This window comes from Takifugu flavidus, chromosome 9 (genome assembly GCF_003711565.1).
Source record: "Takifugu flavidus isolate HTHZ2018 chromosome 9, ASM371156v2, whole genome shotgun sequence".
NCBI classification, from domain to species: Eukaryota; Metazoa; Chordata; class Actinopteri; order Tetraodontiformes; family Tetraodontidae; genus Takifugu; species Takifugu flavidus.
The window spans coordinates 4,887,287-5,031,465 of record NC_079528.1 but is presented as its reverse complement, the minus strand read 5'-3'; the positions used below and the strand labels follow the sequence as shown (position 1 = coordinate 5,031,465).

The following is a 144,179-nucleotide window of genomic DNA, read 5'->3' as shown; positions in this document are numbered from 1 at the left end:
GTATTCTTTCTGTTCACCTAGAAGCTGTGCAGCCCCCTCACATTTAACTGTGTTTATTCCAGCATGAGCTCCCCATGAGCATATTTGCATATCAGCGGAGACAAAACTATCAGGTGTTAGCGCCTCTGGTTGTCATGGCGCTGTCCCTGTGTGAATCAACTCCTTCAACGTGAGCGTGCTGTTACCACACTGTGACTGGGGCGATTGGATGTCTCATCTCCTCCTCCTGCTGCCCTGGAGTCACGCTTCAGTTCTCATTTTTGCCAAAATAAAAACTCCCTAAATTAACATTCCAGTCACTGAGTAATAGAATACTGATAATAATCAGATGTGATGCATTTGTACACGCTTGGTGTCAGAATCAAAGTGAGTGTTATTTTTAAAACGTCTAGTTTCTTCTCGTTGAACATGGCGACGCCTACGGTCTGAGGGTTAGCTGTCCTAACATGGGAGCTAATAGAGCCGCAAATCAGGCTGCAGGCGACCGCTTCCCCTCCTCTACACGCTACTTTTTAGTCTCATGTTCTGTGTCACTCCTGTGTTCCATTGAATGTTGAGTTTACCTGTGTGCAGATGTAAATGACCAAAATCAGATTGAGGGGTACACATGCACGCGACGTTGGACAGAAATCCAGGCACAGCGATCCAGATTTCTGCCATTACTTTATAATGTGGCTGGATTACGCTCTGCACACCAATAATAATAATAATGCACATCATGATGAATAATCTGATCACTCCAGTCCTGTAAACAGGTTCAACACATGGAGGATTCTGGTAAAGCAGTTCAGAATGTCCTCCGTGTCTCATCTGAATTGTGCTTTAGGTGCAGTCAGATTCAAACCAGGTTATTGTTTCTTCTGATGTCCCTGAGACATTCCAGTGGGATTTCACTGGTTAGACAGAAACACACTGGAGGCTCCTGTTTCTCTTCTGTCAGGTTTTAAACCTGTCAGTCGATTTTGACCTCCAGAGTCAAGGAAAAAAGATTCACCACACTGATTCTTGCATTTAAATGTCCAGACAAATCCTGTTTCCCCTGTAAAATGTGTTCTTTATGGTTTCCAGAATCTTTCTAATGGCCTGTCGCTTGGAAAAAAAAAATGTAGGTGCAGTAGTGCGTTCTTCTTCTGTCCCGGGGGATGACGACTTGAAGAATGGGGACGTTATAAATCACAGGCGTTGCTGTCAAATTCCTTCATGAAAAAAGGGGGAAAATTCCTCGCATCACAAATCATCACGGTAACAATTTGCTGAGTTTAAATTGATCCAATGCTGCTTTTCACATTAACCCACACGTTATTCATTTAAAACTCACAAACCGGAGCAGCCATGGAAAGCAGGTAGTAATCAGTGGCATTTACCAGAGAGCCCACGTTCTTTAAATATAAAACAGTTTATAGAATCATACTGCTGTGCCGTCACCATAGTTACATGAAAGTGAAAGAAATTAAATGTCTTGGATTTGCATCTTTCTCATTATCAAATGTAGCTCCCAGTATGACTGCGGGTTGGCCAGTAAATAAAGAACTGTAGGTAAAAACAACAAAATTACACCTTTTAAAAATGCCAATCAACCACTGCTGCTTTAGATCCATTTGAAAGGTTCAATTAGAAACTACTAAGTTAAAATCTTAATTGAGCCTCTTAATTGGGACAAAATAACTCATGAATATGTTCTACTTTTTCCAGTTAAATAAGTCAGAAATGTGAAGTGCCGAGTACACGAGTGGGCATTTATCTGAGGTTTTAATTGTGTTCTCAACCCTCTTTCCAGTTTTATGAATGATAAAATGTAATGTTTTCCATATCGTCAGCTCTCTGCGTTTTAAGTATTCAAGTGATTTTGCTTAGAATGTTCGACTCGGGATTTATTTTCTGTAATAAACACTGTGAGAATTGAATGAAAACTTTAGGATTCTATATTAACTTCTGAGTTTATTCGGCTCTTGTGGGATCGTGGAGGAAACGTAGCATCCGAAAAAGCAAAAATGCAAATTAAAAAGATGACCAATTTGTGAGGGAGAATGATGTGAGTATATACTGTAAGTTGTGTATCCGTAAAATACTAGAATTAAAGGTTCGAGGATAGAATGCATTTGGAATTCTCAGATCTGTGTGGTCAAACTGGCTCTTCTTTCTCAGCACATTCATTCATTTCCCACCCTTTGTTCTATCCGCCCTTCATGCTGTGTCATCATTAATTCTCATTATTTCCAATCATCTGTTCCCTGACTCGTCTCCATACTGTCTCATTCAGTGGCGATTATCAAATATAAGCTTTGGGAATGGGTTGGGGCGATTCTCCAGCCCGTCGACTCCACACATCATTAACATCACACCACAATGTCCCAGTGAAACGGATGATACCAGTTTAAGTGACGAAACCACAATAGAGGGAAGCGACAGAAGCCATTAGACAAAAAGCAGAAGTCAGTCTAACGCTGATATTTGTTCCGGGAACCTTGTGCTGAGGTCACTTCTTCTCTCAGAGGGGGAGAAAAGAGATTGGCCTTCTGTTAGAGGCAGCATTCAGTAAATTGGATTAAGCCCACACGGAGGACAACCTGTCTCTGGAGGGTCTCCCGCAGCATGAATATTGATGCACAGTTTAATGCTCTATCACAGAATCCCAGTCAATGACAGCGCCTCTAACCATCAGAGCCTGGAGGTGACTCACAGAAATATACCGGGGTGGGCAACAGGATTTCATTTTCCATCTCGACAGTTAAAACTCTCATTACAGTGTCACGAGTGCCACAACAGGCCTTTGACAATCAGCGGGCAATAAAACGTTTCAGCAACTCTTGACTGTGTGATATCAGGCTTTCAGGTGGAGACTTGTTTGTTTTGCTGAGAATAGGAAAAGGCCAACTTTCATTCTTATTCAAAGCCAAAATAGTGTTTTCACCATGTGCCAGCCGACTGTCAGGGCTCTTTGTGCTCGGATAAAACTTCAGCCCTCTCAGATGAACACCGCTGGCTGATTCCAGGCTGTAAGAAAACCTGTGGCATCACATTTGCATCCATGTGGCAGCCAAATCATGAACAGAACTCAAATCATCCTATTTAGGAAATCATTTTGGTCCTGTCTGGGATGCAGGCCTCATTTTTCCTGCTGGAGCTAACATCCAGACTCAGATGAGCTCACTTTGATGGCAACCAGATGCGTTCATTCAGTCCAATCTTGAGGCCTCCAAGGCTCATGGAAAAATACCTGCGAAGGAGAACCGGCAGACAAAATAAGGACTGTAGCAATAAAAAAACGATAATTGGGATGACACAGATGCTCGATTGATGCTTAGAATGATAGCATCCACATTATCCAGTATCACAAATATGCTAATGCTTGTTCTCCACCTGGCCTTGGATGTTGTAACCCTGCGAAATAAAAATAGGAGTGGGGCTGGGGGTTATTGCTTTTCCACAAAGTCAACCAGAGGCTAAAAGTTGTGATCAGGTGACGGTTTCAAATGAACGGCAAACTGAGCGGCTGGTGTCGCTACGTCGGAGTTTACGCTTTAATTTGAGAAAGAGTTAGAAGACTGCCGGCTGCAGAAAGGCAACATGATGAAAAGAAACAGGTTATCCTGTAGGTGGCGATACGGAGCCCCCAGATTGGATCTGAGAGGGCTTTTTCCCTGTTGCGTCCCCGTGTTGCCGCTGATGTCATTAAGGTGTCTCTCCGTGCACCGACTGGGTAAACAAGATTTTAGGCATTTGAAGGAATTCAGGTGGAATGATGCTGCTCCTCATTAACAGTTTCTTTGCTTTCTGGGTTCAGAAGGTTCAGGTGGTGTTACAGATTGAAAAGCCGATTTTACGAGGGTGTCTAAGCCCTAATAGACTTGTTTGACTCGGCCATTCTGAGCGTGTAGGCCTCGCTTCAGTGGCGTTTGACGGAATGTGTCTGGACTGAGGCTGCAAAGTTTGCGCTATCTTGTCAGACCATCTTGTCTCCAGTAAAAATAGACTCCATCAGTGATTTAACTGCCGGTTCCCAATTTCAGCCTGTGTTTTCAGCTAAACCTCCTGTGGCCATTACTCGTTTACACACAGACACCATGATGAACAATAGTCGAATCCAGAATTCTCCTTTGAGGATAATTCCTGCTGTGGCATATTGCTCTTCACAGTTAAAACCAAACTGCAAATTCATCACCGAGCCCGTCTGACTGATGCAGCTGAGGAAATATATGTTCTTCCATCTAAAACAGATGGCTCAGGAACATTAGACCATGGCCTTCAGTGCACAAAAATGGTAGCAGCATTTTTTACTGATGTTTCTTTTTTTGTTGATTTGAATTACATTTATTTATTTATTTATTTGGTTCCTGTTTTCTCCCAGTGGGTCCAGGCTCGGCGGTGTAAATCAGGTGTTAGCGGAACATTAGCGCGCCAAAATTAACCCCGAGCTTTGGAAGGCAACTGAAAGAATGAGGTCACAAACACGAGCAGCTCAAATGAGTTTGCAAGAGTTCTTAAACTAACTTGGATTCCCCTTAATTACAACCTTGTCTAAGTTAATCTCACTTTAATTTGCTTATATGATGAAACAAATGCAGAGGCTCCATTATCTACTGACTGCTGATGTGCTAGAAGGGCAGAACTCCAGTCCTAATTATTTTACATTGTCAGGAACCAGTTTTTTAGCTATTTGTCTTTGATGTATTGGGTTTTTTCTTTGATCTGTGCTGGTCCTCACGTTTGAAATGATCCACTTCTGGAGTTTGGTTTTTTACTCCACCTGTTCCTTCTGGTGATCTCATTGTCTTTGACATAGTTACACTCAAAGTACTTTTACTTGCTGAAACTACTTCTGGATCCCACTTTAAGCTGCCTCTAAAATATGCATTTGGGTCTTAACCCTGCTCTGATCATGACACTTACTGGTAGCTGTGACGCACACGAGTGCCAAAGCCAAAAGCAGCGTCTTGGCTTTTGTGTTTCGTATGAGGACGACAAAATGACATCCTAATCTGCTTCTTATTTTATCTCGACTGCACTTTTTGATTTTTCGGCATCCCTTTCATCACCGAGTTCTCATCCAGTTTCTGTCTTCTCTGTCTCCTCTTGTCTCTTACAATCTCTCTTAATCTCTGTAGGCTAATTATAGCGATAATATTTTCATTCCAGAACATATGTTCTACACAGCTTCTGTAGATGCCTGTAACTTCCCACTCAGCTCAGTAAACCAAAGGCAGTTCTCGGATATGTCCTTGCACGTCCCTCACTGGAAGTTCGGCATTTCAGCAGGAGATACTATCCTTTAGTCACAGTTTGAATGGTCTCTAGCCTTGAAATGGAAAAGTTGTGTGTCTGTGTGTGCGTGTGTGTGTGAACGTGTGCGCATTTGGATTAAAAAAAAGAGGTTTTACGTTTTTTGCCTCGGTGGGTTAGGTGTGTGTGTCCTTGTTATCATCTCTGGCTGCGTGGCCTTCACTCCCTCCGGACTGCAGCTTCAGGCTGGGGAAATCAAGGATGGTACATCTTAATATCGGAGTAAAACCTGGATTAGAGCCTCGAAGATGCTGTGTAGGGGAGGAGCCTGAGCATTTAAACAGAACTGTGTAGGAGAAAGATGGATGAGAGGAAGATTTTCTCAGATTAGAAAAGAAAGCAGCTCCTCGCACGAGCAAATTTCACTGTCGGTGAGGGTGAAGCAGGCGCGTTCGTGGAAAATATTATCCTGAAATGCAGCAAAGAACACAAATCTGATGAGGTGGAGGTGCTCACACATGCTCTCTCAAGCTTTCTCTTGGAGCCTCGATACGGTTCGTGAACTCCAGAACTCGATTTCGGTAGATGCTGGTTCAAGGACAGTTAATAAGGGTCACCGTTTTGTCTCGGGACCAAAGGAAAACAAAAGGTTCTCTTTGTATTCCATCCACCGGTTCCATCAGCGCAGCCTTTTGCTGATTCTGGCGGAAGCCGAAAGACAGGCGGCTCCCAGGCTTGAAAGAGACTGTGACTTTATAATTATCACCTCGCTTGGAAAACTGACCCAGAACAAATGCAAAACAGGACCAGAGGCAGACGGCAAAGAGAAAAAGGAACAACAAAGTCCCCCCAGGGTCCTGTGATGACCAGAATTAATGGAATTCAAATCTAAATCATTGATAAATCCTCAATGCTTCAGCAGCAAGTCAGGAAGGATCACAAGATAAAGCAAATCATACTGTAGATGCAGAGCACCAACGTGCACTTTGTCAGAGAAACTCATTTTTCCTCATTTAATGTCCAAACAAATGACGATGTTTTGGTTCAGTACCTAGTCCTGGCAGGACCAACCAGGGATTGAGTCAATAATGGCTCAATATCCAGCCTGTTTTACCACGTCAGTAAGTAAGAAATTCTGAAAAATTGTAGCATTTCTGCACTCTCACACATGGCAGTGGCAAGGATCACGCAGGGACTTTATTCAATTTAACTTAGCAGGGTGGCAATAGCTCGGAAGAATCGTAATCGTCAGGAAACTTCTTCAGATGAGTAAAAAAGATTTCATAAAGAGGTATTGTTTTGCCCCTCGCCAGTCCAGGAAGTGGGTGAATGTAATCTGAAGGGCACAAAGTGAATAACCTGCTTGGATCAAATCCAAGCTATTGAATCTATCTGGTTGAATTCTATAATATTGTGTTTGCATCTTCCATGTTCTGGATTTGACATAAACACATTTACTTGTCTGTCCTTGTGACTCCAGGAAATAAGCCAGAGTTCCCATATCTCCCCACCTGTGTCCACATGGTTGCTGGCGCTGCATGGTGCTGCTCCTCCTCATCGGTCCTCAGTCTCCTGTTGACCTGACAAAAGTATTTCCAAGCTCTTTGGGGTTTCTTAATGCTAACTGACAATAGGTGCAGTGTAGTAATTCCAAATGGAGTCTGTGGCCTTTTCCAGGTGATTATATTGACAGGATCCTGAATCTGTCCATCATATTCAGATGAATGTCCAAGGGTCTCTACAGGAGACACAAACTGAGGCTGGTATGAGGGAAGACGGACCGCTCCTTCCATTTCACCTGCTATCAAACCACTAAACTCTTCTCCTAATCATCGGGCCCTTCGTCTTTATCTAGCACCCTCCCGTCCAACACGTCCGCTGTCGGTCGTATTCAAACACCCATAGATTAGGACGTCTGATCAATGGCTCCTATTGCAAATTAGGACGGGTTCTTACCTTCAGTTGCAGCTGGAGACAGAAGTTGTTGATTACACGGAGCTCAGTTGTCTCTGTGAATAATGGCTGACACGTCGGGAACACAAGGGGCGACGTCCAGGTCCAGAATCCAAACCAGACTTCAGTCAGAGTGGACAGAAGAGGCAGAGCCAAAGCTTATTGCTTCCTTTGCAACATGATTTCATTTTTGTTTACCATTCTAAAAGTTGATGGGAGGCCTGAGAAACATTCTCTACGGGAGCTAATTTAGCATAATGAGAGAAAATTATAGAGTGAGATCTAAACGGGCGAAGAAGAACGCTTCAGGACTAAGCCTCCACAAACAGGGGACCTCCCAGGAGGTTTTAATTATAAAAGAGTATGTAACGTGCACCTGGCCGTGGAGGATCTATATTTTTGGAGGGTCTGTTGCCGTGCGGCTCAGCTCAAATGTTGGGGGGTTGCGTTCAGCGAGCAGATTTGATCCGCCTGATGCATGTGACTGCGGAACCGAACAAAACAGGAATTTTCTGCTGAAAACCTAAAGCTTCATTTAGCTGCAAAACCCGCCTGTAATTTAGGCCCCGTTTCTATGGCTACTAATTTGTAAGATGGTTCATAACATGATTGTTGCAGTATCTAAGCGTTCAGCCATATGTTCAAGCTATAGTACTCTTGTTGTCATTTCTGTTTCCTTTTAATGGGCAGCTCACATTTAAAACAGCCTACTATTTTTTTTTTTTTTAATAATTGGCACGTTCTTTATCTTGACATATTCAATTCAGGCAGATGCTGTCAAAGCCACGGTATTCAAGGCACATTATCCCTCAACATACTTGCAGAAAAGAGGAACAATACAATGATATGGAGTTAAAAAAAAAAAAAAAAACAGAAAATCTCCATCCATAAAGGCAGCTCAGGATGAAAGGAGCCCACACAGAACAACATCAGCAGAATCCATTCATCTCAGCCAGAATATCTTTTTTAGTCCACATGCCAGTGAGATTTTTCCCTTTTTTCACTCCATTTTCCGTACATACGCCCCTTTAAATGGCTTCAAACAGGCCCAGAGTGGCAAAAGTGTAATGATTATTAATGGCATGGGACCCAGAAAAGAAAGTTTGGGCATGGCTCTTTGCTGCTGGAATCTGTGTTTGACTGCAGAGAGCGCACGTTTAGACTAAAGCCGATACATGAAATTGGGGCAGAAATGTACTGTTGGGCCATTGAGGATCTTTTAATGCAATATGCTCTGGGAAACAGTGTTAAACATGGAAAATGAACCATGAGAAGCAGATATAGCTTTCTTTCTGAAACCTAAAGCTATTACACTCAGTCCCCTTTGAAAAGGCTCTCGCAGAACTGCAGGTTATGCAAATGGCCAGTATGAATGTTCTCAAGCTTTAGATCTTAAACCGACAGAGCATGTAAGGAAATGCAGTTTTTGCATTATATTGCATTACATTACATTTTATATATATTTATTTATTTAATCTGCCAAATTTATGGAGAGTCTTACTAAGAGACATTGAAAGTAAGATTTGCCATTAAGAATGTATATAAAATCCCAGTTGCAGCACAACAAGAGCTGTGGGGAGGAGCTTTTCCTTGTTAATCTCACTATAGTTCTTCCCTCTTTAATGTCTTTAATCCTCGGGTATAATCAGCAGTGAAATATGTGCTGAAGTGTTGCACTTCAGGCATCAGAAGACCCCCACCATGAACACAGAATTACCAGTGAAAGCCAATGAGCGCGCGGTAATGGAGTCGGTGTATTCCGCGCCACGACGCAGCCGACGCCATTCGTCTTCCCTGTTGAGCAGCAGGAAAACGGCAGCCTGATGTGGCTACTCAGGAATAAATGAATCAAACTAAGAATTTCCTTTCCTGTAACTGCGTCCCCCTCAGTATTCTGTAGTAGTTCATATCATTTAACGTCTAATTTGGTTTTTGTATGGGAAACAGGGCAGACTTAAGTACACAAGACACAAAATGGCCTTATTACTGGACAATTACATGTATTTTTATTATTTAAAAGGTGATTGTATTTGGATAAAGGACTCCGTAACGAGAAATTAGACTCTAAAATGATTAACTGGAATTATTGACTGTAAAAAACAGAATAAAACAGACACCGTCAGCCTGCTTTAAACCAAATAATCTAACAGGACTGCTGTTTAGATTGTTAGTGACACAAAAATGTGCACCGTTGAGGAGGAAGAGGAAATGAGAACAACCGCCGAATGTCACACTTGTTCTAGGAATCATGAATTTCATCAACAAAAGCTTATTTTTAATGTGATTCTTATTCCCGGTGTTGAAACATTTCCTTTAGCTCTGGTTTGGTCTGAGTGACAGGTGTTCCAATTTGATCCTCCTGTTGTCTCAGCAACTGGTGAACACTTAGCTGTCGTTGTTCCTTGGGTTAGCCGCTAACTGCTAACAGCCACATCAAACTCTCCCAAATGAGGCACATTGCATTTGTGCCAATGACACCTCGTCACCTTTTGAAGTAAGTAAACATGTTGTGACTGAAGAAGCTGTGGGGAAACTTATTGGACTGAATTTCAAATGAAAACAGCAGCCAATCCTCCTCTCTCTGCATGCTGTCTGGGCTGGAATCTCACTGGTTGTCATTTATTGTGAAGAAAACTAAAGCTAAGGAGTGACATGGGGTCAAACTCCACACTTTCTCCTCCGTGTTTCACTTTAATCTGTTGTCAGCGAAAGAAAACCAAACAAATAAGTGAATGACGGCCAACAATTGTCAAGAAAGTAACTCAAAAGGAGGAATATCAGGGTAAAATCGTGTCTTAAAAAAGGTGAAGATAACACCAGGGATGAAAAAACAAGACAACCTGTTTGTGAGAACAGTTGGCTCTTTGTTTTCATTTCACTGGGGCTTTCGGGCCGATGGCACACGCTTGTTTAGTTAATGAGTCCCCACTGACATGTTTAAAACATGACAGCCACTGTCATGGTTTCAATCGCTCAAGCGACCGACCAACCAGCGCCAGAAGCAGACGTCGGCTGGTGAGCTGGCAGAGCCGCCGTGCTGCCAAGCAGATGTCCAGACATAACAAACCGATCCCATAAAGAAAATCACCAACTTGTAAAAAGTGAAAAAGGACTGAAAAGAGTCTTGAACCTTGAAAATCGTTATAATTTTTGTTGGAATATGTTTTTCCCCGCTTTATTAGTCACCTCGAGATATATGAACATTCACTAAAATGAAAAAAAGCTAACATCCGCAAAGGTCAAGGACGCATTATCGCCAGTTATTTGTCAGTTTATGTGAATAGAAGAGTTAAGGTTCCGCTGTGCAGCCAGAAGTCAGCGAGAAACGCTCGCTCAAGTATGAAGTCGTGGCTCCTGATTAGAACAGAACCATCTGAAATTAGTTGTGGGAGGTAACAGAAACATTAGCTCATCCAACCTCTTCTGACATGGCTGGGATAAGTAAATGTTAAAGCGTCAACCTTCTGTTGAGTAATACCACAGTGAAAAATGATCTTTGTTAGTGCCAGTTGTGCATCTAAGCAGCCTGGAATGTAATAAACCATCACAAGAGTTTTTCCAAGTCCAAAAAATTTGAGTTATTGCTGTCGAGTTCTTTTTTCCGATACATTAGCGTCTCATTATCCTCACCATGAGAGCCAAAATGGATGCTCAACAGGAAACTGACACAAAGCTCAACACATGCGCATGCACAAACACTCCACAACGCATGTCAGACATGAGGTAAGTTGGCAGCACAGATCCAAATTTCTTTAACATGACAGAAAATATTTACGAACCCTTTCCGTATAAAACGGAAAATTGAGAACGAAGCAGAGCTTGACAGATGTTTCTCCACATATGTCCACGGACTCAAGTCAGCGTGGAATCGCTCAGAAATGATAAAATACAGACTTGATCTTGTGTTTTTAAGTCAGGCAGCTTCTCTGCCTTTGCCTGAAAGGAAGGGCTGACATTAGTGTCACGACAAAATTGGCCTCGCACATGCAAGAGTGCTCTCTCTTCTGACTCCCACGTAAACACTGTGATTAGGTTGGCGGGCAATTAGCCTTCTGTGTCAATGACTGTTCTCAACAACGGGTCATTACTTTTAATTAAAAAGACAGCTACTTCCCAACGTACTGTTGCCTTATCGTGCAGGTTGACCACCACTCTGAGTGACCAGATCTCACCAAAATAGTTATTGCTGACCAGAATAAATACCCACACCTGCATGAAATAGCTGCAGAATTGTGTGTAAAATAGCTAAATGTTGCATGAAGTAAGCTGGGATGCAACATCCATTTGCCTTTTTCATCAATCTTGATCCAAATAAGCCTTATTAAAGATGAACTAATTATAAAAATGTCAGCAGGACATTCAGTCGGGTTTTGGAGTAACAGTACAGGAAACAGCAATAGTTAATGGTACTAATGATGTTCTCATATCCTGAGACGATGGAGCTCCATAAGGGGCTTGAGTTGGACCAGTCCTTTCAGCATTTCAACATGCTTCTGTCTCCACTGATGGAACTCAGCTATACTGAACACAGCCGTTAGGGAAACTTCAAGCTCGTTTTACCGTCATCATCGAGACAAGATATCCCAACAAACATTTGTGGACTGACTTTCTTAATTTATGCCCCAAATGAGTCAAAAAAGCAGCCCATTAACAGCAAGACTAGTTCAGAGGAGCTGTCAAATATTTCCCTCAATGATTTGCTAAAGACCTGTTTTAAAAGAGGTTTGTTTTACAGCTAATTGCTTCTTTCGGGTCCGAGGAGATTTCCAGACAAAGCTTTTTAGTTACAGTGAAGACTCAAAAACTGCACTGGGACACGCTGGGAGGATTATCTAAAAGACACGCTGCACCACAGATTAGGCTGCACCTAAATTAAAGAGAACCCCAAAGTCGTTTTAGAAATTGTCTCCTCTGAGAGTGACTGTAGCCTACAAGAAGCTTGGCTGAAAAGAGAAGAATTGGTCAGGAAACAAGCTTTGAGTTTTGGGAGCAATAATAAGTGAAAAATATGCAGCAGAGTTAAGGACGAGCTTTACTGTTAAAATTGGCTTCAGCTTGTGCCACACGCTGCAGTGTAACACGCTAGAAATGACGCTCTGATGTGGCTGTTCAGGAGGCGTTAGGGCTTCTTTCCTCTGTCAGGTTTCAGATTAAAGCTCTCTGAGCAACACAGTGAGACTAAAAACTTGGCATTGAACAGCTTTCAGGCTTGATTAAATCTTGTAAACAATCAGACTCGATTCCACAGGTACCTAAAGAGGGTCCCAGGAGCCTCTTCAAAGCCACCTCATACAAGAAGGTCCTTTTTATGTAGAGTTGTCTGGGCTCCCATATTCCAAAACAATGTGACCTAATGCAGCAGGTAGACCTCCGTACTATTGCTTTGTGTTTATCCTGATTTATGATTGTTGTTATTGCCGTTGTCTCCTCTATTTGAGGGGCACTGGATACAAATTACGCTTAGGGCACCAAACTAGCGAGCACCAGGCAACATATCACCACTGAAATCTAGTCCATGTCTAACTGCTTTCGTTGCAGCCCCTCGTGATATGCTGGAAGGTTCTTTCCTTCAGTTTCTCACACGCAATTAAAGCAGATCTATAGCCTGCAGCCGATGGCACCATCCATCAGGGGATCTAACCTCTGGTGCCTGACCACAAAGCCTGTGTATGCTACATGCTGTAAGAGTCCACTGATATCAGATTAAAACTACATACATGGTAGATTTTAAAAAACAGCCTATATGTCATTAATAATAAATGTTTTCCACATTCATTTAGTATTTATCTTAAACGTCCACAAGTGGGCATTTTTTGTGTAATATCTTTCCTCTGATCCATCCAACCCAGAACACTGATGAAGATGACACCGGGCCCTTAATGATATCTGAACGGTCTCATTATTTGCACAACTCCTGTTGCCATGGCCATTGGCCATAAGGTCTTTAACATTCAGGTGCCTCCCCCCCAGAAACACACACCCCCCTCACACCCTGCTGCACTTGTTCCTCTCCTCAGCAGCCCACAAGTAGCTGCTAGCCAAGCATAAATAATTCATTCCTTGAAACAGAATGAAACAGGGTGAATACCAACTCTCTCATATCAGCCGTCTCACTCATCAGGGCTGATTGTTCAACCTGAGGTCATTCATGTTATTGGTGGCATTATGATGGCAATATGTGGAGAATATTTAACTGCTGGTCCGGACTTATGACACCGGAGTTAGCCAGAAATTTACCCGGAACGCTCGAAACATGCAGATTTTGTAATAAGTACAATAAAATGGTGTTAAAGTCATGAGTTAAATCATAAACCAACAATTTCACAGTGGATAAAAGCTGTCAGCAAAGTCAAATAAGTAGTTTAGGAACAAAACTGTCACTGAAGCTACCAAGTTTGTTTTTTTTTTAATATAAATTAGGAAATGCTAATTTGATAATCAGGGAAGCAGACAGACACTCACTGATCACATTATACTATGAGTTATTTCTAATTTACTAAAAGGTTTAATTAATAATTCTTGTTGTTGTTTCTTTCTGATTTCTCCGGGGTTTGGGGTGGGGGGGGTTTGTTGTTATTTTTGTACCGGTACCTTAAATTTTAACTGGGGCCAGAATCGAGGAGAAAACAAGGTTGAGACTCGGCCGCCAGCGTCCTCTCATTCATTTGCAAAACAAATCAAAATTCCGACAAACAAACTTGCCAGTTCCTGTTGTTCATTAGCGTCTGACGCGGACCAGCATCACTAAAACCGGACGGGTCCCATCGGTATCGCGTGATCCGTCTGTCCCTTCTGACATAACAACCTGGAGGGCGTGCTCTACTCACGCCTTCCCAGAGCAGCGCACGGTTGCCGCTCATTTACTCAGAGACCAAAGACGCTGCTGCAGCCCGTTTCCTTGGCGGAATCTAATTTCGGATGACAGGTCCTGACGCTGAATGACCAGGCGATGAGGCCTGCTGTATTGTTCCCTCGCCCACAGCTCAGCGGGCTGCTCACCTCGGCCGGTCGACTGATGGATTTCCAAAGTCAGCATCGGCCCAAGCTATTAAGTGGTCTGCTGGAGCAAAGTGCTGCTGCTGCTGCTGCTGCTGCTGCTGAGGTGTTGCACTCGGCTCAGTAATTTCTGCCTGCTGTTGTCTCAGCCCTCCATAGTTCACTTCTTGCTACACAGGCACACGTGAGCACATGCTGACGTGCACCCAGCGAGCACAAATGACAAAGTGCACTGAATGCTGGTCCTGACGTGATATCTCCTTCTCCCTCATCACCAGCACAGGCCTGCGTGCGCTCTCTTCTTTTTCTGCTCACCTTCATGTCTTAGGCAGCAAAAAGCTGCTTGATTATTGAGAATCGGCTGCAGGGTTCATGAATTATGTGTTTTGAGTTTTCAGTCTTAAGAAAACGCTTTTTAGCAATTTAAAAAAGAAAAACATCACCCTGACTTGAAGGTGATGTTAGATGGATTTGATGAGTCAGGGGAGTTCCATTCCTGACTTCATAACAAAGCAGCAAAAGGAAAAGTAACACAATTTTTGATCCCCCTTCAATGCTTGCACAACCTTCTTCTACATTATTCATGTTGATATTTAAGTCTTAGCAGATAAATCCCATCTTTACATTCATGGGGACAGACTGGAATGGCCCCGAGGAATTCAGGCCCTCTGTGATTTCAGTGCCTGACATGGTTGGCCAAACACCCAACTGGATTTCCCGTAAGACTTTGCACGCACGCACACACACACACACACACACACACACACACAAAGAGAGAGAGAGTACACAACATCAACCTGCGCCAACTGACTTTACCAATAGTTCAAATTCATTCTTAAAATTGTCATTTTCAGTATACATGAATATTAAAGTAGGGACAGCTTCCGTTTGAACGCTCTTTCATGTCACATGACACCAAAGGTCCATTCTAACCAGTAAAGCCTTCATGTTCAGACAAATGAACAGAAACGCTGGTGCCACTTGGCAACATGAAAGGGTTTCATCCACATTCGTGACCCGCAGGAGCAACGTGTAAAAAATGACCGGCTGGGGAAACCATTCCTATATTATGGGGAAAAACAACTTTTTTGGAGGGGGAGGACAGTCAAATCGTGTGTCTGGTCCGTTCCCATTCATGCAGAGCGTGGAGTAACTGCACAACTGCTGTCTGGAGACATTATCTGGCGGCAGAACACCAGACGCAGCGCTGCCGTTTCTATTCGCGAGGTGATAGTGGGAAGGCCTGCCGTCCCAGATAAAACCCTCCCTCTGTCCTTCCAGCTTCCTATTTGCGGCAGGCTTTATAGAAAAAGTTCCCATCATCGCTAGACATGAACACGTCTGGCCAGAAGACCACCATGACTGGAACAGATAAACATAGGAAAGGGAGGAGAAATGGAAGGTAAACATTGACCCACAAGGCAGAGGAAACTGGTAAAATGATGGAGACGTGCAAAAGTGAGAAAGTTATTTGCTGGAAAACAGTTTCAACAGGTTCACTTGCTGGTGTTCCAGGTGTTGTCAAACTTTACTGCACCCAGGGTGCAGCTGGGAGGACTTCTGGACAAACTAGTGCGACCCTTCAGCCTCAAACCTTTACGGTTTCAATTAAACGCCCTCTTTTTGTTCTTCAAAGTCTGATTTAAATGTATAAAGTTCAGCATTAACAGATCAATTCATACAAGCAACAAAACCAGTTTGGGTCATTGACAACAGACTTCAACAAATCACGGTTTGTTGGATATAAAATGGGTCAAGGAAGAGTCCGTTAAACCTTATTTTAGATATCCAGAAGGACAATGTTGGCCAGACTTGGGAGGGAAATCACCACGTAGGGATTTAGACAACGAAAACTATACTCATATTCAAATAAGTAGGATGATTAGTCTGGCAGATACTGTCAGATTTAATAACCACAATAACCACAAAAGATGTCAGCTAACACTCTCCTACACACACGCACGCACGCATGCAAACACGTTCAAACACCTGATAAGTTTCTGTCACTCTCCACCCCCCTTCATTGACCCATTTGAAACATATCCATCAATTATCCACCACCTTATCTTTAGCTTAGCGAGGGTCTCAGAAGGGGCTGGAGCCTATACCCTCAGCCTAACAGACAGGGTAGGTCAGGTCATCAGGGGGAATAACACATGACAATAACTATTCACACTCACCAAAGGCCAAATTAGAGTTACCAAGTACCATTTGAAGCTAATGCTGTGGAAAATGAGAGCTTAATGTCTCCAAAATGTTATAGTTTCCTAACACCAGCCTGTCAGAGCCAGGTTTTTTAAGGTCCTTGTACCCACCTGTGTACCTGTGGCTCCGGTAGCCTGCCAGCAGCCCTCCACCAGCTACAAATAGATGCATGGATTGTGCGGATTAGAGAAAGGTAAAACATTTTCCATTTGCCTTCTCCCGCACGGCAGCAAAGTGAACTTTAAGCTTTATTGCAAACAAGTTTGCAGAACCAGAACATCGTATGTGACCGTGTGGAAGTGTGGAAATGCACAAAAAGATGGAATAAACATCCGAGCCTGATCAGTCCAGACGGCGTGCTGGGTGATTTAAACAGACAATTTATTTAAACCGCTGCTTTAAATTCACAGACGTCTTCATGTGGAGTTGTGTAACGTCTGTGCTTCTGACAGACTGCTGCAGGTGAAGTCATTAATATTCTTCTCTATTAATGATGTATTTCATCACCTGTCTGCACCCTCTCTGCTGTTAATTTGATCATTTCTGATACCGAGAGTGTAATTTGCCCACCACAGAGAGATGTGCAGCAGCCTTCCTGCTCCGCAGTTGAAGATTACAACGTTTTGTTGGGGGAAGTGGAGACAGATGAGGTTCTGCGATCCTGTCGCCCTCAGCAAACCCACCTGGATTTAGACTGGAATGAGACATCACGCTGTGATTAGTTTAATTTATGCTATTAAAGTCAGACTTTTTTTTCAGACTATGTTAAACCTGGATAATGAGCCATCTGATCCTCTAACTGGACCCCAGTGTTCCAGACTGGAAAATCAAGTTTGTCTCTGAAATTAACAAGTGGGGTTTTTTTTGTTGTTGTTTTTTAAAAGTGTCCCCACAACCATCTTTAAAACGTCTTGTAGTGAGAAACATCTTCACTTGGCTGTGATGGATTTCCTCACTTTTTAAGAGGAGCTGTAGATAAACTGAATATTGCTTCCAGTTGCATTATCTTGGCTGTTGAAACATCCCATTGTGGCAATAACATTTGCCGTGTGATTTTATTTATCTGCTACGAATGATGGAGCGTAGTTAGAAAGAATATTTCAGGAGGCTATAACCGTCTATAGCCTGTTCTCAGAGATAAGTTTATGTAGTGTTACAGACAGGCTGTGGTGAAATAAAGAATACAGAAGACCCAAGGAACCGAAGGGGAATTGACTCCTTTCCTGATCTTAAATTCAACTATTCCTTCTTCTCTCACACATTTTCATATTTCTGTTAGCTGAACAGAGATAATTGGGTGCTTCAGTGACAGCTTGAGCTCCATCGATAGCTCAGGTCTGATTTTTTCTTTTAGCTAGAACATTTTCATAGGTCCAAATTAATTCAGGGGAAAATGTCTAAAACTTCAACATCACAGGCAATGTTGAATGTTTCTGGGTTATAATGTCCATAATGGATAAATCATGTATAAGTTTGCCTGGGCTTGGCTGATTAATCCTATCAAGCTAGCTTTTGACATGTGTCTGAACACGTTAACAAACGTCTTCATGGAACTCAAACAGTCCAGTTGCTATGATTCAACTACCATGACCAGGATGACTGAGAACCTTCACAGTCATGAACAAAAGCTTCTCGCAATCTTCCCCTTCCAACATTCCCTCCACCAATCCCATCAAACAGCATGTTAATTCCAGCCCTCTTTCTTCTATTACCCGACTGCTGTCACCACATTTTCACCACGTTGGCCCTACACTGCCTGTTTGTTGCTATTGCATGGATCAGGTTGTTCTTCCGTATGGGTTCATGCTGAACATGAAGGATTTTGGCTCCAGTCAATTAGAAGATGCGGGTTTAAATCCCACTGCTGAACAATCAACTAAAAGCCTGTTTTGAAAGAGAAGTTTGTCAATTATTAAAGGAAGCGTGATGTTGCTGTTTGCCAGGTAACTTTGCCACCTGTGGATGGTCACAACTGAGTGGAGAAAACATCCTCTTCGGTGGCAGACAGCCCGTCCACTGAACTGGCAGATCAGACAAACCTCCCCTGCCAGAGTGTCAGGATATTTATATCAGGATGATAATTTATACCCAGATTGTTCAGCACCCCTGACTATGAGATCCAGAGGTCTGAAGTTACCCACATAGCTTCAAGTAGCCTGTAGTGCTTTTTATTTTTTTTTTGTATATGCTACTGGCAGTGTCTCCTCACCTGCTGTCGCCTTCCTGCCAGAGCCAGAGGGCAGACATTAATGATGTTTACTCAGAACATTCAACTGAGAACTGCTGCCAAAAGGAAGGTGGACTCGTAAAAACTCTTGGCCCAAAATTCTGTCATGAGGGAAAGTGGCTGAATTTTAGTTTTTCCAAGTAGAACTGAACTAAACTGGAGGTTCCAGGTCTCTGTGTGTGGAGCATGCTTGTTCTCGCTTTTATGCAGTTACTCAAGTTTCCTCCCAGAGTCCAAAATCACGCACTTTCAGGTGATTGGACACTTTAAACCCATTGGTCCATACAGGATGTTCTCCCAGTTTGTGACCTCTGCAAGAGACTCCAGCACCGTGACTCTGATTGGAAGTACAGACTAAAGACCAGTGCTGATAACATCATTGATGCCTTTTCACAGTCTGCATGTAGAACTAAGCAACTTCGTGGAGCAGGAAAGGTTATTTATGCTGTCAAGCAGCACCGTAATAAGTCTTATATAGCATTAAGTCCTCCAGAGCTATAATCTATGATGCTCTCCAGCACATAAACACACACACATGCGCACATGCCAGTATTCCATCAAAAAGGAATCTAGAACTATTGTTTATGTTGTGAAATTCTAGTGTTTAACATTAGGTGTTGATTTCTAATAATCATAGTCATAAAAATGAGCAAAAACTCATAATATGCAGGCCAAGATGCCAATAGCAGAAGTAGCAGCCCTTAATCAAGTGGAATTAGTTGTGACAGCAGTGGTATTGAATGTTTTATGCTGTGCTGGAAGATGATTGAGAGGAAGATGAGGACAGTGATCCCAGCAAAACTCACCCAATACATGATAAATATAGGATGGTTTGTTTTTTATTGGTTTTGGATGCATCTCGAGACGTGCAGTGACAAAGCTGTCTGGAGTATGTGTGTGTGTGTATGTGTGTGCAGGTATATGAGAACGCTGTGTAATTTAACTGAAATACTGGGTAATTACATGGAGAATACACAATCCCCCCCCCTTGCATCTTCCTTTTTAGCGCAATGATTATATTGAAAAGTGAAATGCCAGAATTGGTTTACAGGATTGATTTTCCTAAACCTGGTCCAAATAGACCGGTAATGCCCATGGCTATACCTCTGAATTATTTACCAGAGAAAGATGTGCTCATTTCCAGTGTGTTTTTATTTTCCAAAGTAATCAGCTTGGGTCCATATTTGATTGCGTTTTCACTGCAGTCGGGGAACTGTTTGTTCTTAAAGCTCGCCTCACCCAAGGGGGGCGCGCAGCTGTGATATCAAGCAGCGCTCTGACAGCACCATAAATTTAAATCACATTTATATAACCATGGAAACAAAAGTATTGATTTTAGTTTTCGGGTTGTTTTTTTTCAGGCTTTCAGCACATGGTCGCGGTTTTTTCCTTCCTAGTTTGACGTCAGAAATTGATATGCATGAAAAACGCAACAATGGTTGTCAAGACTGTCAACATTCCCTCAGAGCTGCTCCAGAAAGAACCAAATGATCCCTTTATTTTTGAGTCTTTTGTGTTCTCTTTCTCCTCAGACAAAAGGCACCCACGGCCCTAATAATTAGCACATGATATGTTTTTAAATCTAAGAACTGTTGCATGAACCTGCATGAAATAAAGCAAATTCATGCATCTCCATCCTCAGCCACATTTTGGTTTCTGCAGTAACAGAACCTAATGTGCGACATCAAGGGAACGGAAATGGGGACATTGCTGCTCCTGCAATTAGTCTTTTTAATTAATAGATGCCCCGTCTTTGGACTCGTCTTTGTAAAGAAGAAAGGCTGGAGCGGGAGAGGAGGCAGAGGAGGCTAAAGACGGTGTAATTAGTTATTGAGTCACCGGGGTGTGCACGCTGCAGCGGATGCTGTCGGTCAGGGCAGCAACCAGAGACTCGATGTGTCTCTATTTGTTTTCTGTCACCGCTCAACAGAACCGTGACAGTTTCTGATGGGATCAGGCTTTGACTGCCTGTCAGCTCCGTTTGAAAACCCAAATAAAAACAGCCTGAGGTCAATGAAACTTTGTGATGATAATCAATAGACGTTGGCCTGCTTGATGCAACTGGACGACGTCTGTCTTACCAGGCAGTAAAAGGTGGCGTAATGAGGGTGATTCCATTAAAAGAGCAGCTTATGTTCACCTAAATGAAGCTCAACTTTATCAATACTGTGCAGCCTTGGCAAGGAGAACACTTTGACAGTTATTTTTATTATGTAGAGGAACAGGCGGGGTGCTTGTATTTGTGATTTCATGTGTGTATGGGCACAGGCGCAGCGGAAAAAACAGGTATTTGTGTTTTGTGTTCGTGAATGTGGTTGCATTTATCAGGTCTCAGAGGTGCACGGGCGAAAGGTGAGAAATGTGCAGTCTCGGTTGAGTGGATGTGACTAATATATGATGTTCCACCTGGTTTCAAGCCAGATACTGTCAGATACTGTCCTGCTCTAAAGTCTCATCCAGATAAGGGTTGTCAAAGGCGCATCACCGTTTAAAATACCCCCAACAAAGTATTGGCATAATTAAGTAGTCTTTGACAGGGTTGTGGTTGGTCAGCTAATGTAGCCGACATTTTATTAATTTACTTCCATTTGTTAAAATGATAAAACTCTGGTTGCCAGTTGCCTAATAGGCGATTTTGTTCAGAAGTTTCTGGTCAGACTAAAATCAATCACACAGGATCCAAAATTTTCCACAGAGCTGCTGATAATGCTCTTGCAGGTTTGTTCTGTCTGCTGTCTGATCCATGCCAGACAGCGCCATGCGCCTCCCTGCTGAGCTTGATTTAACTCTCAGAATATGCTGGTCCGGCCCGGTTTTATTCCAAATGACGTGCAGAACAGGAACAGGGTGAAGTCAAAACTGCAATAACTCTTGTACAAGTGACTTTAAACTTGTTGTCTGGCCTTGTTTCGTCTAAGTCTGTTTTGTTTTCCCTTTATCAAACTGCAGCTTATCAAATGCAACAGCTGTTATGTAAGTTGATGCAAATATAAGCGACCAGTTCACATTTCAGCCTTTCAGATAGGAGCCGGTGGACATGTGCTGTTGTGCATTTACATACAGTAAATATGCAGATGCACATATCTGTGTGCAGAATAAATACTGTGTAGAACCACATGCATTACATTGCTTTTGTCTCCTTTCCTGCGGACCAGCCTCACAGTATGGATTCTATACATGTCAGACAGCTGCTTTGGTTCTGAAGACAAATGTTCCGACTCTGCCACTAAAAATGGCCTCTCTCGGGAGAAATACTTGAAATTCTCCTAACCTTGTGACTTGGCGCTTTTGTCGCAGGCCACGATGCAGCAGAGGCTTAATCTCTGTCAAGAAAGCTCTCACCAGGACGTGTGAGCTCGGACTTGCAGCAAGACCCTCCCTCAAAACCGGGGTCAGGAAGAGAAGCAGTAATTGAAACAGGCCAGAAAAGACTGAGGTGAGGATGAGGAAGCTTGCTACTAACTGATCAGTGAATAAACCTGTTGCTTTGTAAGGCCAGGAGAGGAGCAGGCGTGTTGATAGGCGCGTCAGCCGCAGCTGGGGAACTCGGGCAGCAGGACTGATCCCAGGCTGACCCAGATTGCAGAAATACAAATAAGAATGAGAAGATATTCTGAGACAAAGCGCCAAGAATATCACGCGAATAATGCTAATAACAGGATACATGCGTGTACATGTTTTAGTATAAAGTAGATCCACAAATTTCACATTAAAAAATGCTTCAATTATGGAAAATACGAATGGAATAACATTTTAAAGACTAAACACCAACATCATACAGCTGGGTATTCATTACTGCTTAATTTGAGACACGGCTTTAGCTTTTGTGCTACACGCAAGAAATGTAGCTTTTGTTAGGTCCATTAAGGACCAAAGGGCACCGATGACATCGTAGACCAGGTTCAGGCTCTATAATAGACACTCTATCTGTGCCTTTTACTCTGCTCTTATTCAGTGTGGGTTTTTTCCCTTTCTTTCATTTCTTATTTGCATAATGTGTAAATTGGAAAAAATGTGAGTAAAATGTTCTATTTATTCTACCATTAATTAATTAATTAATTAATTAAATGATGCCTCAAAGCACTTTACTTGACAAATTATGTGAGCACTCATTCAGCATCATTAGAAGACTAAATAATGAAAACTTCCCACCTGATTGACACCCTCACCCCTCCCATAGCTGAGAGATCATGCAACATCCCCCCACTGTGCAGAAGAAACAGCGCACACCGTGTGTGTGTGTGTGTGTGTGTGTGTGTGTGTGTGTGTGTGTGTGTGTGTGTGTGTGTGTGTGTGTGTGTGTGTGTGTGTGTGTGTGTGTGTGTGTGTGTGTGTGTGGGTGATAAATGCACTGTCAGAAAGACTGCATCGACTGATGATCCATGAGCGAGAGAGGGGCAGGTGAAAATGTCTGGAGCTGAGCTTGGTAACATGATGCTCATATGGTGCGAGGCTTCAGCGCCTTGAAACACACCCCAGCAGAGAGAGGGAAAAGAAGAAAGACGTCTTTCCAAACCACCTCAAACAAGGCTCCATGTCCTTAATTTGTTGGAGCTTTAATTCCCCTCCATGTTGAGCAATAAGTTTCCAGTCATCAGGGTTGTCCATATTATATTGAAATGTATCCAGGGGTAAAATTAGTGTGAAATTAATCAGTAACAAACCAATACGTGTGTCCCTGATTATATTTCCTGTGCATAAGGCCACATAAATCATTGCAAACCTCGTTAAATGCTCAGCATGCTCCAGGTAATTTCCCTTGGAGGGTGCTTGGCTCAGATCCCGCGGATCAACATGGAATCCGTCCTCCGCAGGTCCTGCCGATGAGATTCCGGATAAAGATGAATTACTGTTATTTGAATGATGGACTCTCCTCCATCTTTCCTCGGCAGCTGATAGAGACTGAGGGAGTTATGGATCTGTGACGTCTGCTCTCGTAGAAACAAACACTGCGAGCTTCTTCTGACACGGTCAGCATATTTCATCTTCCGCTGTGTTCTCCCGGCACATCTCAAGCAGTTCAATGTTCCGTCTAGACTCATCCTCGCAGATACAAATCGCATATCTGAATCCACCGAATGTTGAGCATCGTATCAAAAAAAATGTTGCATGTCCCGTTTTATGCGCGGGTAAATGTTTTGTCATTTGTGTTGTCATATCTTTTTGAAGATATCTCAGTCGTGATGTTCCTGCATCACAAGATCTAGAGGGGCAGATTGGAGGGTTTTTAAACCGCTGAGGCAGTGAGAGTGGCAGTGTTGGCTCCCAGTGTTATCCATGACAAACCAAGGTGTTTGGGTGGTTTGCCTGTGAAACAAATACAGGTGAAAGGTCAAGAATCGAGTCCAAAACAATTTAAAGCATCAGAACATCCTCTCCCACCCTGGAGGCTGGAGGTAGTGGTCCATAAATGCTTACTGCTGAACCCTCTCCCATGGAGAGGGTGTGGGTTTGTTCCCCAGGTGCTCCAGTGTGGATATAACACAATTCTGCATATTAACAGAATGCAGAAGACAATTTGTTTGAATTAAACTGGTTTAAGTCCTTACACAGGCAACGAACTCTGCAGGTGCAGAAGAGCAGTTCAGCTGGGAACTAATTGACCAATCTGTGTACTTAAATGATCATTTTCTATTTCACCTCATCTAATCACAAATAGATCTGCTAACAAATCTCATGTGGGCTCTTTTTCTGAAACTTGAGTAGCAACACCTGCATCCAGAGTCAGACAGGTTATTCTGCCTTATGGAGCAGATATGCAGCAACGGGGAACCACTTACCTTGTCTAATTTACTGTAAATTGCCATGCGCTGACCATATGAAATAGGTACAGGGGTCACGGTCATGTTGTCAGCACGGTGCTCCCCCCGCCACGCCTCTGTGCATGAGCCTGGAAGATCAGGTGTGAGCATTCAGCACTTCTCCTTGTGTGGCCTTGATCTGGCTCTGAGAGCCGAGATGACGGGTTTAATGATGCTTAGCCGTGCTGTTCAGGATATACCTGTCAGAAGGTTCAGGATCGGGGCAGCGTTCAGTCCCAGGAGTGTGTTGACAAGCTTCAAGGACAAAATTGCGCTGAAGGGAAGCTTAAGATCGGGTTGGTGTGGTGCATTAAAGTGGTGTAGTTAGTAGTAGTGGGAGACCATTGAATACCCCCTTCTGAATCCTAAAATGATTCCCTGTCTTAAAAGTGACAATTTTATCCAGATACCTTTTAGGATCAGGTGTGTGAGCAGGTCACAAGTGATGTGTTTAAATGCAAATAAATTATTTAAACACTCCAATCTTTTGCAAGAGCTCCATATAATGATTCACTCAGCATTGCCTTACCTTTAATTGTCCCATACATCTGTTTTAAGTGCAACCACGTCCCACAGAAGAGAGCATGAACCACATAAGCTGCTACGTTTGCATCCAGGGCACCAGATGCATGTTGTCATTGCATCCATGACCTCCAGGGGTTTAAACATTTCAATGGAAGTAGCAGCAAAAACTCTGCTCTAACCACCAAATATTGGGCATCTACCTTCTAACCGCATTTAAGATGTATTTGAGTCGCAGCAGATGTTACTGGTGTTCTTTTATTTCAGTCAGGATTGAGGGGAATCAGTAATCTGATCAGAAGACCACAATAGCCGTGAACGTGGCAACACTGAGCAGAATTTTTAAGAAATTCCAGCGTGCTTTCATGTATGCGTGGAGAAAAGCTTTTGATTAAATCCATAATCCTGCTTTTCATCATTTCTTGAATCTCAATTTGTGCCCTAGTGTTCTTAATCTACATTTTTTCCCTCTTTTTTTGCTGTTGAAATCCGTTTTCCCTGCTCTACAGCTGTAATGTGATTGTGCGTACAGCTGCTGGATGTGCCTCCCGATTCACTCATCTCAAAACACGTTTGCCAGTCTCCCGGTTTTAAATAAACGGGGTCTTTTGTGTGTGTGTGTGTTTCTACAGTTTAGATTTTGTGGCTCTATCACCAGAGGCCACAGAACAACCACATCAACTTTCATTACACCCAAACAGCTGCAGCCAAAACCACACGACAACACCAACACGGCTGTTCACGGGTTATTAAAAACACTCCGCAACATTACATCTGTATTAAACTCAAGAATATGTGAATTTTAATGCAGCAGTCGGTTCAACAACCCCTACTTGGTTTACTTAACCTGCTGCTCCTATGATTCATCGCTGCGCTCCAGTCAGCTTCCTCTCGGTGGAGACAGGTCAGTGTTCGCCCACAGAGAAGCGCAGGAGGCTGATTTCACTCCAGATTATTACTGGAACATGAAAGAAGTCAACCAGATGTGCCAACCTTTCTGATCCCCGTGTAGTTTACTTCTAATGATGCTGGGAGAATTTCAGGGTCTGGTTTTGTGAAGCTGCTTTCTGCTGGGATCAAGAGTTGGATTTTTTTTCTGGATGATCGGGTGACAGTCATGTGACTGGGACAGGAAGACAGGATAGTAATAGTGGCATCGCCTTTATACAACAGTGCTGATTTTAAAAAGCCGTGTGTGTGTGTGGGTGGGGGTGTGTGTCTGTGTGTGTGTGGGGGTGGGTGGTCATCCATTGTGACAATTTAACAGATGCAGTGTGAGGTCGGTCCAAGGAGAAGTATAAATCAGCATAAGACAGAGAATAAATGTATCATGCTTTCTGGACAGTTGAAGAATATTTAGTAAATCATTATATTACTTTTAGAGCAAACAGCCTAATTTTGTCTCAAATTCGTCAAAGTCATTAGGATGTTGATCCTCCAATGTTTGTTGCTTAAAGCTGAAGATTTAGAAAGTCAAGGTTCAAGGTCAAGGTCATTGTGGCATTTTTTTTCTAAAAAATCAAACGTAGTCTAGGATAAACTAGGTTATCATAGGTCAAAGGTCATGTCAATCTAAACCATTCAGCTGCAGTATCCTATTTACACTTTGAGCAGTTTTCTTTATATATAACAGAAGACCTATCTAACTGAAGGATGAGCCCATTAAAGCTACACATGGAAGTCAAGATCTTTGTTGACTACATTTAAAAATAAATAAATAAAAAGAACATTTTATTTCTCTTATTAAACAGATAATTATTCATTGGGGTTTGGGGGGGGGGGGATGTGTGCATGCTCAAAACATTTGGAGCCATGTGTGAGCAGAATGTATTGAAATTCAGTAAAATTTAAAAATAATGAAATCAGAATGTCTTCACTGATGGTGACAAATTCCCTGTTGTTTCATTTCATTTCATTCTAAAACAAATTGCTCTGCAAACGCTGAAGTCATTTAGGAAACAGGTGGCGTTTTTGCTGAAATATTCCACATTAACATCAATTTAACCCCGGAATCTTGCCAATTTTAGCAGTTTCCTGCCAATGAGAGAGAGAGCACCCAAGAAAAGTGAAGTGATAGTGTTTACTCAGCTGTACCTGACCGGAGAGGTACATTACTCTCCTATAGGAGATATGAAAAGACCACTACCCACTGTTCTCCCGTCGACATGAAAGTGCTGGAGGAAATGGGTCAGATGCACCTTCCTGACCCCCCCGGACGTGCTGGATGAAGAGAATCTTGCCAATCTGCTTGACACAGCAAACAGAGAGCAAAGGAAGCTGAAGATCAGGAGGTGAAGCTGGTGGACAAGTGTCAGATGGAACGCCAGCACAGCGAGCTGCTCCTGCGAACAAACAGACTTCTTAGCTGATCTCAGATTGAGATCAACCGGTCCTGGGGTCACTGAAGCCAGTCACCGTGCAGCTACTGCCCTTCCAACGCTGGCTGAATTCACCAGAACGTACCTGAATAAATAAAACATGTTTAGCGTGTTGTCTCAAAACGAGGAACATCAAGAACTTCACTTCACAGGTGTTGCTGCCCCTGAGGACAGTATAAATATAAAGCATCGAGCTCCCCCTCCTCAGCATTTTCAACATCAGGAATAAAACAAAACTGCATGGTACCCGTTGAAGAACCTAAACATGTGAATCTAAGATATTTGTGACTGTCAGCTATACAAGCTCGAACCCATCGGGTCTCATGTTGCATCATGGGAAGTCGTCATCCGACACCTCGCTGATGGGCTGGGAGAAATCCACAAGGTCAGGAGCATCAGCTACCAGTATCATGGACCCCGATTTGCACGCAACATCAATCTTCTGCTGCTGTAGTCTGTTGGTCCTGCACATCTCACACCTGAAACAAAGTGGAAGTGGGCACAGGTTTGCTCCGGGTCCCCGAAGTAGATGAACATGCGACGTCAGGAATTTTTGCACAATATTAAATCCAGAGCAGGGCAGAACCATTTGATGACTCTATAAATGTGGAATGTGGGAGCTCCCCACTGTTTCTTTCTTACCTCCATCTTTTGGGTTAAACAGGATTTCTTTTCTTTGAAGATAAAACAATTCAAGGGAGCAGATCCAATTCCACTTAACAAACACATTAGGGATGTTTCAGAGGGTTCTCTGTCAGGGTAAAGAAGACCTTCAGCATCTATCAGGACGAAAGGCGAAGGATAAGAATTTAAATCCTGTCGGGAACAACAGAGCTGAAAAGGGAATAGATTTAAATTTCAACGTGAATATTGTCTGGAATGTATTACGGTAGTAGGGCACGGTAAATGACATGGTTTTAAAGAGACGACTTTGTTTGGCATGTCTAATTCACAAGCACAGATGCAGCCTTGACAGGCAAAAATGCAGGAGAAAGCTGTGAAAACCCAAAACATAGAGCCAAAATGATGTTTTTGCCTCTCATCGGTCCTATATTACCAGAAGAACCACTCCACAGTTCAGAACTACCAACTATTCGTTACTGGTAGAGTAATTTGGCCCCTACTTCATGGTTAGAGCTAATGATCTAAGCAAAGCAGACAGAGATTCAATGGAGGCTGTAACTTGAGCGTCATAGTCCATTACGAATGAAGGGAGCTGCCCCTTGAAAATGCATTTCCTCCTATCACACATTACGATCCTGTTACAAAACAAAGAATTGCTCCCCGTCTGAGGAAACATTACTCCTCCGTGGCACAGCTGTGTCCTCGCTGAACGGCACCGCCTTGTCCATTAATTATGCATGTTATCAGAGAACTCTGAACAAAGAAGTGAAGCCCGGCAGTGATACGGACGACAGTGAATTATGCTTCCTAAACTCAAACACAGCACTTTGCCCCAAAAGTACCGTGACCCACTCTTTCAGTTAGCCGCTAATTACAGCCAAAAGGGGGAACACAACACTGTCCCAGAGCCCATTGAAATAAGTGCAGCTATTTACTCCAATAAAAGAGAAAGAGGAAAACAGGATATAAACAAAAAAAAATCTCTTTGGAAAATAAATTCCAGAATGGAAAATTGGGTGCTGCTCATTTTCCTTTTCCCTAAAGTATGCATGTCAACTGAAGGTGGAAGTAATTTGTCTGGACAGACATAAAAATAGGTGAATGTCTAAGGCAGGCTGCTTCCTCATTATTCTGACTGTGATAAACCCTGGCGTACATTCACTTTCTTGTGCCTGTTAGGCAGTTGGCTGGCTTCTTGCATTATTAAGCATTACATTTTACGTGAGAGTCAAACGGGGCCCCTCACTCTGCTCCTTGCCACGTCGCGGTGGTGCCCCGGGCTGCACCGGAACAGCAGGTTTAACAGAAAACTCAAAACCATGTGCACTGAGGCGACTGAACATATTGATGGCTCCGCCAAAGAGTGCATCCCCGTGGTCCCTGTTGGGGCCTTTGTGCGGAGCCCAGGTACTGACCCTGTCTTTATCAAGTGACTCCGCATTGATTGGAACAAACTGCATCTAATAATCACATAATTCCAGAACAAACAGGTACAGAAGCACAAAGATGCCCAAATAGTTCCCTAACAGCAGTGAATCCGTTCACTTCAACCTTGATTTAGGGATGAAATAACCACACCTACGTGTGCGCCGCATACTCCACCCAGCTGATGTCAACCTGACCTACATGTGTAGTTTCCCTTTTTCCGTACAGGCCGGTCTTCTGCTACCAGGAGGTATTCTTCCCTCTTTAGCACTCCTCTTTTCTTCTCCCTCCGCTTCTTGTATTTTCTGAGCCTCCGTCTGTCATTGATGTGAGTCCAGATTCGAAAGAGGCTATTTCCCCACCACACGAGCCGCACCGTAGCTCGGTTTGATCTCCGGTACAGCCGTCTATGGCATCTTTCACTCCAGTCTGCTATTTTTGTTTGCGCCTAACTGAAAAGTCTGAAGCCGGAGACTCAGCCTTGTAGGTGCCAAAGCACCCTGCCTGAGCTTTCAAAATGGCGCCAGCAGACTGAAGCTGTACTTGTCAATCAAGAGTTCCTCTTTCTCTGCAGGGGGGCTGCTGGCGTGCTGAGCCAAGCCTGGGGGACATTCAGCTGTGTCTAATGTGCTTCAGACTGTGTTTACACAGACAGAGGTCAACACTGAGTGTCCTTTTTCATCACGGCAGCGGCACACTGAGGATGGGCCCGATGACAGTCACTGATGTCTTGTTAGAACCTCAATGTTCCTCCTTCAAAGAGGGAGGTCTGCTTATCACACGTCAGACATGGTTTCACGAGACATATTACAGGAAATTATGGCAGCACAGCAGTAAAAGCACAAGTTCTCTGGCCTTACATTTGATTTTTCCACGATTTTCCTGGGCTTTTTTTCTGGATTGTATGCAAATAACCGATAAGACAACAATGTTAGCCCCAAACAGGCCGAGCAATACTCAACACTGATATTTTTGATTCAATGCTACTGATAGATCTGATCTGGTGGTTGTGGCAGCACAACTGCAGCAAAGAGGAGGATTATTCTGTATTATTTACAGGAAATTGTGTCTTATCTGAAGAACCAAATCGCAGGTATGTTTGCAGCTGTGGTTGAGTCATCTGAGAGCTTTAACTTACATATACGTATATATATAGCAAACACCTACTGAGGCCTGTTCTTAGGTCGTCAATAGACCCCACTTCAGGTTTGTGGATAGCTTTCCGGGAAAGATATTGTTTGGTTTTTATTTATCCAGTTGAATCACTGCTTTCTGTAGTTTGGATAGTTTTGTTTTAAAATGGCTGAAGGCAAAGAAGGAAAAGAAAGGCCGTGCTCCGAGAATGTTCAGCAAGGAACTATTTAATAAATGTTGTAGACATGATTGCATATTTAAGCCTCCAGGATGTAAGATTTTTAATTATATATTGTCAGTAATTGATTGCAATATTTGTACATACACATGTATGCGTACGAACCGTAGAGGACTAAGCTGTTGGGTTTTAGTCATTTCAGAGCAACACTTTCCCATATATATTCACATGGGTCATTTCAGGTTGCTTAGACCATTGACAAAAGCAGCACAAAAGCAACTATTTGCTGCTCTTAAGGGGGTAAATGTGGTGTTTTTGCTGCTTCAAGTTCCTGGAGTGAGGACTCATTTAAATCAACAATGATAATCAACACGGGAGAGAAGAACAGAAGTGATCAGCATGATGTATTTGTGAAGAATCTCTGCTCAGTGATCTTTAATAGGTGAGGCTGAGCTTCTTCTCCGCATGGGATTAGCATAGCACAGTTAGCCACACGTCACCATCACTCAGAGTAACTGCTCAGTCTGAGTTTTGAAGCCTACTGGTGTATGAAATTCATTTACTTCACACCTCTTTCCAGGCTTCATCTTAAATCACAGGCCATTCAGCTCTGATGGAAGGATGCATGGTACGTGGGCTGCCTGCAGCAATTTCGGGGGAACTTTGCGGTGTAGAGGGATATATTGGCAAAAAATAGATGTAGACTCAGGAGGGTTGTCGGTTTAATCTTTAGACTGGAGGTGACTTTTGTTCCGTGCATACCACATTATAAGAGCCAGAATATGCACTTTACTAGCAAAATGGGGACATTTTGTCTGGTTCTCACAACTTCAAAGAGTTGCATTCTATCCAACAGGATTTTGATGCTGACATTCCAAATGCTGGGCAGTAACTAAAGCACATTCATACACTGAAACTCATCTCATGGTTATAAAAACAAAAGCATTTTTGCTTATTTCTGCACATCTACACACACATTAGTCACTGTCATTATCTATTACTGCCATGTGCCACAGTTGATTACAGTAATTTTCTGACTTTAATGACATTCAATACAGCTCACAATGATATAATTTTAATGTGAAATATATTGAAATGGGCTGCTTACATACGTATGTTTCACATATTACCTTTCTGTCAGATCCAACCCATGTCCCATGTTTGTGACTGCAATAAATAACTTTGCTAAAAATGATGAAAATACTCTTTGGCCTCTTATTTGATCTGTTGTGTTTGAGGTTCCTGAGATTTTATCTTTGGTTTCCTACTTTAAAGGAGCTGAAAATCCATCTAATTTTGAAATTGCTAAATTACAAACAAATGAGTGCACTTTGAATAAATTGACTGGTTCTGGATCCAATCATGCCTTTAACTTGTGATTGAACGGCTGGGTGAGCCATATTGAAGTCACATTGTTGCCAAATGTGTGTTGCTGTGAACTACTGAGCATAAAGTGATGATTTATAAGTGTGATGAGCTTAAAATGGTGCACAGAAAGTATTGCTAATATCTGATATCTAATATCACAGTGGGGCCGCAGAAAAAAATCTCAATAAAAACCCAGGAAGCAAGCAATAATCAGGCCAGGTTGCTGATTTGGTTGTTTTGCTGTCTTCAATATGAAGCGCTGCACAAACAAATATCTCATATTTAAATGAAGGCTGCAGGGTGATCCGGGGCAGCAGCATGCCAGCATTGTGCTAAAATGATCTGAAAACTTTTTAAATTAATCATGATGTACCGATGCTAACAGAAAATCTTTTTTGACAACTATCCCCCTTTCGGGGTCACGGGGAGGGTGCTGGAGTCTATCCTACCTGCATACTGCATGTGTGAAGGCAGGGTATACCCCCGCATGAGCCGCCAGCTCATCACACGGGCCAATGTGAGCGTTTGTGGGGTTTGGTACCTTGCTGAAAGGTACCTCAGCAGTGCTTTGAAAGTGTCCTGGCCCCTCCTCCTGCTACCAGAACACCTCCCAAGTTCTGCCACCTGCGTGGCTTGAACCCTCTCACCTCAGCCCAGTTCCCTAGAAACTGAGCTACCACCACCTCAGAAAGTAAATTCACCTTAATTTGTTTTTTCTTTCTGTTTTTAGGCTCTCATGTGGTCAGATCTCCATTATCCATAACCAGCTATTTGTATTAGTATATTAGTTACAGCCATTTAGCTATTCCAGACAAAGTGGATGCCACACACGATCACAGCAAAGGTTAAATGAAAGCAGCTAGACCTGGGTGAGATTTAAGAGACCAATCAATCATTGTGGTCCGATCCGGGCGTCACGTCCGGGATTCCTCCCAATTTGGTGATGTTTCACCCGGGATAAAGATACCGTTGTTTCTCTGACGGGCCAGGAAGCTCCATAAACAGTATTATTGATTGAATGGAATGGAACCAGCTCACATCTACATCTTTTCTCATCTCGCCAGCACCCTTGAGGGTCAACAGGGTAATTGAAAATGCAGACAAACTCTCACTGTGAAGGACAAAGTTTATTTTGGCCAGGCCAGTTACTAAATGGAACAAATGTGTTTGCTGTTCAGATGCTGTCTGCAGGCTTGAGTTCTGAGCTAACGTCAGTGAAAATGTGGCTCCTTTGAGGTCAGTTCCACAAATCTCTGAGTTCTGCCCAGGAGGAAAATGAAAACGCAGGCAGTAACTATAGAAATAGCCTGTATGAAAATAACCTATATCAATAACATTTGCTCATGTGTTTTTTTGACACTCAAATAGATGCACCTTCAAAACTGAAGCATAGTTCCGTTTTCTTAAAAAGGCATATTGAATAAATCATGGGAAAGAATTCTTAGCATCAGACATTTTTACAGAATTAGAATGGCATGATAAAATCCAGCTACCTCACAGGGGGCAGGCTCATCTAGCTCACCTGTGTTCCAGTGAGGAACTGAAGGAACCTGTATGAATAAGATAGGCAGTCGATATTCTATATTTTCCCCAATCGGAACAAATCCTTCTAAAATAAATTATCCAATTAACAACATCTACTGTGTAACTAATGAAACCATGTAACCAAAGAAATGTTTGCCCAGAAGATCTAAAAGTAGGCCACAAAACCACAGGATTACCATGAACACACACGCTGTGGTGTTTATTTTGGGGGGAGAGTCCCATTATCCCTGTAGCACTGCACATTTTTATGCTCTTTACTTAAAATAAAGCATATAAATATCTGGAAAAAGGAAAACTATGTCTTAATCCCAGTCAGTGAGGCGCCTGCTGCTTATTCAGAGGTCAGTTTAAAGGTGTGGCTGCTCCAGAAACAGCAAATTTCAGTGCATATGTCTGATGTTACACAGACTCAGCAGAGTTATTATTTTTAGGATTGACTTTATGGTATTTTATTTTGATTTATGCACATCAACACAGTGCAGTATGTGGAGGTTGTGATGCAAACACTGTTAACCCTCCACCGAGGAAACCAAGACAGACTCCAGGCCCTTCCTCAGTCCAGTCCCGACCCTTCCACCATGAAGCCCCCAGTCTTTAGTGTTACAAAGAGATGTGGCAACATTTACTGTGCAACTTTATTAGGTACACCTGTTCATCTGATCATTCATGCGAATAGCCAATCAGCCCAACACAAGGCAGCAACTCAATGCATTTATGCAACAGAAGCAAGCAGCAGAGCGGATCTGAATACGCAAAGAGTGCCGCTGAACCTTGAAGACGATCAGCAACAGAATCTGAGACTAAGGTTATGCTTTTTGCTCAATCCCAACCCAATGTCTGTATATTTAGGCTCTAAATACAATTCATTTTATTTAATGGCAGATGCTTTTTTTTAAGCTGTATCTAACAAAATGGACAGCCTGAATTGGTAGCGCTGCAAATATCCTGAAAAGGAAAACTCCTCAGTAAGGATCCCTCCTTACTAAGGAGTTTTCCTTTTCAGGATAGTTCAGACAGAAAACTGTTTTGTGTCCATCTTCCATCCTTTTCCCAACCATAACCGGTGATGATTGTGGCTATATTCAACCATATACAAGCTCCCATAAATGCACCTCTTCCTCCATTGAGTGTGCTCATAATGGGCTGCCAAAGCCCCTCCTCACTAATTAATTACAACAACGAATAAACCATTTTAATATAGACTCTAACTGTGACATTTTGGGACATAGAATATTTACCCTTTCTGAGTGTTAATGAGAACATTCCTATGCATGTAAATGGAATATCATAATGAGCCCTATTAAAATAACTTACCCGGAGAAGAGTGAAGACGTGCGAGGTCCCAAACAGTTTCTGAATGTGATAAAAAAGAGATTCCAAAAGGTCACGAGGAAACAAGCTAGCATCCTTTTAGTTTGGTTTCAAAAGAAGAGGAATCTTCGGGTTTTGTATGAATTTAAGGTGACGTGATATGTAAATAAGTGACCTTTGGAGAGGCTCAGAGGTGTTTTCTGAAACCTTCAAAACAGTATTGTTCTTTATGATATTTTTTCATGCCTCTGTTGTGCAAGGCTACAAGAGAAGCATGTGAGAGGTGCTGTTCTTTAATCTTTTTCAGAAGAATTAGTCATCTTTCTTGGATGATTTTTTTTAGTGGCATTCATTTAATTAACTTATATCGATGTAACGTTCCTGTACCTCCTGAAGTTTGCGCGCTGTGACTCTTTTGGCTTTCACTGTCACTGCAAAAGGCAGATTTGGTGACAAGTTCCACAGATCCAGGCCTCATGGGACACTGCAAGGACAGGAACAGGATCAATCACACAGATTAATGGAGCAGAAACCTGCTGAAATGACAAAGTTGGACATCATTCTACTGCTCCACCAGTGTACTCTCTTTCACTAATCTTAGATGAGTCCAGTCATTAATAATAACAGTTTACCAACCCGAGGCAGTGTCCGACTTGCATTTAATGTTGCAGAACTTTTCTGATCATTATATAGAGAAACAGAGCTTAGTGCCCCAGATGATGAAAAAGATTAATAAAAAAATTGACATTGCTTTGGATGAATAGCTGCTCTATGTTGGGTTTTATTGTTTTGTCTCTATTCCACTCACAGACCTTTACACTCTAAATATCCTGGTTTTATCACATCTGATCCAGTTGGTGCCCCACTTATAGCTCCTGATCTTTTCAGCTGCTTTTTTTTTACCTGATGTGGCAGTCACTGCAGTCACTCGAGACAGCTCTCAGGGTCGACCTTTTCACCCCAGCAGCATGTGCAAGGAATTTGTGAACAAGTAAATCGTACTCATACTGTCTGATTTCAGTCACAACTTCCACCCATAACCTGTATTAAAACATCCTAAAAATGTATTTGCACTGTCAACTGCAGACCCTGACCTCTACAGGTTTAACAGTGCTGACCAGTCTAGGTTTTGGGTTGTTTGTGATGTATTTTTAATGGTTTCTAAAATCATCTATCTTCTGCTCACATGGCTGTCTCTTTTTACTTATCTGTCTTTTTGTTGTTTGATTTAAATGTGCCAGTTTTAGCAGCAGGCAGGGGACCAATTTAGCAATTGCTAAACACATCACGCAAAACCATCATAACTGGTTGGTGCGTTGTTTTGTGCTGCTTCTTTGTGTACAAAGACAACAATCTGTGGCAACCACATGTAAAACATTCACTGTCAGAAGATCTGTGAATGGAATTTTGCCAGTGACATGTTCCTGTACGTGCTGCGATAATTCAACGCTCGCTGACATACTGTTATGACGATGCTGAAAATACCACTCCTTATCAATTTATATTAGCATAGTGAAACCCAGAGTGGTCACAGTCTGATAGAGACGCAACCAACGTGAAATCTGGGGGAAAAGACCATTGGAACTCAAAAGCGTTTTTGTGTTTGTTCTGCACGAAGCTGGTTCGGAATCTAGTGGAAGAACAATTATGCTGTCTCACAGCAGGGTGCAAATGGGCCTGTCTGAATGTGCCCTAAGAAAACAGTCGCTGCTTACTAATCTGGTAGGAAAAAAATAAGATTTTGTGGACAAAGGAAGGAGAAACACATATAACAAAGGAACACATTGAGCGTACTTCAGAGCCACGCGTTTGTTTTTCTTTACCTTCAGAGAGTATCGCAGTTTTTCATCATCTTCGCCTCTTCCGATGGAATCTCAGTCATCATCATCAGCCACGGAGAACAATGCCTCTTGAGACATCATTTCTCAGCAACGTATCCGATTTGGTAACACCATCAGTCTACATTTTGCCAACTTAAGCGCCAGTATCGACACAAATCTCTTGAAATTCAGCCCAGAATGGGTGGAATTTACCTCATCATGGGCCCACTTAAATATAAATGTGGGGGCTGAATAAGTAATGGTCGGCCATGGTCTAGGTGCAAGCTCTCATCTTTGCTCCTCTCATCAGAGGCTTATCTTCCAGGCAATAGCTGTTTAGAACCCAAGATGCCAGAGATTCTCTTATGCCTATATTGCTGTATCTGTCAGACATATGACATGATAGGTACATGGTATATTATTAACTATACATTTTTGTTGCAGCCTAACAGAGTTTAGATACATCACAAGAAAAAAAAAAATCCAGATCTTTCACATGACTTTTGTTGGTATTGTTTGAAATAAAATGCCCTGCTTTCACATGGAAACAAATATTTAAATAAATGGACAGCTTCCCATAATGTGCACAATTGATTATTTCATAATTTTACATTTTATTTGCGGTTTAATCACCACCATCAAAAGAAAAAGTGGACCTTATCAGCTGATACCTAAAATATTTTTATTAAGATTAATGCCTTAGATAAGTTTAGAAGTTATTACACTTAACTTAGGCAACACTAATGTAAATGCTTATCTGTTTTTTTTTGTTATTTTTTTGACATATCAAGCGACCCTCTTAAGCAACAGGTCAGGTGAGAAGTGATGTAATCGATGTGCAGAGCTTCTGACGCCAAAATAGCTGTGCAGGCGCTAACTAAAAGCATGAAAACTAGCTAAAAGCATGAGCCTTTTGTCTTCAATAAAATCAGTGTTAAACTTTAGATATGCGCTCCAGCCTGGGAGTATCTTACTTCAGTGTGACAGTACAGAATAGCCACATTTGGGGGGAAAAAAATGCACAAGAGCTAAGTTTGTTTCCAAAAAAAGAAAGTACCTTCTTGCCCCGAACACAGGCAATCAAGACGCAATCAGAGGCAGTGATCAACTATGAAACCTGCCCCTGAATATGAAACAGTCAGACAATTTAATTCAGCAATCACCAACTGGCTCCAATACCTGATTGGGTCCATTTTGTCTGCACTTGTGAAAAATCTTCCTTTGGTGTGGATGGATTACATGGTCTTTAGCTCTTACTCCAAACAAGAAAACCCATTATTTCTCTTGTTCCCTGCCAAATTGCTTAACGCCTTTTGATTGTTTAAAATCAGTCATCAGTCTCTCGAGAGTCAGATCTGTTGACTTTGTTTTGATGACCAAATGAAATCTCCAATCAACGTTGGTTTGTGCTCTGTTGCTAGGATACTAAACTTTCCACGCACGATTCACACTGGACATGCTGTGAATTTTGGAGGCTGGAACCTTGAATGCTTTGCATCATACCCCACACTGTGTAATGCAAATCTATTTGAGAGAGGGGAATCTAATGAGAAAAGTGGGGAGAGAGTGGTGGAGGAAGTGCAGACAGCAGCATGGTGGAAGATTGCGCGCCTGCAGGAGGACTGATATTGAATGCTCTCACATGCGCTGTTGATGAGAAACGACATGTTTCAACGGCAACGCGCATTGTGGAGGTAATCTCTTTTTCATGTCTTTCACCATTAAAGCCCCTCAGCAGACAGGGGGAAAAAAATCTTTTTAACAAGCATCTGAACGCTGTATATCCTTCATTTAGCTTAAACGGGGGCCCTGAGATACTCCTGCAGTTTGGATAAACAGTTGCACATTCTTTCATTTGCTCAGTACGTTGGAATGAAAATTCCATTCTGCATCATGCTGGAATCAATAAAAATATGTTCTTCAGACATGTATCCTGAAACTACCCCAGAGACCGGCTCCCGGTTCAGGCTTTATGTGATGGTGGAGGTATACTCCTCTCCACAGCATCCTCAAAACAGCTGCCAGGAAAAGTCAATCTGATCACCCCACAACTTAATGTATTTCTGCTGTGGGGGTGTGCAGGCCAGATGGCAATAACTGCCTCCGCTACCAGACTAGCATGGTACTATAACAGCACTGCACAGCATAGAGGAGGGTTTGCACATCTGGGGACTTTCAGGCCATAGTGGCCCCTCACATTTGCTAGATCAGTAAAAGTTGTCCAATCCTTTCCCTGTGTAAAGGTCACACAACAGAGTATATTAACAATGGTGCCATTTTGCCCCACTGTTGTTAACTGTCTATCAATCAGGCGATTGGGTCTGGCTCCACCAATGCTCTAATTAAAGCTGTTATTGCAACATTTATGAGGAAGGGTTTTTTTTAAATTCTTGACAACCAGACAGGATCTGTGGACTCTATACTACTCATTTAACAATGGAGGATGTCAAACAAACAGTCCGGCGTTGTACCATCACACACTTCCATTAACCCTCTTTATTGATTCTGCTCAATTTAAACATCTATTTATAAGAAAACCAACAGCTCTGAAAAGTTAAACACTCATTTACTGAGTAAGAAATTTAAAAAAAAAAAAAAACCCTGTGCATGCCAACTTGTGAATGTATAATTAATGAACTGCAAAGAGAGCGTGTTTGCTCTGCTGTGCAGTTTTTGTTTAACTCGGGCATCCTGCTGTGAGCCAGGTAAAGGCACATCTTCCTGCTGGGGGAGACATGTGAGCTGGGATTAGAGCTCATTCAGGAATATTAATGACTCATTAAGGATTAACCGTTCTTTCAGATCAGCATTTACTGTGCAATGGTTTCCTCGTTATCTTAAGCACGAGTTGAACATGGCGTGACGGCAGTGAGGTTTAGGAACAGCAAAAGGTCTTTTAGATCAAATGGTGATTGTTTTTAAAAAATTTTTTGCAGTTCAGAGCAAAGTGATCCTAACAGACAGATGCCTGTTGAGTCATGAAGACAACCAAAGTATGATTCTTATGGGGGAAAGAAGGGGGGACAAAAGGCATTATTGTTGGTGTAAATGGTTGTAAATGATCCAAAACACTTAATGATGTGGGAGTGCATTGCATGCTGGCACATTTGATAATCCCCCTGTAATGAGAATTCACTAGATATCACTTGCTTTGTTCATGCCACAGCATCACTGAAAGAGCTTAGCCACCAGAACAGTGACAATAATCCTTCGAAGACTGTCCGGAGTACTACTGAAAATAAACCAGTCATTTTCAGTGTAGTCATGCTAAAAAAAATAAATACAAGAAATGGCATATTATTACATGCCAAAAGTTTGTTTCATTTTGCATACAATTTTCTGTTTACCACAGGTTATACAAAGAAAACAGGGTCTCCAGGGTTGCTGGACCTTATTTCTAAGGTCAGTAGTTTCGACAGGAGTACACCTAGACAGAGTTGCACTGTACACGACATTAAGATTCCCCAATCAATGCAAGGCATCTTTAATGCATGTGTTTTGGGAGGAAACCAGTGTCGATTGAAAATCCACACAAACACAAGGGAAACGCTTGACATATGCATTAAACATTCTTTCTGCGTGTCAAACAGCAATTTATTCAAATATCAAAACGGGAGAAATCGACCAGACTTCGCGCTACTACTGCCGTTGTAAAAACGTCAACATAAGCACGTGTCGACCTCTCGCTTGCCGTACTTGGCTCCGCCATTGTTTGACAGTTCCCGTTGCTAATGACACGCTTTCCTGGTTACCCGCTTCAGAAGAAGCCCCCGTTTCCCGAGACTTTTGCGGGATCTTTCAGCAACCGGGCAAACATAAAAGATGATGGACGCTCTTTAAGGTAGGTTTGTGCGTGCACTCCGCTTTTCTGCCTTTGTTTTGTTAGCGCGGCTAACTTCTGACAGCGGTTGTTAGCATTAGCTTGTCCGCTGCGCGAAGTTTACGTTGAGGCTGAACCTGCTCGTTTTCAGGATGTGTTCTTCAGTTTTGTTTGAATTGCATGTTGCTTTTATGACTGCAATTGATGTTTCAGTGTTTGCTTTATGATGGTATTATTTTGTGCGTTCCCTCTGCAGCGATTTTGGATAAGGATGAGTTGTTGTCAGTTGTTTTCAAAGTTTGCTTTCGTTTAAATAGGGAAAATATATCACCTGGTTTTGATTATGTGTGGCCTTCTGTTTGTGTCTTTACTTAAAGCTTAATAATCCTTCTTTAATGAGGGCATGGAAGTTTATAGATCCCTTTGAAAATACAACGGATCATCATAATTTATTTCCCTAAAGGCTTACATTGAGGTACATTTCTATTTCTTATTTCTTAAAATAGATTTTCAGGATTACTCAGGCATTAACAGCAAGTTAATACCAATGATCTATTGGGTGTCATACAGGCTTGGAGCAATAACCTAAAGCATATATCCTAATATAATCCCAAACCTTGACTTCAAAAGTAAACCACGTCATCCTCCTTTTGAGTTAAAACGGAGGGTTCCATTTCTTCTGACCTATGAGTGTTATCAAATAATAAAACTAAATTCCAATCCCAGCAACGTAATAATTTATTCATGCTCTTCTCACAGTGTGTGAAATGGCTCGTGAGGAATAAAAGAAAAGTTTGAAAGCGTCCACTTTCTGCAGTCACACCATTGTTTTCAGAACGTGTGTGAACTGCAGGATCACTTTAACTGACTACCTGTCTGCTCCCACTTCCCTGGTCTTGAACCTGCCATAATCCGTCAATATTTTGGTTGGGTTCAGTGGGATGAATACTTAATGCATCTATATGAAAGGTAAAATTGATCTCTAGATTCAATGAATAAATTTAGGACCAGTCCAATCAAACTTTATCTTTCAATTAAAAATGTGCATTTCTTATGGAAATACCTTCATATGTGTGTAAATAATAATACGTATTATGGGTCATGTCAGCCCCACTGATCAATTCTTCACTAATGCTTTATTAACAGTCAGATCTGATGGTTGGCATTTTCAACTACACTTATCTTGAAATGAGCTTGAATTTGCTTCTGAAAGCTGAAATTTAAGATACATTTCATACATTTTGGGAGCTCCTAATGAAGTGGGGGATTTGTTTGTGGCCACGTGCAGCCATTGATCACTATGCTATTGTGGAATATTCCCTCTAATTTTGGTTTAGATTTGGTTTTGTGTGCTTATTGATTGCTGCTCTGTGCCGGGGCGAGTCGAGGTTGACGGTGTTTACGGCGTGCAAATGGGCAACAAGCCACATGAATTCTGATGTGTCTTCTCGCTCATGTTGGACGGCTGCGCGTTGATGCGTAATCTGAAGGGACACATTTTCACCTGAAAATCCAAATCAACAGCTATATTTCTGTGTTCGTGCAGCCCTGAAAAAGCATCACATCAGTAGTAAAAAGGGTCACATACATTTGCCATTTGAAGATTAAAAATCTGAAACTGAAGCCCCCCCCAGCATTTTCTCTATAAAATGTTTGGTGTCGGTGTTTCAGCTGCTTCTGCTTTGACCTGATCTATTTGAGAAATGGTGCATCACCTGCAGAACCAGGATCTAATTAGAGGTCAATATTTGTCATGTCAGCATGTTGTGGTTCATTACTCTGATTGATCAAGCATCCAATTCCGTGACCTTGGTCTGCATGAGACGTGCACCTGTGTGCTACCTGATCTGCTTCTGTGCTGATGGATTTTTAGCTTGACTTATTGAAGGTGGAGAGCAGAGACATGCAGACACCAGGGATCTGGGAACGGGGATATTTGCCCCCTACAAATGAGCAGGGGCTCTTTAGATTACAGCATCGCATTCAGTCAGCAGTTGGTGAAAGATCCCATTTATACCTTTCTTCAATCAGGCGTTCAGGGGTGTATATGGGACAGGTGTTTGCACATCTGCAATTCTGCACCCACCTCCTTCAAGTTACAGTTTGGCATTTATCTGACGATTTCGGTACGTTTGCATCATTTAACTGCTTGATTTGAGCTTTCGATTACGACGCCCTTTCATATCAACCGGTATGTTCATTTTGCATTCAGAAAATGCATCTATGTTGATTGTTGTACAGATGATTTAGTACAAAAATGGTCTTTAGACTACTCTGCTCAAGTTTAAGTGACTTTTCTGAATCTGGGCTTTGTTGAACTGAATTCATCTCACATTGACCTTCATAGAATTGCATATAATGAATGTATTTAACAGATTTATTTTGACGGACAGACCACATTAAAGTCAAAGCCAAGGAGCGTGAGATTAAATAAGTCACCACTTCCACCTGCAAGTTTGTGAAAACCAGTTCCTGCAACATGACGCCCACTTTCCACCATGTATGTCATCATTTTTCTGAGTTAAAAGATGGGCATTCAGGCTGCGTTTGTGCATCGAGCATATGTCATGTCCTTGATTACCATTTTATAGTTTTACCTCCAAACTTGTTTAAGAATATTAATGAGGCATACAGATGCAGACAGTGGAATATAACTTGAATAATGTATTTAGGTGGCAGAGCCTAAAGAGTTTCCATTGCAGACATCACCTAGGCTGCCGGCTGTGCTTTGTCCTAACTGTAATTGTTCGTTTTGTTTTCTAAATGAGTAAAAGGTGGATAATCCTTTACAAACCCACACTAGTATCCTCTGCTTTTTAGAAATAATCTACCCAATAATTATAGCGGAGCTTTTTAACTGGTTTAGGTTTAGCTTTCTACACATGCTAATAAATCAGTATTGTACATGTTTGATCAATATTGAATTGATTTTGAAATGTAATGAATCCACATTCAATTGAATTGACAGTACCCATGCCTGCAGGAAGTCCTGATGTGGTAATGTGACCGTTGGTTTCCCTCAATAACAGCCCCTAATTGTGTTTTTAAACGTACATTGATGGATGACACCATATTAAGCAAATCATTCATATTCTGTGACTCAAGGGAAGTTGGGACCTGTATTATTTTTGTGGTTCTGCATACTGAAGCAGCTATATTGGAACAGATTCTAGGATTTTGCCTTCAACACAGTTGATTTCTGGCTTCTTCTGTGTATTTCTACACTGGTATTAGAGTACACACCCAACTAAATGATGGATAAATATGTTTAATAATTTAGCTGCATTAGACAGAATTAAATATTGTACTGATTAGCTGTGTAACAATGATTTTCCCTCAAAAAAAGATTATTATCCAAGGATGTTTTTCCTCTGATGTCTTCAATGTTAAACTCCATTGTTATCTTCTGTTTTCTTCTGCTCCTGTTCAGTGCAATAACTGTTAAGGATAAATCTTTTACATGGGTTACCTTTTGCCTCCAAAAATACAGCAGCTCAGTGACAGTATGAGATCAAACATGTTACGTATTCATCCCTGGAGAGTTTAAAGATAGACTTACTTGTTCTAAATGCCCCCTGGGTTCTATTTAGGTCTACCTTCGAAGATGAATAAATTTTTCACTGTGACTTTGCAGCCCATCATAGACCTGCTAAACAGTGTGTTCTGAATTTTTAGATCGGCCTTGCTGCTGTAATACCCTGTGGTCAGTCATCGTGGCAGTCTGAATCAACATAATCATACATCGCCACATGATCTTCTGAAATCTCTTTTGACATTTCATACCTCGGTGAGTGTGAATGGCCCTGACGAGCAGGGAGATTGTACAGGATGAAGAGCCGCATTCATCGCATCCAAAGTTGACTTGGCTAATTCATGCATCAGTCGCCTCTGCAGGTGTTGATGGAGCTAAATCATCTGTGGTGACGAGCTGTCACGACTTGTAATACAAACACAAGTTGTCAAAACAGCATTTCACACTTGCATGCAGCGCAGCTTAATGGTATATTTCAGGATCTTGTATCAGGTCACAGCTATCTTTACCAAACACTGAATTTGTTCTTGTGATTGCCCTCAAATCTGAACACTGAAGCTTGAAATGACTGAACAACTTTGGTAGATTCTTTCAGGGATAAACCCCCCCCCCCCCCCCCCCCCCCCCATCCCTGCCAGTGTGGGTTTTGGTGAGAGATAGCTCTGGCTGGCTATCAAGATATTGGAAATGAGTCCTTCTCCTAAGCTAGGATTGAATTGTGACGGTGTGCCTGAAAAGCCAGACGTCTGGACTAAAGTGAGAAGGGATTTGACTAGTTTTCCTCTCCCGGTGGTCCCTTAAGTCCTGCTGGGGATAGATTGACTGATTAACTGGCTTTATAACATATATTTTCCATAAATTATGGCAAAGTACTGCCTACTGGTGGAAAGAAGAGGGGGAGCCAGTGAGATTTCACTTCTATACCAGCAACATTATGGTGACTATGTTTTGTAATTTTAAAGAAAACGCCAGTCTTCAGTTTTCACTTGCACGTATGATTTATTAAACCCCGCATCCTGTCTGCTGCTGGCTGGAACTAGGCTCCAGCCCTCTTCCTAAATGTCATTTGGCGATTACACAACGGATTAATGTCGTTTTCATGTTTATTTTTTTCCATCTCGGGTCAAACGACCGTGTCTAACGGCCTCAATTTACCTGGGACACGACGGACACTTGAAGTGAGATGAGGGGTGACATGGACAATTAAAGATTGAGATTTCAACCTAGATTTTTTGATCAATGTGCTCCTATTTAGAGCTGGCAGGCCAGAGAGAAGCTCTCTTTCCCCCACTAATAGACAGAGCAGCTCTTGGGCCAGACTGCCAATACTTTTAACACTCTATTGATTCTCATTATTTTTAATGGTTCTTTTGCTGATGTGAGGCTGATGTTGTGGAGGGTGAGAATGGGTATGGGCGTAGTCAAGGTTTTTATTAGTAGCTAAGTCCTTGGACGGGGTAATGACCTGTAAAGTGTCAGTTTTCTGTGTGTTGCCCTTTCCTATAAGTCCTGTAAAATAGTCTGTAAAATTGCCATCTGAGTGTTTCATCTCCATTAGTTGTGCTCCAGACCTCTAAATTGCTCCCCAACTCCCTCATATATTCAGCGGTTAAAATCCTGCACGTTAACAACATTTCTGACCAATCACACTAAACTGGCAGGAGGAAGACTACAATAATCACGTCAAAGAATTAACCTGCTAATTACACCGCCTCGTTTATACAATATAGATCTTATTATTAGTCGGCAGCCACTAATAATAAGCGTTAAATAATTGGCTCTTTGTTTCTTCAAATGGTGGAATTATGATTGATGTAGCCTTCTTGGTGCCACTAAATCACCCTAAAATACATTTTCAGCACCCAATGAGAAACAAATTCATACCTGGGGGGGGCAGTTTGATGTAAACACATTATTATCCCGGTTTGAAAGAAATCATTCAATCTGACTTCATTCTGTGAAGCTGAAGCACCGATGTTGGATGCAAAGGAGGAAAATGAAAAATGCATTTCAGTTTTGTTTTTGAAAGCTCCACATCTTTCTGGCTGCAGCAGTTATTGATGCCGACTGTCTTCACTCTCTCATGCTACAGTAAATAACAACAAATGCATTGGTCGATGCTGAGCTCTTTGGTTTTTATTCAGTCTGTGGTTGTGATCAGTCAGAAGCCAGGATTCAGATTCCTCCTGGATATGTGGGTGTTACTTTACCAATCTTGAGATTTTCATCTTCTTTCTTTCTTTTTTTTAGGCTGTATTTGCATTTAATGGGAAACAATGCAACGGCCATGAGAAGGCCATTTTGGAAAATTGCAGCAAATTCTTTTAGAGTGGTTGCAATTGAACCCCCCCCCCCCCCCCCATCAGACCCTTCCAACCTGTTACTTATTGTCAAGAGCCCTCTTTAGAGACTGTCCTGACTTTGACCTCACTAGATCATATGTGAAAATTATTTCTGTTTTTAAACTCTGCATTAAACTCGGCTTTGCAATACAAAGACTGTTGTTCATGCCTGATTTGATCTGTTGTTAATAAATCTGTGTACTGTATTACTGTATTAATAATCCTCCTCACTGTGTATTATCTCATTTCATGCTGTCCTGACTTTAGAAAGTGGACCTGAGTTGAATTGTTTAGTTGTATAAGTGGCAAATGCACTGAATATCTTTAGATTTAAATTTAATCTGATTTTCACACGCACCGGCGTATTTACATACAGACGAGGGACCTGTGGACAAGTGGACTCTTGATACTTGGCGGTGCACGGTAGAACAAGGTGAAAAGAGATCCTCCTGTGATTGGATTGCATCAGCAGGAAGTCACTTTTAGGCGAGATGAAAGCCGTGCTTTTATGTGCATCATGGTTTAAAAGGGTCGTTTTTGTTGTTCTTTTGCAATCAAAAGATTTGACACCGACGTGAGCAGAGCTGAGACGAGTTGACAACATTTATGCTATATTTGCATTCACCAAGTAGAAAAGAATGTGTTTTTTCGCCCCACTCAGAGTGGTTTACATTTAGTTGCACCCTTGATGACATCTCCAACATTGATGACATTTTACAGTTTAACAATTAGTTCTTTTTATTTTGTTTGGAATGTGTTTGCGTGATTTTTAACCTTTGACACAAATCTGGGGCACTCAGGTGGTTTACAATCATTCATTCACGCTTTGGTAAAGTTTTGTGGTTGAGTCCTTCCCCAACTCTAAATGGCCTTCACTTGCACGAGCGGTAAAAGAGCGCAGGCTCATGTGCCTTGTTGTTCCACAGGCTCAGGTGTTGCTTGGCTCTCCAGCTATTAATACTGTAATCTGCTGTCAGATTCAGCAGCAGATAACAGCAGGGGTATCTCATTAAATTGCCTCTTGCCCAAGAACTACCAACCAGAGATGGAGGCTGCATGCTAAGTATTTTCTGTAACTAGACTAGGCCGTGCGTAGACATTCTATGTGCAAATTTGACTATGCTGCCCATTAGAGATTGAATTTTCTTCTTCTTAACTGTGTATTAAAGTCATATGGACAATACGAACAATTTTAACGTTAAAGTTAACACAGTTGGTGTTGTGTTGTCTTGGAATACCAGTTAATAAACTAATAAACATTTTAGAGGATGGTGCTGTATTTGGTGGCTTACGCCATGCAGATTTTATTATGCTAATCTTTTTCTTCCCACATTTGTGTTTACTTGGAGGTCGTAACCTCCAATTTGTTGTCTGTTTTGAAGTTTATTGATATCTGATTCATTGAAGCACCACTTCAGACTGTGTTAAATGCGTCAGTATAGTAATTGTGTTGTTAATCCTCAATTCTGGTTTTAATTCCATACCAGCCGCTCCAGTCATCAAAAAATAAATTCTCTCACTTCTGTGGGAGCAGTTCAACAGAGTGACACATTAATTTTACTTTGTGACATGTCATTAGTATGTGAAATTGACTGTAAATAGAAATATTGGTGCCACCAAATTATGCCAGTGTGCCAATAACGTGAAATTGCAGCAATAGCTGCAGCAAGAAAATGGGGTTTTGAGCTGGAGGGGGTTTGGGTTTAAAAATCTCATTGCATAGTTTAATTGCATTATGGTTTTACTAAAAACCTGCAAGATTTATTTCATAATCATTTGGCAGAGCTTCGCAGAAGGCTTGTAAGTTAATTCCAGGCAGTTCACATTTGTTTCAGATTTTAGCTGAGTGTTCAAAGATGTGTCATTTGTACACAGTATTCACTGTTTGTGCACGATCATACAGAAAGAACAGTAAAAAACTCAAATTGCAAAGTGTGTAATCGCCAGTCGAGTTAAAATCCTTTGATCAACGCCTGATTTTGTTGGCCGCCCACATTCAGCAGCCTGACTATGGGATGATGGAGCATGCATTGTCAGAACATTACCAGCAGCAAGCTCCTCTGGGGAATCCAGGGAGAAGAAGGGAAGAAGGTCACGCTTTCTTTGTGTTCACCATGAGAATGTCACACTGTGTCACCTCCTCTTGATTATGGGCCACTGGGCGGTTGTGTAAATTACTGTTCTGGGTATAAATAGGATGACAGTCTGGCAGGGCCAGGTGGTCTAATCTGCCGGTTCACAGTCCTGCTCATTACAGCACCACGGCTTGGTGGATGTGGCTTAAGCTAGGAAAAAAATGGTTCCAAAGATGCTAAATTAATTTAAAAAAGCATATCTCTGATGAAAGGCATCAATACGTAATGCTCAAAATGACCCTTTTTATGCCTGTGTCTGTTTCCAAAAAAAAACAACCTTGTCTTGTTATTCTTTTTACACCCCCCCCCCCCCCCCCCCCCCCCCCGAAACTGTATTTAGTTAGAGTAGAAACTGGACTCAACTGGAGTTAATACCTCTTCCTCTTCTCTCCCAATCTGCCACCATCTGCAAACAGCTGGGCTGCTGAATATTCAGCCTAACAAGGTTTTCCCCCGGGTGACAGTTTGGGAGCGACAGCACGAAGCATTATTACCGCGTAGTAAGTACAAATTGATCACCACATCGCGCATTCTGCATTCTTCTAACTATACAGTTTTGTGAGGTCTGTTGAAGAATAAAATCGGCAAATCTGCGATGTGTTCAGCTCCCGATTTCTCAGTCTGGCATTTAGAGATGTTTTTCCTTTATATTTGGATTTTATAATGTATATGAACCAGTGCAACAACTACCACAGGTACTGGAGTGTGTGTGTGTGTGTGTGTGTGTGTGTGTCTGTTAAATTTTTTCTCTCAAAAGTCAGGTGAAAGAAGTACCAAACGGCTTTTTTCCCCATCAGTTGTTATGGAAACGTCTCTCTCTGCCGGTGGTGCCGCGTTTGGACCAGAGTAACAACAGACACAGACTGTACTCGCTAAAACTGATATGATGCATCCGGTCTGTCCTTCTGCTGTGGGTCTTTGGTCCACCCCAGTGTGTGTGAAGTCACCCTCGGTTGATGGGCAATAAAACAAAGGGCTGTTTTCCTGATGGTGGTGGGCTCATGAGTAGAGAAAATTAGTTGTTGTTACAACGACCTGTTTTCTCCAGCTCTTGTTTATTTGCTCATTGTTGTATTATCCAGATTAGAACATTACCAAGGCATTAAAGGAACTAGCCATTCAGTCAGACCTCCTGATCTTATGCCATTTGCCAGGTCTCCTAAAATAAATGTTAGGTCACTAAAAATGATGCTCGAAATCCTGAAAAATTGCCAGCATCGAGATGTGTTTTTAACATATTTGACCTCAGACTCTGCACTGCCTGTTTACATTAGCTGCTTTTCTATAATGATGGAGGCGGCCAGCTGCAGTTGCTTTTGATGTTTGTCTCCAGACTTTTATGACGCTTCTGTGTTTGCAGTTATTTCAAAGGTCAAGCGACATAAAAAGCTTGTTTGTGTGGTAAATATGTCTCATACTTGCTTAGCTGTGCTGCATTGTACTATTATTAATACAGATCATTTCAAATGCGTCATTCAGCGACATGTGTGTCAATATCTATTTTGAAGGTGCAGTCAACATTTTTAATTAAAAAAGTGTTTAGTGTATCACGCATTCCTACAATATCTATCTATATAACAAATGATGTTAGCTTTGTTAAACAGTAAGCCATATTCTTTATATTGCTGCACCAAAAGCTGAAACCAACAATTGCATCATTAGTTGAGAAAACCTCGTATGAAAGATTTTTCTTAAAATATGTAAAGGGAGCAGATGTTTTTCCTGCATTTGACCCACTAAAGTGAATCTTAACGAGTTATGCAATAGACAGCAGTGTCACAGTTGAGACATGATAGCCCGGTTGTTTTGACTGAATGTTCTAGTTGCATCGTTGTTGGCAAAAACAGCATCTAATCTCTCTGCATTGTTCTGGGGTAAAACTTTCCTTCATTTCCAACGCTTGACATTAATAGTTCAAGATGAGCCTGGATTCAAGTTGTAAGAGGTTTTATTTTAAACTGAATGTTGGGGTTAAGCATGTCAGGTAGAATGATTGAGTAAAGGAGGGATAAATTACTCCAGCAGTCTTTCTTAACTAATTATGAAAATATTAATAATATAAAATATTTGGTGTCTAAATGTCTTACTCTAACATAACTGGTTAAAATTGAGGATTTGGTAAATTGGTGGTGTGTCATTTTCTGTCAAATACTACATAACTTTTGATTTGATGATACCACACAAAGCTTGAACACAAAATCAGGTATTTAAATACTGTGATTTATGCAAAATGGGAAGTAAGACTTCTCATTTTGCAGAGCCAGTCATACATAATCAAATTTCAACCCATCACAACAATCCCTTCCACCTTGTCATGGTGCAGACAGCTCGTCCCTCCGTGTCAGTCTGCGAGGATCCTGTGTCACTCTTTGGCTCCGTGGTGTCAACAATCTGATCAGACATGTTCGGAATGCAGACACCAACTAATGAAGTGAACAACCCAAGGCACCTTAATCAGCCACGATAATAACACAGGGCAGTTTGGGGGCATTGGTATTCATTGGCTCCCGCGATTTATTATTTATGCTTGGCTTCAAGGTAGATTTAATGTTGAACGGAATGGCTAAAGCGCCGTTTAGATGAGGAACATTTATTAGCATAACGTTAGCCCCATACCGTTATTATTGGAAGACTTGTGCTTCTTTCTTCACTGACCTCACTCAACGCAAGATGCTAAACGATGCCACCGATGCAAACCGCACACCTCACCCATGTGCCCGGGTCAGTTTAGGTCACTTTATTATAAATAAGCTTGATTTGAATGCCAGCTTGGGAAAAGACGATTATAGAATGTTGAGCTTTCCGGAGCATCTCTAGGTGATACTGGACTGATAGGCTTGTATTTTGAGGGATGATCCTAGAGTTGAGCTCTCAATGCCTGGGAGCCACAGGGAGAGGATGATTTACTGAATCTTGTCGGTGTGGATGGATTCAAAGACAGCGCATGTCCAGAGATGTTAAACAACCCACACTGGCTCCTCGCCCACTCATAAATTAGGGAGTGAAAAGCCTCTCAAATCACAGCCATTAGCCAAAAGGTTGTTTCTTTCCCAGAACTAGCAGCGCAGCTGTCAAAGTTCTGTGGCTCAGAGATGGTTTTAGTTTACAACGGATTAAAGGGATAACGGCCCGAGTTTCTTTATTGCCCTTTTGCTACATACAGAGTGGTTATATGCCGGACTTGTAATTTTAAGGCAGGATCATAAAAACTTGTGTGTTATTTTACACTCACCCAACAGGGAAATACACTGTAGTCTCGTCGGCTCCAAATAATAGCTCAGAAAGTACATTTTAGACTAATCTGCATCCCTACAAACACCAAATTGAAAGCTGTCTGTGCTCACGTAGCATATTCTGAATAAACGATCACCACTCACTATTGGAGTGTAGCACTTCTGTCCCGTTCTGTACCAAAAACTCTGCATCTGTGTGTCAGAGCAGCAGAGTGTGCTGAGCAGACTGAGGTGTCTGTGGTGACTTTCTCACACCGGCTCTCCAGCAGCAATGAGTTTTAATAAAAAATGGCTTCTAGTGTGGAAAGAGAAGCAATCACAGTAACAGAGCTAGCTTCATCATGGACTACAGGCTGCACTGTATCAAGTATATCAGAGGCCCTGAATACATAAATATGTCAGCAGTGTTTGTGTACTCTGTCAAAAGAGAGAGGCTGTATATAACGTGCATTTATATTTGTACCAAAAAGACTGATTTATAAAATAATCTCAAGCAAAGCTTAGCTGTTGAAATGCTCATCACATGATGGCAAAAGGTTATGTGACTTTCTGTTATTGTAATATCTGACTGTAATTGAGTAAATTACTGCTATTAAATGGCAGCATCTGACTATAAGATTTAATTTCATTTCGTGTTTGGGAAATTACACATGTTGATGATGGAAAGGCTAAACTCAGGTTCAGTCAAGGTTCAGACAGAAACAGGTGCTCCCTGCTGGAAAACTGTGAACAAAGCTGCTTTTCCCAGCTGTCCTCAACTTAACCCCTTATCTGGTCCTTAACTGTCTTGTACTTGTAGAAAGTGAAACATCAAAACGTGTTACAAGAACCACTTATCAGTTGGAAGTCAACCCAGACAGCACTTGTCCTCAGTTTCCCTGTTTTTATCACTCTGCAGCAGGAAGTGCATGTAAGTGCTTTTTATACCTGTAGGCGACAGACGTCCTCGGGCATCATGTTTTCCACCTGTCTGTCCGTCTGTCCTTTTCTGCTATTTCATTATGTCTTATTTCCTTTTGTAATTGAAGTTGAGAAAGTTTCAGTATTTTGTTCAGGCCGCTGTTCTTTACAAGATTAATTGCGAAACGTTAACGTTCATTCTGATTAGTGTTTTGGATAAAACACTTAAGTTAATTTTAAGCAAGAAATCTAGTTTTGAATCATAAAGATGGCGTGTTTAATGACATCATAGGAGCAAGTGCTTCCCAGTGCCACGCCAATACTGGCCTGGCTTGACCTTCTTCGGATTCTAAATCATTACCTTTCCACATTTGAGCCTTTCTTCCAGTACTGGGATGAATCATTCCCAGTTGATAATGAAATAAGCCTAGTCCATTGTTTCACTGAAGACAAATCTGTCTGCCTGTCTGTCTGTCTGTCTGTCTGCTGATCACTTTTGGATCATAAATAAAATAATTACAACACAAAGGTTTATGACCATGCCTGTGAGAACTGTGAAGACAGTTTGGTTTCTCATTATTATCATTATGTTTTCACTTATTTATGACCAGTGCTTGTGAACACAGCCTGTTGTTTCTCCTGTGGAGGATCGTTTGACTGCCATCTCCATCACATTCCAGCAGCAGTTCATTAGAAAGCACACATTCGGCTACATATTTGTAATGATGCAGTCTGGGTTTAAGCAAAGATGAAAGAAATAAAACACATCACGTTTGCAATCTCTCTAAACAACATTCATTAAGTTTATATAGTAATGCAAAACCTAAAAATAAAGGACATGTTGCTAATTAGCATTTGACAGTCTTTCATACTCATTTATTATTTATCAGTTTTATTACCATCTAGACATTTGCCCTGTAAAACATTTCCCTGCTGAACGTGTGAATCCCCAAGTCATAATTATCTTTTAAATGTGTTAAAATAATAAGTGATATACATTTCTTCCATTGCAAACTCACTATTTTATCACTGCATCTTGCATCCTTTACTAATGAGATTTGTGGATTTCACAATGCTGCCGCAACCTTTAGTAAAATAATAGTCATCTGCATGTCATTAACTTTGTAAATGATAAGCCCCATCTGGTGGTAAAAATGTCCTTTGTGGCAACTGAAGCTGAATTACTGTTAGTTTAAAGTCTTGAAAGTACATCAAATATTGTGCTTCTTCTGGTTTGGGTAAAACTTGAGCTTAAAACACAGATGAGGGAGGAGAAGTTCGGCATGTCCCTATTTTATTTGCATAATCCAAGAGGCTGAATTAGGACGTCCTTTTCATCACCGTGTTAGGTGCTGTTGACATGGTTGTTTTTTTTTGTTTTTTTTATATACAAACGCCTCTAAAATGGAAAAGCCTCCGAGCCTTTTTTGTTTGGCCTGTCGGGGAGATGAGGTGCTCTGTCACGGAGATAAGCGAGCAGGCTGAGGGACAGCTACAGAAAAGAAAATGTACATGAGGGCTGCTAGTCAGGACCTGTGAACTTCCTATGATTAATCCACAACTGAAAATTGTTGCTCCGAGTGATTTGGTTTGTTCCTTTGCGGGCTACCCTTTCCCTGCTGCGCAGACAAAAGATGAATGGATCTATCCGGGGTATTATGGGGTATCTCCTTTCTTCATCACTATAGGGCCAGTTGACTCAGATAATCCTCTTCTCACTGAGGGGATTTTCTAATCCCTGCTAGAAGCATGGTGTCTTGGCTGGAGGCATTTGTCAAGATGACTAATGCACTGACCCGTGTGTAAAAATACATATAAAAACATGCATATTTGCACAAAGGAAACAACACTGTACAGATGATAAATGTCTGCAGGAGAGGATACAAGAAACCTCTAATGGAATTTAGAAACATTCCACCTGACAGTTGCCCATTTGCTGAATTGATTTAGCAGTTACACACGAGCAGCCATCAATAACAATCACGCATACGCTGAGGCAGAAGCACCTTGTTCTCTTTTAAGCATCGCTTGTACTTTCATTCTCAGGTTGTATTTCTGCTAATGGAAAAACAGTTTTCATTTTTAGGACGTTTGCGATGTCCGTGTGGACGTCTCTGTCTCAAGCCTGCCGTGCTCCTATTTAGGCTTGCATTTCCGTCTGCATGCGGCTTCAGACGTCGGTTTTCAAAATGTTCGTCTCTGCTGCATAATCATCGTTAGTGTTTGCATTTCTGCAAATTAGCAGCTCCAGCCTTTCCCTCTGCAGATTTCAGATCATAGATGTGTGGACAAAGAAATATGTTGGCCAGTCTAAATGATGTGGGGCTCCCTCAAGATTGGTGAATGCCATTTGAAGGGACCTTTTTTCTCCTATTCCTCTCAGATTAAAATATCTCCCATTATTCTTTAGGTTAATGCTACTTTGATAGTAAAAAAGTAACTTAATTTTCAGTCCTCGCTGTGGAATTTTGTTTTTCATTTGTTCGTGCCATTATTGGCAAATGGTTTTTCCTCATGTGTTAAGTTCCAGTTTTGCTGTGCCTTTTACACCAAGGTCAAAATGTACATTAATATAGATTTATTTTGGACGGGGACGTCAAACAACAAAGCCCTTTAACATTAAAATGAGGAGATATTTCAAATAAAAACAATATCAACTTCACCTAAACAGGTCAGGATAAGTGGCAGAGGAAGGATGGATGAACAGACTGATGGCAGTTAATGTTTATCATGATCATGTGTTTTTTAATGCTGTTCATCATGCTGGAAAACCCATTGTGTCAGCTGTTGAAATATATACTTGTGCTGCAAAAGCAGCAAATTCCATTTAACCAGGTCCCACAATGAAGATAAATCAGGGAGATGGAGGATAAATATGAAATGCTTCATCTACAGTACAATGCATGCTTTTCTCAGGCATCTTGGTGGCTGCTCCTAGCAAAGAGGAAGTAGGCTGGGGGATATGTATGACCTTCTCAGTGGCCCGAGACTGTATTGGCTGGGCATGACTGATGCAGATTATCATACTCGGAGAAAGCCAATTACTGTGGTCATCATGGCACCCTCTGGGTCCCCCTCAGTCGAATGTGATACATTGTAGAGTCCTCTGTGCATGCTTTTGGCAGCATTTTGTATTTCCTCTATGCCAATCCCTCCAGTATAAGTGTTAATAGTATCGTCAATGGGATCCTCATGTGCCTCTGAGTCTTTTCTGCTTCCAATCAGCTTCTGCTTCACAAATGTAGGGAGACCATGGCTTTTAGAAAAGAAGATGAACTCCATTCTTCTGTCCTCTTTCTCTATTCATGACGCTGCTAATTACGACTCGGTCCATGAAGAGCTGTAAAATACAAAAACAGCAAGTTTTAGATTTTTCTTTGCTGCCTATTGATGAGAAAAACACAATCAATACATGGTGATCCAGTTGTTCGTTTTGTTTTTCAAACCAGATCTGTTCCAAGCCCAGAGAGGCTGAGGCCACAGATGATGACAAAGAGACCTTAGAATGCACAAAGACATCAAAGTGAGCAGAGTTCCAGGTAAGTTTTTGATTCAAAGATGGTAAAATCTTTTCCTCTTGAACTTCACAGAGATCGCATCATCTTTATTGTAACACTTTGCTCATTTTCCCTTTTCTACCAGCTTAGTTTTTTCTAATCTGTGAAACCTTTGTGTTCTAAAATATTTGCAAGGGATGCTCATTTAAATGAAGAGGCATGACACTTGAATTTAGAATGTGTTTAAAACTGTGTGCACCTCTTGAATTTCCCAATTTAAACCTCAAGAAAGAAAACTTCAGTCTATGAGCTATCTCACATGCATTGCGTAAGTGTAGTGGGTGAGGATCCCAGTACATTGTGTGACAATGGAAATTGAACAGAGCAAGAAACTGACAGATTGTTTAAGAGAAAGGGAATGGAAGGCACAGTTCTTGGTGGGCTTGAGCCAATAAGTGTGTCCTCTCCCATTACTCTCACTCTGTGCAATATGCAGGTCAGTCAGGTGGTAATGAATGCATAGCCTGATGCTTGGCTGTTCTCACTCCTCTTCCATGTCTGCTCTGCTCCCCCTTTCTCTGTCTTCTCTGCTTTACACCGCAGTGTTTTCTAAATCTACAGTATGAGAGCCTTTGTGGATGTCATCATTTTGTTTCTGTGGTGCAACATTTTGCCATGTTTTTGTCCTCCTTCCGTCATTGAACCTTCAATTTGAGATGATGGACCCTGATTTTGTCAAGTTCATTTGAACAAATCTGAAAGGCTCTTCTTATTACATCATTTGGTTTCCAAATTGAACACTAGATTAGCTGAGCTAATCACATTCTGGGCACACCAGCCCCCACTTCACGGTGGTCTGCAGTAGTAATAACACATTCAAGTCAATTTACTGAAGTCCAAAATTCAGAGGCTTTAAAGTTTGATGTACCATCACACTTAAATCAGTCTATTTCCGAACAAAACATTCCTTTGGTGAGCCTGTCTATAACTAATGGATAAATAATCATTATCCATCTTTCTCTATAATAATGGTGCTTTATTGATTTTTGTATGGAGACTCTCTATAACAGCTCTGGTGGGTGAACACACACATGTCTTCAACTGCCCTTTAATCCTCTTATTTGGAACATCACTGAAATCCCTTGAGAGAAATTCTTCAGATGTGGCACATTCGATGAACCTGAAAGATGAACTGATGGATTTTTAGAGGTCAAAGGTCTCGGTCACAGGAATCCCTTTCATATGAGTGTTATAAAACCTATTTTTTTGAGGTTTCTTTTTTATTAAAGGTGACCTGATTAGATTAAACATTCTTACTCTAAAATAATTATTCCATACAACATAGAGTAGATCCAGTGATATAACATATAATATGCCATAGCAACAGATGTACATCAAGTCTGGTGTAACTCCAGAACTAACACAGTGCTAATGCACTGATTTTTCCAGTTGTACTGATCCAGCTCAAGTCTTATTGAAAGTGTTGTAACCTTTTATATTGAAAACAGGAACAAAAAACAAAGTATGAGGTGTCCCGTGATTCGTATTGGTGCAGACGTCCAACACTTTTCACTACTAAAATCTTTGGGGTTGTATCAGTCTTAGAATTGACATCTTTTCTGTTCATTTGATATTCAAAACGACTGCGTGTCTCTTCTGCATATTTCCACATTTTAACATCAACAGGTGCATCGCACGGAGGAGTTTAGCAGAGTATTGCATGCATGTGGAAGACCGTGCATAACTCAGAGAAACTTAGTTTTCTCTTTAAATTCTGTCCTCTGAGTCTCCTTCAGAGTGTTTTTTGTTGCCTTCTTGGTGGGATGGACGTCTTGAGGCTGATGACATGTCACGTTAGTGCCAAGAATCACAACCAGCTTCCTGCACAACACAGATGCCTAAATGCACCACGGTGCCCACTTACTCTCTGAAACTGTTGTTTGTTATCACAGGAGTTACAGCATTTTAAAGTAGAATTATAATATTTTGGGATTTTTTTTTTTTTTTTACAGCTTTTGCTGTATTTGTGAGAAAGCAAGGATGGTGTTTGAGTCAAGTGAGTCGGTGGCTGAGTGATTGCGGAGCAATGCAGTGAGCACTTGTAATATCACTCCAACAGTTTAAGAGGTTAACATTTTGTTTTGCACCATATAAGACCCCTGTGCCCATTGGTATTCAAGGAGAGGTAGAATTCTGCACTTACTAGCCTGGTCCAAGTTTGGCTTTCGCATAATCCAGTTTCCCGAACAGATGATGTTTCCTGGGCACATACAGTAACTCCCACCCTTCGCATCATAAAAACAACAAACAAGCATGCTGCTGCATCTTAACACATTTTGGATCGGGTTGCTTTTCATGGTCCCTCGTTGCTGCTGCTCCAAAGCTCATTAAATTCATCCAAGTCAAGTTATTTACAAGTTTGCAAATTTGGGCTCACTTAATGAGGCGTGACTTCCGTTGGGGAGTCATCTTAAACTTTCATGTTCAGATGATCATATGGTAACAATCAGTCAGGGAGGTGTGGCGTAAGGAGGCCCAGGTAATTAGAAAAGTAAGGACTAACAGAGATAGAGGTCAACGATAAAAAGCAAAGGCCCAAATCAACACACAAGTCTATGCTGCATGTCCTTCTCCACAGATGCAGCGGGGTTAATGTCGCTAGTGGAGACACCAAATGCCGCTGTGCACACTTGAAACTGATGAGAAGAATTCATTCTAATATCATCCTTCCCTGTTTGAAGGCTCCACAAATGAGAACCTTGTGGTTTGATTGAAGAGGGAAGGTTGTTACACCACAGATACAGACTGTGAGATTTGGAAAATGGCTTGTTCCTACATCTAAAAGGGACAAACAGTCATTAATGTTGTATGACAAATGCAGGGAATTACTGATTTCAATAAATGGATGAACTCATTTTAACCAGGGCCGTGGTTGAAAACATACTCTGCTATTTAGGGATTACTTCCATTTAGCAAACTGTGATTGAATTTTAATTATTCATTAAGTTAGCGATGTCCCATTTAATTAAACAGATTCATTGATACTTGAGCAAAAGATTAGTTGTGACTGGACCACGACCTCTACATGTTTCTGCAGTAATATATTAGTGATTAGTGATATATTAGTGATTGCTAGTATAAGCCTGTGATTTATGATATAGAAAATTCTGATGACAGTGACATCTTACAAGAACTCATTTATCTCATATTGATCTAAATCAGTCAAAAAGAACCTTTATTCATCTGCTGAGCCACAAGAGTCAAATTTAGGTTTGCCTGTTTTGCTACGCTGCAGAATAACATGAAGAATTAAGGAAAGAAATCTTTTGGCAGAGGTTAATCAGGAGCGTCTAACGTGCTAATCCTCTCCTTTAGCATTGCAGGCTAATACGTACAGATTTGCACCCCAGACATCTTCTCTTGATGCTTCAGATCTGTGGTCCGTTGCCTTTACTTTGATTGATTTTAGGCTTTTTTGTTGAACTTAGCCACATCTCTGTGACAGGACATGACAGAAGATCTATACTGGGCATAAAGACATGCTGTTTTTGGATGGCCAGTGTTTTCATGGGATTTTGTAGGATTATTGTGGATGTTACATGAGCCCTTCTATGTTCTCATAAGAAAAAATTCCAATATTCACCGTAAATGGCTTAAATGTTGGTCTCTGGTGTAGCTTTGATTGCGCAAGCCTACACTATTATGGCCTACAATAAACTTGGTGTCAATCCATCATTTTCCATCACTCCTTTACTGCGGACCTAAATTGAGAGATAAGATCTCACCTCTTTTGTCACATTGTCTGAATTGCGCCATCTTATTTCCGCTGGGAAGTTTCTTTTGTGCACTCGGAGATTAACGCATGTTCAACTCAAACCCTTTTTGTGTTTTTCCTCCCATTATTCCAGGCACAAACTAACCGAACACAGTCCAGGACGTGTCTGCAGGACACAGTCAGACTGACAGATGCACTTCCAGTCAGCTTAGCAAGGCAGGCAGAGAAGGTCCACTAGAAGCTAGCACCCCCTGATTTATTTGCTCACATCAAATATGGAGAGGGCCTAGGGCCACACAATGAGCAGGCTGCAGTTTTCTTGTCCAGAGGGGTGCTTCTGCGTCTTTCTTTAATCAAAGTTTCAAGCATTGACTCAAGGTTTGGCAGCAACTTTAGAAGGTGTCTCAGACTGAGAGACAAAGATGCTTCGCTGGCATTGGTCTTTGTAATGAATTGGAACCACTCCTAATCCAGAGTTTCCCAGTGTCCTTGGCAGCCTCCCTAACCAGTTGCCTGCTGGCAAGTCTTAGTAGGAGGTGCATTGCTTAATAATGATGCTGTTGGGCATGATTTCTGCATTTCTTGTCTTGTCTCACCATTTAACCAGTTTTTGAGACCCTCTCTTCGTTGCCCATTACTTGCTTGATTGGCAGGCGCGTCCTTAATAACATTTATGGTGTGATTGTACACACCTATTTGCTTTAATTGTTCTTAGTGTTGTCAGAAGACTTCACCACATAGTTCATGACAACAACAGGAGATCCCTCTGGCAGGAGCGCTCCAGTTTTGGAAACAGTGGGAAAGCCAATCCAGCCATTTTAAGAGGCTCGGCTCCGGTCCAATTGTCTGAGGGAGGCATTCTCATGCTTTTGTTGTGTTGAGTCTGTGTTGAGTCACTCTAGATGCTTGTTGAAACTACGGTAACTCAGAATTTTGACGATGATGTTTTGCATTGGTTACCTTAAATCCATCAGATTGTACCTTGATTAGCCTTTAGGAGAGCAGGGTTGAGTGCCCATCATCTATCAGGAATGTCTGTTTATTTCGATGCAGCATTGTGGATTAAGTTGGCACTTGACGTGGCACTTCACACGTCAGTAGCTGCTTCTGACCTTCCGAGCTGTTTTTATTCCAGAAAACAGTTCTCGTAGAGTGGATTTTGATTTGTAAAAGAGGAAGGCACTCCTGCTTTTAGTAAAGACTTTTTAATCGTGAAAGATTTCTTGTGATTGCAGGAGAAAATGACTTATTATTAGAGCAGAGGAGAAAATAATCACGTCTGGCAGATACTTTATCGGCTGTTCAAAGTCATTTGATCAGAATGGTGCAGGGCCTCTAGTCTATGTAAATATGTGTTTGTGGCCTTGTCTGAGGCAACAGTTGCAAAAAAAACTCATACTGACAGTCAAAGATGGATACAATGGAATAAAAACATCCTATTAGTCCTGAAGTGTTGCTTCTAAAAATGGACGCGATTTAACAAAAATGTTCTTGAACTTTAGGGTGGCTTTTTGTCATTTTGGTTTTAAATCTATTTTAGTGTTAAATGACAATTTAAGTGTTTTTTTTTTTTTTTAATCCAAGCTCTGCAGCATGAGCTCAGCATTATAAAATCACAATCAAGTGGAGTGAGAGATTGCAGAACTGAAGGCAGAGAGAAATGTCAAGTGCCTGTCAAAGTACAGGTACAGCCTGATCTCTTCAGTCTGGAACACTGCTGCAAAGCTGCGGCTAAATGATTGGAATTTATCTTTTTTTAATAAGAAAAAAACCCAAACAAACAACATTTCTGTATATGCGTGGTATGTGCATGCCAGGGGAGCCTCTCTTCACGTCGCCCATGCTAAATATTGCCGTTGAACTCCTCATCTTTATGCTTCTTCTCCTCCAACTGGCAACCTGCAGGAATGACACCTCCCCAAAGCACAGCTGCCAAAAGTTTTGGGCACTTTACTTCACTCCATGGTGTAGCCCTCGCTGCATCTCAGTCATACAATTCTACATGCAAAGGCGTCTTTTTGGAGATGATTTGGCATTAAGATGAGGAGTGGGCGTTGAGGGTTTCCTCTTGTTCGCTGAGGCTGTCTTTCCTGGGGGAAGCTCGGCTGCAGCGCCCCGTGAATACACCCCCTGTTGACAGTTCACCAGTCGAGGTCTGCATTCAAGCTGACTGGCAAATAATAAGCAGAAGACCAAATAAGAGTTTAGGCAGCCACCGTAGCCCCCACCTTCCCTGCGCCGAGCAGTTCGCCTACACGCTGCGCGAACGCGGAGCGAACTCGTATTTCAGACAGGGGCGAACCGGACCGCGTCGCTTGGGCGGGCTCGCCTGGCGCAGCTAAAAGGTCCCACTTCGTCTGGCTGCTCTCATTGCAGTCCGGTCTGCTGAGCAGCGCGGACCGTCTGAGCAACGAAGCCCGCATCCATTGAAGGATTTTACTTGGAACACTTCGTCCTTCGGCAGGGGGACCGGGCGGACTCGCAGCTCACCGTGCGCGGACAATGTTTCTCCTGCAGTACACAGGTTGGTTTTAAGTTTGATTCCGCTTTGTGTGGCTTGTGCCGGCAGCGGAGAGGTTCAGAATTGGGGACTTGCAGCGTTGATCCCGGACTCCACACCAGTCCTTAGCGTTTCCCTCCGTTCCGTCTCCACAATGATGGAAGCTGGAGCGCAGAAGATGGTTTGTCTTCCTGGCTTCGGTCCAGAATTCTCGGGCGTATTTCCTACCAGCTGTTGGGATCTCAGCACCGCAGCCTCTCTGGCTTGGCTCTTGATATCAGTTTCTTTGTATCACGGGCAGGATTGCTCGCTGATTCCATGGAACGCTGCGCAGATATCGGGGTGCCTGCTGCAGCTGTTTGTGGACGAAGTTTTCTGAATGCGTTGATTCCACGCTGGTACTGAAATGCAGACTGTTTTAGTCCTTCATAGGCATGCTTTCCATTATTCTTGGATCAGTGTCGACCACCAGTCAGTCACGCAGGAGCTTGCTCACACGCACAAGTTGGTTTTCTGCGACGTATTAACGTTTCCATGTCATTTATTCCCTAATCCCCACAGCGCATAAATAGTTCGTTTTAAATGGGCTGGTTTCTCAGGGCTCACCGGATCTAATTAGGCAAAGATGCTGTTTGAACTCAACCCGCTTACTCTGCTTTATGAGCTTCCTTTGTTTGTATAGATTTTACCTCACATGTCCCACAGCTTTTCATATTTCATAACCTAATCGCTGCTTTCCTTCATAATCCTCCCCTTCCTTTCTTTGCCATTTACAGTGTGCGCATTTATTCCATTATGACACATTTATAACACATTAGCTGAAACATTGCAGCAGTTCATTGCTTATTTGGTAACTGTCTTGGCAAAGAAGGGATTCTGTTAATGTTTGAACAAAGCATATGGTAATCCTGGAACTTATTTAGTGGAGTAATGGAGTAATTTCACTGTGCATAATTTATTTTGCAGGTTAATTAACTTTCCAGTTTGATTAAGAAACAAGTGTTAGGGTGGAAAAGGCTGAGCGGAAGGAGTTAGTTGCATTTTTCTATAGTGTCTTTTATTTCATTCTGCTCATATTCATTCACATCCAGAGCTACAAAGTTGTGGTATAATAAGTGAACGGTGTTCAAGGACCTGCTCACGACCACAGGGAGAGTAGAGGTCCAGGAAGCCTTGTGACAGGCATTCAGCTCCACAATGTGCCAGTCATCTCTGATCAATTATTGGGCCATCTTTAGATTGCCTTTAATGGAAGGGGGGGATGTACTTTGCTGTCAGAGAAGCAGCGGGGAGGAGATTTAAAGGTTGTACATGGTGCTTGAAAAGGATCTTAAATATTTCAGCTCTTCTCGGCATGAGTGGTAGCACTGCAGAGCAAATTACATCTGAATACAGATCTGAGCTCTGTGCAGTATGGAGACGCGGCACCTTTACCTCTAATTGGTCGATGCACAACAATCTCGGGTATCGAGCCCGATTTTAGAAGCAGCTGTCAAGAGAAGAGCTGTTGGAAGCAAAGGAGGAATTTAAAGAAGTCATGCATGACCCAAAAATGCCAGATTTGGAGAAACCTGCAACTTCATTGAGAGGTTTACGGGACCTTATTCATCAAGCAGATTCTCGTAATCAGTGTATGCTGGTCTCAGCCATGCTGTCCTTGGTAAATATTTAATTTAGCCGGAAAATTTCAGGCACAGAGTTTGTTCTCATTCTTCAAAGCAGTATTTGATTCATAGAAAAACATTGCATCCAGAATGAAAATCCCGGATAGGTTAAACTCAACTCTTCTTTGTTTATTCTGATGTAGACTAACACCATATTGAAGTGGAATCAGATTGTGTTTTATGTATTTTAAATATCACATCTGCCTGACATCATTTACACACAATAATATGTACCTGCTTCTCCATTAGCTCGTCTCTGGAGAAAAAAAAAGTACAGCTGATTTAGGGAGGTCATTCTGATAATTATTTTTATTATCTTGTATTGCATGTGAACTTGTACTCTTTCTAAATTTGCCTCGCCACGCATGCGTCAGCGTGGATGAGCTAAAGATTCATCTCTCGATTATCTGCCAAATGTTTGCTTATCGATTCCCAGCATCTTTATGCACGGAGATATTCAAATTCAAAAGTTCTGTTGTCGCAAACCCTTCCGTCAAGTCTGATTGAAATCAATTTATATGCTAATTAATTTTGACACACGCAACTAATAGGATTATCACTGACAAAATTGGATTTTCTTTAATGTCAAAGGTTTCCTTCAGTGGAACATAATGTTGTTGTAATGTTCTGTTTTGATGTTATTGTTTAACAAGAGCCTGCTGGATACTAGATTGGTGACAGTAGTCTTTATTGTCTGCCTACAATGAGGTCGGAGAGCTTAGTGAATATCTATAAAATGTTCCTCTTTGTCTACCATTTAAAAAAAAAAAAAAAAAAAAGAAAAGAAAGTTTTTCAAGTAAAACAAGATGTTTTTTAATGTTGAGTGATCTGTCTGCACCACAAATGATCATTTCTGTCTCTCTCTGGGATCAATCTCCATTCGGTGTGGTAGAATGGACTGGAAATATGATATCAAGTATAAATCAAAGCAAACTGTTGACCTATCCTTGTGATGCGTCAACAGCAAATATAGAAAATGATGTTGAAGCAGTTTTTTGGATGCAGAGATTTTTTTATATTGAATAAAAACAGTCCAAATCAGCAGTTGAACAGGTTTAGCGGTTGCACAGCTTCATGGATAGAGAAGTAAACACTGAACTTTGAAATTAAATTCAAACAATTTTGCCTTTTCCCAGTTAAATTAAAGCGAGCTTTCGTTTTATTCAAAAACAGGAGCTTGTTCGCTCTATGAGGCTTTGGATTTGCAGCAGGTGTTGAACTTTCTGCATATTCCTCTGCTCCTTTTATTGCTCTTTAGCTCCTTATTCTTTACACATAATCATCATCCGCCTAGTCACCCTCATTTGAGATTCAGCAGACAGTGAACACACAGCTTGTTTTGCACGTCTCAATACTTTCCTCAACTTTTCCATTTAAAAAATGGATAACGATGTTCTGAACCCTGAAAACTTATTTATCAGCTCATCCTAGTTTTGTGTTGAGTTGAGGTTGGCAGATATGTTGGTTGAAAACATCACCACTGATTTATATCCTCGGATAAATGTGTAAATACATATATAGCTGTTCATAAAAATCCATTTAAAGGTGGTCTCATCCTTTGATACTATATACGAAATGCTTGGCTACTTATGTCATTTCATTTAATGTGATACCACTGTAGCACACCATCTGCTGGGCTAATGTTTAAGGCTTCCGGTGTAATAACCATTGTTTAATTGCGTTACACTTCAGTCCTAAATTTCCGTAACATAAGCTAATAGTTGTTCAGTCCTCAGTGTAATGCCCTCCAGAAACACAACCGCTTGCTCTGATTGTTTAGCTTCAAAATTACAGCAGCAGCAACATTAAAATTAGGCTTAAACCCATTCAAATTGGATAAAAAAGTATGTTTGCTTGGGTGAAAGACTCCTGTGAGGATCAGCAGAGTTGGCAATGGCAGCAATTCAACCTACCATCTGGTGTCGAGGAGCTAAGAGAGGGTTGGCAGCCTGAAGGCAACAAACTCAGGGGCTCCAAACATATCACTGACGGGGCTTTTCATTTCTAAACAGTTTCCTGATTAGCAGACCCCATGGGGAACTTTGAAATAGAAGCTAAGGACCCAGGAAAAGCATGTTCAGGAACATGAAAGATGACGCGAGACTTCAGACTCATTCTGCAGTCCGCACTTGCTTTTTGAGGGAGGGGATCGTGGCTCAGCGCTGTTATGTTAAACCCACATGACAGTGCCTTTGAGTGGAGGAGGATAGAGGAGGGGACTGAGGAGGCTGGATTATGCCGTTTAGAAGGCATGGCTCATCAACCTTTCTTCATTTTAAATATGCCTTCAAAAATATACAATTAACACTTCAGTCTGCTATGCTGGTCTCACTGTTCCACATTATCCTTCCTCAAAGATAGAAGTAATTGATAGGATGTGTTTTAACGCGACTTTTTCACAACTTTTAAATGTACCCATTTTGCAATTAATTCTACATAATTTAAATGGAAAATCTAGCTGTTTAATGTTCAATAAAATAGAATATTTGGAGACGTTTCAGATTAATATTTAAGTACTGTAATCTTAAAACAATACTGACAATCCTAAACATTTTTGCTGAACTCATACCATTAAAATGCCATTATGCCCTTTAATAGTTCTTTGTCCTTAATGCTGGTAGCTCTGCATTTTCCAAGTGACGCGTTAGTTCTGGAGGCAACTTTACTGCAGAACTTGTGCATCTTTGTACTTTATCAAAGGCTTCCATAGCTGTTGCTTTCGAGTGCAGTCATGTTGTTATATCTTCTTTTCTGTCCCGCTTGAGCAGGCTGACAGATGGAAGATGACAAACCGTAGGTGAACCAGTCAAATGCATTGCACCCGCCTGGCAATATAGTACTCTCTGGAGCCCAAACGAACCTGAATTTTGATTTTGTTGGTCTGATGCGCTCTCACCCACTCCCCACAAGTGTCAAGAAAAACAATTGACTGTATCAGACTTCTTCAAATGAAGAATTAGAATGGAGGTTAATGCTGATGTATTGTACTTCTATTTAGTGACACCTATGTCCACAACCATTTTGGAGATTTGTCTGGATCTTAGTCTTTCCTTAACATGGGATTTCGAATGTGGTTTTAATCTCTATAACATAATATTTCAAGTTTTCAGCCTCATGATAAACGGCTGTTCTCGGAACCAAGAGAAACAAGTTAGATTTACACGATAACTGGATCGTCTGTGAATAGAGCAGCAGAAAATGGAAACCATCTATCATGTATTCACAATTTTTTCTTTTTGTATCGACACAGCCATTCACAGATCGCACACTGTGCACAATCTTTCACCACGGAGGAGAAACACGCCTGAAATGTCAAGAGAAGTTGTCTGAAACATTTGCTGTTGAAGCTGAAAGAAGCTCTTGTACCTGCGTGTTTTCTGTTTTGAGACCGGACCCGTCTCAAACCCTCGCTGCTGGATAAATTCATGGCATTTTCTGCACTCAGCATATCTTGCCGGCCAGAATCATTTCAGTAGTTTTTTTTTTCTGAGGAATGGGCGGTCAGCATTTGCGGCAGGATGATACAACACTGGAGTAACATTTTGACAGGGGGTACGGTGCAGGTTTCAGTCGGCTTCTTCGAATTATAGACTATTTCCAAACTCCCACCCAGCTGAGGTCAGCCTTGGGCTCTCGTATTAACAAGGTTCGGTGAGTTGAATCATGGACGTCTTTGAAGATGCTTGAATTTAGACATACGCCTCATAAGCTTTTTACAGTGATGGCAACACAAAATTCAAATAGAGAAAAAACAGTTTCCTCATTTTACTTCCATCGTCGACAAGCAACTGTTTTCTACAGATGAATCAAAATGTGCACGTTGTTTGGCGGTAAAAGATCTTGATTAGTTGCATTCCTTCCATGCACTGACACATGGTGTAAAAGCACATTGAAAGTTGTGGCTCAGGTTACACGTCGCCCCTCGTTCACCTCACAGGGGGTCTGTGAACTTTGGGGGGGTAGTGAAAAACAGAAACTCAGAGGAAGTGATGAAGAAACGATTGTCAAGCTAAGTAAAATGCTGCTGCAGCTTTTGGGCTGTGCTTTCATTGCGCGTGTTTGACTTTAAGTGGAAAGTCGACTGAACTAGAGTGCACTTGATTCATAAGTTTGAGAAGGAACTTTTCATGTAGTATTTCTGCTTAATTTTGTTCAGCCAAGTGTGATCGAAAGTTTCAAGCTTTTCAGTTAATGTCTGTGCTCAATTGAGCTTTTTCCAACTTTCATTGTTCTTGTTAACACTGACCAGCATCATCTTCCTGTTTGAATGTGACAATAAATTTACACTTATGTGTGAGAAAAAGCATTTTACTGATGCATCAAACGTTGAATGAAAATGTGGCAAAAGAAATGATGCATCAATGCACCAAGATCATGACGCTTTATTATGGATTGATGATTATTTCATCACCGCCTGTGTCTGATTTTGTAATGAAGTCATTTGAGAGTTCCACCCCACACTGATTATATCTTATAATATTTACCGGGTACATTTTCCAATTTTTGGCCAGCAAACTAAATGTTTGGCTTCCCATGACCCATCTATCATAAACTGCCCAACTTCCTGTCCTGCAGTATTTTATAGTGGTTATTCATGTGATCTGTCCAAGGTGGTGAGTGGTTTTCCTCATGCAGGATGTGGCCTTAAGGGCATATGCTGACAAGAGCTGACTTAACATCATGGCACCAGACAACACCCATTACAGGCAGGGAGGTAATTGGATTCACAAATCAACCCGGGATAGAGTTTATAGTGGCACTGGGCTTTATGGGTCATTTTTCAGAGACTGGCGGGCAATTTCTCATCGAGGGAGCTTGGTGGTAACAAGACGCCTGGCAGTCAAAGGAGCATCTTGCCTTAGCCTAAAAACTAAAAGCTTATTTTTCTGTTGATTAAATTGTCTCACTTGCTGTTATTTATATTTGTTTTACAACCTTCTTTCTTCGGTGCATTCCCTCATTAAATGTGACACATCCCTCCTTTTTATCAAAGAAAAAGTGAGAGAAGTGTTCCTGTTTTTTTATAATGGTTGATGCACATACTGGAGGTTATTAGTCATGCTTTCTGTGCTCGTCCCATGAGAACTCATGGCAGCGGATCAATCTACTGTATAAGCAGATTAATTAATCTGTCCAATTCTAGGGCTGCATCAACTGGCTGCATATTTCAGAGTCAGTGTCCAGATGCTCTCCTTTCTGGTGAGTTCTGACTTGTTAGTGCGGTCTCTCGACCAAAGCTGTGCTGAGAGGAAACTGGAGCGAGCTGCCGGGGTAAAAAGCTCAGCCTCAGCACAGCCCAACATTACACACAGGTAAAACCGGGGTCCCACAGGATTCTGTCAGCTAAACGGATCCACAGATATCTAATAAAGTGCTTTCTGAAGTACTGAAATTGAAGGAGTCTCAGGCTCAAAAAATATCCATGGTTTGGCTTCCATTAGACCTCAGACATTTCTTGTTCCAATGTATAAGTTTAAACAAATAAAATGTATTGAATTGTGCAAAGCCATATGTTCTCATGTCAGTAAATCAAAATAAATGGTCAGTCTGATGGCCAAAAACGGGGTGATGATTCCCTCAAAGGCAACTGGAGCATTTTTGTATTTTCTAAGACTAACAGAATTGTCAGATGGACAGTCATCAGTCACATTCGTGGAGGGTTAGGTTGCTACATAACAGGGGTGAGTTTATCAAACCAAATCCCCCCTGATACATGAACAAAGTGCATAATTCTTGTCCATATGGAGCCCTTAACTCTAAACCCAGATATGTCATTTCTCTAGTATATTCACATACAGTATGTTCTGTGTTGATTGACTGGAGTTGGAAGCGTTTTCTAATGGTTCTTCGAAAGTACATGTTTGATTGAACACATGGATAGTAATATATAATAATGGAGACACACGCCTTTTTATGCTAATTATCAATATTTAAGGCTTTGAAATTGCTCTGTGTGAGACATTCCCACAGAAATGGAAGTTTTCCTGCAACTTTGAGACTAAAGCTAAAGCCAAGAAGCTTAGAGAGGTAGAAATCTTAAGAGAAAGAGAGCATAAACATCAAAGCCATGTATTCATTCATATGAACCTTATATTGATATATAAATAGAAGCCATGTATCAAACGGAATTGTAACAGTACTTCAGCATATTGGACTACTATAACAATGAACATACTCTCCTGCAATTCCAATTGAAATCAGATGTTCTCTTGGTTCCATATCGTGAAAACCATATGTGACCTGGTTTTTCTGAGGTTCTCACATTCCAAGCTTTGAATGTATGTGTGCCCTTCCTTCTTTTCACATGTGGTTTCGTTGCAAATTTAAGTCATTCCTGGATCTGGCCAATTTCATTTTTATTTTCCTGGTATTTCATTTTGAGCTCTTTGACCTTGAAGTCGGTGACTTCTTGAGTTTGGAATAGTTCAGAGAGATCTTGTTCCCTTAAGTCAATTCTGAGTGGAAGGGAACACTTGAGCACTTCAGAGGTTTTTATGCTGACAAAATTGCATTAGATGAAGGATCTCCCACATTAGCTTTACAATGCATCTGAGAATAAAGCACGCCTTTGATTTTATAGATGACTGACAAGGAACAGGAACACAGTTATTAATCCGTAATGAAGTAGTCTAATCTACCAATAGAGTTGCACACACTAAATAATTGCTCAGTTGGCAATGACAGAAACATTTATTTTAAGTCTTGGTCAAGTGCGCAGGATTTAATTGCAGCAATCAGCAATACTTATCTTTTCATTAGTGTCTAATCACATTAAAACCGTGTTTTCTCCAAAGAAATGTGTGTGTGAATTTCTTTCTATAAAGATCAAAATTTTGCCATGTTTGCTAAACTAAATGCAGTTTTGTCATTGCTTTGTAGGATTCTGCTAATTAAGATTTTTGTATGATTTATTAATTATAAAAACTGTTCAGCACCATTTTTCTAGTCACTCAAGCAACTAATAGCTTCAGCAGTGATCTGCATGCACAGTGATCTTATTAAAACCCTTGAGAAGGCACAAAGGACATAAAGACACAAATGTGGCACAGGAAAGCTCATTCGTGGGAAAGTGTAATCATTTTAATTTTTCTGAAATAATGATTTTGCCTATTCAATATTTCTGTCTTCAGTACTTTGCTTGTAATGGAGAAAGAAAATTGGCCATTTGTTCAGACATCAACCCTTTACTCTTGAGACCTTTACTTTCTGCCTCCTACAACACTGTCCGAGCTCTAGTCTCTAAAAAGCAAAGAATGTACACCGCTAATTCAGATTCTAGCCTTTAGATCCTGAGGATCTGTGAGGTTTCATTAGTTTTTCTGGTTTGGTAATTAATCAAGGGAGGCTCTCTCTACGGAGTGTGGCTATTGGCTAAGTTGCTCTCCCATAATCTTCTCATAAGGCCAGATAATTAATGGTAGAATGACAGGCGAGCCTGCAGACCTCCTGTTAATGGAAAGGATTCATCATGTTTGCATAAGTTACTCGCTGTTTTTGTGTTGAGAGCTTCGTCAGGGGGTTGTCTCTGCTCTGGTCTGTTATTAAGGTCTTGCAGCTGTGCTTAACAGGAGATGATGTCATGACAGGTATTGGAAAAGCAGGAATCTTCTCAGCTTATTGTCATTGCTGTTTGCTTGAGCCAGAGATGAAAATTAATTTAAAAAAATTGCACAAACTTTGCAGAGTTCACCCGCCGGTCTATCCTCTGCAGGTAGGTGTGCCATCTGCCTCTTATACAGTTTTAATGGCATTTAATTCAGGGCAGGCATTAAAAGTTCAAGTGTTCCTGCCAAGTCTGTTGTTTGTTATCAAACCAGTCACCATCTGTAAGTTGGGTTCACAGCTGACTGTGGTAAATCCTGTCCAGCTGCCGCCGCGCATGGTGTGTATCAGATTCAACCCCCTCTCTGTGCTTCCGAACATAAATGATGATCTGCTCTCATGAAAGTCAAATCATTTTTTACAGAATGTATATTTTTGTAGAAACAGTTCAGTTTGAGTCTGGGGCTCAACAGGCATGACTTGCTGATGGTTCGCAACTGAAATATAAATTAATAGGAGGTATTATTCAAGAAAATGTTCCCATGGGAGAAGCAATAGTTCTAACCGTTGAAAACTGACTGGATTGTCCGAGTCTGCTTGTCACGGTCTGTACAATGTTTAGACATTTACCCTGCAGGTAAATAGAGCGGTGGAGGAATGAACGACATCGCCATGATATGATATTTCCTGTGGGCATGGCTGCTCAGACCTAGTCTGATAAAGGCTTTGAAAGGCCGGGGCTGTAGGTGTCGTCCTCCTGAACAGACGAGAAGGAAACTCACTTCAAATTAAGCTGGAAATTGGGTTAATCACTGGGTGGAAACTGGATCAGCAGCACACTCAGAACAGTACTGCAGCATTGGAAAACTTTAATATTTAATGTTTTGTCCTTCATTTTTGTGGTTATCATGTGGAAATGTTTTAAGGCCAGGGTTCTTGCTGCCAAAGTCTTATTCAGGGATTTGATTCTTGATGAAAGGTTTAGTACTGATAAACAGTCATGGCTGCAGATAGTTATTATACTATTGTGAGGGCTTTCATTTTTACGTATTAGTTGGCACCTTCCTAAAAAGAAAGTGGGAATAATAAGTCAGACACATTCAGCACAAGAATGACTAATGAACTACTCTGGATATATGCTTTTACCATATCTGACAACTGGTTAATTAAAATAAAATCTTTGTGATTCTTGTGTTGATATAACATTGTCTGAGAGAGCCTCCTAAAAGATAGAAGCACTAAATGCAACTGTGCTTACAGTCTTTAAAAAAATGCCTGAAATTTTGGATGCTGCAGAAATATTTTACATTACCCTTCCAAATATAGCTCTCTTGATAAAGTATATGTGACATAGAAACATCATAAAACAGTCTGTTGACTGCAATAGTTGTGTTGGCAGGTTCAAGTTATCTTACTGTAGCTGTTTATTATCCTGCACAGGAGTAAAAGACACAGCTTTTCATCATCCATTTCAGTGTCTTTGCTGCCGTGTGCAGATGAGGAACCCATCAAAGCTTTCATCATTCATATCATAGAGATTATGCGTTGTCATGAAAGAGACTTCATAGAGATCTAACGGATGGGTTATGCTGAAGTCCATCAACCAGGAATAACATGAGCCCTTTGCTGTCTGCTCTGGGACGGAGTGGTTACTAAAGGGCTTCAAGATCTTTAGAGTTCTGACCATGTTGGAGTTTCAATCAGCCCCGGACAATACAACGAAGCCTTTGCTAATCCTTCGGTAATACTTCCTTAAATACACCAGGGCACCATTAGAATTTTTGGGCTATTTAAAAACCAATTCATTCTTGGCATCCAGTTCAACAAGGATCTATTGGACCTGCAGCTGTTCGATGTGTTGAATTATTTCACCGCACTGTCGAAGTTATGTCAAATAAAACACACCTGTATGTTTATTTCAGAACCCGTTTATACACTGACTCTTCATCTGTCATTTTTGATTTACAGCTCATCTTTTGAATGTAGCCAAGGAAAAACTGCTGGTTTGTCGTAAACTACTCGCACTCAAACCCCAGAATGCACGATTGTCTTCCAGGTCTCCTCCAGGTCGATTTATGTGAATGAAAGACGAGGTAGTTTTCTGAAAATTACTCCAGGTTATGCAGTTTGGCAACTGCCTCTTCTGATAAACAAGTGCTTTATTGACTGAGATTGAGAATGAAATCACTGAATCACTTCAATCACCACAATGTTTCAACCCATCGATGTTATCCACAGACACCAGCGCTGAATAAATCTGAAACTCAAGTGCAAACGGCCATTTCAAAATGGCTTCTCACCAGCTTTCGTGGTAAGATACACAGCATTTTTAAACTTTGGTAAACGTCGCTTTACCTAAGAGGTAATTAGGAGTCTGTGTGTTGTATATTCCCAACTCAAACCTCACAAAAGTGCCACTCTCAAAATCTTTCACTTTCCCCTATTTTCAACTCATTCTGACTAAAATGTGTATTTATTATTTCTTTGTTTCAAATTTCACTTTATACTTAATTAGAACTATATAAATTAATTGGGATTTCAGAAATCCTGCTCCCAAAATGCATTGGAATTAAGACTGAATGTCTGAAGTGGAAATAGAAGTTTTTATTCATTTATTTGGTTGAATGGCGTCTGCTGGGCTTGGTTTTCTTCTGTATAACTCGATAAGTGCAGATCTATGAAATAGCTAATTGCCTTTGTCCTGAATGCTTTCATGACCAGGGAAATGGACAAAGGTAATTTCCTGTTCTATTTCTGTCAAATCTCGGAGGAGTCTCAACAACAGCGTGGAGGAAATAGCGCTGGTTATATATTACAACAGGTTTGTTTTGTTTATTTATTGAATTATTCCAAATAATCCCCAGAGGTGGCAAAGAATGTACAAACTGCTGGGAATGTAAAAATGATCTCCAAGGGTTTGTGGGGGTGGAGTTTGTCCAATGCAGTAGAAAACTGGCACGTTTGTCCTGCATAGTAACTTAGTTGAACTGAATCAAATTAAAAACAATAAAAATATAAATTGTACTTTATTCCCAGTCTTATATGTACTTCTCTCTGTCTCTCTCTCTCTTTTTATAGATATAACATTTTTAGAAAGTGCAGTCATTGTCAGATCTGCGGTTATAAACGGTACAGGCAGATAAGTTTGCTTATTACAATCCTGTTTCCGAACAAGATTTCAATGTCAGAAGGTGCTGTCAGGTTCTACACAACGGCCGTAGACGCACCTAGTTCTATTTTCATTCTTGAGCAAAAAAGACAGATTTTTCTCAAAGAGACGCCATGATCTGACATTTGTAGGTAGATGAAAATATTCTTGTCGAGCAGCCTGCGTATAAAGATGTAATGTTATGTGAACTTTTTGCGTTATTCACAGGGCATTTGTAGTCATTCCGTCACATTAGACGCAAGTTGTGTTGCATCAGGGAATCATCTGGTGGCTTCATTTTATGCCCCCGTACAACTGGAGGCGAATCCCAACTTCTCGTCATAAAGTTCTGACAGCCCTGCAGAGTGCTGTCGACCAAATACTAAACAGTGGCCAGTTTGGTCCTCTGGGTTTTCCAGTCAGAGCCGTCAGTGGTATCCTGTAGAAGGATAAAGAGCACTGGAGCAAACAGAGACAAGTCATACCATTCTGCCTAACATTCTGGTGTCACGCCAGAATTTTTTTATTCTAAATTGAAATGGTTGGATGAAGTGCTTTCCAAGAAAACCATTTGGTTGACTACCACCCAACAGCATTGAAGGGCAGAAATAAAGTAGCAGGCCTTGGGGTGATGAATGCTTTGGATTAGTATTCTCACAGAGTTGTAATCTGCCGGTAAATTTTTTGCAACACGATAAAAGATGATTCACTTTACTGTTTGTCATTGTATCTCAATCTATCGATGAGTCAGAGTGTGGACGTGGACAGAAACCCAAGGCATTTGAATAGGATACAGTAAACCAGATGTTTGCATCAGTGTTGTAAACTTGGCTGCCCCAAGCTCACCAAAACTATAGCAAATTTGTCCTTCTGAATTTCAACCTAAAATTTCATTTTGGCTGCATTTTCTGAGACTCTCTTCAGTCTTGACAAGATGATGTTTGTCACTTAATAATGCATTGTGGCACACTTAAGCACTCTTGAATCCAAAGACGTTCTCCTCCATTTTCAGTTACTTACACAAAAATCAACTTCAGATAATAAATGATGACATAGACGTCTCTGCTAGAGTTACCACAGAGTTGATATAAATAAAGGAGCTCCATATAGTAAGGCTGTGATAACTGTCGCTTCTCTTGTTAGGGGCTCTTTCATTTACTGCAGCCTCATGACATTATTTTATTCTTGACCTAATTTGACAATCTTGAAAATAAAAGCACGCCTAATATTATCACAAGGCTGTGTGGGTGTAGTATCCGCACTATTATTTGTGTCAGTGGTGTATTATGATGTCACGTGTCCTTCATAGTGTTCTATAGTGGTGATGAATTTCTAAAAAAGATTCAGTACGATGCTGGGTGACTATTTTGATAAGTAAGTTGTTGGAACTGAAGCTGGATATGCAATGATAGATCACTGTGCATGTTAATCCAAGTGCCAGACCATGTACTGCCTGTCAGATTATGAGTAGGGAATCAGATCAAATTCAAAAAACCGTCTCCATGTGAAATCTATTCATTTGTCCGGTGCTTTCACTAAGGTATCATCACTGTCCATCAGAGCGTTGTAGATCGTGATCAGCATCGGGCAATGCAGGACTCCAGGACTAGAATTTAGAGTTCTGACTCATTGGGAATGACAAGTAGCCATCTGGCAATTCTTCACTTCAGACCTCTATGGTAGCTGCATCCCAAAATAGCATCAAAGACAAAGACTTGTCTTTTGAAATTCGTCTGTTGCATCTAGAGCACTCCCATCTTCCTTGTGCCGTCACTCAGGGGGTCTCAGACATTTGGATATTAATTCATGTGCACTAATTTCAGGAGAAAAAGGAAGCAGCAAACCAGTACCAGTGACTAAGGAGCACTTTTACAGTCATTAATTGGCACACAAGGGAATATGCTTTTTTTAATCAGCGTTCTATGAAACAAAGTGTAGCCTCGGGGATGTTGTGAAGGGTACTGACAAGGTGTGGGCATTCGAAAACCTGAAACCTGTTTTAAAGACGTATGTGACGTTGTGGCATGGACTGTTAGGATGGCCGCAAGCGAGATTTATATTTATCATTTCGTTGTCTTCTGCCCAAGAAAATTTTCTGCCCATCTGTCAAACTTCATCAAGTATAAGAAAACTGAAATGGGTTGTGCATGTTTGTGGTTAACATCTCAAACAAAGTTTGGTTTCCATGTCTCACAAATGTAACATTATTGATGACTCTTAGGAGCTAACAGTGAGCCTCCAGTAAAATAATGCCTTGGTGACAGCCTGCACAAGCCGCCACACACAGCTCCACAGGACAGATACAACAAGCTGTCATTAGCTCTTTCACTGGAACACATTGTCCGGCTGCTGATCTAACACACCGCATTCAACTTGACCATCTATTTAAGGGAAGGGTGATCATTCCCAAAGTCATTAACATAAGAGCATCTCTGCCAAGCTGTATAAGCGATACGGCGATTGCTCACATAACCGAGATTTTCTTCGTAGGAACTGTTGATATCTTGATATCAGGTCTTTAAAAGGAAAGATCAGATGGCAAGAGCTCGGACACTCTGGGGCCTGATGGATTGTGGGAAAGAACTTCTTTCCAATAAAGGACAGATATTTTCGAGTTGTTGCCTTCTCCTGTGATCATTGTTTTAACTTATTAGTCCATCGTTAAGCATGGTTCTCGAAGGACGGCAACATGCAAGTGTAAGCTAACGTGACCTTATCAACTGCGGTGTTGTCTTGTTAAAACACAGACGGTCCCACACACACTGCAGGAAGGACACATTCTTTGACATTAGAAAGTTGATTAGGCTGGAAACCAAAGATCCTTATTGAGTTTAATGGAAGAGAGATGAGTGTTTGGGAGATTTAAATAAATTAACCTTCCCTGAGGCTCGAGAGAATGACAGGGAGGCAGTCTAAGGAGGAATTTCCATCTTGCCACAGATGACATGAATCTTCATGACATAATTATGGTGAAGAGCTGTTGTTCTTGCGTGCCAAGCTGTGCTTGCGTTAGAGGAGCCGGCTCCAGCTTCATGTGCCACTGTATTGTGTTCATCTGTCTTTCTGTATGTTTTATAAATCCACAGATCTGAGTTATTGCAGTTCAAATGTCATCACAACATCAGAGAACAGATTAACCTTTACCTAACTCTCAACTCTAAGAACATGTGTAATTATCATGATAATATCCTTGAATCTGTATGACATTTACTGTAGATTAAAAAAAAAAAACATTAACATTTAGCTTTAACTGCATGTTTAACTATAGTCTAAACTTGCTCATTTGAGTTTTAGATGCAAATAATACGTTTTTTTTAAAAAATTTCTTCTGTATTTCATCAACCAAATCTAAGTTGAATTTAAAGAAAAAGTTAGAGCAGCTGTATGTACATGTTAGTGTATGTTTTCAATGACTTGAAATAGACAGCATGTGCAAAGCCCAGTTAATAGTCTTATGAAAATGCCAGCGCTGCTTGGTGTGCCTGTGCAGTCATCGCTAAGCCCCATCATTCAGGCACCTTGTTTATATATCTGCTAAGGGCACTCATAACTTGACAGTCAGCTACCTTTTTTTTTTTAGGAAGCTTTTTAGGAAGCATGAGCTCACAGCCCCGTGCAACAAATGCAATGCAGCTCTGATGGACACTCCAGGCTATGAATAGAGCAATATCTCATTTAACTAGGCCGACTGGTCCGTGTTGAAACACTGTCGGTTTGACCTAATGGCGCTCTTGTGACTGGGTTTCATTAGTAACTTTCCAGCTGCCTAAAGGTTTATTTGGGGTCTTGTTTGTTGACTTGCCAGCCGCCGACTGAACCCAGTTATGTTCACGGTGGTTATGAAGCAGAATGGCGCATTAGTAATGTGCCAGAAATAGGAAACATCTTTTCATTATTTGATAATGTGTTATTTTAGCACAATGATTTAATTTTCCACCGCATTTTAATCACGTTGTGATTTAACGAGACTGTTTCATTCTGAAACCCAGTTCCAAATTAAAAATAAATAAACATCATAGTTGTATATCTGCAAATCTAAAGGTGCACGTGTGAAAGTGTGCATTTTTGGTAATATCATGTGGTCATGTTCTGCTTCCAGACCAGTAGACGGTCTCACAAATGTCTGGTGCAAGTACACACGGTCCGGCTCTACCCTGCTGGTTACCATGGTGATGATGGCCTGTCCTTCACAGTAATTATAATACCCACTTGTATGATGTACTCTTTGGTTGAATGAAAGTCATTTTTTATGTATGTCATTGTGTGACAGCAAGGTGGTGAGTAGGTGTAATGTGTGTGCGCGTGCACAGTGCATGTATGAGCCGTGGTGCCAGTTGGTGATAAAATAAAAGGTGTCCACATATGGTAGCAGTTTCACAGATAATATCAGTCACCTTAATTGCTTGTAGAAGCTAATTAGTAAATATTCTGATGCAATCTCCTAGTTTTCTGCTCTACCACGATAAAGTTACCGGTACTAAATATGCAGTTAATCTTGTTTTTCAGCCATTGTTTGTATTGTTATTCAGCTATTTATTGCTTCCTTTGGCTCATAAACACTTACAGTAACTGCAGTGTTGCACTGATGAACATTTGCTCGTGCTTTGCATCATTTATGCGGTGCTTTAAGCCTATTTGCTGAAGTTTAGACAGTGTCTAGAGCGTGGGGATGCAGACAAATTTAAATTAGCGTAATTGACAGTTCACAGCAGTTTCTCAGCCTTGATTTAATCACTACGGCTTCAGTAAACCTCACTGTCAGGTTTTCGCAGTATATGTATTTGCATTAAAGTAAGCTTGAACTCTCACCTAATTTTTAGTCCAATTCTAAACAAATAAAGTCAGTACGTGATCCCTTGACAGGGAAATAAAGCATTATTTTCATTTGACATGTTTTTACATTTGAATTCAACTATTTGATTTGAATTTGCCTTTTATTTGTTTTAGTAGAAAACCTTTAACATTTAACTTGGGTTAAATTGAGGTTTTGAAAACATACTTTTGTATATAATAAACCCAACTTTAGGGTCGTCATAATTGGAGTTATCACCTATAATAACTCTTCATCTCCATTACAAGACGTATTCTGGATGTGTTTGCCGGCAGATTCATTAAAGCTTGCTGAATCTGCAGATCTCAATGCAATTTAATTTATCTTCGTATAGCATCTGCTATATTCAAAATCACCTGTAGGTGCTTCACAGTTACCCAGGGCCTGACACCCAACAAGTAACAATGGCAAGAAAAGACTGTCCTTTAACAGGAAGAATGCTTGAGCAGGACCAGGCTCGTAAACGGGGACAATCCTACTGGGCAAAGGACAAGAAGTGGGGGAGAACAGATAGAGGAGAGAATAGACATACATCATACATGCAAACACATTATTACACTGGGCAATCAAACCTTGAGCTGGGTGGGTCAGTGGGGTCAGATTTCTGCAGGTCAGTGCAAAACTATGGGGTCTGCAGTACCTGAAGATAGATGGGTGGGGGGGGCGATGGTTTATGACATTCTTTAACATATCTACAGATTCAATAATGCAAAATGTATGATTCAGACTTTCACTCACTCTCTCTGGACTTAATATGGCACTATTTAATACATGCTGGAGGCAGTTTTTGTCTGAGTTCAGTTTTTTCTTTTCTCTAGCTTCTGTTTTGCCTTTCTGTCCAAAATCTTCAGCTGTGTCCACACAGCCTCCAGGTATTTCTATTTTACCTCTCTTGAGCAATGATACTCAGTCTTTCCTCTGTATCCAGCCGTCGGTGGTGGGAAACAGCAGCCAGCAGACAAACACGTTACACTGCAGACAGGGTCGATGATCCTGGAAAGACTCTTTTCATTTACAGGTTTCCACACACACGTACACACATAGACATCCAAAGGTGATTCTCACTTATTTGTGTTTCCAACATTAAGACTTTGTACTGACCATTCTTTGTTGTTTTTGAACAGTTTAATCCCAAAGACAACAAAAACAGAGGCCGGTTCATTCACATTCACAGCGTCTAAAACTTTGCTTCATTCCTTACTGAAGTTTAGTGCTGATTTCCTGTCTCACACTGGTATGCACTGAATTAAATCCCAGCTCTGGCAACATAAATTATATACAAAAAAATCCCACCATTAAAACATGTGAAATATGTTCAAGAGTTTTACTTTTATAGAGATATAAAATTTACTTTGACTCTGTATCAGTTGGTAGAGAAAACAGGAAAATGCAGATTTACAAAGACTTCATTCTGCAATAAAGCTTTTAAAAGGGAAAAAATACTGAAATCTGGGACCCTCTCTGAGTAATCAGGGGCATTGAAAATGTGACTGTACCACATTAAATGGAAAATGAAAACTTACTTCTTATTTATGCAAATGGAAGCGTGGAAGAAGTTTCTGAATCTGACACTTTTGGAGTTTTGGGGGTAATGAGCCTTCTAAATCCAATAAAATTAGAGGAAATGGTGGCCATTTCATCAGAGGTGCTGGAGAAAATCATAGCATATCTTCTATACCGCTTCCTTTCTGCCATCCAAGCACCCCACTCCAAACAGCATCATTTCTGTTATTAGTCTAAATGTACTGTGGACTCTGTATCTGTTTGCTCCAAGTCGCTTCACATTGAAATGGGATCATTGAGAGCTCTCAGTACTCATTTTTTACTGATATCACATGAATGAAAATGCCACAGTTATTTTGGATTTGACTGAGACGCTATTCATCCCCAACTTGAGCCGATCTGTTGACGTGGAAATGAGCAGATAATGAGTTTGTTTTCATTTTGGGGTGAATTATCCCTTTAAAGTGGAGGCTTGTTATTTGTAGCTTGATGGATAGAAAAACAGATCTGTGCATAAAGGTGTCATGAATATTTCATGAGTATACAGAGAGTCTCCCCAGGTCCTGGCTCTGACTTATAAACATGACAGTACACCCAACATAAAGGTTTGAGGATAGCTGATATAAAAAAGAAAGAGGAAACTTGAGGTTAAGTTGTCTGTAAGACTAAGACTCGAGCAATTTCAAAATTATTACTTTTCTTTTTATTTCCTATGGGTGCATTGTTTTGTCCCCATAATGGATTTTTTTATGCTGTTATTGTAAGATAAGAGTAAACAAAATGAAAATGCTAATAGCACTGCTCCCTTGAACCGATGGATAATTAACATTTACATTATTCTTCGAAGGGAGTTTTTTAGTGGTATTGTGGACATTTTCCCCTCTAAATTTTCACCTTTTTTGTCCTTGTTAAAGCTGACCTTGTTTGGGAAGGATGGAAGCCATGTTGGCTTTGGTATGTTGGCGTTCCTGTGCATGCTCAAAATATTGATGAGCGCATCGCACGCATTCTCCATATCTGGGATCAGACCCAAAGTATTTTGGTGCAGCGACAAAACAGTTTTACAGAAGTTTTATCTATCTTTCAAGTGATTGAGTGTCTGCGTTTCTTGGAGATACTGAAATATCCCAAATTTCCAGCCTCACTTATTCTGTCTTGGATACCATACAAATAATGAATTTTCTCTTTCTGAAATGCTGCAGCAGTTTCCTTTTACACCATCAGTTAGGAGTTTGTGGTTTTTCAGAGATGAAGAGCTTCTGCGACTAAATGAGAAAAAAAACATTCTTCCGCAAGATACCAGTGAAACGTTCATTTGCGTCACTGAAATTACAGTATTTATGAGTTCTTCAGAGAGACTATATGGCTATAAAAAGCACAGTGGCGTTGCGGCCTCAAATTTATTTCTTTTTATTTTTCCCATCTCTTCGCCCTTTGGTCAAGAGCTTTTACATCAGGGGGTGTAATGAGGCTTCTTTTGGTTTGTGTCTCTCAGGACTCAACCCTCTGTCTTTTGATCCGGCAACCAACAACGACCCTCTTCAGTTCAACGGCTCCAGTGGTCCACTGGTGACGGAGTGCCCTGCCCTGGAAACCTCTACAGAAAACACCAAGAAGAGGAAAAGAGCCAACCTGCCTCCAGGTACTGAGCAAGCTCACAGCTGTAACACTTCCTCATGGTGCCTTCAGCCTTGTTTGATATAAAAGATGGCCTTAATGTATTGTAAGCACGTAGAGCGTGCACAGTGCAATTTTACACTGATGGAAATCGTCCCGCATCATTTTTTTCCCAGCATAGTTTAGTGGGAAAGAATCTCCCTGTGCCCTGAGGCTGTGGATGTCTGGTGTGTTTGGAGGTCAGACAGCTGCAGCGGCATCAGTGCTCCTCTGAGATTGTGTGCTGTTGATGTCTGGTGCCATGATAATGCCACCTGCTAATCAAACTGCTGCGTGCCTTCAGCCCGACCCCACACGCAGATGCTGACCTGGTACACAGCCGAGGAAACGCTGACTCTGTTGCCACGTCCATGTCTGTTTGTGCACACACACAGGGGGCCCTAATTAAACTGTATTAGCACATGGCAGTGTTTTTCCTGGTTATGTGTCAATTTAAAGAAGGGCTTTCTAATTAAAGAATCTCTGGATAATTAATTGCTTGTTAACTAACAGAAAGAAGAGGGTCCTTAAGACAGAGGTTCCGTGTTGTCTGCTTTCTGGGTGATGCTAATGACACCAGATTAATGCTTGACATTAGCACAGCCCTAATCAGCCATTCATCTTCACATCTTCTCTAGAACCAGTCATTGAGTTCACATCTTGATAAAGTTAATGTGATTTTAATTTACTGACTACATTACACGGTAATTGGATAATATATCACAGATGATCTCAAAAAAATAACCAACCACTCTAAACATGGCAGATTTGTTACCAACCAATGTCAACATCATTTCAATGACTACTAACCAGTAAACCTGTTCACCTGACCTTCATTTAAAAACATTAACACTTCCTGTTTTAGTTGCAGCAACGTAGGCAAAGATGTTGTAGTTGGATTTAAAAATTCCAGTTTGCCCATTGTAGTCAATAAAAAACATCCCAGGCTGCAAGCACAACTAAAGATTCCTCACCACCAATAAACAGTTAAGGAAATATTTGTAGCCAGATTATTATTCCGTTCACTTGGCCACCAAATGCAGGCGTTCGTAAGAGTCTTCTACCTTCCCAGGCTGCATCCTCCCTTTTACAAGATTTGTATGAATCATATTCAGAGAAATGTGGTTCTTAAGAACTTGCGCTCAGTTGGATGGAAATTCATAGTGTGTTGAGAGTCTCTAGCTACTCATTTAAAATAGTCTTTCTAACTTTTTAAGACAAGACCAGCTTTATTATTTCCTCTCTCAAGCTTGACCTTTGAATTTGCATTCTTGATTTGCCTCTCACTTTCTCTCCCACAGAGCAAGATTCATTTCTTTTTTGTGTCGACTCTAACACAGAGTGACATCGTTTTATTACTTTATATTTGTGGTAAACACACTCAGATTGTATTTCTATAAATACAGCTGACAGCTTATTTCTACATTTCAGTATCCGCTGCCTTTTATGTCAACAGATACTAAAATAAGATGTAGAGAAAAACAAATAATGGAAGTGTGAGCAAAGGTTAAATGGCTTTTAAGTGGGGAAAAATACTTTTGTGCTTGTTTATCAGAGCAGTTTCAGAAATAAATTGTACAGATAAATGACATTCACATTGTGTTGAATGTATCTAATGTCCCATTAAGTATTTTAACAACAGTCTTTATGGGGTGAAATCACTGGTAGGACTTTATTCAGTCAGTTTTGGTCAGTTTGCTCTCTTGAAAATCAAACAACCAGCTATAGTTGCTTCATGTGGTTGTGTACAGGATGAGAGAAAAACCTGTTTGTTCTTTCAAAAAGCCCCAAAGAGTGTTGCAGTGGGCCGAGGAAAGAAAGATTCCATGACATTTCCCTTTCGCAGTGTGTAGTGTCATTGTCGCCTGGCTCCTCCCCGAGGCAAAAGAACCTCAATGACTGAGCGAGTGCATAAGTGGCGTTAGCACGATGCAGCAAGGAGCAACAAAGCCATTCTCCTCCTCCTCTCTGATCCATCAAGGGTGCAGACAGAGGAGAGCATGAGGCACTGCTGCAACCTGGACAGCACATTTCTAATATACTGCTGACACCCAACTCCTGTAATGAGCGTGGCTGACATCCAGAAACCCGGCACAGTGGAATAAAGTCTTGACTGGAAGCAATTCAGACATTTTAGCAATGCGCCCATGTATATACAGTACATAATTCTATACATACTATAATAGTTAACCCCCCCATCCCCAATTGGAGGGATTAGCACATGACAATCAATTAGATCTAATCATAAAAACCAGTCCACTGGGCTGGGTTGAGCAGAAACCTACAGCTCTCTCAGCAATCCAATCTCATGTGCATTGACCTTTAGTGGGAGCTAAGTGAAAGGTGTTGAATAAAATGCTATTGATTCACCAAGTGAAAGGTCAATGTCATTGAGTACCAGGATGAGATGGATACATGTTACAGAGATGGTGCCAGTGTTGTCTCCCATCCAGCTGCAACATGATCTGTCGTCCTTTGTTTAGCCTTTTTTTGGTTATTATTACAATATATCAGTGTTCAACTTGTTTGCATGTATTTATTTCAACTCTATTTCTTGTTTCTATTCAAAATGAATTTAGCGTGCGGTGCAGACCCATCAGGGGTTTGCATCAAACATGTTTTTCTGACAGCTATCTGAAAGATACCCTGGCAAAAGTGTGCGAGTTTCTAAGTTCAAGAATGTAATGTTGATCATGTGCGATTGTATCAAATTGGTTTTGCAGCTTTGAGGCATCTGCAGACATCTGTTTGTTATGAAACTGAAGAGATCAAATGATCTGATAAGACCTTCCTAAGTTCTTTATGATGCACAGACACAACTGAATGTACTGTCCCTGTATGAACCTGCTCAGCCTCGACAATGTTTACATTCAGACTGAATGCAGCAGAGCCTTTATATTTGAAGAGACAGTGATTTAGAGCAGAAGGTTTTGGTAAAATACAGGACAATGTCCAAGAAAAAATGTGCTCAAGCTTGAATCCCACATGCTTGGCAGGTTATCCAATACATCTACTGATTACTTCTGGATCATCAGGGTTTCTTTAGAAAAATGAAACTATTATCTGGTTTACATTTCATTGTTTCCAGTGAATCAAACCAGTTTATGAAAAATTACAAAACTCATTAATGGGAAGCCACATTTTCCATCATTCTTTAATAAAAGTACTTTGTTGACAGTGTCAGTAACAGCCGGTGTGTACTTCAAATTGGAAATTATGAAAACAATGTGAAGCCAGTGACCCACAACAGGTACTAACAACCTCTGCAAGGTAAGTAATGTAATGTGCTACTTTAGCTGTTTGAGCTGACAGATGATTTAGATGTATGGCTTTGTCATTGAGAGAGAGGGAGGAAGAGCGAGCAGTAATTTCAGTCTTGAGATTTTGGATGGTGATGGACGGATTGATGACAGACGGAAGTTTATAGTGAGCCCAGGCAGGATATATGAGGCATGACAGGAGCATAAAGGTTAATGGATTTGTCATTGTCAGACTTCCTTCTGGAGCAGCAATGGCACGCCTGTGTTATACTGCACGTTTGCTTAGTACGTAGTTTTGGATGGCAAGTAGTTTTAGAATATGTGACATGCCTCTGAAATGCCTTCACATCAGTCAGATCACAGGTTGTTATCATCTCAGGTCAGCTCTTTGTAAGGGTAAAAACATGTCATCATTTTCTGCATGAATACAAATGGCTACATGAATGTCAGGGCTGTAAAATTAGAATTTCCACGGGGTCTAAATGGTGTTGAACCATCGACTTTTCTGCCTGTGACGTTGCACACTTGGACAAATGAGTTGATGGAGCTGTACTAATATTTCATCCACACCCCATCATGTGTTTGGTGCTATAGTGATCACCAACCTCAATCTGCTCTGCTCATCATCATCAAGCCTCAAAATGAAGCTGGGTTGCACCGCAGTCCTTTTCTATTATTTTAAGGTGCCCTGGTGACCCCAGCCACCCTTCGGTGTGCCACAGTGGCCATGGATTTAGTGCCACTTCACTGCACCCTACAAATGTGACAGCTAAATAATTCAGACTGCCAGAAGGCACTCGGCTACACTCTGTCTGTGGACTCACGCTAAAGCTAATAGCAAAACCTCCAGCAAGGCTCAACCTCTAAAATGATTCCCTCGGGCTGTTTGCTTCAAGCAAGGCAGGCTTGTTTTTTTTGTTTTTTTCAGTTTCTCTCCGTTTATTACCTTAACGCAGCCCTAGTGGCTGGAAAATAAACAATTAGATGAGTTTTTCTCTTCTTCCTTGTGCCTGAGGGACAGAACTGCGCATGGTTGTCCTCTTAACAGTCGGATTAAGGAATATGCTGCACTTTTTGTTTTTCCTTTGCAACTTTGCTAAGTTATTTCTAATCAAAATATCAGAAGTTTTAATAGGAAGCATCACCAAGTTGTAATGTCTATTTAGGAAAATGTTTGTTTGAAAATAATAATAATAATGCATGTGAATATCCATGTTTGACCTATATCTATAATCTTTAACATACTTTGAGTTTGGAAGCAGAAGTAAAATCAAATATCCTTTGATCTCTTTTGAAATCTTTGCAGCGTTTCTTCTCTTTTTCACCCTCTTCCCCTCATTTAAATTTCTAATAGTATCAGATCTGTCATTTCCTCTTGTTAAGAGCTTCTTCTCTAATGGAGATTGCTGGCCAAAGGTTTAAGGGCCGTGATGGTTCGATTACAGCCATAATAGCTGTTGAAAGGTTTTATCTACAATGTATTTCATAAAGGCCCCAGCAGCTATCAGATACTGCATGTCATTCTATATGTCTGAAATGGCAGCAGCACACTGTAAGCACTGCTCCAGATAGGTAGGTTTATGAATAATTGATATGTCTGGAAGGGGTGAGCTGCTGTAACTAAAACAGAATTTGTCATCAGGTAAACTCTGGTGCTGTGCCATGATGTTTAAGTTGGACTACAGCATTTTCCTTTTTGCTGCTAAGATTTAGTCGTTTTCATACTGTACATGTGGCTGTTTGCAGCAGATTCCCAGCGAAGGGACAGTTTTCAAATCATTTATACCTCTTGAGCCTGTAGTTGTTTTCGGTCGTGCTGCCTCCCATCAGTTATGCAGCCCCAAGCTCACTGTTGCATATTAATTAAGAAGACCCTGCAGCTCTTCTCTGCAGCTCTTCTCCTCTACTGTCAGCATCTCACCTTCCATCAGCCATTGCTCTCTTGTCCATCTGTTAACTCGCTCAGCTTCCAGACAGTTTAAGTGAGTTCCACCAGCTGCCTCTGTGCAGGTCATGCCAGTCCATCTTCTCCTCCACCATGAGCCTGATCAACAGTTGGTCACAACCAACTTACTTTTCTAAATTGTGCTGTTATATAATTTTTTTTGTAAAAAGAAAAAAAAAAGCCTTTCAAATCTAAAAGTACTAACATGTCTGACATTAGTAAATATAGAGTTCCAGATAATGATTACGGTAATCCAAAACATGTAAAATTCTTGCATTGCTAACAACTTTCCATGAACCGAATGACAGAATTATTTGTTCTACGTTCCTACTGTGAGCGTCCCTTTAATTTTACAGATCAATACTGTCTCGCCCGCACAGACAGGACAGATCAGATGCAACCGCTCCTTTGAATATATGCTTCATCATACATGCTGAAATTGGAGCCACTGAATTCGATTAGTTGCTGTCAGGGAACTGGCACCAAATGCAAGTGTAACTGTAGCTGGGGGTGTTTGTGAGGCAATTCCAGTAAGAGGTGATGTGAGACTCAACGGAAGAAAGATTTGTTGATGAAGTGAGAAAGCTGTATTCATCACATTCAATGTATGTATGAAGACAGCAAAAATAAGACTATGGATTACTTACTGTGACACCTTCAGGACTGTGAAATTTACGTCAGTGGTGAAGTTCAAATGAAATTAGTTCTCAGTTGTAGGATAGATGTGTCCCTTGAATGGTTTTAGAAATTAGAATAAACCTAATGAGCCAACGTATTGACAGAAATGCATCGGTACACATGCATTTGAAGTCCTGGCAGCTCATTCTGGGAGAGATGGTCCGGGTTAATTTATGACTCCTCTAATGTTAGGCAGTAATATTAGGGATCTATAGTTAAATCCCACTGTAGATGTACTGGGAAAACAGTGAGAGCCACAGCACCTCACACTGCTGCATGCCTGTGTGCTGTTGTTGACTCTATTTGAGGCCAGTGGAGAAAGGGTACCGCATGTGATGTTTGTCTGCCCTAAGCTCCATGTTGCTGCCACTACAGGTATCTTCCGTGGCTTAAGTCAACCATGCTGCCATTAGAGAAAAGATGAACCTCTGCACTAAGTGCACTGACCTCTATATTGAAATCTTTACAGGGAGAAGCACTGAACCATGACCCACTCTGGGCTCCATGACATTGTGGGGAGGGGGGGGGGGGGGGGGGGGGGGGGGGGGGGGGTGTCACTGTCTTGATGTGTGGATGTGGACTTGTAAGCCATTAGATTTAATAAGCAGTGGATCCAAATAAACTAGAGGCTCCGTTGATCATGACAATTCCAGTCACCAGATTGAAATGATGAATATATTGTATACTTATATGAACTACCCTGCAAGATTCTTCTTGAATAATTTGTAAGCACACAAATAGGCCTCCTGTCACTACATTACATCAGCGACCATAAACGTGTCAGTGCCTTCTCAGAAGCCTTCCACCGGGAAGAGGCGTGGCCTGATAACAACACCGGCAGCTTCGCCGAGCTGTTGACATTTCCACACAGCAACTCTTCTGCCTCTAATTTGTGACCTCTGATAAGATTCCCATGTTGTCATTGCCGCTGCTGATAAGATGCTGTCAGCTGTTGCAGGAGTCGGCAGAGTGATGAGGCCGCAACGCATCGGGGATTTGTGGGCGGACACGACTAAATCCGGGCTTTGAATTTTGTTTACTGGAGATGCAATTCCACTCAGTGGTTTGGCACGCTGTTTAGGAAAATACTACTCCGAGCCCTCGTGAACTCATTTGCGTAAGCTGTTTGTTGCCTTTGAATGATCTTCACAGGCACAAATTCTTAAGTTCTTAATATTTCTCTACTTCTGTTTAACCTATTTATTTGAAAATGTGCATCGTGGTTTTACTGCTGGAATTATCATTGTCATGGTTGTTTCATTAAACTGCCCTGCACGACAAATATATGAATGAATGTTGCTGTATTTTCAAGGATTAAAGGAACATTATTGTCATACCAGCAAGCCTTTACATAGGAGATATTTCCACTCGGATATCAGTGAGAGAAGGATCGACTCTTTCAGTCAGAATTATTTACTAAGAAATGTAGCCTTTCTACTGATGGCCTTTTTGAAAACACAAATGATCACAGAGACGAAAAGGATGCCAAAGAATGCTGTTTACTGAAGGTAACCAGCTATCATTAGCTCAGTGACATTACTGTGCTTAAAGATACATTTCCAGCCCTTTTCTGCTGTGCACAGTAGGTTTCCTCTCTAAAATGTGGAAGGTGCTGTGGAGTCTCTAAATGCAGCAGATCACTGTCACCATCTGATGATTTCCACCGCCCCCCACCCCCACACATTTTAATCCCATCTCATTTTAATTTGATTCTGTCCTTCAGAGCAATAAGTGCCTAACTCAAAAACCCATTACCTTTACATTGACTGGTTCATAATAAAAGTCAATTTCTGTTTTGCCAATTAGGTAGTTTTAATATGATCTCTGTTATACAGGCTGGGGACTGAAATCAGCCCAGCAAGACTGAGATCAGTGGGAAGACTGGATCTGGGAACTCTGGGTTATTAAGTTTTGTTATTGGCAGTTCCTGTTTAAGCTGCTGTTATATCTAACTTTCGAACTTCGATTTAAGTTTCCAGAGCACAATACCGCAAGGAAACCATTCCGGAAATGCATTTTCTGCCTTCACAGTGGTCTGAGGCATCAGTCTGTCAGTAGTTTCCGTACAGCTTAATCATCCATGTTTGGCACCGCGGTGCTGTGGTAAGCAAAATTGCCTCATAGCAAGAACTTTTGGATTTGATCCTTTTTGTATGTTCAGCTTTACTCCAGTTTCCTCGCATCAAAAATGACTCTTATTTGCCCCTAAGCATGAGAGTGAGAGTGAATGTCCAGGTTGCAATTGGGTCCAACACCCCTTGTGACCTTAAGTTGGACTAAGTGGCAGTTAACAGGAGTTAAAAGGAGGCCTAAGCAAATAGTCTTGCTGTTCGTTTGATGTATAAATACTGTATGTGCTCTAAAGACACTGTCCATGTAACTGCCCCCATTTATGGAGGATGCACTTAAAAACATGCAGAGGCAGGCTGCACTCCACTCCGTTTTTATGTGGGCATAAAGCAGGGGGTCATTGACCACTACTGATGCATGTTTAATGTCTGGAAGTGTTTGTAGCACTGACATTATTTTTCTTCCATGATAATCATTTATCTGCTGTCAATCGTTGACACATAAGATGGCCGGTTCTTAAGTAGTTGCGATCTATGCACTGGTTGCAGTGCTAAAAGGTAGCCATAGCAACAAAAGTGCTATTTAGTTGGCTAAGCTGTAAAGAGGACGAAAAGAGGACAGAATTTTCTCTTGGCCCACGTTGAATCTACCATAGGCTATTGTATAAGACGTCTTTTGGTGGACCCATTCGTTACTTCTCTACCTGTAGTAGGTTCTGGTATCTGGAGGACACTGGGTGTGACTCAAGCCACCACCATTATTTTATCCACCATACCTACTGAAACAACTGACTCTGCTTTATCCATTCCAACTTTTTGTAAACATTCAGCCCATTTGGCCACATTTCAAGCACTCCTCATAGATTAAGCAGCTGTTTTTTCTGGCAGAAGTAGGCTGAAATCCTTTGGGCTTGAGCTTCAAGTGCTGATAAAGTCATTCTTGCACCATTGTGTCCTTAGCCCAGATCTCTATGTGTTTGGTGGAGTTAGAGTCCCCATGTCTCTCCTAACCGACTCCTCCAGGAACTGCACGGCACTCTTCCTCTTTTTTCATGGATAATAGCATTCAGGCATCCATTTTTGATTGATCTTGTGGAGCAATTATGCTTCTTCTTTTAGTTAATGCAAACCACAAGGAGCTTTGCCTGACAGAAATTCTACTCATGTTCTAATCTGTGACACATGAGATATTTTCCCCAGTTCCCACAGCATCTAATGTGAAGGCATCTGGGTGTTTGTGTAACTGTGGGTCAAGGAATTTGTTTGAGGTCCTCCCTTTTCCAGCTGATGATGACAAACACTGAGTTCACAGGGAAGACTGTAGAGGCAGGCCTCCCCCACAGAACCTATATTTCATACATTTCTCTTGACATTGTGTGGGAGTCTTTCAAGAATAATTTAGCATTACATTATTATTCTATTGCTTGTATAGCTTTTGAGAAAACAGCTTATAAAGTTTACTTGACCTCACTGGTAATTTCTTCAAGCCTTGACCATCAAGTACTGGCTTTGACACGGCACAACAGGTTGAACACTTCATATATTTAAATCCTGTGCTGTTAAGTTTATTCAGCCAGCAGCAGCAGCAAGAATCGCCTCTCAAACACGGTGAGCTTTGATGGTTTCGCTTCAGGATTTTTCCAGCTGTTGATTAACCGTGACCATCAAAGATGTTTTCTCTCCGAGCATGTAGTGCTATAACAATCTATGAAAACTTGCAACACATTTTTCCCTTTACCACAACAAAGAATGACAGTTCCACAGCTCTCTTTTTTTCCCCGAGACCTCGTTCTTGCGCTCTGACAGTGTAAAACTTCAAAGGAAAAAAAAAAACGACATGAAGAAGCCTCGGCAGCTTGTTTTTCCTCCAAGAAGATGTCGAGCTGTCCTTCAGGCATCAGTAGACATTTTCAATTTGTATCTTTTTGTTAAACAAGGTTTTGGCTTTGCAGTGAGTTGCTTGTAAAACAGCAAACATGGTGCAAACCGGCCAGTCTGGCCTGGAGATCAAAAGGTGCTGAACTGCTACAGGACACTGTGCTTGTGTACTCTGGTTTAGGATGAAGATTTTAGCCTATAAACAAGTACATCTAACCACAGATCTGTTCACTCCATAAAAACTCTAAAGTGATTCCTAAATTTTATCAAAAAGATGAGCGAAGACCATTCATTCACAGCACTTGCGGCCGATGGTACTCAAACCTCTGACTAGCAACAGCTATTTATATGTTCAAGGAAGAAATGTTCTGCTTTACTGAATACATCTCTCTGAAGCATTAACAGAGGTTAAGTAATGGAAAAATGAAGAGCTCTAACTTCCCAATGGTTGAAATGAAAGAAGAGACGTACCCGCAAGGCCGATCGGGCCCAAATAGTGGCATGATTCACAAAATCTTTTGCTATTACAGGGTTGATGCAGTGGATCTGTAATGCTCTTGCATTTCTAAAACAAATATATTGTTTAATGTTTAGAACACATGAAGCTGTTTCATTTAACAGACAGTAAACTGGGGTCTCCATTGTTCTGATCATCTAGTCTATCTGCTTTATGTGTATCTCCTCCTCCTCCTCCTCTGTATTCTCTAAGGGCCAATAAGGACTGACATCGCTGAGGAGAAAAGTAATCACAGCCTCAGCACTCCACACTGTTCAGATTCCTTTATGTGACTCTTCAGGGGTACGAATCCAGCTCCGTTCTTCCACACGTCTCTGCTCTGTTCTTCAAGAACAGTTTACCTAGAAAGCAGCGAAATGTGTTTCATTTGCCATTTTGTGTTGCAACAGCAATTTGGCTCGGCAGTTTTTATACTTTTCCAACCTTTTAGAAAGAACAAGTCCTCATTTTGGACAGAGCACCACAGTAGATCAACTCGCCAAAAGAGTAATTAACTGGCTCTTGGTGTTTTGAGAGTGATTTACACAGTGTTGAAATATGGGACAATGAACACACAAATGCGGCCAAATAAAAGACTGGCCAGGTTGCCTTCTTCATGTGATTCACTACACTGATTCTTCTTGAAAGTTGCACTCAATTTCGGTTAGATAATCATCTTTTAGATGAAGCTAGTCTAATGAAAAATCAAAGCACATGAGAGTGTTTTCCCTGCATGCATTCTAAATCTAAACAGGCCTGTTCACACGCACAGCATTTCCTAATGAAGGGCCCTGTTTGTGGTAAGGCAAAAATAAATTGGGTTGTTTACATGATGTTTACGCCGAAACCAGGGTACCGGTATTCCAAATAAACAGCTTTATTGACTTCAGATATCATGACATCACACATTCTTGTGACTAATTAATTTAATAATCTGGGGAAAAGAAGCATCTGCATGGTAATGCAAGGAACGATTTAGGCCAGTATCAGACCTCTCCCGCTGTTCAATGATTAAATGCTGATGCTTCCGTCAAACATTGCTCATCTAGTTCAAGCACATTGTGATAACAATTTCACATATTTGACTCTTGTAGGAATCAAAGTCAGGATTAATCTCTTCCGTCTGCACTGCACACTTTAAATAATCAAAGCGGCGATGACGTCTGTCCTCTTTAACTTGCCGTTCTGGTAATTGACTCGGTTCCTTCGCAGAGGCTCCACGTTTTGGATGAGACTTCAAACTAACAAATCAGTATTTATTGAGGCGTCACTTTGGTCATCATAAAGCAATATTTCAGATTCATTGCTGCAACAACTGTCGCTGGCCGTCCACTCCCACTCTGCTCAGATGGAATTGATGCTCTTTAAAATGAGAAGCTATTTCATCAGTAATAAAATCTATTGAATTTGTTTCACTGCAAATGCTGATGTAGCTTTGAATTAAGTGCAGATCAAACCTTTGCATTGTGCCCCAGAATATATTTTCTGGCCATTAATATACAATTTTATCTACTTTCTCCTTCCTTCATTTTAAATATTTAAATTCATCAGGTTGTAAATTTGACTTTTGACACTCAATCAGTGAGGTTATTTTATTTGGGATGGGTTTCAAATGGACTGTCTTCAATTCATAGATGTTCCCTGTTCAATAATGTGTAAATAAAGTGTAAAATAATAAGGTGTGTGCATGATCTGCAGCAGTGTTAAGGTATATTTCTGCCAGTGTACTGCAATTTTAAACTTCATCAACTAATGTTTCTTAACGGAGCTCTGGTGAACATAGGACAAACATACTATATTCGGTGAAGTATAAATCATTTCTGTCGTGTATTCCTTTTTTGTTTTTGCACAGTGAGGCACTGAAAGACATTTATCAGCTTCCCTGTAATTGGGAAACGGTTGTCACTTTTTTACAGAAAGCTGCCTTCAGCCATCTCACTCCATAAGTTTGTTCATTAAAAGTAACTTTGTGCATCCTAAAACTTATACTTACTTCGTCCCAGCTGTCGTTTTTGATCATTAGAATAAACTGTAAATGAGTGTTCTCGTAGACCCTGTCAGTCAGCTTCTCTTCATCATTAACGTCTCGAGGAGAGGGTCTCTTTAAGAACAGTTTGAAGCATTTCTTAAAATTAATTGGCATTCGTGACATAATTAGAATGTTCTGGGGTCTCCCTTTGAGTGGGTTTTATCCAGTTTCCTGCCACAGTCTGAAAACATTAAGGGTAGGTTCATCTGGGGCTCCAAAATGCCCCTAGACGTGAAGAAGTGAACGGAGAGTGTGTCTTGTGATGGACTGGTGACCTGTTTAGGGTGTACTGCTGGGATATAATATTCTCTTTTATTTGTCCGACCAATGAGGAATCTCATCAACGTCGCGCTGATCCTGTTTTCCGTCCGTGCGATCGGTTACCACTCAGAGTGAAAACACATTGCTCACCAGAGATTGGGTTTGGAAGCAGGCACAGTCCAAAGGTGATTGCTTTGGCAACCAGTGGGAGGTGTATTCTATCAACAATATCCGTTATTGGCCACGGTTGAAGAGCTGTGATGCCCATTGTTCTGTACCTGAAATGAAGGAGAATTTTTTTTACCGTTCTTGTTGAATCGGTTTATACTGTATCAAACCCTGATGCGTCCCTCAGATAAAAATCAAGTTTTTGGCATTGTTGTCACATTTAAATGGTGTGTGCCAACACATACAATAAACATCATTGCTGAGGATTTGTGCCTTGCTGTACAACCACCCAACTACAAGTGGCAGACAAATATAGTCTTTTTGTAGAAGGAAATACATCCTGACAGCTAGGTGGTGGGTTCAAACAGGGGATTTGTGAGGCTTGAATATTGCTAATCCCAGCATGATTACTGTTTGCATTGCCCAAACAGAGAAGGTAGAATTCCCTGCTTACGCCTCACCTTCACTGTAGCCGCCGTCTGAGGCTCCGAAAGGTTAACGTTGCAAAAACCTGAGTAAGCTTTGGTGAGCTCTTCGATACTCCGTATTGACGGGCCTCAGCTCTGTTTGAGAGCTGTCTCCTGTTTCTCTTTCATGCCCTTTATCTCTCATCCCTCTTCACCCCTTGATATCAAATTATTCATTCTTCTCACAGTGTTTCGCCTGTTAAGGAAGGAAAAGTCATGAAGTACTTCCATTGGAACAGTTGTCCTTTTTTTGTCATCAGTCACACAAACACAAATTGTCCATCTACGTTAATCGAAAGCCTCCCCGAAATACGGAAATGCTTGCATCAACAGTACATTTTTTTTTACATTTCCTATGTTTTTTTTCTTACAAAGAACTATAATTCAATGAAAATGAAAACGATTAGGGAAATTATAGCTCTTTCACTCACTAATGACCATGAATCTTTACTGACTGACAGGTGTGGTTATGAAATATAGTCTATAAGAGGTCCTGAAATTTTAGTCTTTTAATCTTTTGAATTCCCCAGAAAAGGTTCAACTAAAGGAGTGTAATTAATGTTTTATTATATAATCATAATAATATGCAGTTACAATGAATGCATTAGCTTAATTTGACTGATGGACGCGCCGAAGGAACTGCAACAGTGGTAGATTTTCATGAATTACCTGAACCGTGGTTGTGGTTGAAATGACTTTTCCCCGGTCTCTTAATGAGGTAAAGATTTGATTTGTCAACCTCTGCTGCAGCCATGGTCACCTGTTCAACAGAGCAGCTACACAGGTTTACTCCCAGCCATCAAATTGCAGTTGATTGATTTACAGCCGGCATGCAGCTCATTTTTACAGCCCTTCACGCACTTTGTATATGATTAATTTCATTGCATAGCACGATTTGAAGGAGGCTCTGTCCCCTTTAACTTCTGACATTGGTTATTACCAGCAAACCATGAATGCATTAGCTTAATTTGGAAGCACCGATTCTACCATTCTATATTTTTTGTTTATTGTTGCAAGACACACTTACACTTTCTGTCTTTGCATGAACGTTACATGATTTTATTTTTCACCTCTTGCTGAAAAATATGTATAAAATGATCATTTATATTGCCATGATGGAATTGGTTGGCATGGGGACACTAATTGTGCCAATAATCTCTGGTGACTCTCATATTTCTCTGTTTTTTACTCATCCCAACACCAGGGACCATAAAACTTCTATCTGTATGCTAACAACAAGGATGCACACAGCATGACGAGGAGATGGAAGGGACAGAGCAGAGATCAGATCAGAGCATGATCCTTCTGCTATCCTATCCTAAATATAGCATTGCATCAAAATGACCTGAGAAACATGCTTCCCAAAATGAAAAATGAAAAATAAATTATGTTGAATTACAGTTCAAATTCTAGCCATGTCAGTGGCAGATGAATGTATCATAATACAGCACATCAAGGTGATTGAAGAATGAAGACAACTTTTTCCCTCCCGTTGAAAAGGTGCGTTTAAGGCATCTCCTGCCATCTTTACATCTTCCCTCTGTTTTGTTCTGTGGTCTTAAATAAGCCGTGTACTACAACACCAAGGGCGCTCTTCACTGTGCCACTGCTAATCGCCAGGCTCCTACCAGTTTTATCATAATAATTAACAGAAAGAAGAGAGGAGAAAAGGGCACTCATACATTATTAAAGAGTCACTGTGTTTGTATGTGCTGCCTATTTACTGGCCCGTACGTGAGATCCTTAGAAATGCTTGAAAAACAATATGGGCCTTTTTACAGACATTTTATACATTTATGCATATGGACACCTTGAACTTTTTTGCCCTTTTGACTCACCTTTCTACATACTTGGCCAGACAGACTCACGGACAAAGAAACAGACCTGCATATAGAAGAAAATTAAGGTCAAAGAGGTCAATTTTTTTTTCTGTTTTATTTCTTCCTGTTGTGTATAAATATGTATGGACACTTGTTACATCCTGTCATGCTAAAACTAGTGGAAATGTCCATCATTGATGAACCAGGAGTGGACTCGTAATGTTTAATTCTCTCTTAATTTCACAGGAGAAATTGAAACTTAGTTGCTCTGCTCAGCCGGGATGTAACGTTCAGGCCTCTGTGCCTTATTCATTACTGGGGCGATTGAAGTTCAATTTGGAGTAGCTTTCATTTTTCGATGATGTTTCCCTTTGTCATTTTGTCTCATTAGCGTTATTGGCTGCTCATAATAAGTGACCTTTTCTGTCTCGTTTGTCTGCATGCCTCATCTTTTTGGTCGCCTCTTGGATTAGCACCCTTGGGGCTGTAATAAACCTGTAGTTAGCTGTTAAAACCATGTGCATTTTAGACTAAATGGCCCTCAGCATTTCTCCCCTGCCTGCCAATGGGCCTTTAAATGACCTAATTTCCTATCTGTGTCCTGGGGGAGCATTTAGAGAAGCAGAAAGCTGGTCATATCCACGGAGAAGCGGTATCGGGAACGCTCTGAACCTAGGCTAAATCAAAATTACAGTGGTTTTAATTACCGTGGGTAATATTCACACAGACATTAATCATAGTTATACAGTATTGCTACACACAGGGTGGTCTTTCAACAGTATTTCAATTAGTATTGGTTCTCTCTTGTTGCTTCTTTTAGTCAAACCCATTTTGTTTCAGCTTGTTCTACATCATTCAATTCAATTCTCAACACAGTATCAGAACAAAACATGGACATTTATTTATTAAATGTGGCAAACCTTTGATTTTGGGCTCAAGCATTAAATGATTTGAGATGAGTTGAAAGTAAGATTGCAGGATTGAGGTTATTTGTCATTTGAAAATGAGGAAGTATTATAAATAGTAGTATAAGTACAGAACACAGGGAGGCACAGCATTGTTTTTCTTCAGTCGATCCACTTAGGGTACTGGTTCAGCAAGCCTCTACCTGCCAGATTCACTTCTCGACAGAGATTGAAGTTTGACTGGATCATCTAAACACTTCAGCAATGTAGCTTTTCTGGGTGAATTAAACCATGGTCCTCCATCATTCTGTGGTCCCTTCTATGACAGATCAACATGTGTTGCTGTACTGACTTGGGCAACGGTTGTGTTGTTTCTATCAAGGACTAAAATTTAAACTATATAAAGTAAGAAAAATTGCAGGGAGATTAATTTGTGGCCTCAAGGATATTTTCAAAATATAGAAGGTCTCCCTGTGTGTGCGTTTGTGGGTGTGATTTAAGGTCCGGACAGTCAAAAATTCTTTATTAAATGCTACAGGAGAACCAAAATAAAAGCGACAAACAAAATGGAAACCTTGAAGGAAGCAACTCGATTTCCTTCATGCGGGAGACAAGGATTCAGTTTTAACAGTTGTTTCTAGTTTGATTTGCCACAGATGAAACAAGCTTCCTGAATGCCTGAGCACTCACACTCAATTCTTTTAAATCAGGCCTTGAAACTTTTTATTAATCACCCAGGTAATCCAATAGATAATATATTACCATCTCCTATTTTAATAAAGCTTTTATAACATGTTTAATTCCTGCTATCCCATTTGCTATCTATATTTTTGCCTTTTCTATCATAATGCCTTGTAGAGCACTATAAATTGCCTTGTGTCTAAATAGTGCTATATGAATAATTTTGAGTTGCATTAACATTGTTTAGTATTTGTAAGGCACAATATTATATCCCTCTGTATTTTATGACTGTTGGCATCACTAAAAGTTGCACAATGCTTAAATATTTATAAATGCTACAACAGAGATAGAACAATAGCAGTAATGTTGTAGATGAACATGCATCCATACATGCACTAGGTTTATTTTAATAACCCATGTTAAAGTCGATTAGACTGACATTACCTGTCAAATTTTGAGTGTGTGTATCCATCAACACTGCAGGGACGGCGGTTAATGTAGCATAAACTGGAATAACACACCAATAAAACAGCTCACTACTGCTCATATCCTTCAATTCAAGTCGTCAAAAGTGTCCCCAGTTAATAGGTTTACGTCCATTAATAATCCTGTGAAGTCCCTGTCGGCAGCGCTCAAGCAGCAGTGCACAAACACGGGCAGTTTATCAGAGCTCTCCCTGGATGACACAGCAGACAGTTCTCAAATTAGCAGCTCAGAGGGGGGAAAAACAAGGCAAATGACATTATTACAGATTCCCAGCTGGGTCTAAACACCACGGATACCAGTACAGTGCAAACAGACAGGCTCGGTGCAGAGGGGGCTCCACCACCATTGAGCTGTGAAGAATATAGACTACGCAGGGTGCAGTGCTTCTCATTATTAACAATGGTATTGGATTTGCTATCAAGAGAGGAGAGGATGGCTTGGCTCAGCCCCTAGTCACATTTTACAGGTCTGTCAGTAAGAAAAAAGGTCAACCTGAGGAGACAGTTAAGTGCATTTGGTCCTGTGGACTGCGCTGGATACTGGGAGAATGAGCTTCTAGTGGATGCGTGTCAGCTTTCTGTTTGATAATGGGCGTCTAAAATGTGTTTGTTTTAGTATACAACTGTTACAAAAAGGCCATCAATCTGCGGTGGTAAGTCTGAAATGTGTGCGTGTGGAAAGCTTGAGTTTTGTCCAACAATTAGACACAGACCGATAGCGTCAATATTTGTATATTTGTGTACTTACTGCCATGATAATCCTGTTTTATGCTTTATTATTTTTCTGCATTGGAAATAAAAGATATGGTATTTCGCTAGACTGCTTATCAGCATGGATATGATAGCTTCCGGCTGTGAAATCACTGTGCCAAATCTGTAGAACATTCTGAGTAGTCCCAAAGCAGCATATCCCGTAGATGGTCAGCACGGGTCACTGAAACAGGCATTGTCCTGAAGCCAAGATGCTGAAATGTGCGCTAGATGACTCTAAAACACATTATTGTTGAAATCACCATGTTGGGGGGGTCACAGTGGCCTTCCTCTTTCTATCCAATCTCATAGAACACAGAATTTAAAGGAACGGTGTGGAAACGGAGGCAGCTGGAGATTTTGTATGATTCTTTTTCCTGGAACGGTCTTGGCCGGTGTTGTTTAGAGGTTACAAATACAGCACTGACTCCTTTGTGTGTCACTTGTACTCTTGCAGAAGGAATCTGTAACATGTCGATGGACTCCAACTCGATGACGATGCCCATGTCAGACCCCAACGCCTGGGCGACAGCCATGAATAACCTGGGAATGCCTCCCATTGGAATAACCGGACAGCAGCTAATGCCAGGTAACACACTGTTTACCACACAGTGCACAGCAACAGGAACCTGTACACTGGAACTAGCATTTCCTAATATCTTAATATCCTGCTGCAACGATAGTGTCAATAACTAGAAGAGTAGTTGTAGTATTACCAGTCATTCCAAAGATCTTGGAATGAGCATTGAAGTGGATTTCTAAAACCAATACATCACCTGAACTTGTGTCCCGCCATGAATAGGAAGGGACACAATCAGGCACAGCATTGATGCGACTCATAAAACATCTGGTGTGGGTACAGCCTGCCTTTAATAGGCACATTCATTCCTGGACAGTTTTGGAAGTTTAAAAGTTCCTGAATCATCGAAAAACTTCAGCAAAGTGGCTTTCTGGGTGAACCAAACCATGTCCTCCATCATTCTGTGGTCCTTTCTATGACAGTTTACTGGGTACAAACTGCTGAAGAACATTGTAGTTTTGGAAATTGGGAGTTTCACTGTGCTTACATTTGTGCGCCACATGCACGTGTGTTGTACATCACACCATTGACGGGTACCTTTTATACCACATAATCAATGTTATTCATTTCACTTGTCAGTGGTTATATTGTTATGGATGTCTGTATTTTATAACTCCGTACAGACATGAGTAGAAGTGCAATCTTCCTGCCACTTGGATGTATGCAGCCGCGGGATGATATTAAATGTCGGCGCATCACTGGGGAGAATGATGTAGAATATGTGCTGCGATGACACCGGGACCCTTTTTCACATGGTGGAGCCTGTTGGTCTCTCTGTAATCGTGATGAGAGGCAGGTTGGCGAGCGTGAGCCACACATGCTCTGATATTCAGCACAAGTGGGTTGTGGAAACTTGACGCCTCCGCTCCTCATACACACAATTCTCTCTTCATCTATACTATTCTATAGACTCTTGTTTTAAAATCCTGAATCACGCTTGTTGAGCAACTTGACCTCAACTGTGAGTGTTGTAACCCGTCTGTCTCTGGCTTTTAAAGATAAGAAAGTGGGAGCTCATGCGTCATCTGACACTTAATTAACGTTGGGATTCTGATGCATTAAATAATCGGGCAGCTCTGACTGACTGTGGCGAGAGAGATTTTGTTTGTGATGGATATTCATATGCACCGGTAATTGTGGATCTGTGTTTGCAGAGGTGTCTGGATGACCTGTCTTTTGTTTTTAATTCTGTGTTTTTTTGCTGCACTTGCTTCACACAATATTCACAATCTGCACCCCACCCACCCAGCTACATTTGGGAGGGTGGTCTTAACACACACCAGCAACATCCAGCACAGATCTGTTCCAACAAATGTGCTTTTCTGCCATGTTAGTTCTTGACGAAGCTCAGGATGAAGTCAGACGCAGCCAGAACAAGTTACTTGATTACTTTGGTGAAGGGTGACAAGTCTTTTGCCATCTGATGTACGATTAGTTGCTTGAGATGAAGCCACAGTGACAACCCTGGTGCCCTTCTGAAAAGTACAGATGTTTTCAATTTGACGCAGACGTGTTCAGATCAGCTACAGGAAAAAGATCACAGCATTTTGGGGAGGAAAGCAAGAGGTGCAGCACCACACATGACTGCATACATTCTGACTCTGCTAACAAAAATAAAACATAACAATGGTTTCAAACTAAAAATAAAGCCATGCTATTTTTTTCTCAGCTAAAATAAGATTTATATTATTCAAATGTACACAGTCCTCTGTGTTTATGCCCATATGTTGACAGAATTACTTTGATTAAGCTATGTCAGAAGGTGATCTTCTTCACGTAGTCACGTAGACAGCAAGAAACAATGATATTTCTTTCATTTTGTGCTATCAATGTCTGATTTGAAACTATCATCCTTATGGCGGCTCCTGCATCTATAGCATGAGCTTCAATAGCAACCTCCCACTCGCTGTCTTGTTTTGTTCTCTTCTCAGCCTTTCTCTTAAGCTTTCCTGAAATCACTTCACACTTCGCAGCAGAGATGCACTTTCATATTTGAAATTTGTTGAGTGTGTGTGTAGTTTGGACAGACACTCTTCCCACTACAGTCGATGAGGATAATTACGTGGACTCGCTCCGGTCTGCTATCCGTCAGATATGGAAGCAAAAGTCTTTCAACTGAAGACCTAGAAAATAAATAAATAAAAGGATGCAGAGGAGCTGTGCCTCATGGCAGAAATAAAGGAATCTGGATCCTCACACATCCTTTCAGGTTCGTGTTGATTCAGGCGTCCATTTGCTCCTCACTACATTAAATGGATGACCTTCTTTTAACGTCACATGTCAGAAAAACACAGACGTACAACACACATAACTGCATAGGATGATGTTAATATGCCACGCACGGAGATCTGAAAGCACGGGAGATTAAACACTTTGAGAGGATAGTAGGATTTGAACTGTGTGTAAAGTGAATATTGGACTTTATTATTAAGTAGGCATTTTTACCTTATTATGAATTAAAAATAGCAAGAGTCAAGCTAGGATTGTTCTCTAGTAAGATGTGTTCATGAACCAGGGTTGTGGTACTGGAACAGGGAACAAGTCTGGTCATGACTTGTGATTGATTTGATTAGCCCTTATACTTGTGTTTGTCCAACACTGGCAGACATAATTAAAAGGTTGTGGAGATCACATTCACACAGGATCAGCAAGCAAAGCAGAAAGTGTGAGGGAGATCGCAAGTGAGAACAGTTTATACAAGCCTGAACATGCTCAAGGAGACCTTTAATTAAGTCGACTCTCCTGTACAGAGTTACTGTGGGGGCACAGGACTGGGACTGAACATCAGGCGTCAGAAAGCCTGATGATAGAGGAGGAGACACAGGTTAAAAGGACAGCTGTGTATCCTCAAGTGCATCACCTGGAAGAACAGCTGGCGTTTCCCTTCATTCCTCTCTTCTGCCATCCATTCTTCTCTCACACCCCTCACCCTCCCACCGCCAGCCAGGATTGCTCATCGTCTCATTTATATCTCATTACAGCTGAGTCAGTTGCTGTAAACTGGCCACATCTCAACACTCATTGTTCATTTGATCTGCACGGGGCAGAGCTCATTTTCACACTCAGGATGAACTGAGTCAGAAAAAGTTGTCAGAAGACAGGCGGCACACAACACATCCCAGTGGAAGGGGAAATATTGCCTCTTGCTATAAAGTAGTCCCATATTGCTCCTTATTGTAATACGATTCTTTCTGTAGAATTAAGTTGATTCAAAATGATGCAACAGTGTATGAATATGAGTTTTAACACAGCTCTTTTTGTCTGATTCATGTTTGGATTCGTTCTTTCCAAATGGCTCGCCGGCCCAGGATTTATACATAGCAGTTAGTCCGCCTCTTTTTCATCCACTTTGAAGCCATAATGCATTTTTTTCACCACCCAGTCTTTCCTCGGCTCCAGCCCAGTAAAGACAGACTGAGACGGAGGGCTGGATAAACAGACCGATGTGGGCAGGGCCCTCAGGAGCCTCTATCGCCATAAAGCTCAGTGCATGTTTTCAGAAATGAAATTTTGATCTCTCCAGATGAACTGAGGGGCTTTGAATGTCATTACTTTATGTTTGTCTTAGTGCAGACAGTGTTTTATAGGAGAGAGTGGCTTTCCTCTGCAGCTAGGAGTCAAGGTTTCCTTCTCTCCATGGAGTTTTTCTGGTGTCTTCAGCATGTTGAACCCGTTTTTTTTAGCATTGTATTTTTCTTGTTCTGTTTCTTTTTCAATGTATTTCTAAATGTCTAAAACAACTGTGCCTTTAGAAATGCCTATGTTTAGAGGGTTATAGACAAATATACGAGGCTGGAGTTGCGATTTTTCAACCCTGCTCTGACATTTGTAAACCTTTCAATGGTTTCATCTTGTTTTCCTCAAAATTAATCATCTTTTAAGGCACCAAATCTTCCATGAATTACCTCTTCTCTCAATGAGCTTTGGTTTCTGATTGTTTCCAGACTGCCGAGCTCTGTTTATTTCCAGTTAACAGCTCCATTTAGGCTTGAAAAAGGTCACGTTCCAACACGTGTCGTCCCCGTCGCACAGTTGTTTTGTGTTAATCCAGTTTCTCCAAACACGGTTCCCGCATGGAAATAATTAAAAAGAGACGCGCTTTGCAACAGCCTGGGAGCACGTACGTAGAAACAATATGATGTGGAGAACTCCAAGTTACTGAACTACAGTGACTGAATTTGATGAAATCTGACCAACATGCATGCTGCAGGGGAGATTACATATTCAGATGCTATTATGGCTGCAGTCAAATGTTCTGGCTGATGTTGACATGATTATTGCCTCTTTGACTTCATCACTTTTGGTGATGCTTGTTCTTCCACAGGGTGTGTTCTGTGCACGGCGGTGCTACTTTGTCTTTCTTTTGGTTGGTTTATACATGGTTATATATTTGGTTGGTTTTTATATAGATTAACCCGCTAATAGGTTTCTATATATTGATTTCCATATCAGAACTCTTCAAGGACTGGTTTTAGGTGTAATCTTCCATTTCCTACATTAAAGGGGCCGTACAAGTATTCTAATCTGATATTTGTGCTGATTGTGTCATTAGGCTTCAGGTTTGATTTTGGCTTAGCGGTGAGTCGCTGAAGCCTCTGGACACATTATAAGCATTTTAGTCATAAAATCATAGCTGTTGCTTAACTAATTTTTGATTGATAAACTAAACTTTTTGCTGAATTTTAAGTACATGGATAAAACATGTGTTGTGGATCACATTCCTCACTTCTGAGGTGAATTGTGTGAACTGTACCAAAACCCCTATATTAACAGACGGGCTCAACATCTGGTTTCAACATCACTGATATTTGACAGAGACGGAGAGAATAGGCTTTTCCAGGAGCACTCACCATGTATTTTCACAGTGTTCACCACTGTTCCCTCGAGGATGTCCAGACCTTAAGTTGAAGCAGATGGCAAGCCATAGAGTTCATTTTTGTGTTTTACTTTCAAAGAGCACACACCCAAATCAGATTGTGTTACAGAAAGACAGTTTGACAGTCTGAAATGTGTCCCAGTTCTGGCACTTTTAACCACTTTTGATTGGGGAACCTATGGCCTCATTCTTCTGAAATTTGGTTCCTCTCAAAATGAAGCATAATCTTTCACGTTGGAGCATTTTGACTTTTGTTAGAAGAATTGATTCAAAATGAACTGACCTCTTTCGGGTTTCCCGTCTTTTTGATTAGGACCCAAAGTTAAACATAATATATAACATAATTAAATCTGAGTCTTGTATTTGTTTTTTGTGGCTTTGACTGGTCTGGTGTGCAGTTCTGCTGGGCCAATAACAGCACAGAGACTGCTTTAGTGCTCCCCCGCTAAACCACATTAAGAATGAGGGATGTCAGCTGATGACATTACAGGGAAGTGATGAACAGTCTCTTGTCCTGTTTCCACTGAAGATCTGTTGACCACATCTATAAACCATTTCTCATCCAGAGTTTAGAAGGCAAAGAGTAGATTTTTACCTCTGGCCTCACCCCATCCCCCACCATCACATCAGCATTCATCTGTTTTCCCATGAGTTCAAAGGAGAGACCGTGTGAAATGATGCACTGCTTTGACTGAGCTAAGAGCACATGAGGTCCACATTTTCAAGTCTGCACCGGACTGTAAGAGGCTGTAAGTTTTCATCAGAGCAGATCCATGCAACATCATTACATTTTCTACGTCTGTGTAATACCCTTATCTAACCATTGGTTTATTACCACTGAAGGGCCTAAAAAGGGCTCCATTTACTGTTGTTTTTTGGGGGGTAGCAATAGCTGTTCAGTGGCCACAAACACAACATTTTTTACCCATATTTATAAGGTCCTACATGTCCTAACTAAACCCTGAAGAATTATCCAGCTCCAGGGACCAGCAACTGGTTACTAGATAAATAACCAGCACTTTGTTTGCTGCATTATGCTGCTCCCAGCGGCTGATTGGTTGAAAGAAACCCATCCACCCCTGCACACACACACACACACACACACACACACACACACACACACATACATAGAGTATAAACCCACAATGGAATATATGAAAACTTAATGTCATGCCTCACATCCAGCAATATAAACAGGCCTTAATCCTCCTGCAGATATGAATCAGGGTCCTACAGATCAGCAAATTTGCTCACCTGGATTAACATCTGGAAATACGTACATCAGCTGACAGCTCTTCCTATGCCGCAAGCATTTTCCAGTCCTTGGACTGGATGCTGTGTCCATTTCTGCTGAGTGCCGAGGAGCCGCGCTGGTACGATGCCAGAGGTTTTTGGCAGGATGTGGGCGTACAGAGTACACAGTATACAGTGTGCACTGTGTCTGGGGTAGGGAAAAAATAGAGGTAATTCTAGAGCAACACAGATGAGACTTCCTGACAGTTCTGCCCATCACCAGCAGCTATATTAAATTCTATGAGGTATTAAGATTTATAACAGCCAAGGAAACTGTTGAACAGTAATAATGACTTCTTTTTTCTGTTTTAATTTCTCCTTTGGAACATTTTCCTTTTTATAAACACAAGTGAAAAAGCCTGACTACTTGAATAATTTGAACCAAGCAGGTTCCATTATTCATCGGGATTCATGTGGCGTGGCTAGCTCGACTCATTAAGCCATATTATCCAGGATGCCTCATAGCAACTGTGTGCGTCCCTCTCCCTCTCCCTCCACTGACTGCTGGAAGGGATGTTTACCCCGGAAATCACCGACAAGTGGAAAGAAGGAGGGCGTAGCTTGCCAGGAACTTTCCATTATGAAAGGCCTTTATTTTATCCCATTCTCCAGTCTTGACTTCTCTGATGAACAGCTTTACAGTAGTCACCTTGAAAAACTAGTTTGTTTCAAATCAGAGGTGATGAAAAGACTTTTGACGTGTGCAAACGTCCCCTTACCAGTGTCGCTGCAATTGGATGACGAGTGTGGGTAATATTTGTGAATTTTACTGAGAGAGAGAGAGAATCTAGTCCTAGACAGGCATGGTAAAGGGATCAGACAGATGTGTTGCTGTGTGTGGGTGGACCGGGCCCCAGGTTTCTATTGTTGTTCTTCAAGAGGACCCTTGGGTGCTCTAAATCTTCCTGTGAAGTTTTGAGAGAGTCAAACATAAAGTGCTACTCTCCTCTGTCACTGAGCCATCAGCACTCAGTTACAGGCATTTAAACCATTTCATGTCCAGCCTAGCAAACAGGTCCCTGCCTGCTGAAACCCAGGGTTTTTTTGTGTGTCATATTTCCATTTTTGCTCATTTCATTCCTTTAAATTCTTTAAATATATGTTGATGTATAATTGAACAGATTCCTGTAGCCCTCCTGTCGATGACTCAATCTGCTGTGTGCAGTTTATTGACTCTTTTGTCAAAAATAGATTGCATACATAATCTCAAAGGGGTACAGCAGAAAATAAGACAACAAACAAGCATTTCCCTGAATATGTGGCCGCAGGCAAGAAAATCACATGGGATGATTCATGCGGACAATGGAAACTGCCTGATTTGGTGAATACAAAGAACGCCACTGTGGGCTGCGCCACTCTGCTGGTTTAATACCAGTTTAGTCTCAAAGATTAGTGGAGACCATTTGATGCTGCCGTGCAGACGTGACTTTCCGAACAAGAGGACCCTGCAGGTAGCGACGGTGAAGTAGCAGCACATTCCGTAGTCCAAGATTTTCCTCTCACGTGGTCAAATTGGAAACCTAACATGGATCAATGTTTCTCTTCCTCGTGTAAATTGTTTTCTGTGCATCTTGTATAACAGCACAAAACAGGCTGTTGGTGTAATTACTGTATGTTACACCAGAAATGCTGATTCCTTAAAAATCAACACAGTCATAAGTCACGTTCATGAATATACGTTTACGCTTGTGTCATTCAGAATCAATTACCGACAGCCCGGTGTGCTTTTATTAGTCTGGATGGACAGATTAAATTCAGGACAACTGGCTAGTTTGATTCACACAACTGCAGTGCTGTAATTCTATTTTACTACACCGTTTTCACCATGCAGGTTTCCTCTCCAGAATGAAAAAAATATATATGGTGACAGGCAACAAATGACCCATTCCAGCTTCAGAGCCGTTGCCATTACTTTCAATGCCCCAGGAAAGGAGCAACATGGCAATCTCAACCTTTTTCCTTTTGCAAAGTTAAGTGCAGCAGTCAACACAAGATTATAATAACTGTCCCCTGCAAATGTCAAGAGCTGCTCTGTTTTTTGTCATGAGGTTGCAATATTGTCACGTCCACTTCTACAATTCTTCCTCAAACCTGTGGAAACAACAGACCTTACCCTAAAATATTCTCTATTGCACTTTATTAGACCATTGAGTCACTAACATAAAGCCAATACTTAAGAGTTGAGCATATCCTTAAAATATCTGAAAAGGGCCAGTCGTTAAAGACCACAGCTTGTCTTCCATAGAGCACATTTACAGCCGGTGTCTCAAATTTGCAGCGTTTATCTGTTTTGAATGTTGGAATAAAAATGAATGGAAGAAAATGTTAAAAGACTTTGTTTTCTTCACCCACTCTGTCTATATGTGAGAAGATAGTGGTTTTATTTTCCCTTTACGGGTCGTGAAGAAAAGCCCTTAAATCCCTCCAGATCCCCAAAACACCAGTGGAACGCCATGAGTGCTTGTAGGTGGGATCATTCCTGCGTTGTTTTTACAGACCAGAATAAAATGTCCAGACTCCCTTGCTTTTTAAAAACATTACTCTTTCTTTAAATGGTCCTATTTTCACTTCATTAATTGATGTTAGAACGTTGAATCTGTTTGATTATGTCCTATTTCGGGAGACCTGCCTAAAATATTATGTTGACATTTACACTTTTATATGTTTTTTTAATGCAGACTTTTAATTTTTCAGTAACATTTTAAAGTTTAATGGAGAGCTGGAGTGTTCTGTTTCAAATCAATGAATCTTTTATTGTTTTTGTCCCTGAACTTGTTAAAATTAGTTTTTGTTAATCACCAGATACGTATAACATCAGACTGGGACATTGATGAAGGTGTGATTCAAAGAACTCTCCCCAAACACAACCTTAGCTTTAGATCTATTTCTGTGCTACTAGCTCTGGAGTTGCTTCCTAAACAGAATTCTGTCTTTCACATTCAAGGTCTTGATTGCGAAAATCTCCCATTTTCTCTGAACTCTTCTTATCCGACCTCCTGGTAAAAGTCTTATTTGCCTTCACAGTAATCTGGAGAGGAAGAGCTATGAATTGCTAGGGAGCAAAGTGCACTTTACCACCTGTTTTCTCTGATTTGTTGACATAGATCATCAACATAGATGTCATTTCCTTATATTTTCCTTCCTTTTATTTGATTTGTGTGTTCATTCTCTCTCTCTCTCTTTCTCTCTCAATTTGTTGACTGTCTTCCCCCATTTTGTCCTTCAGTCAGTTTATTTATTTTTTTATTCCAGCCTCTTAGCCTCAAGGGACCCGTTCAGAGTTTTATGTAATGTGCACTTTTCTTTTCTCATTCCCTGAGAGGTATTCAATTTACCAATTTGCTACCAAAGCTTGAGGGGAAATCACATGAAAGAAATGAATAATATGTTTCCTCTGAATGCTGTACACTCTAAAAAAAAATGTTATTTCTCGTTCACTGCCGTTGATGATTAGACTTCTCAAAACTATAATGGAAAACACACATCTTTTCTTTCTACAGTCAGAGGGTTCTAGACCCTGTTGCTTTTTCTTTCCTTATTTTGATATGGTCCAGCCTTATGCTTTGATAAAGAAACCAGAAAAGAGATAAACTTTCTTTTTACAGGACACCTTCAGCAGGACTAGGCTCATCTGGGGGTAACCACCCTGCTGATGGGCGGCTGAGTGAGGGGGGCATAGAGCAAGGGGGAAGGACAGAAGAGGGGAGGAACAGACACATACATCATACATGCTAGTACTTTGTTCATGTAACCCCGGCAGCTCCGACCTATAGCAGCATGGTAGCTAAAGGATGGACAATTCTTTTCTAGGCAGGCGCATTAGCTAGAATAGTGTCTGTACTGATATCATCTTGAGAGATTTGTGTCAGTTAGCAGAGCTCCTTTGTGCACGTATGAAGCTGCATTTACATCAGACACCCTCTGGCGTAATTGCCGACTCCCAATGCTCTGCAGGTAATGTGAGGCATGTACTGGAGGCCAGCATCATTTCCATTTCAAAAAGCTCCACATGTGTGCACAAAGGCACGTGTTGCTGTGGATGCCAGTGCAGCGCTGCAGTGTAAATCTAAATAAAGCTCTCTTCTTTTGCAACCTACTGTGCACAATATCATCGAGGTCATTATCCAACCAACGGCAGTGACAGAGAATTGCTCACCCCTGTAAAACTTCTTAAAATATGCATGTTGTTTACAAGATGATTTATTCATGAATGGCGGCGTAATCTTTCCTGTGTATGCTGCTTGTGTGTCACTGCCACTCAATGAACAACCAGTGAATAGAGCGCCGACGTGTCAGCTGAGGTTAAGTCAGCTTTATTGTATCTGTGTTGTGTTTTTTAGTCACCGAATCTGGGGAATAATCTCACTTCTTTCCTCGCTTTCAGACTTTGACCCCAACCTCGGAATGATGGCTGGAATTACACCCCTTAATCCCTTGATGCCCGGCCTCGGTATGGTTCCGGCACCTGTGTCTCAGGAACTGTCGCTTATTAAGGAGATCATCCACTGCAAGAGCTGCACCCTGTTCCCCCCGAACCCCAGTAAGTCACTTAATCACATTAATCCTCCATTGTTTGCTCATATGATATAAACCTGCATGTGCATGCCAGAGCCAGTTTTACAACCTTTTTTTCTGACACTAGCAATTTCTAGGAGAGGGTCGACTTAATTTTTAATCTCTTAGGCTTTTCTTTTGACAAATATTGACCATTTTATACGTGCATCACTTTAAACAAAGCCCAAAGCAACAGCTGGAAACTGATTTTGGTTGTAGAGGCACTCCCAATATCAAACCTACTCACAGAAGCTGGTGAAATCCAACTTTAGCCACACACACTTCTATAGTCTAACCAGCAGTGCAGAGCACAAACTATTGTTCTTTTGGTTTGTCACAACGCAGCCTTTCAATTATCCAGAGTTAGCGGGGGTGCTTCTATTGTTCCCACTTTCACATTTTAGATTTGTTACTTCTGAAAAGTTGAAGTCTTGGGATTTTCTTCAAATAAGCCTTGCATGTCATCTTCAAGGTGAGCTAAAACAAAGATTCCACCTCAGCTACATTTAGTACGGCGCCACACACAGAACCTGCACTTTATTTTACCGTTCTGTGCGTGTACACACCATAGTTTACGATCTACTGTCAGCTTCTCCGTGTTGCGCCGAGGGAAAAGCCGATAAAAGGTTCGACATCTGTGTCACTGTTCCGTTTATCGGGAAATGAGCGCATAATGAGCACAACCTGGAGGCTGGAAGCTCGGCATGTTTAGAAATTGTAAACATCAAATTGGCATCCTTCTGCAAAAATGAAGCCCGTTTCATGTATTCATCACTTGAGATCCTAATTAAATGTGTGCAATGTGCTCAGAGCGGAACACAAACTTGCCTTAGCTTATCCTGACAGGGCTGCTCTCCTTCACTCTTGATACTTCCTCCACCTGCTGCCTTTGTGCTCTGCCCCAGTTACACTTCACTCGTTTTCTGATCCCCATCTTTCCTAAGACATTCTTACCTATCGCAATACTACAAAGAAAGTTCATCTCTAAGCCAAGTATTTTGAAAAGGACATCAGAAGAGAAGCCGCTGGCCTTAATTCTCCTCTTTAAAAGGGAATAACTTTAACCTAAGATGCTAAACCATCTGAGCGGCATTGTCGTTTCAGGCTGCCTCTTATGACAACATTGAAGGCGAATCGGACCCCGGTGGCTTTAAAGCTGGAGAAAATGAGTGATGTTTCTACCTGAAAAGTAATTTACTAAGGGACAGTTAGTACCCGAGCGTTGGTAAATTGGAAAAGATGCAAATGATTATCTGGCGGTGGAACCATAGGCTTTTATCTGGTTGCAATATGCTCTTAAGTTGCCCTATTTTGATCTGTCTTTCTGGTCGTGCTCCGCGATGTGCACTAATGTGTCTGCACAGGATGCTGCTCTTGAGGTGTCTCTGCTGCTCGGAAGTTAAAACATTTCACCCGGTTGGATTTAGTCCAGGTGAAAGATGATAATTGTGTTCAAACCTACTGTCCTGCTGGACAACATCTTGATTAAGTCGGCTTACAACGCTTGTGTGAAAGGGATTTATTACCTGAACACGCTCCAGGGTTAACCTAACAATGTGAGATGGTCTCACACCAAAACCTGCCCACATTTGTCACTGATTTCTTCAATTGGTGCTCGTTTTCAGTGTAATTTAGCGCTCGGTGGCTCACCCTTTCTCCAGCGAACTCTGATTTTCTTCTTTATAACTGAGGTTAGATTCAGTGTGAGATACAGGTAAATTGGTGTAGAAAAAGAAACGGAGCCCAGGGGGAGATGTCCTACTGTACCAGTCCCTGCACTCAATTGAGCTGGACTGTCCCTCAGGGACATGATCACTCGCTTCAACGGGAGACAACTAGAAAAGAAATACTTGATTCTTTCTACCATATGCATCGCCAACATTTATCACTGCTGTTTCTTTAAATAAAACCGTGTCAAGATGCTGGTTTTTGATCCGAACAAAAAGCTCAAATGGGTTTTTAAACTCTTATTTCTCTTAGATTGGGCTGAAGTAGTAATGAGAGCAGAGTTGTGAATCATTTCATATTGCACGGTTTCAGAAGTGCCTCACACATGGAATATTTTTAGTTATGAGTCAACAAACAATTACTTTATACTGCTTCTAATAATCAAGTCAAATAAAAGCCTCCAGTCTGCTGTGATGACTGGAGTCACCGGGGGGCAATGAAGCAACTATTGCTGCTGGAGCTAAAGAACAGCAAAGGGAAAGTGACCTTATCATTATTCAGATATTTTGACAAATATAACAGTCTGTGGTGTATATTGTGAGTATTCAGGCCCCTCTAGTTGCTCACTCAACCAAACGCTGTGCAGGTTCTCCTTTTGTTGACCTGAACTTAAACTGTTCAATGGTTCTCATACGCTCCATTCATCTGTTCATAACCTTTACTACCTGCACACAGTCTCAGAACTCTCAGAACCTTTTTACTGCTTCTTTCCTGTTTGTTTCATCAATCTCCTAACCCTAACCCTGCTCTTGTTCACCTTTTCCACTCACCCAGCGTGGTTTTTGAAAACTCCCACGTGGGATATTTTTACCTCTGGTCTTCATTTAGTGATCAGGGAGGACAGACACGGCGTGTTGGTTCTTTGACCCTCTCAATTCTTAGAGTTTTCCTGAGGAATACTTCACAACAGCTTTGAAGTCCATGATGCTGTGTTTCTGTAAGTGTGCATGTTATTCACCTGTACACGTAAGCACATCCATCCATCCATCCATCCATCCGTCCGTCCGTCCATCCATCCATCCATCCGTCCATCCATCCATCCATCCGTCCGTTCAGTGTTGCTTATTCTTAATTAGTCACTGAGGATTCAATTAATTTAATCCAAAACCTGAATTATTATTTATTTATTTATTTTCATTATTTTTCTTTGTTGTAGAGGAGGAGGCACACTGGAAGAAACTGTCTAGCAAAAGCATTTATGTGCAACATTAGAGAGTTGAAAATCCACTCCCATAAATCACAGACATAGAAAAAATGTAACTCTCGACTGTTCCTCAGTGCTGAAAACTACTCTTGGACCTAAAACAGATGCCAAACCCTCCAGCAAAATTTTAGATTTTCCCTCAGGACTGTGTAAAAATAAATACTTATGAAGAACTTCTTTCACATGAAAACATGTAGTTAAAGAGCAGTCGAGTCGTCAAGCTGTGGATGTGGTGGGTGTGTTTTTAAATTAAAGCTGCGAACCCTCCTTTCTTCACTTGGTGGGAGTAAATGAAGACCTCTTGTTTGACTGTTGTTTGCTCTGTTAAAGGTTTTCAAGATGAGTGAAAAGTGGGTCAAAAAGACCTTGTTCTCCCCCCGGTTACCCGGCTGCAGTGGAGGCCATGAACAGGCCCTGATCAACAACACATATTAAACTGAAGATGCGTTTAGCTGTAATTTAGTGCCAGAAAAGGGTGGGTGACATGTTTGGGTGGAAAGCTGATGCTGTGCCTCCACCAGCCAATCACAGATGCAACGAGTCTGGCGGGATGGCAGCGCTCGTGTTTGAGATCCGTTTATGCGTCATGGAGACACATTGTCATATTTCAGTTATGCCAATGGTCTTTCCACACAACAAAAGGGAAATTAACATGCTTGGCTTGTAGGATTCATCTCTCGGTGAGGAGAATAGTAATTACTGGATTTAACTTCTAAATGCGCGCTATCACAGTCGCTGGGATGCACAGCATGTTTAATATGCTAATATATTACCCATGAAAGAAAAATCTATGTTCAATGCCTAACATGACACCATCTGCTCATGTCTTGATTATTTTGAGTGCTGTTGTGATGCTGTGAGTGTATGTCCACTGTTATTTAGTTGAATTACCGTTTCGTGAAGGCCTGAGTGACACCCTGATGGGCATTGTAGCAGAGAGGGAAGCATGTTAGCACCTGATGCTGCGATAAATCTCAGTGTTTGTTGGTTTGGTTGGTCTATGTGTGACTTGAATAAAGAGCTGTGTTTAGCTGTGAGCGCGTGCAGTTTGTCTTGTGAATAGCAGTCCTTCGAGGGTTGAAGCCTCCTCCCCGTGGTCTCCCCACAGGCCATAAAAGGGTGTTGTTTAGCCAGTCAACGTGATGGATGGTGATGACCCGCATTAGTGTAACAGACAAGTGTGTGGCAATGCTGCCAGTGCTGAGAATTAGGTTCTGTTTGCATTGATGTAGAAAAGCTCCCATACTGAGTGAAGGTAAAACAGGTTGGTGTAGAAAAATCAATTAACCCTAGATATAGGAAGCAATTTACATTTACCTTTGTTCATAATCCACTATGTTCATCCGTCTCCTTGCATCATGTTGCTCAGAGGTGTTAATATTAAGATGGGAAATTGGACCTAAACTTTATTGATTTTGTCAGGCAGAAACTCTAAGGTCTAATTATTGCTACTCTTGTCAGAGCTGCTTCCACCATCCCGCCTCAGGTGTTCTTATGTTTTATTTTCACAAAAATACAGTAGCTTAGAGTTTATCCCCTGTTCTGTGTGATCAAACGTATTTGTTTTATTTAAATCAGGACACCATAAATGTATAAGAGGTTCTGTTTCTGTTCTGCATTGAGCGGCAGGAGTCAGAAGAGCAGCCAGGACCAGAGATGAGAGCCAATCTAAGAGAATAGTGATAATTTTACAGCTGAACAATAATATCCAGAGCTCATTACAGTAAAAATATAAACCTTTTTCAGCATAACACATGGAGTCCTCACACTGAGCCTATGTCCACACATTCTGGACACTCTATCAGCACCATAATCTACTTACAGACTGAAAAGGTCACTTATTTTTGAACTCTTGAGCTCTTGCTTCATATTTTCAGCCCATCTCAACTGGACCAGCTTAATCCACCGACTCTGGAGGTCAAGCAATAACATTTTTCCTTTGCTTTACCTGTGACATATAAAGCAAAAGGAGAAGAAAGACTTCAGGCAAGTGCCTGTCAAATTGCAATGAAAATGTAGTTTTAAGCAGAGGGGAAAAACTCAGTTGATGTCACATATTTTCCCCTCAGCATTTACTCATTACCGTGCTGTACCAGTGTTGGGCATCTAACACCAATAACAGATGGTTTCACTAATGATCCATACTGATGTCATCCCGGCCTTCTTTTGGCAAAAGCCGAGTTTGGGTTCCTAATTGGTCCGTGTTTTCTCCAGAGAACGTTCTTAAAATGCAGAACAAAATGGAGCCAGTTCTTTAAGAAATATCAATATCACAATCATAACGAAATTCATAACAATTTATTAACGTTTCCACAAACAGCAGTTTTAACTGTGACTAAAATGTCAACCATCATTTTGACAAAGACTCCGAGAATATCGGAAACCTCGGAGAATGTTTCAGCGGATTATTGAACCGAGATGCTTCCGTGGTGTCAGACAGGTGACTTCAACGCAGCCTCACTGCAGCACACGGGGAAGCAGCACTATCTCTGTCATTTTCAGCATTTCACTGATTAGCTGGTTCCCTCCTCATAGCCCTCGCTAATCACATTCCTCATGGATGAGAAGCCTGATCTATTGGAGATTAGATCAGTCAACACTCATCTCTGTTGAATAAGTGATTTGTGCAATGCAGGGAACCTTCCACACGAGAGGATTTACAATCACTCCCTAGCCAAAAAAAGAATTTAATTTTCATGCATGGGATGGTTCGAAATTAACGTTTGTCTAACCCGGAAAGATTTTAACATATTGCTCTACGTTATCATTCTTTATGCATGAATCATTAGCGGTTTCTTAGGTAAGAAGTAGTGTGTTTTGCAGACTCCATTGATTTTTCTCCTTGTTTATAGGACCTAGGCCTTCTCATTATAGATTACTCTTGCCTTTTTAGTTTTATTTTCCATTTATCTCTGCTGGATATTGCATATTTCCTTTGGTTTTCATCTTCTATTTTTAGAAATTCATTATAGCGTCTCTTCTCATTGGATTATTTTTTTCCTTCGCTAAGAAGGTAATGTTAAAATTCGCTCTGTATTTATTTGTTTTCCTGTTGTCCCTTCCTCTGTTGGCCAACAAAACAGGTCCTAATTTAATTTATTCATGTATTTCTTTTCTCCTTCTTATTTCAGATCTTCCTCCTCCAGCCACCAGAGAGCGCCCTCCCGGTTGTAAGACAGTGTTTGTTGGAGGTTTACCCGAGAACGCCACAGAACAGCTCATCATGGAAGTGTTCGGACAGTGTGGCGATATCACAGCCATACGCAAAAGCAAGAAAAACTTCTGCCATATAAGATTTGCTGAAGAGGTCACAGTAGACAAGGCTCTCTTCCTGTCAGGTGAGCAATCATATTTCTTCATTTTACTGTAGAATTATTTCATGTATTTTAATCAAACACACAAGTAATACCCAAATAGTTTTCTGATGCCTTAATGGCTGAAGTCGGGCTAGTGTAAAAATAATCATTTGGCTCCAAATATTTTTCTTTAGGCGAACAAGAGCACATCAACGGGTTTATTGATGGGGCCCACAACATAATTTAAAAGCTCCCAATTATCATATCTGCAAGTTTCTGTTAAGTATCCAACTTTTAAGATGAAAACACTACAGGAAGTTGCACCTAACTTATGTAGCCTGAAGGTAATTCAAATACCCCTTCAAAAAAAATCCAATGTTTTTGGTGTTTTGTTTAAAGCCAGATAAACCTGAGTGGCTCTGTGGTTGACTTTAGTCTGTGATTCATCAAAACATTGATTAGCTCTCACTACCTGAAATGCTAACATACAGGCCTTAACATGTTTGTCGCACATCTGTGTGCAGAGACAAATGAAGCTTATTGGCTCATTATAGCCTATAAAAACATCAGCAATGGTGTATGAGAGCTGATCTACAGAGAGAAACATTCCCTGCGTCATTATCTGTTGCAGGAAGCAATAAATAAATTAATGTTACACAGTATTCCTGGCATTCTTTCTGATGTCTGTGCATTCATCTTTAAGGGAAATTGTCATGGGAATGAACTGAATCTTTGCAACAACCAACTCTTTTAATACAGACTCAGCCTTCCTCTTTTGATGTATTTCCAGCTTTACATATGGAGCCTCAAACAAGTAGCGCTTTAAATTGTATCAAACATAATAGCTTCTCACAGTGTTCTACCTTGAATTTTACCCAAATTCATGTGTGTAAATTACCTCAAAGGTTGTAACCAGGTGTAAAACAACACTGTTCAAAGGAATAAAGTGGAAGATACTGGCATGAGGTCTTCTCAGATGATATACTGGAGGAGTGGGCTCCTGGGTGCATGAGAATACACACCTTCATGTGACAGGAGTGTGGTAGCAGTTCCTGGATGGAAAAATAGGACTTGGACCATCAACAAGAATCTAAAAGCTGTAGTTATTTAGCTATTTGCTGTCTACCTGCATCCCAGTAGCATGAGAGTCATTTAGTCCAGAAGAACACGCTTCCCACAGTCATTGTCATGTTCATTCTCTTGCAGAGGGTGCATTCAGTTCACCATTCACCCAACATGAGTGCAGTCATTTAGATTATTCATGTGCAAACACTGGCTGAAGACAGGTGGAACTTCAGCATTCTCTCACATACCACCAACACATTAAGGAAGCAGCAGCGTCATGGGCCAGCCCAGAAACCAGCATAAACAGCAGAACGTTTCATTGCTGACCCTTTCCTTTAATGGAGGCACGTGAGGATATTAAATCTGCTCATGTGTTCTGAAGAAAAAGAGGATCATTTCTACATTAACTGCACACCAAACCTGTCGAGGGCATCAGCCAGAGATTCACTCAGGAGTCTGAAAGTGTTTTCAGTTCAGACCTGTTATTTCTTGCGTTTTAAACCTGTGAATAACCTGTTAATGCAGTTTGCGTGATTCACCCATCGCAACCATTCTCCCAATCCAAGAGTGCGTCAGCTGCAGAACCTTTATGCCGATTGCAGCTTTAATTAACAATTTGTGTTTTCTTTGATAATGAGTGAGTAGGTGTGGATAATTAGAGTTTTTTGTTTGCTGAGCGACCACAGATGCGACATGACATCCCTCCACCCCCTCCATGGATGCGTAGCAGAGCCCCGTACTCGTGATTTAATGCACAAATACAGTAATTGTTTTGTTTGTTTTTAACTTTTGCACAGGCCACACAGTAACAGAAAACCAAAAGGGAGTTTTGAATGTATAAGAGCACAGTTGAGCACAACCAGTGTTCTAATAATGCAGCAATAAACACAGATCAATGGCCACGGGTATGTAAATGCTTTATGGTTTGTGAACATGTGCAAAGCACCACATATATCTAATTAAATGTGCAATATTTGTTCCATTTTCTACACACATATGCAATCTTCACTCAAGTCATTGTTAAGAGCCGACGATTTCAAGCAGAAACATACGTCACTGATTTTTGAATTTGTGGTGTGAATGACAGGATATGTGCTTGAATAATTGCATGCATACATCATTCCACACCAATGGTTTGATTGTGATTCATACTTTATTCTCCATAGCAACAGATGTTATTCCACTTTCTTTTAGTGCTCATACCCAAAGCTTTCATCACATTAATCATGGCTCCCCAGTTTGTGTTCTGCTGTCTAAATCGAGATGGGGAAATGACATTTTAAAAGTTAGTATGAATAAAGACAAAGGAAAGAAGAATTCTTCTAAAAGAGGAGAATGTTTTTACAGGGGCACTTAAATTACCATTTCATTATTTTGGAGATTATAGCCAACAAAGCCATTCAGCAGTTTTGTGAGCTGTTGGACCTCTATATTAGCCCGATGACAGAGCTGCGTATTTCCCCCATAAATAATACCTGCAGATGTACTCAACCTGTGCCAACACAGAAGGCAGCCGCCTCAGCGTAGAGTTGTCCTCATTTGAAATATTGAGCTTGTGTTAGACTGGGAGTTTGAAGCTGCCTCTCAACCCCAAAACACCCCTTTTCTGTTTCTTGTTGCCCTGAAATATGTCACTACTTCTTCTCTGTGTTGGCAGTAGGTGGGGGCCGCCCGATAAAACGCACTCCACATCGTTACTCTGCCACACACGGAGCACAAATACACTCACACACACGCACACACATGTTCATTTTAACCAGTTCAATTAAAAATTTCGAATCATTTTCCAATCATTCGAGGCAGTTGAGTAAGGCGGGATGCGTGTGGATAAATGGAAAGATTATGATCCAGGAATAAAATAACAATTATGTCAGTCTGTGCTGCAAAAAAGCCTCCTGTTGCCAGTTTGAATGACAGTATCCTGGAAAATATGTGAAGTCTGCCTGTTAGAAGCTCAGGTGGAAGGAAAGTCGCAGCACACGGAGTAAAGCACACGCGTGTTGAGTCCCCTGCTCCTGTCTTCAGTGCCGCTCTCAAATTGACTCGGCTCCATGCCCCCAGGCTTGTTTTTCATTTGCATTAAAAAGATGCACAGTGTACCTAATTCAACAATTCTATTTTTCCTCTTTTTTTTATTCTAGAGGATGTAAAGCTAAATTAAACTGAGTATTAGCAAAATCACTGAGAAGTGAACCTGAATAAAAGGGCAGCTGTCGCATGAGGGGGAAGTGTGACAGCGACGGCCGCCAAAAATTACAATCCGTGGACCTTTTGTCCCCCTCGTGCATTCCTTCCTCTTCATCTTCGTACTGTTAAATAGAAGGATACGGCAGGATGATGTTTTATGTATCATTCCAAAATGCAGCTGAAGCTCATTGCAGCTCATAAATATTTGAAGGAACTGTGTCCTGATGCCAAAATAGGTAATGGCTGGTACAATCAAGGTTTTATTCTGGATCAAAATGGGGGAACGAACACTCATTTCTCTGGCAAATGTCAACTCTTTTCACACCTTTGCCTAGGTTATCGTATCCGGTTAGGCTCCAGCACGGACAAAAAAGACACAGGCCGTCTCCACGTGGACTTTGCCCAGGCCAGGGATGATCTTTATGAGTGGGAATGTCGCCAGCGCATGTTGGCCAGAGAGGAGAGGCACCGGCGCAAGATGGAGGAGGATCGGCTCCGACCGCCATCCCCCCCTCCGATAGTCCACTACTCTGAACACGAGTGCAGCCAGCTGGGGGAAAAGATCAAAGGTTGGGAGACCTTTCAATCATATATGAGTTAGCTTTGGATTTCATGAAGGTTGTGGCCACAACAAAGAATGAATAATAGATCCCAGTATAACACCAGTATACTGTGAATTTTAAATAATGCTGTCTAAAAAGTGAAAAGAAAATAAGCAAAGAAGGAGGAGGTTTGTTTAATCATTTGTAAGCAAACCCAATAATAATCAGGCGATCTTCTCCGTGCTGGCACATCTGGTAAAAGCTGTTTCAAACTCTGGAAGTTTGTTTTCAAAGTTTAACAAAGGCTACAGCAGAGTAACAAAGGTTGGGTATCTTCTCACCCTCAGCACTTGTTGTTCCCTCTTATCTGCTCTCTGCACTCTCTGTACCTCTCTCTTTCTTCCATCCCCCTTCCTTCTCCCCCCTTCTCCCATTTTTGTTGTTGGCTGAATAAACCTGTTTCGCTAATGAGCTGTGACAGTCTGGAGCTTTTCCTCTCAAACCACCTGAATTTGTCTTTTCAGCTTTTAACCGGCAGTGGTGTAAACAAGTCTAACTCTGCCATAATCTGGGATTTGTTTTCTATAGTGAAAACACTTGTATAGCTTTGCCAGTTTATACCTGAATTATCTTAGCTGAAATATTGAAAGTGAATGTTTGAGTCATCCTGCCTCCCTCTGGAGTCGTGGGGAAAACATTTCAAGATGTATTATGTACTTCAAGTTGAATCTTGGGGCACAAAGTGGATTTGGAATTTTTATTTTCTTTTTTTTTTTTAAAGGATTTTCTTTGTGGTTTATTTGATTTGAACCTATGTGACATGAACTTCTGAAGTAGTCGTTACCAAGAGCTAACTGAATGTGTTCCCTAGTCGACAACAGTGGAACATTTGATCAATTCAGTCAGCGAACAACAATGAACCTTAAATTCCACAATAAAATAGGGTGGAAAATGCAAGATGCAGGACCATTTTGAGATGGAAACAGGCTTGTTCCACCCAGGTTAGGTAAGTATGAGGTCATATCTGTTCATCCTCTGATGCTTAAGGGCACATTGAAAGAATCAATCGATTTTCTTATCTAAAGCCAAGAAAGCTTGTCAAAATAAACCAAAACCTCTGGACAAGCCTCTCACTTGGCTTTAGTTTTGATCTCTGAAGCGTGTCTGCTGTTAAAGAATGTTACAGACTAATCCAACAGTACACAAGTCTTTTTTCCCTCTCTTCTCCTTTTGTTTTCATACTGTATAACCTTTTAAACATCATCTCCCATAAATCCTTGCCTTCTCTAGTTCTCTATTTATTTAAACATGCCTGTATTTATATCTGCATTTACTGCCCCATATCTGCTCCTTGCCCTTATGCTTGTCCTCCTCCCTCTTGTTGCGACCATCCTCCAGAGACCAGAGGATTGTATTTATTTTGGCTCTCCTCTATTTCTCTCTCTCTTCTGGTTTGGGCCAGATGACGGCAAGTTCGCAGAAGCAGTGCACGTCCTTTTGACCTGGTTGGAAAGAGGCGAGGTCAACCGCCGCAACGCCAACAACTTCTACTCCATGATCCAGTCCTCCAACGGTCACATCCGCCGGCTGACCACCGAGAAGAGCCAGCACGAGAAGGAGATGGAAGAGGCCAAAGAAAAGTTCAAGACCGCTCTGGCGGGCATCGTGGGCCAATGTGAGTCGCACTCTTTGTCCCCGAAACAGCAAAGGATTTCCGTGTGTTTAGCACACAGACACACGATAAAGTTTACTATGAGAACATACAGGTGCAGCAGACAGATAAGAAACCAATCTATGCCGGGCCGAGTTCTTGATTCTTGTGCATCCTTATCAAAGGACAAGACACATAACGTAAATTTACCCTAGATTGTACAGAAGCACACATCCTGGAATGCAGAGTGCTGCCATCACTGTAAGTATCCCATTGTTTAGAGCTTGCTGGTTATTCTGATGCAAGGCAGAGATCCTGAGCTAGTCGGTAGTTTATTGTATGCAGCATCTCTGTTCATGTTTATTTGAAGGGATGCCAGAAGGTAAGTCGACTCGGTGTGTTGCTCTTTATCATGCCAAAGTTAAAGGTAAACTGTCACTGATACCAGTGCCCGTGCTGGAATATTAGTCATGTTGACTCCAAGTGAATCTAGTAAGTAGCCCAACACGCACTGCGTGGATCCGATCCGAGTCGGTGAACACGTGTCCCGCTCGTTTCAAACAATGAATCTCCCTGCAGTGTATTTTTTCCCACATCCTACCATTTGCGCGCTGAATAAAGTGTAATTATCTTTTAACACAATGAGAAGTTTCTAAATATTCTTTTGTTTGCTGTGTTTTATCCTGAATGCACCCTGAGATCTGAGAAGGTGCATCTGAGAGGCACAGAGAGCTCTCATAAAATGACAGTCCTGGAATCTGTGCGTGGCCTTTCCTCTCTTCCTCGGCTCCACCATTGATCGGCTCCATCAAATTACAGAGTGCTGGAAAGATGTTATTGATCCCCAATGCTCTCAACCCTCTGCAAGCACACACACACACACACAGCACACACTTCACTGGTGCTTGGATTCAGCATGTTTATTTATTAGCACCGCTGAGATGCAGACAACCCATACATCCATCTGTGACCACCCACGTGATACCAGCAAGGGAAATGGAAATGGAAGGACTTTCTCAACACCCTGCAGATGCAGTAGCAGAGAATCCGAGGCTGCACAGGCCCAGAGCGAGTGTGATGCACAACATCACATTTCAGAACAATGGGAACCTCAGACGTCTCGTCTAGCCCTAATGAGACACACACCAGCTCGGCTCAAGGCTTCAACTCCGCCTTGTTTGGTCGTTACGTTTGGCTGAAAACATCCAACTGTTTAAAATGAAATCTGCCCGCAGCAAATAAATCAGGAAAACTACTACTGTATGTTAACAAGGTGTCCTTGGTGAGATGCTTGATAGCTCTGTGGAGCTGCACATTGGTCAATAGTGACAGGCTTAAAGTGGTTTATTTTTGGCTGCCTGCAGTTGCTTAGCAAGCCTCCAAATGTTAGACCAATATTAGGCAACGCAAGGAAAGTGCAGTGGGATTCTGTAAACATGCATCATGGGCTGATTACTGTATGTTTAACATGCTATTTTGCACTGGATATTTGGCATATTAGCATGTACTTGTGGACACCCAGTATGGTTCAGGTTTAAGTAAGTGTCAGCAGCAAAGAGCATCTTTATCCCTTTATTAAAGTATATCTATTATTGAAGTACATTAGGAGAAACCATTAGGTTTATTTTCTTCTTATTGTTTGTGGGAATTGGAAGCGACTGTCCACAGGACGATGCCCTGGCATAAGGTGGTAAGTACAGACATAAAAACACTAGTGCGGGCGATAAAGGTCTGTTTCTGGCCATGTTCTGCAAGTTTGACGTCCTCAGGAAACTTGTTTTTGCTGTAGCTGCTGGTGTTTAGACGCCTTCTTACTCATCTGTTTAGATTAAGAGGTTCTTGTATCCCAGTGACTCAACTTTGAAGTTTTGTTGCACTTCTAATGCCTCATCCAGAGTTCACTTGTGCATAATGTTAGTGAATAAATGTATGAGATCAAATAAGTCAACGACAGTCATGGATTTCTGATCATTGTCAGCACTAGAATATGGCACATCCCTAATGCTCACACAGTTCTTTACATCCATAGTTGACTCCACTTTCTCACTCCTCTGCTCCTTCCCACCTGCCCTCTCTCTTTCTTTCTCTTTCTCTGTCTCTGGATGGTTTCTGGTCCTTCCCTGCATCCCGACCACAGTTGAACAGATTGTGTCTGTATTCCAAGCTGCTTCCAAACAAAAGGCATGGGACCATTTCTCCAAAGCTCAGCGCAAGAACCTGGATATTTGGCGTAAACAAGCAGAGGTTAGTACATTTTTGGTTTTCTTCTGATGTTTACTTGAGTGGTAGAACATTACATATAGTACTTTTTTAAATCCTGTCACCAGTTTGTAAAGATTTTGATTTTTCTTTAAATGACTGTTTCTATAAGTCCAGAGAATGGTTGCTATTTAAACAAGAGCAGACTACTTTTTACAGTAAGTACCCTGAAGATGATCTGCCTGTTATCTCCAGTCAGTGTGACAGACTCATCCATGTCCAGACCTCTGCCCCTAACCACCCCCACCCCCCCACCCCCTTCCCTGTGATACAAGCCCCTGGTGAGTCTTCCATCTTTAAGGGTGTGTTTCCAGGACAAAAGGTAACTCCCCCCTTACAGGATTTTATATCAGCTCGTTCTGAAGCACTCACTGAGGATGAGTGGATGATTGAGGAACATCTTGAGCCTTTTAGTTCTGTCCTTATTTGAGTTTTACAGGGTTTTTTCCCGCTTCCCTCCAAATTATATATAATTCCTCATGGTAATAGGTTTGTAAAGGTCTGAGTATGGTGCAGTCCTGAGTCTACTGGACCATGTTTGTGATTGGTAAGTTACTAAACCCCAGCAGAGTTAAAGTCCAGCTCAAAATGTAATTTCCAGACTATTATTAGAGATATGCAAACATAGAGTAAGACATGGGAGCATCAGGGCTAATCAACATGTACAAAAACAAAAAGGTAGGTGACCAAAGGTCGTTACTATATTCTGTTTGGATTTAAAGGTCTTACAACAGCTTATTGCAGCGAAATGGATGACAGTTGTGCATAGACCCCGAATATGCGACTGGCTTTGTGAAACAAACACTTGTCCTCTGGGCTCTGCACACACTGTAACAGAAGGTATTAAAGCTATTACACAGACACCACTGTTCTTTTTCTCTTTTCTTCAGGGATCTGTCCCTTGTTTCTCAGTCTTCCTTTTTAGAGACGCTGTATACACGTTACACACACCAGGGAGTGAAGTGTGACAAAAGATGTAAGCGAAGGAGACCGTTGTGGGTTGATGCTAGGTTGTCATTCAGAACACTTAAATACTGTAAACGCTGCTTCGAGTACCGGTTCCAGCATTTCCCTTTGAGAAGATTGAAGAACTTCACCGCAGAAAATGGATTTTATTAACACTTGACTCCTCAGACATTTACGGTATTTGTGTCCAAATTGAACCAATCTTTTTCCTTAACGGGGATTTTCAGTGATCCGAGATCATGCAACCAGCATGCACAAAATTAGGTTGTTTTTAGCTTCTAAAGTCCAGAGTTACCTAAAACAAATGCATTAATCCACCACTGTGGTGCAGCAGAGGGGCAATTCACATGTCTCTCCAGACAGCAGTCAATCAGATACCTTCCACTCACTTGACACGCTCAAGAAAATAAAAGTCTCCTGTCTGCATCCAGACAGTGAATGAGTTCAGTGACCTTCTAGGTTTAGTTTTTGAGACGAAAACTCACAATGAAACAGCTTCGGAGTTTTCTGAATGGGAGACTTTGGCCGTTGTCTTATTTATTGTGTCTTTGGTAAAATGGTGGAGCCCGGAGGAACGGGCTGCAGCTGCACGACAGCACTGGACAACAGCTGCCTGCCTCTGCCAGTGCTTTAATGATGTGTGTGTGTGTGTGTGTGTGTGTGTGTTTGCTGTTTATAGTGAATGTGTGTACTGTCGGCTTCACACACAGCAGATGGTGGACGATCTGCATGAGCCTGTGTGCAGAGTGCCTGTTTAACCTGTGCCATGGGCTCAGGCTGGTAATGTCAAAAGACAGATGGTTCAGAGTTGATTTAGTTGTAGTTTGTTATTGATGGAATCTGTTTTTGTCCTTTTATGTATTTGTGTGGATTACTGGCATTATGGTGATTGTTTATGACTTTTTTTTTTGTGAAAGAGTACAGTAGTCCAAAAGCACCGAGAGGGCTCAGACCTCTGCCAAGCAGGTCATTTCCCCACATACTGTCATTTCCTCCCAGACAGTAGTAACACGAGACAACATAGAAGACTGCTTTTAGACCCTCAGCCAATTGATCTTTGAAAGATCAAAGGTCAAAAGTCCCTCCGGATTCCAAAACGTCACCAAAATTTTCCATTTCCAGTTTCTAAAAATGTCATTAAAATCCATTCAAAGCTTTGTATTGATTTCCTAGTCAGACAGATAAACGTCACCACCTTGGTGGAGGTCAAATAAAGGAAATGAACATTGCTGGTGTTTGAGTTCATTTGAAAACTGAACATGGTACTGTTGATGAAAACAATGAAATAAAATGTGGAGAAAAACAACAAAGGATGTATTTTTAAGTTGAGCCGCATGTTCAAAAAGAAGCAGCAAGAAGTACTTATATGGTCCTGCTCCCTGACTAACATGTCAATAGTAACAGAGTCAGCACAGCTGTGATACCGGGTCAGAAAAAAGCCATCCAGCGTTAAAGAAGGAACCTGAAGTAGCCACAGATGAGGGCCGCCGCTCCCTGGGAGGGACAGAGATGCTGTTGATGCCACGCATACACATAAACATCAGAGCATCAGGAATATTTCTACATTTGATTGTAATGGTGACAATTACTAAGCTTCAGCCTCACCATTTTCCAGGTTTCAGTCAAATCACCTCGATTCAATTATCTTGTTTACGTATCAGATTTATTTTCACTGCGTTACAGTTTGTTAATACGGAGTCAGGTCATTTTCATAACAGGCCCTTGGCAGGATGAATTTGGGTCTTCAGTCTTATTTGAAGGGTGCAAAGGTGCTGAAATATGCATTCTTCCCTCTCTTAAAAACATAACTTAGATTTTGCCTTTTATTATATCTGATCATGATTGCTCACTGACATATAGGCTTCGCAAAAATATTCCTTTTAAGAACTTAATCAGATATCGGGCAATGTGGTCATCGAGCAAATATACAGTAGAGACCCCCAGCTGTGAGAGCATCCTTCTAATCTTCCTTTCTCAACGCTCCTTTTTTTCCACCTTGATCTCTAAGCTTTCCCTCAGAGCCAGTGTTCAACATTGATCATGAAATCTTTCTCCCACGAGCACCTGATAAATCATGCACTCGCCGGTCTTTGTTGATCTGATCCCCTCGTTTGAATGTGTTTTGCAGGAGATTAGAAACTTGCACAACGAGCAGCTGATGGGCATCAGGCGAGAGGAGGAGATGGAGATGTCTGACGACGACATGGAGGACACGCTCGACAGCAAGGACTCAGAGGACTCAGGTACCGAATGCGTGTGCGTGATCACGGTTTGAGTCTGTCAGAGTGAGGGATTCATGCTCTCCTGAGGATGAGTCACAGAGAGCGTTACAAACTTCAGATGGACAGACAGCCGTGCTGTCTGAATGAATGGCAGCGCCTGTCTCACGAGGATTTGTTCAATGGAAAAACACTAAAGTTCAGCTCTCCGTCTTGAATTGAGGGTTGAAATGGCCCAATGTCCACATCTGGACGTCTATGCACCTATCATAATTACCCGAGGTCCATAGTGATCACCTGGGATCAATGCATGGTGGAAAATAAAACAGATCCAAGGTCAGATCTGCACGTTATGGTCACTTAATTTGCTCTTGCCTCTTAATCATTCCGATCTGTACCATTTTCTAATTTGACAGTTTCTCTCATTAGCATGCAAATGCATGGAAATACAGTCATCAGCTGAGTCGCTTCTCTTTGCCACCTTGCTATTTAGCTATCAGTAATTAGCCTGGATGTCAGAAATCTCTCAATGTGGGTGCTGCTGCAAGATCAGCAAAGTTGACAGTTGTTCATACAACATGTCAGCCCTTACATGTATTTGATTTAATAAATACAAAATCAAATCTCTGCTAACCTTTAAGCAAACAGGCTTATTTACACAACACACGGCTCAGCTCAACACACCTGTGTTTTGACCACAGCCTCTTCCAAAGTAAATCGATGCTCCGCATCTGACTCATGTGCAGAATACCAAACAGCACCTACCCTGTAGAGGTGTGTTTGAATGCACCCGGCTAGATATCTGGAGGTCGATACCATTTCTGTTATATAGTAGCGGAGAATTGCTCAGAATCTGTCCAAGTGGTTGACATCTCTTCACACCAAGCTGATGAGGCTCCCAGATCAATACTCTCCTCTCTTCGAACGTTCATTTTCCACTGAGAAAACTACACACGAGTGCAGCACACACATAGACGCTGACCCAGCAAGTTCATTAGTCCATTGGCCCTCCATGATAGACTCCTGACAGAACACCCACGTCAAACCCAGCCAGACACGCATGCACACACTCGGAAACACACACCCGCATTCGCACCAAATGGAGCTTATCACCTAAGGCCAGTCAGCGTATTGAACTGTCCCAAAGAGCTTCCCGTCGAGGCCCGAATGAGGAGAACAGAACTCATAATGCCCAGCGCCTGTGGAACTGAGCAGGTCTAATATCGTAATAACTCGAGCGTCTCCTGCACTCGATAGGTCAGGTCAAATATCCAGTATTGAAGAAGAACCACTGTGGGAATATCACAGAGTTCACTGGTGTTAATGTGCTCAAACATATTTTCCTAACCTATAAACAGTTCTGTGTCTTTCCAGGTTTTATCTGTTTGCAGAATTTGTGCTATTGTAATGAACTCAACTGAGTTTTGGCTCTGCATCATTTTATTTTGCTAATAATATCATATTTACTGATTATTCTCTTTCTATTTAGTTGATAATATCCCCAAAATGCCAGTTCATATATCATTGATCCAGATTTCATAGCCTGGTGTTTTTGTAGCCTGTGGCCGTGTCAGCTGCAGCGCTGTGTATGCAGGGTTGTTTACATCCCTGTAGCACGTAAACTCTGCTCTCTGTCAAACGCCACGTCTCCCGAAGTCGCCCAGCTGGGCCAGTGCTTGAATGAAACATTATCCGTGTCTGTCAGTGCGAATGAGGCCGAGTTTCTGTAGCTGCACCGCTGGAAATGCTTCTCATCAGAGCGCACCGATGAGGAAATCTCACATTAACCAACCACCACGATGTCCCCAGATACCTCGTCTCCATAATGAACACCGTCTCCAGCACATTCTGTTCATCCAAATCTCAGATTTCCACCAGAATCCTGTCCCCCTTGAAAGTAACATTTGGAAACAAAATGAACATCTATAGAAACTGCTGCATTAAAAAGTGCTGTTCAGGTTGCCGTTACTGGACGCCATCCACTATAGGTTTTAAGCCCAAATGGATTTTTAAAGTTGTATTAATGCTTCACTCAATGCTCCTGTCTTTTAAAAAGTTCTGCAAGGACAAACCTGAATTAAACAGAACAGTAACTTTTACCGTTGAGGTAATTTGATTTAATTAAATCTGATAATCACTGGAGGCTTTTATTGTGTCTACTTAAATAGCTTATAGAGATATCCTTATAGGAGGTCAAAGTCTGCAGCTTTTTTTAAATCAGTTTCTAATCAGTGACGCATTTGTCTCTTTCCAGAACTTCTTGTTCTTTTCTCACTCGCATTTACATTTTTTAAAATGTTTTTAGGATGACATTACGTGTGTGTGTGTGTGTGTGTGTGTGTGTGTGTGTGTGTGTGTATGCTGGGGTGGGGGCTACTTTTAATCATGCAAGACACTTTGTGCTGCATTTTTTGACATGAAAAGTGCTTCATATATGTATAAAAATGACTAAATCTTATGACACATGTCTTAATGAAAGTGAGTGACGTTGACCTTTACCTGAGGGTGGTGTGATGGGACTGGAGCAAGTGTCCTGCTTTCACATGCATTTTATTGTTTTTTAAAAGAAGACAATATGAAGAGGTGACATTTAATGGTTTGACACCGTTCAGCATAATTACACGTAACAGCCTTCATAATCTATGTGTGTAAACCTGCAGGAGTTTTACAAGCAGAAGCCTTAAAGGAGGAGAACGACTCGCTGCGCTGTCAGCTGGACGCCTACAGGAACGAAGTGGAGCTGCTGAAACAGGAACAGGGCAAGAACCAGCCCATGAGGAGCGAGGAAGACAGCACACACTCGCAGCAGCTCAGCTTCCTCCAGCAGGCTCTGCAGGGCATGCAGAAGGTAGCTGATGCTCATGATGCTCTAAATGTAGTATATTCTAGTATGTTTTTTAAACGGACGCACGTTGAGCGACCGCTGATTTGAGCAGCTGCATCGCATTTATTTTCCTAAGAAATGACCAGCTTGATTCGTTCTGGCGTTGGTGATGTGTCCTCACTTTTCTTCCGTGAGGACGCGCCACCAACGCCGAGCCGCCGCGGCTTATAGAAATGGTGATCTATTTGTGTTTATTGGAGAATCCATTACTTCTCCGCTGTTCATTTCTGCTTGCTCGGAGACTAATGATCTCTTAATCTCCCTCATTACTAGTTTATGAACAGCAGAGATGGATGGATTAAATAAAGAGGTAGACACTCAGACTGGCTGCCTCTGCCCGTATGTCGGGGTGTTGCATCATCGCGCAGCCGTCCAGAACGTAAACGCTGAGTTTTTATCAGGATGCCCTACTAATGGGACTCTTGTGGAATTCGGAGAAGGGGGGGAAGCATCATTTGAATTGAATGTCTTGGATTTATTGTGTTTGTTTTGAACACATCACCGAGAAGCATTAATTATTGCTGTTTGTCATCAAAGCCTTAACACCTAATCACTCTTATGACTCCTGTTTGGTTCATGAAAATCTAATAGCAGTCTTGTTATGCGCCAGTATAATTCCCCTCTGCCCCTGATCTCTCTGTTGTATCTGCTCCTTTATTACCTGTGTGAGGATCACATGCCAAATATTAATAAAACAAACACAGATTGTTTTCAGAGCCGTTGAGCCTAACGGTGCTCTGCTTAATTAGCTCACAGTAGCGTCGGAGCCTCACCGTTCTCCTGTTTCACTGCAGCAACTGTTGAAAATGAGGGAGGAACTGAAGCAACGGGAGGCAGAGCTGGAGAAGAGCTTGGATGACAAGCAGCTTCTGAAAAACCAGGTCCAAACTTTGAAGGAGGGACTCCAGAACCTGAAGAACACTCACTGCCTGCAGGTTAGTTCTACAGAAGCCATTTTCTTTTCACCACAACAGAGCCCAGAAGAGAATCTTTCACCGGCGTGCTCATATCACAGTTCACTTCTGGGTGACTGGGTTTGAGAGGGAAGACTATCCAATTTGCACTTTAATAAGAAATAAATGAGTCCGAGATGACTTCCAACGCATGCACGATATTGAAGAAATAAATCATCAATATACAAAAGGACAAAGTGTTATTATGGTAACATATATTTTTGAATTTAGGGAAAAAAGGCCTGCGTAATTGCATTTCTGTAGCATCAACATGGTGGGCTGGATTGGACGGGGAAAATACCTGACATCCATCAAAGTTCTGGTTCTCCTATTATTCTTCTGGGTGCTTCTTCATGTGCAGCATAGGCGACATTTGAACTCCTATTTTTTCTCCAGTGTTTGTCTTGCGTAGTTTCTCTTTATTTCACTTTAATGAAGGAATGCTGTGGTGCAGCTGATAAGCTGCATTACACGCCATCACTTTAGTAAAGTAATATTTAAAAAAATTAAAGCTGTCAGAATCTCATTTCTTTGTTTATCTCATAGTGACCCAAGACTAATATTAAGATGCTTAAAAAGAAAAACTGAATCCATTTTTACTCAACAAATCACATAAACGTGCTTTCAAAATGCCACTTTATATATAATGACAGACTTAACTGTCATATATGTATATGTAAAACACAACTGACGCATAAGTAGCCATGGCAACACACAAATATCCTTGAGGTTTAGATGAATGTTGTCACATCAAGTGACAGTTCTCACTCTGTATTTTTTTTTCCCTCACTTGAAATGAATATTACCGTAAACTGGTGTCAGGTGTTAATTATGCTGCTTGATTCATCTGCTACACACCTGTGTGGTCTGTGCAAATAATACAAATCACTTACATCAACGTGGAATCTATTCACCAATGCTCGTTAAAGCCTAAATTGATATTTACCTGGTAGGATTTCACGTTCCATCAACAACCTCCATCAGCCGTACATGCAGACATCTTGAGCACAGCTTACCATGCAGACTGGGTTTGGATCCAACCACAAACATCCCAGCCTGAGACGTTCTGCCCTCTGGGCTTCTGGTTCGGCTTCATGCAGAGCAGCCATTTCATTCTAATTGGTCAAGAGGCTGCAGCGTGATCAGCATGAGGGGGACGTTACCGTCAGGGGGCATGGAGCCAGTGGTCGTCTCGGCCCGCATTAGTCAGAGGTGTTTCCAGTGTTCTGTTCATTGTTGGGTTTAATGTGTTGCTTACACTGCAGATAAAAGCTGCATTTATTATTTATCAGCAGCAGCACTGTGTTTTACTTAAAGAGCGGGTTATTTAACATGCTGCACTAAATGAGTTCAGGGTTTCAGGGGTCATTCTTTCCCAGTGTCTTTCTTTTAGTAATGTTTGAGACCTGGTTCCACGCTCCTGTCGTCGGGTTGATAATGTTTGTGAATGTTCCATCATGCTCTCCATAATGAGCAGACAGGCTGTCATTAAAATGACCTCTGCTTCAGCTGCCTGCTAAATTGGATAATAACACAAATGACTGTTTTTGCACGTGGGGGAGGTTTTCTTTAATAAATATGAACAAACTGCGGCAATTTTTTTTTTTTTTAATTTGCCAACACGTCTCCCCTTTATAGCAACCGAGCTGTCAGCCATGCGCTCGTTGGTGAAGAGTTTGATTAGAAAACCTGTGCACATGTCCCCACGCAACTGTAGGCCCTGGGAAAAAATGCTAATTAAATTTTTGCGCAGGACAACATGAATCACAGGAGGCAGTCTCATTAACGGCAGGAAGAGAAATCAATTTTTGGGTGTTGCGCTCTCTGAAGATTAGCACTTGTTGTGGGGTGATTTGTCAAGTTGTGCAGATCTCTTCATGCCTTCAGTTCTCCTTCACAGTTGCTGCCTTATTGAAGTGACACCAGCGCATGTCGTCGGGAATATCGCCATTATTTTAATTATGATTGCAAACAAAGGACATTATCGTTTCATTTATTATGTCTTTTTCTGCTGCCACTGATGATTTTTGTATCGATCTGTATTTTCTTTCATTCTCTTTTCTTTAAATTGGATAAGTAAAAAGTCAATGTGCAAAAGTGAGGCCTAGACATATTTGGCGCCCCCGTGTGGAGATGGGATTCTGTAACTGAACCATCTCCTCCAGTATTATTATTAATGTATGTTTCATGCATTCCAGCTTATCCCAACCATTTTGAAATAATTCATCCACCTTGTTCCACTCTGAGCTGCCCACAGGGCAATTTCTCCCAAAAAAAATCATGGACGATTCCCACATGGACTCAAGGATCCGATTTATTTGTCTGTTGTTTTTGTACTCCATGCGGACTCTTCCCCACCTGTCTGTGTTAGTGTGATTCTCTTCATCGTATCCTCACTGTTTTCTAATGTCCCTCAGATGGAGATGTCAAAGCAGGACGACAGAGGCGCCGAGGACGACGCTAATCAGACCAGCGTAAGTCAGGGAGAAGTTGTGGAGCGTGCCCACCTCTTCCCTAGTATTGTTTTGTGTCTTCAACCTCTCCCACCCCACATTATTCATCAGCTTCCACCCTCCCTGAATTTCCTCTTTAACCTCTTCCAGCGACACGGCTGAATCGTTACAGGCCGATGTGATTGTCTGTGACTGCGTTTGTCATTGAATAAATCACCCAGACACAACTGGGCTAGGAAATGAAGGAGTCATAAAGTCGGAATGGCCCACACATGTGCGAATGTCTGCACGCCTACGCACACTGACACATTCACAGGGATTTATGGTTAGATTAAAAACTGAAAAAGCCCATCAGGCAATCCACACACTTACCCACCGCTGGAAGCGCTACACACTGAGAGATGCACACAATTGGCAACACTACACACGCCGTCATGTAGGACGACAGACTTCTGTTATCCTTCTGCCATTTTTCTGCCACCTGTCAGGAAAGTGAAACAAACAGCTTGTTCATTTGCCTTCCAAGTGTCTCCCTCTCTTTCCTTTCATCTTACATTCATTTCTGTCTTTGCACGCACACGTGCACATATCTGCGCGTGTGTGTGGGTTTAGCTGCAGGCCGACTGTCCTCATTGTCCTTCCACATTAATATGTTGGTGATTCAGTGGTGTTCATTATTTGTCATCTCATTGTGACAGCTCAATGTTACACTTGTTTAAATCAGTAACTCTGTGTGTGTGTGTGTGTGTGTGTGTGTGCGTGTGTGTGTGTAGGAAGCCATAGCATCAACAGCGGTACCCTGCAGTCAGGAGAAAGAAGGACCTCCAGAGAAGAGGCTGCAGAGTCCCGTCCAGTCTGAGAGGGAGGCTGTGCTCGTCGGTATGACGATACACACATGTTGCTTTTTTACCTGTAAGCTGCTGATCGTCAGTATTTGTCCTCCGTCTGTAGGTTGTGGACATTTAACGATGTCCACAGAGGCAACATGTCTCAGGTTATTCTTGTTTGGTTGAAGACTTGTTACCTCCACACTTGGGAAGTTCTTAGTATTAGATTTCCATCTTTATTTAGTCACCTTTACCTCTTCAGCCTACAAAAGCACAGGCTGTATGTTTCAGGTCAGCCTTCCCAGAACCGTTCAAGTGTTCCTCCCAGTTTCGAATGCCTGCATTGGTACCCTGAGCCACCCGCAGGCTGCCTGGCTCAGCTCTCTCTGTTTTCAGACAGAGCTGCAGCGCTGCCATGCTCCAACAAACCCAGAGACTCCTCTGACACCCTGATCCCTCCAAAAAATGCAAATGCTCGAACAAAAATAGTCAGCTTCAGCTAAAAATAAAGAGGAGAGGTCAGCAGTGGAATATTAGTGAGAAATAGTATCTCAGATCAGACAGTCACATTAAATCTGATTAAAGATGGCTGTTTGACCTCTATATCTTTTTTAAGAGTTAAGCAGCAGAGGCCGACATGTTTTCAATTTATAAAGAGAAAACTCCTAAAGGTGATATGTGGAGAAATGTGGAGATAATGGCACATTTTCAGAAAAAAATTCCCATTCAGCCATTTTACACTTGTGATAACTTTGAATTTGGGCTGTTTTTGCTGTAATCTCCTCTCGGGAGCACATTACTGTTGCTCTCTCCTGTTGGCGAGAACAGACCTGTTGAGGAGTTGGAGGGTCCAAGAGGACTCTCCAGTCAAGATGATGAGGCTGGATGTTCTCCAGTTGCCAACAGGCGACACTTGAAGGATAATTAGTCGGATTTAGACCCAAACATCTCCAGTAACAATCAGTGTTTATGTTGGGGTGTCAGCCTGGTGGCTTTAGCATCGTAAAGCAGCGCGATCATGCTTGTTCCTGTGGGTGTGTGTGTTCCAGTCTTGGTTTCTCGGTGCTTTGTGTGTAGTTCTTCAGCAGTTAGCTGGTGGTTATTTCTCTCTCTCAGCTCTGTGTGTGAGGTGCTAGCAGATGGTTTGTTGGAGCTCGGAGAGAGTACAGCTTTGATGAGCGACCACTGCATCAAAGCTGTCATTAAACACTCTGTCTTATGTGTCGCCACACCTTACAAGAGGCTCTTAACAGCACTGGGACTCGGGGAGAAGCCACTGAAAGCTCCTGCTAGAATGAGAGAAGCAGCAAATCCTCCTGCTGGGTGTCACAGTTGGACAAACTGGAGGCATCCTCACGTGTCTGTACTAACTGCAATGTTTGACTTTGTTCTGCCTCAGGGATCATTTCGACCTTCCTGCATGTCCACCCTTTTGGAGCCAGCATAGAGTACATCTGCTCCTACCTGCAGCGTTTGGATACCAAGGTAACAGGCCTACCTGACTCCGAAGTTCTCCTGTAGCGGCGTGTTAGCTGGGCGCTGTCCTCAGAGAAAAAGATATATGGATTCTTTTTTAGTTGCGGTCTCAAAAAAAACTGTTTTGCAGTTCATCACATATGTTGTTATACCCCTAAAATATAGAATCATTAGCAGCTGTTTGATACCCCAATAAAATTGGTCCATTTAAGGGGAGAACATTCAGGCCCCGCAGAAAGGCCCCAGAAATTCAGCACCTTTAATGCACCTCTAATGTTCCACAGTCCTGGAACTGCACTGGAAACAGACGTCCTGTAGAGTGGACATGGTCCATCGCTGATGTCTGGGCTGATTACACGTCTGCCTCGGAAACGCTGCCACTCTAATCCAGATGTGCTCATTAATGCTCTTTAACAGCGGAAATTGATGCTTTCAGGACATTTTTTCCTTAACAGGAATAGATTGAGATTTTTCTGAGAGACAGGAGCTCTTCCATCCTTGGATTTCTCTTTTAACTCTCTGACAGCAAAGGAAAACAGAGGTAGCAAACCCTTTTGATAATACTGTGACAGATGCCACTGGTGGGGAATTAACATGAATTTTTTAATGCTGAACTAAAGGATCATCTGCTCTGCAGTTAATGGATCTCTAGGAAACATCTGAACACTTTGTATCAATTTTACAACCTCCCGGTTAAAAGCTGGACTATTATATGAGCTTTTGATACGATAGCTATTAATTAGGAGTGGTTGGAGAATGGCTCGTAGCCTTCAGGTATTACATGAAAATTTATTATATTCCTGATTAAAAACTGCTGCGATTCAACTTTACGAGCCCGAAAATACATTCCAGACGAAAGATACTTGATTTGAATGCGAGGAGACATTCACAAACGACAAGAAGACTTCCCTCAAACATCAGCCCACTTTTCACACTTGGAATTTACTCTGACGCGCACAAGCCGTGTGATTTCCCAGGACGGCAAAACTTATTAAATCTAAATCCCTCAATCTGAAAGTTGGAGCCAAACACCTCCGCCACCCTCGTTCCTGCGACCCTCACCCCACCTGGAACAGCGGCATCATTTCATCCTCGTCTTTCAGGGCCATTTTACCTTTATTATCACGCTTCTCTGCCACTTACCAGAGGCTTTAAAAATGCCAGCGCTATGTGCCACCTCGGAAAGGTCGCGCCGCTATTACACAGCTTCCACCCCTTCCTACCAAATGATACCTTAACACCAGATCCTTTGTCTTCTAAAACTTTGCATCCCAGGAGATGACGGTTCTCCAGAGAGCTGTGTGATTACGCTCATCACCGCGCTGACTCATATTCACACAAGCAAAAAAGAGCTCCGTTCCTTATTTTTCTTGTCATCTTCACGTTTGTGCCCACGCTTCTCTGTCCACGTACCGCTCTTGCTGTCTGCGTTGCTTCCAAAATGCACATCGAGAGATGTCAGAGCTTCGCCGAGGCTCCACCAGTCCGCTCTGCTTATCTGCTGGCTCCACACTCGCCTCCATTGTCTGCAGCGACACACCAGTCGCATCTCCAGGACAGAGCTAAACGCGTCCTGACATGGGTGCAGCCCTCAGACAGCGTACTTGTTAATGTCAGACACCGCGGGCCGCACAGGCCACGATCAAACAACCCACACCGTGAAGCCGCCCAGGAGTGACGGCCACAACAGCGTCACGCTGTTCTGGTGAAATTCTCTGAGGTGTGAGGACGAGTGTGAAGTAAGAGGTGTGAAGGCTGATGAAGAAAGAAATTCATTTCGCTGAAATCAGTTTTTTTCTGCAGTAAAGTCGTGATCAGCGCTATCTGGGTGCTGATTCTGGTCCATGACCGCCTCATGGGCCCGCTGTGATCAACCACAGCGCTGTTTGGCTCCGTTTTAACTCTTAATCTGACGGATTGATGCCACAGCATCACAAGAGCTTCACAACAAAAACAGAACTTAAAATACGGAGGCTTGGGCCTAGACCTAATCTCAACTGGGTGATGTAAACAGTCCCGAACCTGCGGCAAAAACCCACAATCCAACACTCCATTAGTTCAGAGTACCAGGAACACAAATACAGGATAAAGCTCCAACAAAGGCATCAGAAGTACGGTACTTTAATAATTAGACTAATATTTAGTCTGCTACCTGGTCATCAGGAGCTGCTGCACACGAGACAGACAGAATCAATTTGCTTCTGTTTTGTTCTTTTTGTGCTCAAGGGCACTTCAGCAACATCACTGACCTTCAGATCTCTGGCACAACAGAGAAAAAGCACACACAAAAAAGACAAAGGCGTGAAAAGTGAGTCCAGAAATCCGACCAAACCTCAGAATCTGCAGTGACGCCAAGGCGACCGGCTGGTTGTCTGGATGAAAGGGTCGTGAAGGCTGTGACCCGGCAGCTTTCACTCTGTTACATTTAACGCATCAGATTAAACTCCCGATGAAAGCCGTCCTCTCACCCCGTCATCTGTGTCTGCAGATCAACCCCACCGAGGTGGAGGCTCTTCTGTCCCGGCTGCCCTGCACCTTCAGACAGGAGCTGACCGGCGTCGGCGCGAGCCTGGAGAAACGCTGGAACTTCTGCGGCTTCCAGGGCATCAAGAGTACGTAGACCTCGCCGCTGGCACCCGATGGGACGTGGAAGAGGTCACGGCGCTGCCGCCAGGCAAGACCAGGAACATTAATAACAGAAGAGTTTACATGGCGGCGTGAGGACAGGAACTCAAATCAGCACAGAATGTCACACGAGTTCTTCAGGGACAGGTGACCGTCCACAGTAAACCGTAGTGATGACGTCTTCATAAGCCTGAACGTTCTTCGTGTCTGCAAAGTATTTTTTAATTCCCAATGACTCTTGAGAAGCAAAGAAGAGCACCGACTCTACAATCACTGGATTATTACGCCGTTACAGCCGACGGGGGCGGGGCTTCGTGGCCTCTCAGGCCCCCGACTGGCTGATAATGGTGTCAGGGCGAGCCTGACCAACTTGAGGCTTATCAGGGTCCAACTGAACACTCACGACCTCTGACCCACTTGGACTCCTTCTCTTCTCTTTTTGCCGTCTCCGGTTTGTAGGTCATAAAAAAATGGATATATTTCTTCATTTTCTGTAAAGGCTGTCAAGTGTTGCATAGGATCATTTTGTTGTAATACACTGTAAATGCTTGAATGATATTTTTGATGATAAAAAAGCCATTTTGAGTACAAAACCTTCTGAAGTGTTTTCTTTATTCAAATATAACCTTCTCCCCGCAGTTTTCAGAGGCTTTTGTTTCCTTTCAGCCGGTTAAATCGGGCTAAAGGCGCCACAAATGCACGCCACTTGAAAACACACCTAAGGGTCCGTGTTAATAATGTTTAATCGTTGAGGCGGTTAATGCGGCACATACACTAAATGTGTGTGTGTTTGCTCTCCTCGCCTGGATGCTTATATGTGAGATTGTTACACAACTCTCCACAGAGGGATGCCTTCTTCCCTGTATCTGCCAGATAGAGAGCTCTCGCCTTCAGGACCGAAGGTTCCTCCCTCAAGCCCAGTCGAGCATTCTTAACTCTCCTACACGTGGCTGGATGGCGCGTGCTCTCTTCCCCCCGTTGCTCCAAGAAACAAAGGTTTATTATTGCACATGATTTGCTCTCATCGGCCTCCTCCGTCTCCTGCGGGTGCTGGATTTGAAAGATTAGCATCCGTGCACGTCAGAAGACTAGACTTTGTACCTGAATTAATAATGGTGAGTTGCCTACAAGCCCCCGCGAGGCTTTCCTTCCCTTCTCTCGTCCTTTCTTGTGCGTTTTCATTATTAACGGCAAAGCGAAGGGTTTCCACGCTTGATGGTTGGACCGATGTAGCGCTTGAGTTGTTTGCATGGGAAGTTCGCCACATCTCACCTTGGTTGTTGGCGCCTGTCGGGCGTGAATGCTGGCGCAGCACCGCCTTCACAGGTGATTTATTATGAGGGCCATGAACTGCTGAACATCTGCGCCCCGACGTCTACCTGACGGCTCTTCTGGGCGCTGATGAGACATCGCCACCTCCTCTACTCGTGGTGACTGAACCTACAGGTTCCTCACGCCGCTCTCGCCTTCCTCGCTCGTTATTTCTCTTTCCTCTGCATAAACAACGCTTTCTTTTCCTTTTTGCTCAGAAGATGCTTTCTGTTGTGTTTCCTCCCTGCCGAGCTGCTGTTCCCACGCACCGATTTGACCGGAGGGGCTCCGGATTTATCCATTCTACAGCTGTTGGTGCAGGCGTGTGCACACACACGTTCCTCTTCCTGGCCGTCACACATGGAGGTAACCACAGACTAATTAGATGGAGCGGCGGTCCCCCGTCCTGCCGTGGGGACGACGAGGTGCCTGCTCATTGGTTCACCTTAAACGCGCACGCCGGGGCTGTGAATCACCTCACGAATCCCAAAAGCAGCTCCCACTCGTGACGCCACAGGAAGAAATGGCGTCAGAGCTTCTTGGAGAGCTGATTCATCTCGATTTATTCAGTAGGAAACATCTGAAATCCACCCACTTTCCCCAGGAAGGATGTAAAATGTCTGACAATTGTGTTCAACACAGACTCTTGAGATGATCCAGATTAGTGTCAACATTCTTTGTGATAAATGTCTCCAGGATAGACGTCGGGGCCGCACCGAAGATGTGGAAAATAAAATGTCCACGTTGTAAAGGCAGGGAGTCCTGCTGCGGGACGTCGAACTTCAATTTCAATCAATTTATCAATTTTCTGAGTTTGGGAAGGACAGAGAGAGATCAGACCTCAGGGATTCTGAGCAATGATGCTGTTCAAAGCAATAAAGGGAAAGAAAAGTTCCCTTGACTCAAATAATATTGATAATAAGAGGAGACGTGGGTTCCGCCACCAGTCCATCTAACTTTAATAACCTTTTCTCCTCACTGTCTTCATTAGAGTGAGTCCCCCTGGAGGCAGGCGTGGATGCTCATTGTGTATGAATGCAGCACATGTGGGGGTAAATCAGATTATTCATCACTGAAAGTGGATTAGAGGAACCCAGAGAGCGTCACAGGGAAGCGTGTCCTTACTGGTGAAGCGCCCTCAAACACTGACGCCGACACGCCGGTGCACCAGTTTGTGTCTTATTGATGCACAAAGGATCAGGTGTATGTTCCACCGACGCTGTCCTCTGGGATGTCTCTGGATACAAATCTGATGGATGTTTGTCCCCGCGTGTCCGTTCCCATCCTACTCATCACCGCATAAATGAAAAGACGCCCATTAGGTATTTGGACGCATGAACATGTCCTGCAGGTATGAATGAGGCGAGGCTCCAGCTCATGTAATAACCCCACACACACACATACACACACACACACACACACAGAGACAATGGTCCCAGCCAGTTTTGGCTTCAGAACTGGTCTTTCTGGCTTATTTTCTTCTAACCACGGGCCTCGTCGGAGTGATTGATCCACACAGGGTAGATGAGAAGGTGACGCCTACTCCTAATGCGTTAGTTCACTCTTCATGCAGTCATGACTAATCCGACCTCAACTACAGAAGAACAGCTCCGCACCTACGGCAATTATCCGCACAGTGAAGGCTTGGAGGAAGAGGCGGGAAGAGGTTCTGTCCATCTGAATGTTGCAGCCGGAATTGAGACTCGTCAGACCAGGCAGCAGTTTTCGAATCTTCTCTTGGCTAATTTTGGTGATTTTGCATGAATCATAGCCTCTATTTCCTGTTCCTAGCTGACAGGAGTGGCGCCTCCCCGGTGGGGTCTTCTGCTACTGGAGCCCGTCTTCTTGAAGGTTGTACCGACTGGTCTGTCATCTTAAACCAATCTGCCCATTCTCCTCCGACCTCTGAGCAACAACCACGTCACGATAACATTCACTTGAATCCCGTTTCGTCCCCCATTCGGATGCTCGGTTTTATCTTCAGCAAGTTGTGTTGCTGGACAACTTTTGTGGCCCAATAATTAAAATAAAACCTTCTGTAAAATCTGAATACATGCAAACATTTCCAACAGTAATCCAGTTTGGGGTGCACAATATTAGATTTACTTGTCAGACATTTGCATATTTCTCCAATTTGAATTGCTCCATGTGGATGTGACTCAAATGTGTCCTGTTGGACTGGGGACCCGTCCAGGGTGTATTCCTGCCTCTCAGCTAATTAGACTTATTAAAGAACATTTGAATCACGGTGAAACAGTTGTTCTCATTTCTGAGTCTGTCCAACAGAGACAGAACTGTTAGTATTCTGTTGTCTCTTGCCAGGGGGCGATATAAGTCAGTGTTTGACCACAGTGATCACTAGAATACATCTAAATGGGAAAACGGACTTCTTCATAAAAGATGCGGTTAAGCCACATTTGAGGACCTCAAACCTCTTTTTTTCGGGGGGGGGGGGGGGGGGGGGGGGGGTGGTTACTGGTAATTGGAAAGGTGTGGGCCTCTGTGCCTTTGTAATCGAATCATTTAATAGATTTAGAGCTATAAACTTTTCG

The 144,179-nt window shown here is 41.7% G+C and overlaps 1 protein-coding gene and 1 long non-coding RNA gene across 5 annotated transcripts in view; both read left to right on the top strand.

The window, feature by feature from the left end:
* Positions 1-288, top strand: part of LOC130531324 (uncharacterized) — a 524-nt gene extending 236 nt beyond the window's left edge. Inside the window, exon 2 of the long non-coding RNA XR_008952075.1 lies at positions 63-288. This is a non-coding gene — a long non-coding RNA (uncharacterized LOC130531324). The remainder of the gene's footprint in view (positions 1-62) is intronic.
* A 40,120-nt stretch (positions 289-40,408) lies between these two features.
* enox2 (ecto-NOX disulfide-thiol exchanger 2) lies at positions 40,409-140,909 on the top strand. Of its 4 annotated transcripts, XM_057043586.1 has the most exons (17): positions 40,409-40,548; positions 48,953-49,036; positions 56,119-56,208; positions 82,626-82,772; positions 101,136-101,267; positions 111,812-111,967; positions 118,045-118,251; positions 121,797-122,030; positions 123,466-123,678; positions 125,792-125,898; positions 129,008-129,122; positions 131,759-131,946; positions 132,777-132,917; positions 135,353-135,409; positions 136,162-136,267; positions 137,615-137,700; positions 140,180-140,909. In XM_057043586.1, the coding sequence occupies exons 3-17, from the start codon at positions 56,175-56,177 to the stop codon at positions 140,309-140,311; spliced, it is 2,055 nt and encodes a 684-aa protein (XP_056899566.1). In that variant the 5' UTR covers positions 40,409-40,548; positions 48,953-49,036; positions 56,119-56,174; the 3' UTR covers positions 140,312-140,909. The 4 variants fall into 4 exon arrangements, with proteins under 4 accessions (XP_056899566.1, XP_056899565.1, XP_056899568.1 ...); XM_057043585.1 differs by lacking the exon at positions 48,953-49,036; XM_057043587.1 differs by lacking the exons at positions 40,409-40,548; positions 48,953-49,036; positions 56,119-56,208 and adding an exon at positions 62,159-62,465.
* Positions 140,910-144,179: the final 3,270 nt, after the last annotated feature.

Bases quoted from the DNA above. Each gene is read 5' to 3' on its own strand.
- enox2 (XM_057043585.1), top strand. From the start codon at position 56,175: ATGCACAAAGACATCAAAGTGAGCAGAGTTCCAG. The intron at 118,252-121,796 runs GTGAGCAATCAT...ACCTTTGCCTAG, and splicing joins CAAGGCTCTCTTCCTGTCAG to GTTATCGTATCCGGTTAGGC. The intron at 131,947-132,776 runs GTAGCTGATGCT...GTTTCACTGCAG, and splicing joins CTCTGCAGGGCATGCAGAAG to CAACTGTTGAAAATGAGGGA.